The sequence below is a fragment of the Juglans microcarpa x Juglans regia genome, chromosome 1D, assembly GCF_004785595.1.
Source record: "Juglans microcarpa x Juglans regia isolate MS1-56 chromosome 1D, Jm3101_v1.0, whole genome shotgun sequence".
Classification (NCBI taxonomy): Eukaryota; Viridiplantae; Streptophyta; class Magnoliopsida; order Fagales; family Juglandaceae; genus Juglans; species Juglans microcarpa x Juglans regia.
The window spans coordinates 24,657,845-24,802,023 of NC_054594.1; the positions used below are offsets into that span (position 1 = coordinate 24,657,845).

General features: G+C 36.6%; 3 protein-coding genes, 1 non-coding gene and 1 pseudogene across 7 annotated transcripts; 3 read left to right on the forward strand and 2 right to left on the reverse strand.

Annotated features, from left to right (window-relative positions):
• Positions 1–21,226: 21,226 nt before the first annotated feature.
• On the reverse strand, positions 21,227–21,333 carry LOC121243698. The gene has a single exon (XR_005936230.1). It is a non-coding gene; the product is annotated as a small nucleolar RNA R71 (small nucleolar RNA).
• A 23,454-nt stretch (positions 21,334–44,787) lies between these two features.
• Positions 44,788–45,657, forward strand: LOC121267924. Its single transcript, XM_041172027.1, has one exon. It carries the CDS (start codon positions 45,078–45,080, stop codon positions 45,522–45,524), a length of 447 nt encoding a protein of 148 aa, XP_041027961.1. The 5' UTR covers positions 44,788–45,077; the 3' UTR covers positions 45,525–45,657.
• A 10-nt stretch (positions 45,658–45,667) lies between these two features.
• LOC121250059 lies at positions 45,668–45,981 on the reverse strand (annotated as a pseudogene).
• A 2,078-nt stretch (positions 45,982–48,059) lies between these two features.
• On the forward strand, positions 48,060–71,280 carry LOC121240843. Of its 4 annotated transcripts, none has more exons than XM_041138376.1 (18): positions 48,060–48,262; positions 49,073–49,247; positions 50,559–50,679; positions 50,950–51,050; positions 53,578–53,734; positions 53,832–53,970; positions 54,798–54,891; positions 57,480–57,617; positions 60,239–60,339; positions 62,155–62,268; positions 62,726–62,952; positions 65,834–65,892; positions 65,982–66,167; positions 66,271–66,394; positions 66,758–66,813; positions 69,219–69,364; positions 69,487–69,651; positions 70,984–71,280. In XM_041138376.1, the coding sequence occupies exons 2-18, from the start codon at positions 49,145–49,147 to the stop codon at positions 71,158–71,160; spliced, it is 2,208 nt and encodes a 735-aa protein (XP_040994310.1). In that variant the 5' UTR covers positions 48,060–48,262; positions 49,073–49,144; the 3' UTR covers positions 71,161–71,280. The 4 variants fall into 4 exon arrangements, with proteins under 4 accessions (XP_040994310.1, XP_040994308.1, XP_040994303.1 ...); XM_041138374.1 differs by lacking the exon at positions 70,984–71,280 and adding an exon at positions 70,205–70,841 and having other exon boundaries at positions 48,060–48,260; XM_041138369.1 differs by lacking the exon at positions 70,984–71,280 and adding an exon at positions 70,205–70,841 and having other exon boundaries at positions 48,060–48,257; positions 49,065–49,247.
• Positions 71,281–86,410: 15,130 nt separating this feature from the next.
• Positions 86,411–88,051, forward strand: LOC121254093 (60S ribosomal protein L21-1). The gene is made up of 2 exons (XM_041154060.1): positions 86,411–86,725; positions 87,614–88,051. The coding sequence occupies exons 1-2, from the start codon at positions 86,489–86,491 to the stop codon at positions 87,869–87,871; spliced, it is 495 nt and encodes a 164-aa protein (XP_041009994.1). The 5' UTR covers positions 86,411–86,488; the 3' UTR covers positions 87,872–88,051.
• The last annotated feature ends 56,128 nt before the right edge of the window (positions 88,052–144,179 follow it).

Consider the following 144,179-nt stretch of genomic DNA (forward strand, 5'->3'; position numbering starts at 1 on the left):
CCAAACTAGAAAGTTATTGCTACCAAAGGTATGGTTGTTTCTGTTTCCCTTTACTTTTGCTATGTTTACCATGGGGCTTCGATTGCCCTTCGTGCGACCAATTCGCAACGTGTTAGACGTCCTAGGGCTTGCCCCGGCTCAATCGGTGCCTAACACCTGGAGAATTTTGATGGCTTGCTATGTTTCATGGCGAAGGGTACTGGAACCCGTGGGCGATCAATACCCAGACTTAACAGCCCGTAAGTTTTTGTCCCTTCACGGGTTTAGAAGTTTGGATGGGAATCTTTGCAGTTTTAAGGCCAATAGTGCATGTGGTTGATTTGGAGCGTAAGTATTCGCCTATAAAAGATTGGACCAATAATTTTTCTTGCTTACTGGCTCAGGTTGGGAATTTATCGCCGATAAAGCTCTCAATCAGGAGTTTCCTATTAGGGTGTACTGGTCTCCTGTTCCCAATGGGGATGACTTTGAGGTTATTCTTTCCCCACATGAGGAGGCCCATGTGAGGTAGGTTGATTCTTGGGCTCAGGCTCATCCCAACTTATATTTTTTGGATGTGCTTCTCACCCCCGGCAACATTGAGAAGTTCCTAACAATTCCCAGTCGGGCCCAAATATTAGGACGTGAGTTTTTGGGTGCCCCCTAAAGATGGGTGAGTTGAGAAAAAAGAAACACCCTGGTGCAAATGGATCAGAAAAGAGAAAACTCAAAAGGGCTCATATCTCATCTCGTTCAGATGAGTCCATCTTGTCGAAGCGTGACTCCTTGCTCTCCCTTGCATTTAGTGGAGGCAGTAAGTTGGCTCATTTTTGGGAGCAACCAAGCTAATCGACACCCTAGGCGAGTGGAAGTGATATTAAATTGGCTCCCCCTCGGTCTAAACCGAGTGGAAAGATCTCCTAGGCAAGTGGGAGCACAAAGGCGGCACCTCGGAGAAATTGAGCAAACTATCTACTTTTGTGGCACCATTAACTCTTTCAGTAGATCTAGGTTTTCTTTTAACCCTGCTACGTTTGCTTTTGGATCAAAGTTTTGACTCCTGTAGCTTGCTAACCTGACTACCACTGGTGTCATTGCCTCACTTTCATATGCTAGGGCGAAAGTGTTTGGCCCGTTCAGGTTTTTGGTATTGTTCTGTAAGCCCATAAAATCTCTGGGAGCTCGTCAGCCCACAACCCCTTTCTTTCACCAATCTTCTTTTTCAGTATCCCTATGATGGTTTTATTAGTTGTTTCAACTTGCCCGTTTACCTAGGGATGACCTGAGGAAGAATACTTGACTTGGATTCCTAGCTCTGCACACCATTGGCGATAATGTTCGAAATCGAACTGCCTTCCGTTATAAAAAATGATACATTGAAGTATTCCAAATCTGCACGCCACCACTTTCCATAGGAACCTTGTCACACTTTGGCTATTATTGTTTCCATTGCCTCAGCCTTTGCCCACTTCGTAAAGTAGTCGAGGGTCACAATGATGAACTTGGTTCCTTCTTTACTAGGAGACATAAGACCTACTAGGTCTACTTCCCATTGGAAGATGACAATGGTGAAGTTATAGATCGTAAGTCCTCAGGAGGTGCGTTTGGAATTGGCGCATGAATTTGGCACTGGACACACCTTTTTGCGAACTCCTTTGCATCCTTGAGCGTGTTTGGCCAATAATATTTTGCCCTTACAATTTTTGCGGTGAGTGATCGTCCTCTCGAATGACTCCCACATATCCCCTCGTGTATTTCCTTCATTACGTATTATGCCTCTTCCTTTGTTACACATCTTAAAATGGATTTGAAAAATCCCGCCTGTAAAGCACCCCGTCTACCATAGTAAACCGAGTCGCCCTACTCTTGAAGTTCCCTGCCTCTTCCCGGGATGGGGGTAGGTCACCTGTCTCCAAATACTTCCTTATATCATCAGCCTATCCCAACGTACTTTCTCTGATTTGCAAATTTTCCTCTCCTACTACTAGACTGGCTATCATTCATTGATCAACTTTCCACGACAATGCCACTTCATGCCTTGCTGAGGCCGCTCATGCTAACTAATCGATTTTGAAATTATCTCCTTAAGGTATTTTCCTTATTTGAAAGTACTTTAGGCATTTGCATTGTTCTTGAACCTAGTGGAGATATTTTATGAGTTTGATCCCTCTCGCCAGGTATTCCCTGGTGATTGGCCCAACTACTACCTGCGAGTCTACTTTCATTTCAATCTCCTCCCCACCTAACATCTTTGTTATTGTTAACCCGATGAGCATTGCTTCATTTTCAGCTTTGTTGTTTGTTACTTTGAAGTTCAATCGTACTGCATGGTATGACTCTCCTCCTTCATTTGTTGCCATGTACACACCAATTCCTCCCCCTGCTCGACAGGATGATCCATCCACATACACTTGCCAGGATTCTTCTCTAGTGACTTATGGGCCTCTTCCTGAAAATTTGAAAATTTCACTACAAAATCAGCCAAGATTTGCCCTTTCACAGCATTCTTTGGTATGTAGCTGATGTTGTACTCACTTAATTCAATTGGTCATTTGACCAGCTGGCCCGAGGTGTCAGGTTTTGCAACACCTTTTGTAAGGGTGGTGAGGTAATCACCTTTATCAGATGTGCTTGGAAATATGGTCGTGCTACTACTACAGTGAAGGCGACTAACTCTACTTTTGGGCACTTGGTCTCAGCCCCTCTCAGGGCTCTGCTTACGTAATATATTGGCATTTGTTCCTTCCCCTCCTCTTGTACCAAGGCTACTGACACAACATCTAATGTCACTACCAGGTATAACGACAATGGCTCCCCTTGCTTGGTATGGCTGAGCAATGGTGGGTTAGCCAAATACTCCTTCAGTTGGGTGAATGCTTCATCGCACTTGGCATCCCAACCTTGTGCCTTCTTAAGCACATGAAAGAATGGAAGACACTTATCTGTCGATCGGGATACAAACTTCTTAAGAGCTGCTATCTTTTCTGCCAGTTTCTGTACTTTTTCAGGTTTGTGGGCGACTTCATTTCTAATATTGCTATTAGCTTCTCAGGATTTGCTTTGATCCCCCTTTCTGACACCATGAAATCGAGGAACTTTCCTGATTGCACTCCGAATGCACACTTCGTTGGATTGAGCTTCATTCGATATCGTCGTAAAACCTGGAAAGCCTCCTTAAGGTCCTCTACCTGCTGGGCAAACTCCATACTTTTTACCAATCAATGTATACTTCCATGTTTCTCTCAATCTGGTCTTTAAACATTTTGTTTACTAACCTTTGGTAGGTCGCCCCAGCATTCTTCAAGCCAAAGGGCATCACCTTATAGCAGTATAGTCCTCGATCAATTATGAAAGCAATCTTTTTCTTGATCAGCCTCATTCATCCTCATTTGATTGTACCCTGAGTAGGCATCCATGAAGCTTAGCTTCCTATGTCCTGTTGCTGCGTCTACTATTAAGTCTATCCTTGGTAGTGGAAAACTGTCTTTCGGGCAAGCCTTGTTTAGGTCGATGAAATCTACGCACCTACGCCACTTCCCATTAGATTTCTTCACTAGTACTACGTTGGATAACCACTCCAAATATTGTACTTCTCTGATGAATCCTGTCGCCAGTAAATGGTCCACTTCTTCGGCAATTGCCTCGTACTTCTCAGTATTGAAATTTCTTTTCTTTTGCTTAATTGGGTTTGCCTTTGGGTCTATGCTTAGTTTGTGTTCGATGATCTCCTCGCCTATCCCTGGCATATCCTTATGACTCCATGCGAACACGTCTTTATGTTCTAGAAGGAAATCTATCAACAACTGTCTTTCTTCCCTTGATAGTTTGGTCCCTGTCTTTGCATGGCTCTCAGGATGACCCTTTTCGAGGGTGACCAACTCTAGGAGCTCATCTGCCTCCCCTTGCTTCAGAGTACTTTCATCTCTAGTTTCCAACTTCGTCATCATTATTTGGGGCACTAGCGGGAAAATTGCCTCCTCCTCAGTGCCCACCATGCTGACTTCTCCTTGCCCTGATCTGAGCTCCTGCACATAACATTCTCTGGCTAGGACCTGTTCACCAAGTACCTCGTCTATTCCAACTCTTGTCAGGAACTTCAATTTTAGATGATAGGTCGAGGTAATAGCCTTCAAAGCATTCAATGTGGGTCACCCAATGATTGCATTCTATGCTGACCGAGTTCTTACCACTAAAAACTCAACCATCGCTGTGGCGATATGAGGGTCTATGCCTATAGATACTGACAATGTAATGGACCCTATTGGCTGTACCGCGTCTCTAGTGAACCCTTATAACATAGTTGGTGCTGGTTTTAGTAGATCCACATCAATTCTCTTCTTGCTAAAAGCATCCCAGAATAGGATGTTCGTTGAACTTCCGTTGTCAATTAATATTCTCCTTGTGGTAAAATTTGCCACCAACATTGTTACCAGAAAGGCATCATCATGTAGATATACGACCCATCGGCAATCCTCGTCGCCAAAAGATATTGTGAGGTATATATGCACTCAGAGTCGCTTGACGGGTCTCTCCACATTAAAAACTTCATCATAGCTCACCCACCTAGCATACGCCTTTCTACCTGAAGAAGTTGGATCACCTCCTGCATACCTGCTGGCGATCATATGTATTTCACCCAGGGGTGGGTTTCTATGGGCATCATTTGCTCTCGATCTCTGGTCACGAGGTTCATGTGACCTCCTCTCTCTTCTCAGTGATTCTCATCACTTAAGGCTTTCACTCCTCCTTTTATACTAGAGCTTCCGATCGTTCATATGTCATGGGGGGTAATGTTCTATGCGATCAAGCGTTCCAACTCGCCACTACCTCTCATTTCTTCTACCTTTCGTTTCAAGTTGTAGTAGTCCTCAATTCTGTGCCCTCTTACTTTGTGATAAGTGCAGAACTTCTCAGTCTATTGCTCATTGGTCGGTTCTTCTTCCTTTGTTTTGTCTCAGTTTTGTGTACTAGAGTTGTGCACATAACCACCATTGAGTCTTCTTAAATTATTATCCCGCTAAAACTCTTGTTGGTCTATCTTCACCTTTTAGCCCCCATGTCAATCTTTCCTTTGTTCTCCTTTAAGTTCCCATTCATTCATTCTTTCTGGTTGGGTGGTCAAGGCGATAAAGGTGTCTTCAGCATTGACAAAGTCGTCGGCTCTATCCCTGAACTCTCGTAAAGTGGAAAGGGTTTTCCTGGCCAATTGGGTCATAAATGGGCTCATTGGCCAAATACCTCCCAGGAATGTACTAGCATGATTTTCTCATCTGGATCGTCGGCTATCATTTTCTCTTTATTGAAGCATGTTAAATACACTTTCAAACTTTCATCATCTCTCTATTTAACTGTTAGCAAGTATGCGGCTGATCTCCTGCATCTTCTACTTACCATGAACTGGGTCAAGAACTGCCAGCCCAGCTCTTCAAAACTTTCTATGGAATTTGGTTGTAGTGCACCAAACCATTCTCTCGCTGATCCCTTTAGAGTCAAAGGGAAAACTCTACACGCAATTTCTCTCGAGAATTCGTGCAGCGTCATATGGGCTTTGAAAGTCTCAAGATGCTCCACAGGATCTTGAGTTGTCATATAGGTCTATCGACAAGACTTTAAACTTTGGAGGCAGAGGGATATCCATAATTTTCGCAGAGAACGGTAGATTTGTGCTGGACAGAAACTGATAGACCGTAGAGGACGTTCCTATCTTTTTGGCCATCTCCTCATATTTATTCATTAGGCTGCGTATGTTGTGATGTAGCTTCTTCGCCTCCTCGTTCTCCTGATGGCCTTTGCCAATGCCCGCACTATTTTCCCCCATCTCTACCCTGTCAGCTTGACTGGGTGTCGCATCTTCTCCTAACAACCCGTTTCGTGACTTGAGAGTCTCATTCTCTTTATGCAGTGAGTCAACCTATGTGGAAAGTTTCTTTATTATCTCCTCCATTTTCGCAAGTCTTTCATCCATGTTTTGTAAACTTTCTCCATGATCTCTAGTTGCTTGAGACCAAGTAGTGATAGGCATGTGAAAAGCATGCTAAGTGCGAGACAAAAAGAATCACACAGACGACGCCAACTGTTATGGATGTGTTTCATTGTCGCCACCTCATGATTATCAACAACCAAAGATTAGATGGCTTCGAAGTTCGATGGGAAGCCTCTGATGCCTAAGTTAGTGACTGCAAGAATAATCTTTAATCTCCAAGAATCATATCCTTTGTACAAACCTGAGTTCTCCTATTATATAGAGCTTTTGAACCATTTTGTTGCTTAAATAATAATAGATATATCTATTATTTAAATTCAAACTTGGGGATGAAGGTTCAATCTTTAATGGATCATTATTGTAACTGCTCTTATCCTGTATCGCCACTAGGTGGTTCTCCAGTCGATTTTGGGAGTGGGATGGGCCTTCTTAGATTTAATGGGCAGTATTGGGAATCAAATCAGGCCTAGGCGAAGGCCCAGGCTCATACTATACTGACTGAGAGGAATATCCTCTCCAATGGCTAATACTAATAGTTTAAAATGAATGACCATAGGTCCATAAATTCATAGATCAATGAGCCACCGCTCAGTACATTTCTGTCCTTAATTAAAAAGAAAAAAAAAATGTGATCTCAATCCAATATAATCGATTTCTAGAATGGAACCAAATCGAATCGCGTAAGGTTTTGCAGGTTTATGTAATGAGATGAGATAATAATTTTATGAAATTAAGTATAATAACTTGTAAATAATAATGAGATGATTTAAATTATGAGATTTTATTAGATTTTGGAAAATAAGAGAGAAAATATTGAATAAAAATATTATTGTAACACCCCGCTCCCCACAGTTATTAGTAAAGTCATTTTTAAAGATTTGGTGGAACCGGAGTACTACTACTAAACCTGACTTAAATTTTTTTTTATAGGAAGCACAAGTACAAAGATTCCTTATAATAGATAGAGTCATTTTGTATTAAAATACTGAAATCATAAATGAGAATGCGTGAAAGTATTTTTTAAAATTTTGCAAACTATGTGCCATAAAAATCATAGCTTAAAATTTATGTATATGATCTAGGCCATTGTCACGCCTCTTTGGTCAAGTCCCGTCCTGCAGCTCTACCTTCATAAATATTTTGACATGGAGTGATTTAAAACATAAAACAAATTAAAATGAGTCGATGACTCAGTAAGAAACCCATATTTTATGTTGAGAACTTAAAATTGTGATCATTCATACATATGCTTATGTCATGCATGACTTGTCTTGAATTATTTGACTTATCATACTTATATTACTTGCCCACACATTTAACCCTGTGTGTAAGGTTGTGTATTAGCCTCACATCTTGCTGCCACAAGGGGAGTCGCTAATGGTATTCTATCATGCTATGGTGGAACATTCTTTCGTCTATGGCTTGCATGTCCACCCATAAATCATATTAGTACCATGCATCTAAATGGTCATCTTATTCATTGGTCTAATCTTATTTTATACTTGACCATAAGAAAGATTAAGTGTCCTATGCAACGTGAGATGCATAATACATATATATATATATATATTTATATATATAACTAGCTAACGTATATTAATCCTAATTTATGATCAAACTATTTATCTTGTAGTGTTTGCTTCCTAAAATTTTCGATACAAAATTGATTATGGTGCAATAGTGGGATGACAATGGTTGTGAGAAAGAGGGAGGAAGAGACGATGGTGGCCTTGCCGTGTTTCATGGTGGGGGAGATGTGGTTGCAGTATGTTGAAGGTAAAAAGAGAGCTAAAAACAAAATCAAAAAACCTAGGCTCGAAAGAGATAGGTGCACATACCGTGCATGCGAATATTTATTCGACGATATGGGTTGGGTTTAGGAATTTTTTTGGTGAAGAAGATTCTAAAATTGTAATCCTAGTGTGTTCGAAATAATAACAAAAAAAAAACATACGCTAGTAGTTCATTTATTGTAGAATTGGTAGTGACTAAAACTGTTTAGGAGACTTCAATCATTGATAATTTTAAATTGAAATAAATTTCTAATAGTTGATATTTAAATCCTTAAAGGAGTCTAACTCATTTAATAAATAATATATGGGATTTAACCTAGTTATTGAGCCTATTATTCAATCTCAATAATTTATCGCTTGTGGGCTTATCCAATATGGCCCATTAAATATAATTTAGGCTCAATAAAAGTTATCAATATTCTGACCTTAGAATTATTGGGCCAGGTTGTTCTATTATAAAATTAAAAAATGATTTGAATATAATTTTTTAATATTAATTTTGTTTTGAAATTTGAAAAATTTCTCTCTCTCTCTCTTTTTTTTTTTTTTTTTTTTTTTGTATTTTGTTTAGATTGTAATTATTAGATGAACGTTGATTTAAGTTACTTGCTTCTTATTTCAATCACTTGGTATCAATCAAGTTATCCTCTCTCCGAGTGGAGGTTTTTTCTCTCATCTACTTGGTACGAGTTTGCGTTTTGAGTCTACTTGGTATGAGTCTACGTTGGTTTTGGGTTTGATGATGGATGCTGATATTGAGAGTCTATATGCTAATTTATAGTTAACAAAGAAAGAATGTGAGGATGCTGTGGTGGATGTCCACCAAGTGGAGGATGTTCTAGCTCGAGGGGAGCACTGTTTGCTTATGAAGTTGTTGACTCGGAAGCATTACAACCATGAAGCTTTCAACCAAACTATGTAGAAGATTTGGAGGCCTGTGCGAAACATGAAGTACAGTGATCTGAGTCCGGTATTCACCCAAGTTGAATTTGAAGATCCACAAGACAAGATGAAAGTGCTGAAGGAGGGGCCATGGTCTTTCGATAAAAAATTGGTCATCGTAAAGGAGTATGATGGTATGATTCAAATTAATAGTCTGAATATTCTTCATGCCCCTTTTTGGATCTGGATTCATGATCTCCCTTTAATGGCCCGTAATGCGTATATTGGCAAGTTGATTGGTGGATTGTTGGGGGAGGTCTTAGACGTTGATTTGGATGAGGGCGAAATGAAGTGGGGTGAATTTATGAGGATCATAGTGAGGCCTAATATCTTACAACCTTTGCAACGTAGGAAACGACTGAATTTGGGTGGGGGAAAATCCTACTGGGTTCGCTTATCGTATGAACATTTGCTGGATTTCTGTTTTACATGTGGAATTTTGGGACATACTTAACGGGAATGTGATTGTTACTGCCCAGAGAATGTGAGTTCTACTTCTCTTGCTTATGGTTCTTGGCTACGGGTTGGTTTTTTCGTTAATTAAAGGGGTGTAAAATCGGGGCAATAGATCCATACCGGGATGCAAGGGGTGACGAAGCCTCCAGTGCCAACAACGAAGAGGGAGTCTCAACTGCACGAGAAAGAAGGGTCTCTAAACAACATGAATGAGGCGGTTAATAGAGGTGATTCAGAAGCTTGCATAGTAGCTGCGAAACATGCGGTAACGAACGTTGGGAGTGGGGGATCAATTTCAAAGTTACTACCTGATGGTGGATGAGAGGTTTCCATTAATTTAGGAGATGAGTAGAGTTCAAAAAGGGGTGATCTTATGGTGGAGAATATTATGGAGTTAGTTGAGGAAGTGGAGATTGGGCTGTTAATCGATGTCCCGAGAGCTAAAGAAATGGGCCCTATGGTGGGCCTAAAGGATGCTGACCTAGCTCGGTTTGTTGACCCATCTTACCTTGTCAACCCAGAATGTGGGTTTTCTCTATTGAAGGGCACCAATCCAATGAAAAGAATGAAAGAGAGGGCTGTAAATCTTGCGAAGGGATGAAAGCGGAAGGGTCCTTCAATCTCTTAGTGCAATGAGGATCAGACAAGTAAGAAAATCCAGTTGGATCTTCACCACTTGTCTGCGCCATCAGATCTTTCTACGGGTTCCCAGTTGGATGCTACTCGACAATGACAGAAGTTTAAGACAGGGCGACAACTACGAAATGAGATATCGGTGGTGGCTGTCGAACAACCTTGCCGGATGCAGTGAAACTCTTCAGTTGGAGTCCTCGTGGGCTTGGGAACCCAAGGGGCATTCGCACACTTCATGATCTACTCGTGTAGGAAGCTCCCGAGGTAGTGTTTCTTCAAGAAACTCTTTTAAATTCTAGTTGTTGGGATTATCTGAAATTTAAACTTGGCTTTAGAAATTGCTTTGTGGTAAATAGTGTGGGTTGTAGTGGAGGGTTGGCTTTGCTTTGGAGGGATGAAGTAGATTTATCTATTCTCAGTTTCTCCAACCACCATATTCATGCTATGATGAAAGTTAGTTCTGTGGAAGGTGGGGAGATTAGGCTTACGGGTGTTTATGGACACCCTGAAGTGGCAGATAAGGGGTTACCATGGGTATTGTTTGGAGATTTTAATGAAGTTTTGTATCAACATGAGAAATGTGGAGGAAGAATGAGAAGTGAGCGGCAGTTGGCTGCTTTCAGATCTGTTTTGTCGGATAATGCACATAGAGATGCGGGTTTTGTAGGGGTCCCTTTTACTTGGAATGACAGGAGGGAAGGATTGGAAAATATTTCTGAGGGATTAGATCATTTTCTAGTTAATTCAGCTTGGTGTGAAGCATTTCCAAATTTGAGAGTTCAACATGGGGTTGCCTCTTATTCTGATCATGTTCCATTGTGGATGGAGACTCTTGGGGCAGTTGTTAGAAGGAATGGGAAGAAGATCTTCAGATTTGAAGCTATGTGGTTAAGTAATCCCGAGTGTGCTAAAATTGTTGAGAAGAATTGGAATCGATTGAGTGGCTCGAGTTCTATAACTCGGTTGATGGGCTGTATTAAGCAGTGTGGTGAGGACTTAACGAATTGGAATCACAACTCTTTCGGGCATGTGAAAAAAGAGTTGGCATTAGCAAAGAAGAGACTGCAACAGGTTAAAAAAAATGATCCGACATGTCAGTATATTTCAGATCATAAGCAGGCCAGTGAAGAGGTTCAGAAGTGGTTGGAAAGGGATGAGATCATGTGGAAACAAAGGGCGAGAGTTATGTAGTTGAAAGAGGCCGATTGTAATTCCTAGTATTTTCATTTCAAGGCATCGGGGCGACGAAGAAAAAACAATATTATGCTGCTTCAAGATAAGCATGGGAATTGGAAAAAGGGGTTACAAATGAAGCATTTTATCACAGATTATTTTCAGGTATTGTTTACTGCTACCAAAAGTGTTGATATGGAAGAAGTCTTATCAGGAGTCATGTTAAAGGTGAATGGACAGATGAATGATTGCTTAACACGGCCTTATGATGCTGAAAAGGTTGAGGTGGCAATAAATCAAATGCATCCTTCTAAAGCTCCAAGACCAGATGAGATGTCTCCAGTCTTCTATCAAAAGCATTGGAGGGTGCTAGGTAAATCTGTCATTGATTTTGTTCTATCTATCTTAGGGGTGAGGCTTTTCCTAGGGATTTAAATCACACGCTTATTACTTTAATCCCTAAAAAGTCCAACCCGGTTAATGTGGCAGATTTTGGACCTATTAGCCTTTGTAATGTGCTTTATAAGATTATTTCAAAAGTCATTGCTAATAGGCTAAAACAAGTTTTATCTGATGTTATTTCTGAATCTCAGTGTGCTTTTATGCCTGGGAGACAGATTAGTGATAATGTTTTAATTGTCTACGAATTATTGCATTATCTTCGTAAGAAGAGGAATGGGAAGAAGGTTTTATAACCCTTAAATTGGATATAAGCAAGGCATATGATAATGTGGATTGTGGATTTTTGGAAAGAATGATGGGTGCTTTGGGTTTTGATTATGGTTTTATCAATTTAATAATGAAATGTGTGCGGACTGTTTCTTTTTCAGTTCTGGTGAATGGTAGTCCAACAAATATTTTTTTTTCCTAATAGAGGGTTTAGGCAAGGCGATCCTTTGTCTCCTTACCTTTTCCTGTTATGTACAGAGAGACTTGTCAGTTTATTACAAATGAATGATTGTCGAGAAGGGATGGAAGGTATTAGGATATGTCGGGGAGCCCCTAGAGTAAACTATTTGTTGTTTGCAGACAATAGTGTGATATTTTGTAAGGCTGATAAGCATACCACTGAGAAGATTCATTCTCTTCTCAATAAGTATAAAAAAGCTTCGGGGTAGTGCATTAATAAGGAGAAGACTTATATGGTCTTTAGTAAAAATGTTAGTGAAACTGAAAAATATGAGATAATGCAGCTTTGGGGGGAAGCCACACTCAACAATATGACAAATATTTGGGTTTGCCTCCTATGGTGGGGAGGTCAAAACAATGAGCTTTTGCAAATATTAAGTAGAAGTTATGGCAGAAATTGCAACTATAGAAGGGTAATTTGTTATCTCAATGAGGTAGGGAAGTCCTTCTTAAGGCTATCACTATGTCCATTCCCACGTATGCCATGAGCTGTTTTTTATTCCCTACTTCTTTATGACATGAGTTAGAAATGTTAATGGCTAATTTTTGGTGAGGCTGTAAAGGGCAAGGGAAAAAGATTCATTGGATTAGTTGGAAACAGTTGTGTGATTCAAAATTTAGAGGTGGTATGGGATTCAAAGATCTTAGGATTTTTAATTTGGCTCTCATTGTTAAACAAGTTTGGAGACTTTTGCAAAATGAGGGGTCTCTTTTGTTTAGAATGTTCAAAGTCAAATATTTTCCTAAAACATATTTGTTGGAAGCTAAGCTGGGTGTAAATTCTTCCTTTGTTTGGCAAGATTTTGTGAAGACCTTTGAATATTTCAGGAGTGGCTGTTGCTGGAGGGTGGGTAATGGAAGAAGGGTGAGGGTGTTTCATGATCCTTGGATCTCTGATGTTGCTGTACAGGATCTTCAAACATGTGGTCCAGGTGTGGATTTGAATCTGAAAGTTTGTGATTTATTGGATGAAGTATTGGGTTGGTGGAAAATTGAGGTGTTGGGAGCTCTCTTCAATCTAAGAATTGTGGAACAAATTATTAAACTTAATGTGTCATTAACCGCTAAAGATACTTTGTTTTGATTTCCAGAGAAGAGGGGTCACTACCCTGTCAAAAGTGCCTATAAGTTGTTCTTGCAGCTAGATGGGCAAGGTGGGGGGTAAAGCTCTAGGGAGAGATCTATTAATTCTTTTTGGAAGTATTTTTGGCATCTAAAAATTCCAAAAAAGATTAAGATTTTGGGATGGAAAACATGTATTGAAAATCTCCCTACTGCTTGTAATTTGAGAAGAAAGAAAATTATGGTGGTTGATATTTGTGCTTTGTGTAATCAGGCTAGTGAGGATGTAGCTCATGTGTTGTTTTATTGCTCTGATGCTTTTAATATTTGGTCTCAATATCTGCCTATTTTGCATAATATACAACATGGTTTATCCTTTTGGGAAGTGGCTGAATTTATTAAAGAAAAAGGCTCAATTGATGATTTCTCAAAGTTTTTTTTGCATTGCTTGGGGATTTTAGTATAGAAGGAACTCGTTTCTGTTTGAGAACAAATTCTTGGACGTTAAATATGCTATCAATTATTCCTTGTCTGTGCATTACGAGTTCAAGCAAGTGCAAGCATTTGAAGTGGGCTGTAGAGATATTAAAAGGGTGGTTTGTTGGGCTCCTCCTCCAGTAGGGTTTTTGAAGATGAATGTTGATGGTGCCACCTTTTTTGATCAACAGAAGGCGAGCATTAGTGTAATCCTCAGAGATGAAAATGGTAGTGTGATTATGACCTGCAGTAAAGTAGAAAGGGAGGTGCTCTCTTTTGAATTTATTGAAGCTAGGGCTCTGTTGAGGGGTTTACAGTTGTGTGCTCAGTAGGGGGTACCAAATTTGCTACTGGAAACTAATTGTATGGTTCTGGTCAATGCACTTCAGGATGGTTCTTCTTTTTTAACAGACTTTGAATACTTACTCAGAGATATAAGAAGGTTGATGTGTGGTTTTAGAGATATTCAGGTTTCTTATGTCAATAGATTGGGAAACTCAGCTACTCATCTCTTAGCAAGACATGCATGGGGTTAGAAAATATTGAAATATGGTGGGAGGGGTGTCCTTCTTTTGTATTACAAGCTGTTTGGCTTGATAGAAGCAATATTGTGTAAGGACTTTTGTGTTGTTTTTTATTCAATGAAATCTTTGATTAAATATATATATATATATATATATATATATATATTAGATGAAAAAAATTAAAATTTTGAAATTGAAATGTATTTCATGTTTAAATGATATTTATAAAAAAAATTATAAGAAATTTTGAAACAATATCTCATCACATCTTAAGTTTCCAACCAATCCCTAAAACGAATAAGCCTAATTCTACATCTACAATAATATGATAAGCGGGTCAAAGCGTACTGTCAACCATCAATAATCATACATATGATTAGATTTCTTTAATTGAAAGATCATAAAATTCTAAAATCGTGCTAATAATGATCGTGATTTTACGCTTAATTTGTGATGAGTTTTAATTTACTATAGAAAAATTTTACTCATCATTCTGACATTATATATTATATATAAATTTTTTATTTTTTTATTTTTTGTGTTTTTTCGGTTTTTGCCAGTACGTATTAGTTTATTTTTTTATTGGATTGTAGTTGTATTAATTGGCTGTTTCGATGTGTGTTGAAAGGCTAATAAGTTATGCTTTTATATATATATATATATATATATATATATATACATATATATATATAATTAGTTATGTAGTAGTGAATATATATGTATAAGTGATATAAATTAATTATGGTTACAAGATATATACTAATCATGTTAGATCAAGCTTTTGGGATCATAGTTCAATTGCTTTTATATGTTAAACAAGTCGAAAAGAGTAAGGGTGGTGCTACTTCCACATAGGGAGGCCACCGAATAGGCAAAATTTTTGTTTTTTTTTTTTCAAACATTTTTTAAAACTCATTAAACATTTGCAAAAAATTAAAAATAAAAATCTCAAATTTATTAAAAAATACTTACTTTAACTATTAAAAAAAAAAAACTCAATCGGTGACCATCATCTGTAAAATAAGCATTTCCCAAAAGGAAAACCCAAGAAATGATTTTGGGTATAAACAATGGAAACAGAATACCACTGGGCCTCTTCAAGGGATCCTCTCATGTCTCTCACCTCCCTTGATAAGTCGGGTCTGCAGAAAGCTCCCTATATGCCTCTTTTTTGTTTTTTTTTTTTATCATTTTTAATGGTCGAACAAGGAAATCCGTTGTCACAGCTCTATACAGGCACAGTAACAGACCAATGACATTTGGGCTTGACGGGCTCAGTTATGTGGGCGTGTTGGATGGAGTCCATTTAGTTTACTCACAAGTTAGTGTTGATGTGGGCCATGGTCCATTTATAGTGTTAGAATTATATGAACTGTTTTACTGTTTGGTTAAGTTGGCCTTGGGCCCATTAGTTTGTAAGATCAGGTAGGGGTGACAATATGTGATACGAGCCGTTAACCCAATACGAACACGACACGATAAAAAGGAGTTAGAGTTTAGCCTTAGCAGGTTTGGGTCAAAACGAGTTGACCCATTAAGACAAGATTGCTTAACGGGTCACTAACGGGTCAACCCGTTATGACCCGTTATAACTCGTTAAAAAAATTAAATTTATCTTTATACCCTTAGACCTAAAGGGCAAGAAGGACGCTCCACTTTCTTCTTCAAGTTCTAAATTTGTTTATATCTATGTTTTAAATTTTTTATTATATTTGGGATTGTAACATTAATATATTTACATTGTATGTTTTGTTTATTATATTTGAGATGTAATTTTAATAATGAATATTATTATAAATTGTGTGGATCATATTTGTTTGGATTGTAATTTTAGACTTGTAATTAGTTTTTTATAGATATTATTTATATTTAAATATTTATATAAAATCATTTAAGTCAAACAGGTCGTGTCGTGTCATTTCGTGTCAATTTATTTATTATTCATTAACGAGTCATAACGGGTCGTGTTGTGTCAACCCGTTATCTTACCGTGTCGTGTTCGAGTTTGGAATTTTGACACGAAATCCTTAACGGGTCGTGTTCGTGTTGACCCGTTAAGTGTAATGTACATAACTTGACATAACATGAACACGACCTGTTAACACGATTTGACACTCCTAGGATTAGGTTAGTATTTGCAGTAGTGTGGACTCATTTGAAAATTCAATCAGAAAGTTAATGCAAATGTTATTTTTCATTCTCTTATCATTTTCTTCTTTTCTTTAATGGAGGTGCTTCTCTCGAAGTGAGTAATTTTCTTGTATTTTCTCGTATATTTTCTAGTTATCCAAACATCTATTATCAAGTGTGTTACATCCGCCCGCACTTTACAGTAAAGCAACTACACAGATTGTGATAAAGAAGAAGTGCTAAAGTGGCAACCTCCTCCTCAGGTTTAGATGAATTTTGATGGGATTTTGTTTAAGGATGAAGCTATGGCTGCAGTGGGTATTATACTTAGAGATGATGCGAGGGTGTCTTTCCGGTGGATGAAATTGAATCTTTGACAGCGTTGAGAGGCCTTGCAAATGAAGTTAGGGATGGGTTTTTGTAATTTAATTATGGAAGGTGACTCATCCAATGTTCTCGAAGCCATTAAAAATGTGACTGCCTCTATAATCACATGGCCTCTCATTTTGAAAATAAATTGTCTTATCTATCTTTTTTTTTCAAATTTTGAAACTTCACAAAGTGTAGACTACATGCCCGTAACATTGAGAATTCTCTTCAATTGTGGAATGGTTGTTCAGATGTTATTTTTAATAGAGTTTTACGATAAGTTTGGAGAATGAGATGAGAATTTTATATTTTATTTTGTGTTTAAAATATTATGTTTTAATATTATTATTATTTTAAAATTTGAAAAGGGTGTATTGAGATTTAAAAAAATTAAATTATTTATTATATTTTATATGAGAATTTAAAAAAATAATAATAATAAGATGAGATAAAAATTTTATATTTTATCTTGTGTTTCAAACGTGCCCTTAGTAGATGTTGAAATTAATTATGGTGTCTTGTATTGTTCATTTCTGGTTTGACAGAAAACTTGTTACATTTGGGTAAAGTGGTTTGACATGTGATAATAATATAAAATAATAATAAAATATTAAATAATAATAAAATATTGAACCGCAATAAAGTAATATCAAACACAGCCTTAATATTGTATTTTATAAATTGGTTAAAAAACAAAAAAAAAAAAGAGAGAGACCGGTTTTGAAACCCATTTTTCAAAACCAGGTGCCAACGTTGAAACTTGAAATGGACTTGATCTTTCAGATAGTACTTGACAATTCACGCACCCAAACCCAATTGGAAATCCAATCGCTTGACCCCAATTAACCAGTTGGAATAAGATCATCATGGGCAAGAAATTGATTATTTCTTGTTAATTTCCTGCTGGAATAAAGAAAGAAAACAAAGAGAGAGAGAGAATTCGACCCTTCATGTGCAGCAAAACTTCAATTTACTTGATTCAGTTACATCAATGCTTATAATAATTTCTGATACAACTCAGTTTTGATTTGCAGATTTAAGGCCAGACTGATTCGACACGAACTCTACACTCCTGCAGATTCTCCATATCTTCCGTGATCCCGTTATCCTCAGTTACCTCGTATCTGTGTGGCTGTTGGGCGGTGAAACAGATTGTAGCAGCAACATTCTTAGACCCTGAAGAGGAAGAGGACAGACATGTGGTTTCAGGACGAACAAGTTGGGACAGAAGTAGCAAGAGAGAAGCCATGGAAAGTTGAGAGTCGAGGTTTATCTACCAGTTGAAGGAGTGGGAAAGAGACTGATTGTTTTGGTTTAAGCTTTTAGGCTTGGCAAAAGTGCAAGAACCCGTATCTCTATATATATAAAAGAAGGAAATAAAGGAAGGGTGGGGGAGCCCACTGTTTGTGTCGTTACCTGTTTGAAAGATTGTTTACTGGGGTAATGAATACAAGTGGTTCCAAATTAAAGCCGCTGATTCTAACCCGGCGAATGGTGCTGCAGCTGGATTTTCAAGTGCGTTGATTCTCCCCCACAGGGACGGAAAGTACAACGTTTTTGTCGACCCCCTCACCTACGTTTACGAGAAGCCCGACCCCGACGCATGGTTATCGACTAAATTAAAGTAAAATATTAATATCCCGTTTGGATTTAGAGGTACGCGTTTTGTTTTTTTTTTTTTGTTTTTTTTTTTTTTTTTTTTTTTTAAGATGAGATGAATTGAGATAATTTATAAATAATAATAAAATTAAATTTGTAAGTTGAAATTTATAAATAGCAATAAAAATCTCTTAATCCAAATCGACTAAATGTTTTAAAGAAAAAATTATTAAAATTAAATTTAAAATAATTTTAATTTAAAAGAAAAACTAACAAAATAAATTTTTAAATAAAATTATAAATAAAAATATAAGTACATATATACTATTTTAAACTAAAACAGACATTCCAGAAAATGTTTGGAACATCATGAGTCCCGAGACCGAGCATTGGTTGTGGCTGGGTGCTGGTGTCTAGTTGGCTGGGTGTTGTTTTCCCTTGTCATTTACTCTGCCCCTTTTGATTATGAAGGTACGGTGTATGGATCGGGCACCCCACTTTTTACGTTAGGGTGTTCCAAATTTCAATCCCAGTACTCGAATGGAGTTGGAAACTCTGAAAAATATATCAAACTTTGGATTGCTCGGCTGGACTGGTGGAAGATAAAGTTCTCTTTCAACTCTTAGGTTGGGTCGGAAGGGGGAGGGCCATAGATGTTTGGTTGTCTTCTAACTTGGTGGGGGGCATGAATAGAAAATTAAAACAAAAAACAAAAAACAAAGATAGAAAAGAAAATAGGAAGAAAAATGGATATGGTTTAGGCCTACAGACATAAATGATAATTGATGATTCATGTAGTATAAATGGGTTAATTCTAACAAAAATGATAAACTTATAATTAATCTACTACTATTTTAATGAAATGACATAATTATATTGATTAATTTAGAATGAAATGTAAAATAATTATAAATTTTTTTTTTTTAAGTGTATCGTTGCCCTAATTTTACTTCACTCAAAAAATAAGTGAGTTTGAGATAACCATAGATAATAAAGTTATTAATGTTAAAAAGTTATTGCTGCAAAACTGTTTACAAATGCTAATTGATGTGGGAATCTATTTCACACATTTTTTTAGTCTTAATTATTTTGATTTAGAGTGTTTTGTATGTTTCTTAACTCGTTTGTATAGAATTTTAGGTGTCTTTCACATTTATTTAATTCTTGAAAATTCTTGATATTTTGCAAGTATTTATTATTGAATTAGGTTAAAATTGGATGATGTGAAGAGGTAGAATTTGGGCTAGGCCTAGATAGCAAATCTTAGTTGGGCTGGTCTAGTCAAAACAGAACAATGTTTGGTTTTTGGATTCTAACTGGAGTTATAGACCTCGGTTTTAGGTGTTGTTTGGTTTTCTGAAAATCTAAAACGTAGGCCTAAAACTTTTATGAAGAGATCAAAATCCAATTCTGCCGTTTTGAAGTTAAAAACTTAACAAAAACGGAGAAGTCCAAATCTGTCCAAAAGTGTATTGCAGCCTAGACCCTATTTCGGTTTTCAGCCTATATCTATTGTTCTAAAAGTCAGAATAAAACAAGCTTAGGTGTGTTGGAAAGCTGAGAACAACATCTAAAACTTTCATGAAGGGCACAACTCCAAAATATGTCATTTTGATGCTCTAAATCTAGTTGGAATTCGAGTAATAAAATCAACCAAGAATTTCATATTTCAACAGTAGATATGGGGGAAATCTTGTTTCTAAAATTTAAAAGGAGAATCGATTTTGAATTTATTGGATAGCCTACAATTATTACTGGTCAAAGATAAGATGCTGAAATTGAAAAAAAAAAAAAAAAGGGGAAAGTTGACGTTAAAAACTAGAGACTGAAGCAAGAGTTGTAATTTGGAGAGGAAGAACGAAGCTCACGATTTTTGCAATTACAGAGTTCTTTTTTTCTTTCTCCAATTTTTAGTTGCTGAATTGTTATTAAGGATGTTGAATTCAAATTTTTGTTTGAGAAATAATTAGATTGTTTTATTAATTATGATTTCCTAGTTTTCTTATTATAGGGCTAAGATGTAATCGCTGAATTTTGGATTGATTTGAGTATGGTTGTATTGAATACCCTTTGTTAATTGCAATTGGATGATTTCGATTTTCATTCTTGCAATTTATTGGCCATGTATTGCATGCTTAAGATGTTGAATGAAGTAACGAAAGTTGAAGTTCAATATTAATTCGTGAATTCATCAAACCTTGACGGTATAATTTAGAAATAGACATAGGATTAATATAGGTATAGGTGCTATACCTTGAAAGAGGATATGACATATAAAAATAAATAAATAAATAAAAAGGTCTTTGTAATTAGCAAAACATTAATGCAAGCAACCAGGTTTAAACTCATTGAAGGAATTCAATTGATAAAATTCAAGCCCTAGGAACCTTTTATATTTGATTTTTCAAGTTAAAAATTTGCAGTCAATCACATCAATTTGGGATCATCTAAGTAATATAGGAAATTTTATAAATTGGTACTTGAATCTCCTCCTTGTGGAAACAATATTCTTTTTACCTTGGTCTACGTGTCACGACCTATGCACTTGTGGTAGAGTCCAGGGAGTACCGAGTTTTTTGCACTGTTGTTAGGGAGGATTGCTTTCAATATTAATACAAATAAATTCATGTATTAATTTAGACTGTATTGTTCTGTTTTGTTATTCATTTAGACTGGCCCCACCCTTTCAAGGCCAAATTCCATAATTTTCTAGGGTTTTTAGGTTGTTTTGTATTTCTGTTTTTGGTATTTAGTGTATGCCACGTAACTGTGAGCTAATTGAGCTTTTTGATCCATAAATTGAGAGAACCCAACGTGCAGTAGCCATGGCAGATAACCAAAATCAAAGGGTGTGAATGTGCCTTGCCAAATGTCAATGGTGCTCAACCCAGCATTGTGAGACTTATAGTCAATGCTAATAATTTTGAGATTAAGACTAGTCTCATCCAAATGGTGCAGCAGGAGTAGTTTGGTGAGGACTTGTTGAGGATCCATATGTACACCTTGCCAATTTCTTGGAGAGTTGTGATACAATTAAGATGAATGAAGTTGTGATGATGTTATTTGGCCCGACTTTTTCCATTTTCTATAAAGGAAAAAGCCAAGGTCTGGTTGAATTCCAAAGCGCCTAACTCTGTCACCACCTGGAATGCCTTGTCACAAGCTTTTTTAACTATTTTTTCCCAGGTAAGACTGCCAAATTTAGAAATGATATTACTAGTTTTGTTCATTTTAATGGTGAATCTTTGTATAAAGTCTAGGAGAGGTTTAAAGAATTGCAGAGGAAGTGTCCACATCATGGTCTTCTTGATTGGCTGATTGTACAAACTTTCTATAATGGATTAATGCATTCAGTCAAGATTACCATAGATGCAGCTACAGAAGGTAATTTAATGAGTATGTTAACAGAAGAGGCATATGAGTTGTTAGAAAAAATGACCTCTAACAATTATCAGTGGTCTAATGAAAGAGAAATTCCAGATGTGTATGATGTAGATGGCATAAACATGTAGAATGCTAAGGTTGATTCTCTGATAAAAAATTTCGATAAGCTAGGTAATGTGAATTCTATTTCTAGTCTTGTATTGAGTTGTGATTGCTGTAAAGGAGCTCACATGAGTTCGAATTGTATGCAGGTAGAGCAAGCCCAATTTGTGTCTAATTTTAACAGGCAACAACAGCAGAACAACTCTTATTCCAACACATACAACCCAGGCTAGAGGAATCATCCCAACTTTTCATGGAAAGATCAAGGTAACCAATATAGCAATTCTAGACCTTTCCATCCTCCTAGTTTCCAACCAAGACCATATCAACTAGAAAGTAAGTAGCCTTGGAAGATAGCTATTGAGAAATTAACTAATGCCGGTTCATAGAGATTTGAGAGACTAGAAGCAAAGGTTGACTAGTTGGCAAGTTCCAACAGAAATGTGGAGATACAATTGAGGCACTAAGCCAATTCCATCAATTATCGTGGGCAGTAGGGGTGGATAGTGGGGCCCCGCACCCCGCTGCACCACCTCATTCGCCCCGCCCCCCACCTATGCGGGGCGGGGGTTCTGTCCCGCTCATGCGGGGAGCGGGGGGCCCCATCCACACCTCTGGAGTCCAGCGGAGGTGAGGGATGGAAAGGGCTAAGTTTCACTTATGGATTAAGCCCCCCCCCCCCCCCAACCTTCTTCTCAAACTCTCATATCTCTCTTAGACTCACTCTCTATCTCTCTATCTATCTCTCACTCTTAGACTCACTCACTCGCGCTCTCTCAGTCTCTCAGTCTGAGTCTCTCTCTCCCTCTCTCTCTCTCTCCCTCTCTCTCTCTCTCTCTCTCTCTCTCTCTCGCACGACTACACGAGCACTTCCCTTCGTTTGTTGCGCCAAACTCCAAAGGTAAGACTCCTAGTCCTTTTTCCGGTCCTAGATTTTTTTTTTTTTTTTTTTTGAGTTTTGGATTGGAGATTGAAGGATGGGTTGAATCGGAGAATGAGGATGGGAATGATTGTGAATTTTTTTACCTTGGATTTTGATTTGTGCATGTTTTTGAAATTGATGTCGCCTCTGCCATTGTGTTTGATTTTTTTTCTTTTTTTTTTGTAGCTTTTGTAGGTTTTCGAATTTCAAACCCTAAATTACTTTAGGGTCCAAATCGATTGAAACCTATAAATCAATTTATTTAAGGGTCTAAATTGATTTAGAGGTTTAATCCAAAACCCCAAAATAAATTGATTTAGAGGTTTCAATTGAAAGCCCTAAATCAAAAGGCTAAATCAATTTATTTAGGGGTCTAAATTGATTTAGAGGTTCAATCAAAACCCCCTAAATAAATTGATTTAGGGGTTTCAATAGAAACCCCTAAATCAAAAGGCTAAATCAATTTATTTAGGGGTTTTGGATTGAACCCCTAAATCAATTTAGGGGTTCGATCCCCCTAAATCAATTTAGGGGTTCGTTGGCTTTGCACTTTGCCTTATTTTTTCATGTGTGGTGTATTATTATGATTTTTTTATTTCTTATGTTGATTGATTTTATAATTTTTTATTGTGCTGTGGAATCAGGAATGTCTTCTCAAAGAGATTTTAGTGATAGCTCTCCTGCCCCTATCAGTACCCCTGCCCCAGAACCTAACCCTACTCCAACCCCTAGGAGTGGGAGTACACCTTGCCCCGCCCCCAAGCTCACACAAGACAAGAAACCTGTTTTTATAGTTTGGTCTCAATTTACCAAACTAAAGGGTGGTAACCCCAATAACCCCCAAGCTAAATGTAATTACTGTGAAAAAATATATGGATGTCACTATAGGAAACATAATACCTCCCAGTTAAAGGTCCATTTAGAGGAACAATGCAAGAATAGTCCAATATTAAAATTTTTATTGGAGAAGAGTCAATATAGACTAGATATTGAACTAAAACAAATGGCGGATGGGAGTAGTGGGGGCCCAACATTGAAGGGGTATACGAAGTGTAATGCCGATGAGTGTAGAAGGAAGTTAGCACATATGGTTATCATAGACGAGCTACCTTTTCAGTTTGTGGAGGGGAGAGGGTTCCAAGAACTTGTTCAAGAATTGGAACCTAGATTTAGCTTCCTTCTCGCCACACTGTAGCAAATGATATTAAAAAGATGTACAGAAAAGATAAAGATGTTTTAAGGGCCCAATTGGCGGGTTTGGTAGTTTGCCTCACTACTGATACTTGGAGTTCTGTCCAAAATTTCAATTACATGTCTTTGACTACTCATTTTGTTGATTATGATTAGATTCTTCATAAAAAGATTATTAAGTTTTGTCAAATAACTGATCACAAGGATGAGATGATTGGGAAGACCTTGGAAGCCTCAATAAAAGAGTGGGGGTTGGCACTGGTTTTGACAGTTTTGGTTGATAATGCCTCGTCTAATGATGTCGCCTTGTGATATCTGAAAACTTATTTTAGAGAGGCAAATAAGACATTCTTAGGTGGTGAATATTTGCATATTAGCTTGTGACTGAGAGGTTGAAAGATGTTGATGACTTGGTTGCAAGAGTTAGAATGGCTGTGAAATTTGTGAGGTCTTCTCCTTCTAGATTGGAGAAATTCAATGTTGATGCGAAAACTGTGGGCATAACATCGAAGAATGATCTTTGTACTGATGTTCCTACCAGATAGAACTCAACCTTCTTGATGTTGGAGGTGGCCTAAGAATATAAGGCAGTCTTTCAATTATTGAGTGATAAAGACATTCAATATGTCAAATATTTTGATGAGCACGGGGGATTAGGAAAGCCTAGTGATGATGATTCGGAGGTAGTTTCTACTTTTGTTGATTTTCTCAGGCTTTTTTATGATGTCACATTGAAGTTATCTAGTTCTTTGTATCATGCATCCCATGAATTTTGTCAACAAATATGTAGGGTGAAAGAAGAATTAGACGACATGTGTAGGGGTTCCAATCTAAGGATAAGGGAGATGGCATTGACCATGAGGGTCAAATATGACAAGTATTGGAGAGATTTGAGTAGACTAAATATTTTGTTATATGTGACTGTTATTCTTGATCCTCGTCTGAAAATTTCAGGCATGTTATATGGTTTGGGACTTCCGTACGATCAGGCATGGGCTAATCTTATTGGTGATATCCTGGCTAAATTGTATAATGAGTTTAATGCATTTAAGAGTGGTACTGCATTTACTACACCTACACTTACCCCAACACCTCCTCCAACCACCGGGGCAACAAAGAAGCGTAGATTGGCATGGACTAAGACCCTCGCATAGAATCCCACACTAGTACGTCAATCTACGGAGGTAGTTTCGGAGTTAGATAACTATTTTTCAGGGGATCTTATTCAAGATGATGATGGTTTTGATATATTAGGATGGTGGAAGGCTGCAATAAAGAAATATCTCATCCTTTATGAGATGGCCCGTTGTATTTTGTCCATCCTTATTAGCACCGTTGCCTCGGAGCCAGCATTTAGTACCAGAGGGCGCATATTGGATCATTTCCGTAGTTCATTGTCTCCTACAACTGTGAAAGCATTGATATGCACACAAAATTGGACAATGAGAAAGGATATTTATATTCCAGATGTTTAAGATTTTAAGGAGACCGACGAAGAGGATGGTGATCAGTCTAGATTTGGACCACCTGGTATTGTTGTTCTTATTTTATTATTTTGATTTATTTATATTCATTTATATTTCATCAGTATTAATTTTAGTATTCGTTGTTGTAGCAACACATGAGACGACTCAGAGGACGTCTACCTCCACTGCAATATGAATATGTGCTCAAGCCTACCTACCCAGGCCGCCCCAAATGTCACATTGAAATGCTCAAACAACTCTATGTTAGATTCTCAGGATATTGAAATTTGAATCATTTATACGTATTATGTATTTAATGATTTGTAATATTGATACAATGTCCATTGGACACTTTTTAAGTTTGTAGTTTTGTAATTGTTTAGCCTTTTAATTTTGTAATAGCTTAGTTATTATTATTCGTTTATTAGGTAGTAGATTAGTAAGTTTGTATCATGTATATATTATTTTTACTCATGTAACCTTTTTTTAATCTGATTTTTTAACTTCTTTTTTCTTTAGCTTCTAATTTTATGGGCCCAAAATGGCCCAGAAGCTATTTCTAGGCCTAAAAGAAAAAGCTTTTGGGTCAAAAATTGCCTAGAAACCACTTCTGGGCCAAATGCCCAGTAGGGGGAGGGGGGGTGGACGGATTGACCCCCCAACCACACCCCGTTATCCCAGACGAGGTACCCTGCCCCTCACTGAGAAAATCGTCTCCCCCGCCCATACGAGGGCGGGGGCGGGGGCGGGGGCGGGGTGGGGTATCCCACCCCGTAGGGGTCGAGTAGCAACAGGACAATTTGTCTAGTAAGACAGAGGTCAATCTAAAGGAGCAATGCAAGGCTGTCACCTTCAGAAGTAGTAAGCAACTTGGTCAAGTAAGTGATGAGTGTAGTCGGTGATGAAATAGACCATAAAAATGTGAGCAAGAAGGTCGATTAAGCAGTTGAAGACCAAGCCAAGACACCATCCCCACTACCAACAATTGAATCTTATGTCTCTCTCATTCTTTTTCCTCAAAAACTTAAGCAAAATAAAATTGATCAATAGTTTGAGAAATTTTTTAAAGTGTTTAGACATCTTCACATTAATATTCTTTTTGTACGTGCCTTAGCACAGATTCCTGCCTATTCAAAGTTCCTAAATAAGATCATGTCCAAGAAGAGGAAATTGGAGGATTTCGAGTCCATTACCTTGAGGAAGGAATGTAGTGCCATTATCCAGAATAAGCTTCCACCAAAGCTAAAAGATCCAGGGAATTTTTATGTCCCTTGTTCTATATGTGATGTTAATTTTTCTAAAGTTTTGTGTGATTTAGGTGCTAGTGTTTCACTAATGCCTTCATCTGTGTCTAGGAAGTTTGGATTATAGGAGTTAAAGCCTACTACCATCTGTTTGTAGCTAGCTGATCGATCAGCGAAATATCCTTTTGGTGTTCTTGAGATCAAAGTAAAAATGTTTAGCACTCCAATTGATCTTATTGTGTTGAAGATGGAAGAAGACACTAAGATCCCTATCATTTTAGGCCGACTTTTTCTAGCCACAACTAGAACTGTCATAGATATTAAGAATGGTAGGCTGACTTTGAAGGTTGGTGAAGAAGATGTAAAGTTTAATTTATTTAAAGTTGCTAAATATCATTCTTTATTGATCATGTTTTTTGAGCTGATGTTGTAGATGAGTCGACCAAAGAGGTTTTTAGGGCTAAAAATACTAAAGAACCTCTCGAGACTTGTTTAGTGAGTACAGGGACAAGTAAAGATGATAATCTGGAGTTTGCAGAAGTGGCATGTGCAATAAAGGCTATATGTCCTAAGCAGAAGCAGAGAGGTATTCATTTTGAGGATCTAGGCAAAGGTATGCCATTCCCTCCCCTTCTAATGTGCAAGCACCAATTCTGAAGTTGAAGCCATTACCCTCACATCTCAGGTATTCCTTTTTAGGTGAGAATAATAATTCACCTGTGATTGTGAGTGTTTCTGTGTCTAGTGATCATTTTGACAAATTGATGCGTATTTTGAGATTGAGAAAAAAAACCCAAAGGATGGACTATATCAAACCTTAGAGGAATTAGTCATTCATTGTTTATGCATAGAATTTTAATGGAAAATAACCATAAACCTGTTGTTGAAAATCAGAGACGGTTAAATCCTAACATGAAAGAAGTAGTTAGGGCTGAAGTTCTTAAATGGTTAGATGCAGAGATTATTTATCCTATATCTGATAGTTTATGGATTAGTCCAGTGCAGGTAGCACCTAAAAAGGGTGGTATGACTGTGGTGCATAATGAAAATGATGAATTAATTCCCATTAGGACAGTAACTGGGTGGAGAGTCTGCATAAATTATAGGAAACTTAATAGTGTTACGTGTAAGGATCATTTTTCTTTACCTTTTCTTGATCAGGTGCTTGAGAGACTTGCTGAATTTGCGTATTACTATTTTCTAAATGGTTATTTAGGGTATAACCAGATTCCTATATCTCCCGAAGATCAAGAAAAGACCACTTTCACTTGTCATTATGGTACTTTTGCATTCTATAGGATGCCTTTTGATTTGTGTAATGCACCTGCTACATTCCAATGCTGCATGATTTCTATTTTCTTTGATTTTGTTGAAAAGATCATGGAGGTTTTCATGAATGATTTTTCTATTTTTGGATCTTCTTTTGATAGTTGTTTAGATAACTGGTCTTGAGTTTTGCAGCATTGTGAGGAAATCAATTTAATCTTGAATTGGGAGAAATGTTATTTTATGGTGCAGGAATGTATTGTTTTAGACTACAAAATTTCTGCAAAAGGTATTGAGGTGGACCGAGCAAAAATAGAAATTATTGAAAAATTGCCATCACCTACCAATGTTAAGGGAGTTAGAAGTTTCCTTAGTCACGCAAGATTTTACTAGCGTTTTATTAAAGATTTTTCTAAAATTTCTAAACCTTTTCGTATTCTGTTGAATAATGATGTTGTGTTTGATTTTGATAAGGACTGTTTGAATGCTTTTAACAGGTTGAAACAAGAGTTGGTGTCAGCACCAATTATGGCAACCCTAGATTAGAGTTTGCCTTTTGAGCTAATGTGTGATGCTAGTGATTTTGCTTTGGGTGCTATTCTCGACCAGAGAAAAGACAAGAAGTTGCATGTTATATGTTATGCTAGTAGAATTTTAAATAATGCTCAGTTCAATTATGCAACTTCTGAAAAAGAATTGTTTGTTGTTGTGTTTACTTTTGACAAGTTTCGATCTTATCTTGTAGGTTCCAAGGTGATCGTATATACAGACCATTCAGCAATCAAGTATTTGCTGAAAAAGAAATATGCCAAACCGCGCTTGATTCAGTGGGTGATGTTGCTTCAAGAATTTGATCTTGAGAGGCATGGAGAATGTGGTGGCAGATCACTTGTTTAGATTAGAGAGGCAATCAAGAGCAGATAAGGTGCCCATTAATGAAAACTTTCCAGATGAGCAGTTGTTGGCAGTTTCAATCATCCCCTAGTATGCTGATTTGGTGAACTATTTGGTGAGTGTCATTGTTCTCCCTGATTTGAGCTACATCAGAAGAAAAATTTTTGTGGGATGTGAAGTATTATTTTTGGAAAGAACCGCTACTTTATAAACACTGTGCAGATGGGATGATTAGAAGATGTGTGCCCCAGGATGAGATGCAGGATAGCCTTGACCATTGCCATTCCTTGGAGTGTGGTGGACATTACAGTATCTCCAAGACAATTGCAAAGGTATGGCAATCTGATTTTTATTGGCCGACCATGTATCAAGATGCTAGACAATATGTGAGCATGTGTGATAAATGTAAGAGGGTTGGCAACATTTTGAAAAAGAATGAGATGCACTTGAGCAATATCCTGGAGGTTGAACTATTTGATTTGTGGGGAATTGATTTCATGGGTCCATTTCCCTCTTCCTTCAACAATCAGTACATCCTGGTAGTAGTAGATTATGTGTCTAAATGGGTTGAAGCTACTGCAACTTAGAGTAATTACTCTCGGGTGGTGATGAGATTTGTAACAAAAAATATTTTTTTAAAATTTGGTGTGCTAAGAGCCGTTATTAGTGATGAAGGCTCCTATTTTTGTAACCAAGCATTTGAGGCTTTGTTGAAAAAATATGGGGTTACTCATAAGGTGACACTTGCCTATCAACCTCAAACAAATGGGCAATTGGAACTTACAAATAGGGAATTGAAGCAAATTTTGAAAACAAATGTGAGTAGTTCAAGGAAGGATTGGGCGTATAAGTTAGATGATGCACTTTGGCCCTATAGGACATCTTTCAAGTACCTTTGGGTATGTCTCCTTACAGACTTGTCACTTACCAGTTAAATTGCAGCATAGGGCCTATTGGGCAATTAAGGAGTTGAACATGGACTTGAAAGCTGCGGGGAGATTGTTACAGTTGAGTGAGTTGGAGGAGTTTAAGTTGGATGCTAATGAAAATGCTTGGATTTACAAGGAAAAGACCAAGCATTGGCATGACAAGCATCTTCAGATTAAATACTTCGAAATTGAGCACCAGGTGTTATTATTCAACTCAAGACTTAAGTTATTCCCAAACTTCGATCTAGGTGGTATGGCCCAGTCAAGGTAACAAAAGTTTATCCATATGGTGTCGTTGAGGTGCATATTGAGGTCACTGGTGCATTCAAGGTTAATGATTCAATTGTGTTGGTTGCATAATAAATATGATTGAATTTCAAATTATATATGAATATTTGAACCCGATCTGGTTTGGATTCACAACTCATCTCAACTCATCTCACTACTATTCACTACTATTAATCAATTTTAACTCATAAATCTCACTACTATTCACAACCAATCTCACTACTATTCACAACTCATCTCAACTTATCTTCGAATCCAAACGAGTTTGATATTATTTATGCACTAAGTTAAAACTTGAAGATTTGATGTTTGCATGATAGGTCCTTTGGGTGTGATGAGTTGAGCCTAACTATGGTTATTGTCCTTTCTTTTTGCTGGAGGACAAGCAAACATTAAAGTTGGGGGGTATTTGATGTAGGAATTTATTTCACACATTTTCGTAGTCCTAACTGTTTTGATTCGGAGTGTTTTGTATATTTCTTAACTAGTTTGTCTAGAATTTAAGAGCATTCACAATCGCTCATGTAAACTACATTTCTCTGTAAAATATAAAGAAATTTGATCAAAAGAGCTTTCCAATAGATTTTATATTTTGATCTTTATTTTGTAACAATAATCCTCTAGATGTATAGAATACTATTCACAACTCTAAAATATTTTTAATTATTTTCTCTCTCCTTCACAAATTTATTGATAGTTAGAAGAAACATTTAAAATGAATAAAAAATATTAAGAAAAGAATATTTAAATTATATAAAGAAAAAACAAACAAGCTGATATAAAACTTATTGTAAAAATCAGTATGTAAAATAGAAAAAATAGATTTTAGTGATATATTTTGAAGGATAGGATAAAGAAACCATTGAGAATGCTCTTAGGTGTCTTTTACATTTATTTAATTATTGGGAATTCTTGATATTTTGTAGATGTTTAATTATCGAATTAGGTTAAAATTGGGTGATGTGAATAGGCAGAATTCGGGTTAGGCCTAGAGAGCAAATCTTAGTTGGGTTGGTCTAGTCAAAACATAATACTATTCAGTTTTTGGGTTCTAACTGTAGCTATAGACCTCAGTTTCAGGTATTGTTTGACTTGCTAATAATCTAAGACATAGGCCTAAAACTTTTATAAAGATTTCAAAACCCAATTCTGCCTTTTTGAAGTTCAAAACTTAGCAAAAACAAAGAAATCCAAATCTGTCCAGAAGTTTATTGCAGCTTAGATTCAGTTTTCAGCCTGTATTTAGAGTTCTAGAAGTCAAAATAAAGCAAGCCTAGATTCATTTGAAAGCTGAGAATGAGATAAAAAAAACTTTCGTGATGGCCCAACTCTAGAATATGTCATTTTGATGCTCTAAATCCAACTGAAATTCAGGTAATAAAATCATCCAAGAATTCCAGATTTCAGCAGCACATATGGGGGAAATCTTTTTATTTTTTTATATAATTTGAAAGGAGAATCAGTTTTGAGTTAATTGGATGGCCTGCAGTTATTACTGGTCAAAGATAAGATGCTGAAATTGAAAAACAAAAAAAAAAAAAAAAAATGAGGAAGTTGACATTAAAAACCAAAGAAATGAATGAAACAAAAAAAATGGATTGAAGGAGGAGCCGTAATTCGAGGAGGAAGAACAAAGTTCACGATTTCTACAATTATAGATTTCTTTTTTTCTTTTTCTAATTTTTAGTTGCTGAATTGTTATTAAAAATGTTGAATTCAAATTTTTGTTTGAGAAATAATTGGATTGTTTTATTAGTTATGATTTGCTAGTTTTCTTATTTTAGGACTAGGATATAGTCATTGAATTTTGGATATGATTTAAATATGGTTATATTGAATACCCTTTATTAATTACAATTGGGTAATTTTGATTTTCATTCTTGCAATTTACTGGCTATGAATTGTATGCTTAAGATGTTGAATGAAATAACGAAAGTTAAAGTTCAATATTAGTTCGTGAATTCATCAAACCTTAGCAAAGTAGTTTAGAAATAAATACAACTCTTGTGACCTACATTCAAGAATTCCACAGAGCATAATGAATATATATTAATTTATGTGATCACGACAATAGACATAGGATTAATATAAGTATAGATGTTATACCTTGAAATAGGATATCACATTAAAAAAAGAAAAAAAAATCGGTCATTATAATTAATAAAACATTAATATGCAAGCAACAAATTTTAAACTCATTAAAGAAATTCAATTGATAAAATCCAAGCCATATTTGTTTTTCAAGTTAACAATTTGCAGTCAGTTACATTAATTTGAAATTGTCTAAATAATATAGAAAATTTTATAAATTAGTACTTGAATCTCCTTCTTATGAAAACGATATTCGTTATGGCTAGAGTATTTCTAAATGAACAAAACTGAAAGTTTTATTTTGATAATAGTATATCAAGTAAATTAGTAAATCGGATCAAATTATAGATTATTCAAGTAGATTCGAAAATGAAAAGGTTATAATCTGTTTATTTTGGGTTAATGTCAAATTTATCATAATTCAATTAAACTCGATCTTAACCGCATTATTTTGTATCATATTTGTGTTGGATTTAAGGTAAAGAACAGCCATTTTCGACATCCTACTTCCGAACCAATCTTGTGTATGAATTTACCCATGTTTGTAGTTAATTGAGGCATAAATAATCAACCCATTATACACTGTTAAGTTTTATTTAGATTTAAGAGTTATATAGAAATATGTTTTTTAGACAAGAATCTACTTAAATTTGATAATCGTCAATGGACTGAGTCAACTCGTGAAATAAAATCAGTGTCAAACAAGAAGTAAATGAAAACAAAAAATAGAACTAGAGAGAGGGCGAGAGAGAGATAATAGAGTACTTCGGCCATTGATCGGTATATATAAAAGTTGAACACTTGAAAGATTTTTACACTATTGAATTGAATAATTTGTGCTGGAAATCGGAAGTGATCTAGATCAAGGCCAAACTGATTCGACACAGACCCTGCACTCCTGCAGATTCTCCATTTCCATCTCTTCTTCAGAGTCTTTGTTATCCCTGGCCCTGGCTGCCTCATGTCTCAGTGGCTGTTTGGCCGTCAATCCAATGGTAGCAGCAGCAACATACGAGGAGGCTGAAGAAGAAGAAGATGAAGTGGTGGAGGAGAAAGGAATTCTTGTAAATAAAGATTGAGCGGTGGTCTGGGGACGAACAAGTTGGGACAATAGGAGCAAAAGAGAAGCCATGAAAAGCTCGAGTTAAATTCAAAGGACTGTATAGAGAGGAAAGAAATTGGTTTGGTTGATTTATTAGCTTTAAGGGTTAGTACTGTATTTATAGGAATCTGTACAGTAATCCATTGGTTTTTGCTACCTGTCTGAATGACAAAGGTGCCAACTGCCGAGGATTGGGAAAACAGGGGGTTACCAAAGCCGCTGATTTTGCCTTGGGTCTTGCAGCAGGTAGGGGTGGGCAGCGGGGGCGGGCCCGGCTTCCGCCCCGCCCCCTGACTGCCCACTTTTGTCGGCTGATCTACATTTTGACTTTTTGGAAAGTGTCAACCGACTCGATACCCACAACTTTATGACTAGGGAAGGGAGAGAATAGAAGTATTCCCAAACCATGAGTCCTGAGCCATTGGTTAGTAGTCGATTGTTATTTTTTAATTTTTTGGTCAAGATTAGGAAAGAACTGGGTAAATGCTTTATTTATTTTTATTTTTAAAAGTTATATAGAAAGAAGAAATGAAAAGAGTGTGGTCCCTACATCAGCGCAATAAAGAAGGAAAGATGTTTGGAAGTAAATTTATCTTAGTTGATTAGGTATTAAGAAATGGGTAATTATATATTCAACTGTGAAGTATGTAAATAACGCATAATCATTTTGAAAAAGAATGAGATTCATTATTAAAAAATTAATTTATAAATGAATGAATGAAAAGAATTGGGTGAGCATTGTACTCACAAATTAGCCTCATGTGCCCCGGTTGGTTTAGAGTGGGATTAGTCATATGTTGGAAGAGAAATGATACTTACAATCGTGGAGTGTGTAAGTACTATACAATTATTTTCAAAAAGAGTACGACTCATTATTAAAAAATTAATTTTTTTTATGTAAATCTTATATTTATTTATTTTTTTCAAAAGCATTGCGCAGCTCTTACGCATTTTACAACTATATGTAGTATTACTACTTCTTCAATGACGAGACTCATTTTAATTTTTAAATGCTTGTCATTTAAATAATCAATAAAAAAACTATTTAAAATGTACCACTATTATAAAATATTATTGAGAAATTTTACATGTAACTGTGAAGTACATAAACATTGTGTAATCGCTTTAAAAAAAATGAGATTTACTATTAAAAAAAATATTATTTAAATTCTCAAATGGGATTGGGGTCTAGATTATGACTCAAACTCGACCTGAGAGAGTCATACGACTTCCTTTCGTCTAGGCCTCTCCTGTTTTCAGACCTTATTATTTATTGATCTTGAATTCAATATATGAAAAAAAGTGATTGCTTATAAGATTGGACTTCATTTCACTTGAACTTGTTTTAATTTGGATTACTATAGTAAATTGCAAAGGATTTGATTTAACCGTTATGCTACTTATTTTAATAGATTTAGATAAAAATATAAATATTCACTAAGTTATTACTCGAAATTAAGATATATTAAGAATATTTAAATAATATTATTATTAGTTCTATATATTTTAATTATTTTCTACAATATACTCAATTAGTGACACGCCTTTTGCACAATACATTTTCGTCGATCCCTTCAAAATCCCATAAACCACTAAATTGGTTCAGAAAAACATCCCTTCTCATAGGACTTGATGCTTGGTGGCCCACGTGTACGCAATTACTGTACACAATATGCTTGGTTATAATATATTTGACTATATTATAATTTTTTTTAGTGAAAGTAATTTTTCAATGATTAAGTTATACAGTATATTTGACAATACAAATGGTATAGAAAAACGTGAAAGTAATTTGAATAACGAAACGGTGATGGATATAGTATAAGGTTGGTAGAATTATTACAGTGATGATACTCAGAAAAAAAATCTAGTTAGATCAAGACAAAAATTAATAGTTTGTGATAGTTTTAATAGTTTTAAGTTTGTGACTATTTTTATTATTCAGTAAAATTAAAAATTAAAAATACTAGACTAACACGTTGTATAAGAAGAATGATTATAAATGATATAAAAAGTGAATGAAGAATGTGTCGTGATGGTAAACAAAGTAATGACAGTATAAGTGATGATATAGTTGTGCGACGTAGAAGATGAACGATAATAGATGATATAGAAAGTGCATCAAGAATGTGTATTGATGATAAACGAAGCAGAAATAGTACAACAGACAAACATCTAAATATATATCTATAAAATTTAGCATAAATAACAGTTCGTGCATTACGTGGGTTATAGGCTCGTGATACATAGTACGTGGGCTTAAGGATCAATATCTTCTTTTCTTCTCTTTTTTTTTTTAATTTTTTTTTATCAATTTTGAGGGAGCAAAGAAAAATAATGAATATTTTTTCATACCTGGCATCTATGATCTAGATTTGTTTTGGATCGCTCCGTATATAGATGAAGTTAACGATATATTCTCAAAATATTAGGCCTTTTAGAAATACAATTATTTTCAGATATTTTTAAACTATTTTATTATTGTTCATAAATTATTTTATTACTATTTACAAATCATTTGAGATATTATATCCGAACATAGTTTGACTTCGTTTTGATTAAGAGCATGATTTTGAAGAAAACAAACATAGTCCTCAAAACTATCGTCCTATTTGGGATCATTCCTCAGACAATAAATTTAGGAGTCAGTCCCAAACTACTAAACAACTGCAAAGCATACCATTTTCCTGAAAAAGTCAAAATTATCTTAGAAGTTAAGAAAAACAATTATAACCCCGTCAAATTGGAAAAAAAAAATGATAGTTGTAGTTGTGAGTGCGCAAGTATCGTACAATCACTTTAAAAAAAAATAAATAAATACAGGATCCACATAAAAAAATAATAATTTTTTAATAATAAATCTTACTTTTTTTCAAAGCGACTTTACGACGCTTGCGTACAGCACAACTACCTATAACATTACTTGAAAAATAATAAGAAGAGAGTTAGAGAGAGAGAGAGATACACTTGGAGGTTATAAGCATAGTTTTAAATTTCACTCTGTTCCGGTCTAATATCCGATACATTATACCTCATTGTTCTATTTTGCTCTAAATTTCGACCCGTTTTAGTCCGTTTCAACCATTCCGGCCAGAATTGGCATTTCAGGCTCTATTCCGTTTGAAACTATTTTTTGTAATTTTCTTATACTTGTAGGGCATTTTTGTAAATTTAAAATATAGATGATATTTAATTAATTCTAGAATATAAAATGTATTTCTATAATTTTAATTTTTTGTAAGTTTAAATATGTCGCCTCATTCTTTTTTTTTTAAATATCATTATTTTTAATAATTTCTCTATTCTTTTATTTTTTTTTTCTTTATTTTTGTGTCTCAACTCAAGTTTGTGATTTTCTCAATGTATATTCTTTTTATAAAGGACCATGCTACAGTTACCGCTCCTAGCCACCGCTGAGAGCTACCATTAGTTTTTGGCTTTTTCATACATGTATTTTTTAAAACTTTTAAATATTTTTTAAAAAAATAAAAAAATCATAATATTATTAAAATACACTTTCTTAGTTATTAAGTAAAAAAAAAATTAGAAAATAAAAATGGTAGAGTGGAGCGGTAGAATTGAGTGGAAAGAATAGTATTATCCTTTTATAAATCTTTGATTCTTCTATACATATATATGCACACACGCGTATATACATGATACACACTTACATATATATATATATGTATTTATCCTATTAGTTATTAATTTATACAAACATATAAATATTTATATATAATATATAATTAATTTCAGAACAATTTATAATGTATCAATATCAAAATATTTCGTTTCAATATTTAAACTAGAATAATCACCGAAACATAATTTAAAACATTGGTTATAAGATCCGAGGTAGTCATTGCCTCATCGTGGTCACCAATCCACATCATCTACTATAAGCCAAAAGAGTTAAAACCATGGATAATGATAGCCCTCTAACTGCTTTACAAACTGACTTAGTTCGCAACTTGACATCATCTACAACATTATTTTTAAACATTTTTTGAAATATCTTTAATTATTTAAATATGCACACTAATGCATATAGTTTTTTTTTTTTTCCTTTTTCTTTTAAATATTTTTTAAATATCCTTAATCATCACTATATATATATATAGAAAATGCTAAAGATACTTAAGAACAACTTACAAAAAAATTATTTTTTTACATGTCAATTATTGATATGCTAAAATATCTGAAATTCAAAATTCGAATTTAAAAAAAAAAAACTAACAAAATGAGTCTTGTAAATAGATCTGTAAGTATATGTTGCACTACTCTATATATATGTGTGTGTGTTTGTGTGGACATATTTGAAAGTCATACTATTATTTTCCTAAAAAAAAACACAACATTGATATGTAAAAAACATCTCACAACTTGAGGGCATGAACAAAAGGTTTAAAAAAAAAAAAAAAAAACCAAAGATGGTAAAATATTAGAAGAAAAATGGCTATGCTTCAAGCATAAGAGTTGTAATTCGTGTTTGGTTATAAATGAGTTAATACTGATTCAACTCTGAATAACTAATAGGTTCATATCAATTCGATAAAATCGGCCGATATGCTTCCGGCCGAATTTGTCAATCGGATTTGTATCATTTGGATTCATGTCTACGTACTTCTTCAAATACATAACAGGTAAACTTATTTTTCTTCTTTAACACTCCCAATATATCGTAACTGTATACATATAGTATTTAACAAAAAATCTTTTTATCATCTATTTTTTCTTCATTCTCTCATTATCTCATAATATAGTTTTTTTTTAATGTCTCATAATGTAGTATTAACTGATAAGTTCACAAGTAAAACATAATATATAGTCTCCAATTATCTAACGTTACATTATTAGATGATTAAATGATGATGAAAAATGGATAATGAGTAACATTATTCAGTATTAAATAGATCATTAGACATTGACAATATAAATAAGATTAGAGATATATATATATATATATATATTATAAAGTTAAAATATTATTTAAATTTATAAGGATTCAACTCTAGATTAAGATACTAAAAAAATAAGCTAGCTATTTTAGAAATTGAAAATAGGAAACATCAATCCAGGTGAAATTCGACTATTCTCTTGCAGCAGTCCGTCATAAATAATGAGGCCGTTATTTGATTTTCTTTCTAAAGATTATTCTAAGGATCTCAATTATTGGATTTGGGAGATTTTAAGTTTTTTAGAAATTATCTTATGGTTGTCTGTAGCTTTATTAATATCTGGAGGCGAGTGGAGTTCCTCTCGTCGGGTAGAGGTTTTTTTTCTCTCGTCCCCAGTACGAGGTCGAAGGGATGGCGGAAAATTTGGATGAACTCTATTCGAGCCTGTCCTTAACTGAGCAGGAAAACGAAGAGATTTCGGTGGAGACTCGCAGACTGGATGAAGTGCTAGAACGGGGGGAAACCTGTCTGATCATGAAGCTTTTGATTAGGAAGTATTATAATCATGAAGCGTTCAAACAGACTATGAGGAAAATTTGGAGGTTAGGGAAGGCTGTGCGATTTCGTGATCTCAATATTGAATTTACGCTTGTTGAGTTTGAAGATGCACGAGATAAGGACAAGGTTCTAAGGGAGGGTCCTTGGAATTTTGATAAGCATCTGGTTCTGTTGAAGGAGTTTGATGGGCTGTTACAGATTAGCAAGCTGGAATTGATCCATGCTCCTTTCTGGGTCCGAATCTATGATTTGCCATTAATGGCTCGTAATAGTTATGTGGGGCATCTGATTGGGAGTGCTTTGGGAGAGGTTTCAGAAGTTGACCTTGATAAGGGGAGATGGAGTGGGAGAGTATATGAGGGTTCGTGTAACTCTTGATATTTCAAAGCCTTTGTTACGTCGGAAGCGTATAGCTATGGGGGAAGGAAAGTCATGTTGGGTTCGTTTCTCTTACGAGCGATTACCTGACTTATGCTTTTATTGTGGCGTAGTTGGCCATAAACTGAAAGAGTGCACTGCTGTGGACACTACTGGCTTGGACCATGAGAAACTTCCTTATGGCCAATGGTTGAGAGCTGGGTTTTCAACTCCTCGACAGGGAGGGCGGCGTGATGCTCGTTTTACGAAATTTACAGCTCCATGGACGACGGTTGAGGCGACGGGGGCTGCTACTCCAACGAGTAGCAAGGTTGGTAGTGAGAAGGGCCCGATTGTGGTGGAAGCAGTTACATCTCTTCTATGTGGAAACGTGAGAAAGTGTAGTCTGGTACCTAACGAGCCGGAGCCAACTAGGGGATTGGCACCTTTGGGTTCCATTGGTACACCCGCTGTTTCAGGAATAGTGGTTGATGAACTAGAGAAGCAGTTGAAGGAAGATGGGGCAAAAGTTTCGCTGATAAAGGAAAATGAGGATGATGGCTTACTGAAGTCGTTATTTTAGATGAGTCACCTTTGGGCTTGGGCTTTGGTTTCGGTCCCACTGGTGCGGTTTTGAAGCCCGACTTAAGTCTTTCTCGTCCATTACAACTTAAGGCTTAGAGAAAACCAATTCGTGCTCAGGGGCGATTGCCAGAGGCTAGGGTTCCCATTTCGCCTGTTGGCTCTGCTAAGGGAGCGATAGAAACCTTGGGTTTGCTTGGCACGTTGACTACAGGAAATCATGGCAAGAAGAGAGAGTTCTTTGCTATTGGCGGAAGATACTGTTCGAAGTAAACGACTTGCGGGCTCTGTTACGACAGAATTGGTTCTAGAGAGATTGGCGGCGGCTGGTGAACAGCCCTGCCCGGTCCAATGAAGCTCTTGAGTTGGAATCTCCGTGGGCTTGGGAACCCACAGAGTATTCGTACTCTTCGTGATCTGATTACCAAGGAAGTTTCTGATGTTATTTTTTTGCAAGAAACAAGATTGAAGACTCGGCAACTGGATTACTGTAAGTTTAAGTTTGGATTTCGTAATTGTTTTGGTGTTGATAGTGTGGGCGTAGTGGTGGTCTTGCTTTGCTATGGAATGATGAAATTAATGTGTCTATTTTTAATTTCACTAACCACCATATACATGTTGTTGTTACAAATGCTGATGGAGGAAAATGGTTTTTAACAGGGGTATATGGGCATCCCGATTGCAGTTTGCGATTTGAAGTGTGGAGTTTGTTAAATTTTTTAAGCCGTGGTGTTAATTTACCATGGGTGGTTTTTGGAGATTTCAATGAAATCCTTACGAACTCAAAAAAGTGTGGAGGGAATTTGAGGAGTTAAAATCAGTTAAGGGAGTTCAGGAAGGTATAAGCCGTTTGTGGGCTCAGAGATTTGGGTTTTGTGGGCCCTCGTTATACTTGGAGTAATAGGAGGGAAGGGAATGGACTGATTTGTGAACGTTTGGACAGATTTCTTGCTAACTCTTTGTGGTGTGAGTTGTATCCGCATATGAAGGTTATGCATGGAGTGGCAGCTTATTCTGACCATATTCCTTTGTGGTTAGATACAGAAGGGGCTTTTGTTAGAAGAAAGGGTAGACGATTATTTAGATTTGAAGCCATGTGGGTGGGGGGAAAAGAGTGTTCATCCATTATTGAGAAGGCTTGGCAACTAGTGGATAGTTCTACTTCTTTGTGTCGTGTTATGGAGGGTATCTCAACCTATGCAGTGGAATTGGGGAAGTGGAATAAGAGTTCTTTTGGTCATGTTCAGAAGGAATTGTTCAATGCAAAGCTGAAAATGAAGTTGTTGCAAGAATGTGACCCAAGTATGTCTCTACTGCATGAGCATAATGAAACTAGGGAAGAGGTTCAAAAGTGGCTAGAGAGAGATGAGTTAATGTGGAAGCAGAGATCTCGGGTGCTGTGGCTTAGAGAGGGTGACAGTAATTCAAGGTTTTTTCATTCTAAGGCTTATAGTCGTCGAAGGAGGAATAGTATCGTGCAGTTGCAAGATGAGTCGGGAAATTGGCTTAAAGGGGATCAGATGGATAGATTAATCACTGATTATTTTAGTAATTTATTCTCAGTTGCTGAACAGGTGGAATTAGGGGAAGTTGTGTCTGGTGTAGAGGCAAAAGTCACCGCTAAGATGAATGCTGATCTGTTGAAACCCTATATGGCTGAGAAAGTGGAAGTCGCCCTCAAACAAATGCATCCTTTGAAAGCTCCTGGCCCAGATGGGATGTCACCACTTTTCTTCCAGAAGTATTGGCCTGTAATAGGTAAATCAGTTACTGCCTCTATGCTTTTAGCTTTGAATACTGGAGAGTTTCCTAGGGAATTAAATCATACTTTCCTCACTTTAATTCCTAAGAATGCATCTCCCTCTAGAGCAGCTGATTTTCGACCTATTAGTCTTTGTAATGTACTTTATAAGCTTTTATAAAAAATCATTGCAAATAGACTTAAAAAAAATACTGCCTGAAGTGATTTCGGATTCTCAGTGTGCATTTGTTCCCGGTAGACAAATCTCTGATAATGTTTTAGTAGCCTATGAGTTGTTACATTTTCTGAGATATAAGAGAACTGGAAAAAAGGGATTTATGTCCCTTAAACTTTATATGAGTAAGGCATATGATAAGGTGGAATGGGTGTTTTTGGAAAAAATAATGGGAGCACTTGGTTTTGATAGTGGACTGATCGGTATGGTGATGAAGTGTGTGAGAACTGTCTCTTTTTCAGTGCTTGTAAATGGGAGTCCAACGGGCAATATAATTCCAAGTAGAGGGATAAGACAAGGAGATCCATTATCTCCTTATTTGTTTCTATTGTGTACGGAAGGTCTTATTTCCCTCTTAAAGTGAACTGTTGGAAAGGAGGTGGTTGAAGGTGTTAGAATTAGTAGAGGAGCTCCTAGAGTTAATCATCTATTGTTTGTGGATGATAGTGTCATATTTTGTAAAGCCGATGTTTCTACAAATGAAAAAATCCACTCTTTGTTGAACAAGTATGAGAGGGCATCGGGATAATGTATTAACAAAGACAAACCTTCCATGGTTTTTAGTGGAAATGTAAATGCGAATTTGAAAGATGAGATTATGCAACTTTGGGGGGGCAGCTATACTTAACAGTATGAGAAGTATTTGGGTCTTCCACCTATGGTTGGGAAATAAAAAAAACAAGCTTTCTCGGGTATTAAACAGAGGTTGTGGAAAAAATTACAAGTGTGGAAAGAAAATTTGTTATCTCAAGGGGGTAGGGAGGTTCTTATTAAGGCTGTAGCAATGTCAATTACAACATATGCTATGAGTTGTTTTTTATTCCCTAAATCCTTGTGTCATGAGTTGGAAATGATGATGGCTAAATTCTGGTGGGGGAATCAGTCTCAGGGGAAAAACATACACTGGTTAGTTGGGAGAAACTTTGTAATTCCAAGTGTAGAGGAGGGTTGGGTTTTAAAGATTTAAGGCTTTTTAATTTGGCACTTTTAGCCAAACAAGGATGGAGGCTGATTTCAAATGAGGGCTCTCTTCTCTACAGAATTTATAAAGCACAGTATTTCCCAAATACTAGTTTATTTGAGGTAAAAGTTGGCCTTAATTCATCCTATGCGTGGAAATGAATTCAAGAGGCTGTCAAATGTTTGGCTAGAGGGTGTAGATGGCGTGTGGGCAATGGAAAATCAATTAGAGTCTTTAAAGATCCATGGCTTCCAGATTGTAATAGGAGTTCCAGATTGCAAGATGAAGCTGAGAGTGATGGCCATTTAAGAGTACAGTCTCTCATTGATGTACAAACTGGTTGGTGGAAGGTCCATAGTTTAAGAGCTCTATTCAATCCAAATGTAGTTCAGCAGATATTGAAGCTGAATGTTTCTAGAAGTTCAGATGATTCTTTGTTTTGGGTTCATGAGAGGAATGGTATATATTCTGTCAAGAGTGCTTATAGAGTGCTACTGCAGAGTCAATCCCAATCAGGTGGTCAGAATTCAAGGGAAAGTAGTCATCAAGGTTTTTGGAAATGTTTGTGGGGTTTGAAGCTACCGAAAAAAATGAAAATATTTGCATGGAAGGCATGTCAAGAGCTGCTGCCCACTTTCCAGAACCTGAAGAAAAAGCATGTCTTGGAGGCTAACCAGTGTGTGTTTTGTGATCAAGTAAGTGAAGATGTTGCTCATGCTTTGTTCTTTTGCTCGGATGTGAGGAAGGTATGGTTGGATTTTTGTTCTCAGCTTGGTATTGTGGATACTGCTGTTTCTTTTTGGGATTTGGCAAACCTTGCTTGGGATAGGGGGAAGATGAGTTATTGGCCAAATTTATTGTCATTGCTTGGGGGCTTTGGTATAGAAGAAATGAGTTTCTTTATGAGAAGGTGTCTATGCAACTCAATGAAATAGTGAATCATGCTTTACGTATTCAGCGGGAATATAAACAGTTGCAAGTTTTTGATGTTTCTCATAAGAAAATCAATAAAGTTGTGACTTGGTATCCACCTCCTATGGGCTTCTTGAAGTTGAATGTTGATGGGGCTACTTTTAGTGATCAAAATTCTGCTGGGGTGGGGGTAATTCTTAGAGATCATAATGGTGATGTAGTGGTGGCCTGTAGTAAAGCTGAAAAAGCAGTCTCTTCTGCAGAATTTATTGAAGCTACTGCTTTGTTAAGGGGATTACAATTATGTGCTCAATGGGGTGTTCCAAAAGTGTTGCTAGAATCTGATTGTTTGATACTTGTTGATGCTTTGAATGGTATATATGAGTTCCTAACTGATTTTGATTTTATTCTACAAGATATTCGTAGACTTATGCGGGGTTTTCAAGAGGCTAAAGTAGTTCATGTTCATCGGCTGGGCAATATGGCTGCTCATCGGTTGGCAAGATATGCTTGGGAAGTGGATGATATTGTGATGTGGTGGGACTATTGTCCTTCTTTTGTAAGTCAAGCTATTTGGCTTGATAAGATTTCTATTTGTAAGGATTCTACTTGATATCAATGAATGTTTCAGTTTTATAAAAAAAAAAAAAAAATTAATATCTGGAGGCAAAAAAATCATTAAAATTTGGACAATGCTAAGGGGCCATACATCATGTACCATTGGACCTGCTCCTAATCAATTTTTATTTTTTTTCTTTTTTCTTTCAACATAGTTAAATATTTTTTAAAATAAGAATACAGACATTTATTGATAGTCACTTTCTTAATCATTAAAAAAAATTAAAACACATAAAAGGTCAAACTGATCTGGCAAAATCAAGGAGCTACTTAGCATTTTTCTTAAAATTTATTCATGAGCCCTTAAGGCACCGTTTGGATAGTGAAAGTATTTCATCTCATCTAATCTTATCATTATAATTTTCTCAAATTCTTATACAAAATATAATAAACAAATCAAAATTTTCAAATTCTAAAATAATAATAATATTAAAAAATAACATTTCAATAAATTTTTGTTCAATTTTTAACTTTAATTTCATCTCAACTCATTGTCTAAATGACACCTTAACTTTTGAAAATGTGTCATGGGTATTGTGAAAATGAACCAATCTTAATAATTTTATTATGAGAATGACATATCAAATAAGCAGATTAGTCAGATGATCAAACCGTGTTTTATTTGAGTTGGTCCAAAGATGACAATTAGGTTATAGTCAAGTTAAATTCGAGTTCGTGTTAAATTAATCCAAGATTTTTTATTAAGAGAAACTCTACTTTCAACCCAGCTTGGGAAACCCCATGCAACCGGCGCTCCTTTTGATGACAAATATTGTTTTTTTAACATTTTGCCCTTATCATTTCGTTCATTCTCTCTTCCTCTATCAATTTTTTTCTGACCTTCTTCTTCTTCCTCCCTATACATTTCTCTCATCTGCATATCGCAAACATTTTTTAAACTTATCACTCCCAAGTGCAATCCCTCTTCAATCAAAACATTTTTGACCCTCTTCAATCAAAACTTTCTGAAATGGAACGGTATTGTGTACACCTCAAAGAATAATAGACTCGGTAATTGCAAAATCAAACTTCATTAAACCAACAGTACTTACAGTGCCATTGACTAACCACAAAGACAAACCAGCAAGAACTTGAGAAGGAGGACCACAAATTGTTGCTACTGGGATGGCTTAGACGTAGGGGTACTGCCCACTAGAGACGGAGGACCCGAAGAGGCAAGATCCAACCAAAGTTGGAGTCTTTGTTGGGGACCCACGAACAAGGCAATTTGCTGAGAGAGGCAACTCTTGTTGGAATTCTATCGCTATTTTAGCTCGAGAAGAAAAAGAAGGAAGAAGAGGAGAAACATGGAGGTACTGCAGTCATCGAGAGTGTTCTCCTTCAGGAACGCAACCATTGTGGTCTGCTTCTTGAATGTCGTCGCTGCTCTTCTCTTGCTTCAGAACTTCTTCTCTTCGGCCTCTTCCCGCTACAGAATCTCTACATCTCAATTCACTTCTGCGCAAATCCAGTATATCAAAGAATCTGAAGAGATCCGCCTTTCTATGCAACCATTGGAACTGATCAAAAGAGTGATGGAAATTGGACAAGAAGCATATGCAAAGCCAGAGACAGTCCAGCAAAAAGATACAAAGCAAACTGCTGCAGTTGATCTTTCTAAAAGGTTAAAGGATTTTCGTTCCCTAAATGATGCTGGCAGCTTGAAAGCTTTGGAGGAATGGCATAAATGGAAGATGGAACGTGCAAGACAGCGGGAACCAGGAAAAAATGGATCTGTCACCTCTCAAGCCTGATGCAATTGTAGCATTGAAACACTTGTGAAACTTCATACCAAGTTATTATACGATCTTCTCTTTTACTTGTATATATAGCTTATAGATGTACTATTGTTGATTTAATTGCTGACGGATAGTTGATGGATATGAACTTTGAGTTTGGATTGCAAGATGGTTTCATCTTATCTCCAAAAAAAAAAAAGAACTTGAGAAGGAGGGGAGCAACTAGTAGCCAATTAATGCAATCTTCTTGCTTCCCTTTCAGACTAGAGTAAGGTAAGGATATCGCCTTCCCTCATAGGTCCCTTGACATTCCTCATGATGAACTGGTTCTGATTGTCCAGAAACTTGACTCTCACCTGAGTCACCTGTCCTCTCGATCTAGTTCAAGCCATTACTTTCACCACCACAGCATGCTTCACTTGAGATTCCATCCTGTGCTAAGCAACGGTGGATGATCTCAAATTATAGAGAGAGGTATATAAGTGGACTGGAGAGCTTGCGAAGGCTGAAGAGAAGAAGAGGAAGACAGATAAAGAAAGAAGAAGAAAAAAACGAAGGGTTTGGTCTCAGACATAACATGTTGGGTTCATTTCTGTTCTTCTGCTTGAGTCTAGAAACACTTCGGTTTTTCAGAGTAAAGAGAGAGAGAGTGTGTGTGTGTGACAGTGATTTAGGTGAGTTGTTAAATTTTGTCAGAGTTACGTCATCTGGTTATACAAGGTTCCGCAAGAGCGGTTCTACAAAGCAGAAATGTTTTATTAAACTCGGCACTTATCCGCCTATTGTTTTTTATTATTTTATTGTCAAATTTGCAGATTGTGTTAAAGAATACTAACCATGTAATTAGTAACAATAGCTAGCTATTTGCTTATGCGCATAATCAGATCATAAGATCATGACTCTTATGATCTGAGAGGCTTATACTACTTTCTTTCTTTAAATGTTGAAAGTCGTGCTTAATTAATTAGGGGATATATATATATATATATATATATATATATATATATATATATATATATATATACACGCACGCGAGTAATGTTATGTACAGTTGTGAAGTGTATAAATGACACGCAATTCTTTTGAAAAAGAGTGAGATTCACTATTATAAAATTAATTTTTTTTTATCATATGGATCCTATATTTACTTACTTTTTTTAAAGAAATTACATGATGTTTGCGTATTCCATGACTACAAATATCATTTTTCTATTTATAATTATAGAAAATCTTACCCACGCATTTACTAGCATAAATGAAATAATTAAGAATAATCTCAGTCAAATATTAAGCTCAGATATCTTATAGATATAGCCTATAGGTCTCGTTTGTTTTTGCATATGAAATGTGATAAAATAAGATGAACTGAGATAAAAATTGAAAATTAAATAAAATCTTGTTAGAATGTATTTTTTTAATATTATTTTTGTTTTGAAATTTGAAAAAATTGAATTGTTTATTTTATTTTGTGTGAGAATTTGAAAAAGTTGTAATAATTAGATAAGATGAAATAAAATGAGATGAAAAATTTTGTAGATGTGAATGAGGAATTATACGAGTTATTCTATTATCAAGTCGGTATATAGAGCATACAATCCAGATCACTTAAATAATAAAATTTGATTTGTAAGATTCAAATTTTAAAATTTATTTTCTAAATTAAATTATATTATGTAAGCATTTTACTAAATATATTCTACATACTGACTTGAGAATAAGATTTTTTTAATTATATATGCCAAAAACTAATTTCAGATAAAAAGAAATACATGACACAAGCTTTGTTGCAAAATAAATTAAATAAAGGAAAATGCTTAAGCCACCGATAGTTTGTCCCGATAGATTCTATTGATTCTTTTTTTTTTTTTTATTTAGAGGTTAAGGAAATATTTTTTAATGAATTTGTGATTTTTTAAAAAAATATTTAAAGTGGTTTTAAAAAATGCTTAAAAAAAACACAAAATAAAAAAAAACTGATTTTGCAGTTATCGGTGGGAACTGTCGGGACGATTTCTTGGTGACCATAGCAGTCCCTTAAATAAAATAGCTAGCTTATTGTACACCGATTGAGGAGGCATTTCCTAACTTTGCCATGTCAGCCAGTCATGGCAAAGTGGAGTCTCTCTTTTTTAATTGATGGATCTTCCACGCCAGTGTAGTATGCTGTTTTGTAATTGAGAGTGTGTTTGGATGTTGAAGTAAGTTGAATTGTGATGATAAAATATTGTTAGAATATTATTTTTTAATATTATTATTATTTTAAAATTTGAAAAAGTTGAATTGTTTATTATATTTTGTGTTGAGATTTGAAAAAGTTGTAATGATGAGTTGAGATGAATTAAGATGAGTTTGGTAACCAAATGCACCCTGAATAATACTTTTTGCACCGATGATTTTGACCGATGCTTTTTTTTAAAAAAAAATTCTTAGTAATTAAGGAATTGAATATTATTGGATTGATGTATTTTGTGTAAAATAAATATTTAAAAGAAAAGAAAAAAAAAATTGAAATTGAACTTATCGGTCAGATTATCGGTTGGGACATCGGTAGAAGTAGGATCATCCTTTGTAATTTACGTAGGCCATTTCACACTTGCATATGTGATGATTTTGTCGCCCGACAAAGGATTTGAATGCATGACTATAAACTAGACGGGCGGGCTTCCAACGAATTATATGTCTTGATCAGACAGAAACAGAGAGCACCTTCAGCGACTGTTCAGCAGAATCATCAGCAATCTCTCTCTCTCTCTCTCAGGTACTTTCATTATACTTTTCTTCTGTCGTTCTCTACTTCCATCTTTAAATAGTGTTTCTGCTAGTTACGGTCGATCTTCGTTCCTCTGGCATAGTTTCACTCCAGCTTTCGTCCATATTCTTCTTATTCTCCTATGGTGATCATGGGCTATGACCATTTAATAGAGGTTCAAGTCTTAAGTCCATTGTTGGAACTTGGGCATTGAGCAGTCATTACGAAACATAATGAGAACATTTTCTTGCCATATCATGCTTGAATACGGAGATTATTATTTTTATGTATATGATATCAAATATCCATTTCGCAGAAAAGTCTGTGCTTGCCAAGTCACGGGTTGTATCAACGGCCAGCAATCTGGTGGAGGAACTGGGTTTTGTTTGCAACATGTTTGAATAAATGCCCGACTTAGTTCGTATTTTGTGAATTTTTTATATTTTGAGTGTGAGCTTAGGGTATGCCTGTCCATTTTTATATTACCCTCCGTCTCATATGGGAGAGCTGGGAGTGGCTCTATTTGAACTAAAGCTCATCTTCTCATAAGCTGGTGCGGCTGGATTTGTTAAAGAGATTTCCTATCAGATCATGTGAATGGTTTGTCATAGTTAGGGTTTGGTCTTCTTATGTTGAGAGGGGAGGAATTTAAATTCTAAGGAGCTTGCACAGCACTCGTAATATGCTTTTTTCAGGAAAGATTTTTGTATCTAATGGTCTGGCTGTGCATGTCAAATGATGCCCCTGATAGTCTAATGACTACTGTGTACCATTTACCTTTTTCTATAAGATCTGAAAAGTTTCATTCTCTCAGCAGTCTTGAAGATTTTGCTCAAGAAACCGAACACACTCCTTTCTCCAATTCTACGTGCCCAAGAGCTGAACCATGAAACCTCTGCAACTTCTTCTTTCCTCAACTTGGAATAATCTCAAGCAAAGGCCATGCTTGTATCCTTACCAATTTCAGCGGGGACCTCAGCGGTGCGCTGGTATGTCAAAAAATTGCTTCCGTTGGCTATGTCTTAAAGTATTCTGACATTACATTTAATGCCACATCAAGCGATGATGATGAAAGGATGATGGTCAAAAGGATGATGATTAATATGTTTGGTTGGCTCTTATTATGTTTGGTTGACCAAGTTAAAATTGGTCTAAAGCTACTTTACCAAAAATTATTTTTCCATGATTGGTTATATCTGAAATTATTGCACCCTTTTTAGTAGTATTGCTGATTTTTTTTTTGCCTCTTAGCAATTAGATTACGAATATCTTGCACCTCACCTTTAAGATATCAATGCAAAAAGAAAGCACAATAGTATGTGTTCTCTAAATGAACTCAGCTATTATTCTGTTAAATGAACTCTGCTGTTCATCAGTAATTCAGTATTTTTTTTTTCATTTAATCAGTTAGCCAATAACCAAAAAATAATCCGAAACAAATGTTCACTTAATCACAACTGTACTTTCCTCTTAGATTTTTTTATTTTTTTATTTTTTTATTGGTACCGGGTGTCTAAGAACAGTATCCCGACTAATCCTGGGGGTGCATAGGCCCTCGAGAAACTTTCCTCTTAGATATATTAATGAGGATACTCTTCTGGCCTAACTGATTAGCTCCTGAAGCCAAATTTGTCCTGCATGTATTGAGAAAATAATTCAAATCGATTGTAGTGATTTTCATTGAATGCTTTATCAATACATTACCCCCTTTCATTTTTTTTTTTTTTTTTTTAATCTCATTCATTAATTTCTTTAATTTTTTTGATAGGTGTAGGCCTTATACTGTCATGACTCATGAGTAGGGGTCATGGGGCCATTTAGGGGCTCTATTGTGCTTCAATAGAAACAACATCAGATTTAGGTCTCGTTTGGTTACACATATGAGATGAGAAATTTGTGAATAGTAGTGAGATAGATTGTGAATAGTAGTGAAATGATTTGTGTTAAGATGTTTTATGGGGTTTTGGGAAATGAGAGAAAAAGTTAAATAAAAATATTTTAAAGTTAAAATATTGTTAGAATATTATTTTTGTTTTGGGATTTGAAAAAGTTGAATTGTCTTTTTTGTTTGTTTGGAAGTTTGGGAAAGTTGTAATGATTAGGTATGATTAGATAAAAAAGTTAAAAATTTGAAAATTTGAAATTGAATAGTATTTGCGTTTAAATGGTGTTTGAATGTTGAGATGAGATGGACTGAGATGGGTTGAGACCATCTGTGAAACCAAACGGGGCCTTAGTCCTTTAATTTTGTATTAGGTATTCAATTTATACGTATTTTTATTGTGCTTTCTGTTTGCTAGGTGGTTTTTATCAACAATCTAGAAAAGTTATGGACCTGTCAGGTTTGACTGTTATACCTTTGCCTAATTCTTCAAGGAGAATCGACAAAAAGATTGTAGAGACTGATTGTCATGCTAAACGGTATTTAAATCTCATCTATACATTGTTCTATATCGTTTATTTCAATGTTACGGATATTTTCTTTTACATAATATATGTGGATGTTGCATGGTTTATCTAATAGTGCAAAAACTGTATGTCCCTAACAATGGTCATGGAAGTGAGATACAAAATCTATCACCATCATATTCCATTATATTTCAGTGAAATGCATCATTTATGTTCATGAATGATGAACTTTCTTTTTGGGGCATTGCAACTTCGACAGCTCTCCTAACTGATGGTGCACAGACTTCTTTCAGGTTATCAATCGATAACAGAAGTATCACATAAGTGTAACCCTGAAAGTGATTTTTTGTCCTTCATCAACTCCACTTTAGATGAGATTGAAGGTATTGAATTTGTTTCCTATGATATATTTCCTTTTTCCACTTCAGTAATGTAAGGATTGTTGTTCTTGGAAATAATATTATATCTTCTCAGTTTTTCAATTTGCCTTGTAAAGTATGGAGATTTTTTTTTTTTTAATAATTTACTTTACTAGGGATGGTTAGTTTTATATGATTTTCTCCCTTCCATATCTAGTATGGTAGCGCTGTTGTTTGGCATATCTGCAGAATGGGGTTGAATCCTTTTATCAGTGTTGGGCTGATTCTTAATTTTGATGAGCCATGCAGTTTTATTAGTAGCTCTTTCATGCTTGGATGAATCATTGTGCTTTCTATACTTGGTGTATTTTTTCTCACTAATACATCAGCCATTGTTCATTGCCATTGCTATGTATGGACCAAATATGCACAATTCTAAGCTTGTCAAGTGAAATTCATAGTGATAGTGTATGATAATTGTCATCGCTACTTTTACTTGGATATTTGAACAATTAAAATTTCAAGATCTTTGAATTAGTTTCCATGATTCTTATGTTTTACCTTGACTAGAGCAAGTCATTAAACATTTGGCAGACGCCCGCATTCTTTTCTCTTAGGCCTAATTTGTTTTCACAAACCATCTCATCTCATCTAATCAGTACAACTTTTTCAAACTCCCAAACAAAATACAAAAAACAATTCAATTTTTTCAAATCTCAAAACAAAAATAATATTAAAAAATAATATTCTAACAATATTTTATTCAACTTTTAACTTTCATCTCATCTCATCCCATCTCATCTGTGTAACCAAACGACGCCTTAGTTTTTTTTCCTTGTATAAGTTTGAGAAGCCATTGAATACCTGACCAAAACATTCATTGTTTTCCTCATTCATCAATATAGTTTGTGTAAATTACTGCCTAAAGGTGTTGGCAAACCGGTTAAGGACAGTGGTGGGAAATTTGGTAGTTGTACTCAAAATGCCTTTGTTGGAGGAAGGGAAATTTTGCCTCATTTCTAATTGCCAAAAAATGTTTGCATAGTGGGATTAGAAGCAGGATTACAAGTTGAACTCGCAAAATGAAAACGAAAAAGCTATGACGCAGTTAATTGGTGTTATTTGATGATATATATGTTAGGTATGGTTTTTGCACTTGATGACAAGGATGGCTTAAGTGTATTTTCACATTCAAATTCTCCAATTCGGTGAACAGACACTATGGATATGGAGATCTAAAGTCAACATTTTGTTCATTTTTGTTATGGATGTTCTTAGAAAGTCGCTACTATCAGCAATTGCGGGTGGATACAGTTATAGATTTTAGTTCGGGGTCTTTGCTAATGACATATTAGGTTGCCACTGGGGTCACCTTTCATGACATATAAAAGTATTTGAGTAGAGAATAGATTTGCTGAGTGGAAGAGGTGGCTGTTATGTAGAGCATTTTGTGTAGTTTACCTACATATAGTTGAAAAAATAGACGAAGAAGTAGAGAAGGTGAGACGTATGGGAAGACAAGAGAGATAACAACTGACAGAAAGAAAGGACCCAAAATTATAGTTCCCAATTTACTGAGCATATTATTTATACTAGAATAGAACAATTAGAACTACATAAATACCATCCAGTCCAACAAAGCTAATTACGACAATGTTACTATTCATCAACTCATTTCCTTTTTTATTTTTTTTATGATAAGTAACATATTTCCTTTCTCAATGTACTATGTCAAATTTTCTTGATGTTAGGATAAGAGGGTACAAGGAGACTCCTTTCTTTCTTTCTTTTTATTTTATTTTATTTTATTTTTCTTTTTTCGTGAAGTGGGATGGAAGAATTGAAATTTCATATGTTGGATTGGGACACAATTTGGAGGCCTTTTTAGGCTGGGGGACTGGTTGCTAGGAAGAAACAGAGTACGTTTCACTAGGTTTAATTTCCGTAATGTTTTTGGTTTCATAGAGTAGCGGATCATTTGTGGTGGTATGTAGTTTTGGTAAAACATCTCTCCTCTGCTGAAGTGACAAAATGATATTGACAGATTTTTTATTTTTAGTTTGTATTTCTGTATCATTTTTTTGAAGAAAATTTTTTGGGTATGTTTAGTTACAAATATTTTTCAAAATTTTGTTAAGGTTTTTGAAAGATTTGAAAATTCCAAACCAAACATCTTGAAATCTCAAAGAAAAAAAATTATATTTCAACTTTTCAACTTTTCCGCCAATCATTACCCAAACACAACTATCAAAACATCTTTAAAAAAAAAAAAAAAATCTCAAAAAATTATATTCAAATGACTTTTCAACTCCACCTAGCCACTTTCACAAACTTCAATATAAAACTTATTTAAAAAAAAAAAAAAATCAAAATATACCCTCCTTTTCCAAAATCCAATAAACAACACATCTAAAAAAAATCTAAAATATTCTTAAAATTTTTCATAACCAAACATACCAAGTATGTCTGTATCATATATATAGTTTAGTTCCGGTATATGCCTTTCCTTGCTTCACTCTCTTATTCAATTGCTTGACATATGATTGGGCAGGACCCTATCATTGTTGGCTAAATACATTCAGGGAAAACAAGGACTCCTTCAAGAGGGGTGCAGCCTTATTGGTTTTTGCTGGACAGTTCCTCGATGGTTCGATAAATGGCTCCAATTCTTCCTGGATGCTAGAACAAGCAAAGTCACTTCAGCAAAGGTAGAATAATGTTCAATAGTTGTTTCTTTTCACTTACGATAAATGATTTCGTTATTCTAAACTTCCTCTTCCCCATCCCCTCCTTCCAATGTTGTAGGTTCCCTCAGCTCCATATAATGGGTTTCCAGTGTGGCAGTTCAGTTTTTTCTTCTGTTGATCGAAGTCATGTAGTTCAGCTAATAATGAATGAATACATCACATTTCCTATTTTATTGTCAAACAAGATGTTTCCTGAGGTGAGCTTTAAATTTTCTGTTTAACCTTAAAACTATATTGAGACTTTTGTCTACAAAAAGTGTAGGCTTCATTATGCTTTAAAGAGTCTTAGGATCACTAATTTGTTCCAGTTCAACTTTTCTACTGGCCATGTGTTGTGATGAAATGGCAGATATTGTAATGTTATGAAGTTATGCCATGCATGTAATATTTCAAGAAGTATGCTCTTTTTATTCTTGTTAATTCCATTGCTTGTAAATCTTGAATATACACTATTGCTAGTAGCCTCTAGCCAGTAGGATATGGTATTTATTATTATTCATATGAATCTTATTAGATCAATTGGGATACATTTTTAAAAGGTTTTAAGGATAGGCTAGCCCTATGAAGTCAAGTCAAGGACAGGTAAGAGTTGAGACAAAGAAATTATGGAAAAGTGATTCAATAGGTTTTATTTATTTCATTTCTTCCACAACCATTTAATGTGTATTTTACTTGAAGCAACCAAGTGGTAGTAGTCATGGACCATCCTTGTTACATATCCAACACTTGTTGTATGCTAAAGTTGTGAATTGTGCTTCATTTGACAACTATATTTGTTGATTTATAATGATTTTGGTATGTGTTCAAAATATTCCCAGGTAAAAGTAATGCATAACATTAACAACTCTAATATGGTAAATGAGTAGTCTATTTTTTTCATCATTTCTTTGTTAATTTTCTCTGGGTGACCTATCAAAAAACAATTTTCTCCATGTGTGTGGGGTTCTTTATGGTTCTGCATATGTTTTAGTGCTGTTAATGATAGTTGTTATCATTAAAATTAACGTTTTGTTGACGTATGCAGGTGGCAAATGTGCCATGTTACATTCTATTCAAAGATTCTAGGAGTCATGTATTTTACCATGAGAAGGGCCAGGATATTGGAATTCTTAACAAAGGTATTCATGTTTCCACTTATGCTCTTGCAACAGTGCTGATTTTTTCTCTATGCTAGCATTGGTGTCTTTATATATGTATAAAGTTTCCAGTAAGATTTTATTTCCATTTGCTTGAAAGGAACCAATTGCATTTTTATCCTGCATTATCAATGAAAAGCTACTTTAATAGGGGTGGGGGCAGAGTGTTTTGTGTGTCTAGTCTCTATAAGGGTGTAAACGAGTTGCTTTCGAGCAAATAGTGAGTGGTGAAACTTTGTTCTCATAATTTTTATTTGAACTTGAGCTTATCATTGAATTATATTCTATATACAAATAGCTTCTTTATTTTTCAAGCGAGTTCGAACTTGTTCACATATTATATAATTTTGAAAAATATATTATTTATATTATAACTTATAACTTTATCTACAAACTTTTTCAAATAAACTTGGGTCTTTGTAAATATATTTATATAATGAATATATTAATATCTACAAGAATTTAAAAGCTTGTATGGTATTAGGAACATGATTTCCTCTTGTCTTTTTCAAATACTCAAAATATCCTCATGCATATAACACCAGTTCATAACAATGAAACCGCACTTCTTCAAATTATCCGTCGTCAAAATTTTCTCAAGAGAAGCAGTCCATATGGAAAAAGCAACTTTGGAAGGCCCGCGAGACCTCCAAATTCACCTCCAACGAAAAGGAAAACAACTCTGGAATGTCAACAGCTATTATATGATCGAATTGTAAACTTGTTACTCCCCTTGGCAAGGGTGTTGTGAGGTGGCAAGGGCATTGTGGGATGGCATCTTTTGTAGAATTGGTTTGGCTTGGGTTATGCCTTTGAGAGTGGTAGACCTTATAGCTAATTGGAACGGGATTCATGGTTGTTCTCACGTGGATGAGGTTTGGAAGATAGTCCCTTTGGGCTTTGTGTCTTATGTAGTGTATTTGGATGGAAAGGAATGATTGATACTTTAATGATAAGGAGCGCACTTTGGAGGAACTACGAATTTTTTTTTGTGCACAATTACTGATTTGATTTTCTGCTTTAGTGCTTAACGGAGCTAATGCTCATGATTTTTTGTTCTCGTTTTCTGCTTCTTAGAATGTGAGATGGCTACCACTCTTTGGAGGGCTATAGTTGGTTTGTTAGGCTTAAATTTTGTGGTTCCCAGCATTGTGGTGAAAATTTTGTTTTGTTTGAAATAGAGACTGAGTTGTCCACAAAATGAACCATTTGGAAGACGATCCCAAGTAGCATGTTGTGGTGTATTTAGAGAGAAATGAACAACCGTAGTTTTTAGTATAAGGAAAAGACGGTGGCAGATCATAAGGATTGCTTCTAAAAAGCCTTTATCATTGGATTAGCACTCATTTTGGTGGTTCTATTTCAAGTTTTTTTTTTTTTTTTTTTTTAATTTATCTCTTTTACATTATCTTACTAGATGTTTTCCATACGCCATGTACTTGGGAAAAACCATCTTGATCTCTGTGTGTTTCATGCCTTTAGTCAAATTTTAGAAGGAAAAAAAAAAAGAGAAAAGCATATGTATAATGTTGTGTGCGTGGATATGATGATATGACTCTAGTTTTTCTATTCGTGGTTCATTATTCATGTGCTTCTGATGCATAACTGATCTGTTAGTTTTGATGCAAAATGTTATGGTTTTATCTTAGTCTAAAGTTCAAGTAGGTTCAATTACACTTTTCAAAGAACAGAGCGAAAAATATATTAGGCTATACTACTGGGTGGTATATTGTTATTTATCCTACAATTTAAACAGAAACATCCACATAATAACCATGTGATTTATTTAAAGAAAACAAGTGATTGTGAAGATGTACATGCCACTTTTGAAATTTGATTTGCTTCTTTTATTTCTTTTACTTTGCGCTTGGGATGTTTACATTCTTTGTTCCCGGTTCCGCCACCTTTTGACTTTTTCAATCAATCTTTACTCATCAACTCAACAAATAAGAGGGGGGGGGGGGGGGAGGGAGGGAGGTAGAGAGAGAGAGAGAGAGAGAGAGAGAGAGAGAGAGAGAGAGAGAGAGAGAATTTGAATATCGAAGTCATTAGTGTCTGTCCCTTTCTTTTTCATCTTTTTTACCCATTAGTAATTGTTTTAGGCTACGTTTGGATGTTGAGCTAAGTTCAGTTTTTTATGAATAGTAGTAAGTTGAGTAGTGAAAGGAGTTACGTAGGACCCATCTAAATTGAGTTTAAAGTGTGTTTGGATGTTAAGATGAGTTTAGTACTTTTTATGGGAAGTTGAAAAAGGTTGTGAGTCCCACATATAAAGATGTGTTAAGTTAAAAAAGGTTGTGGGTCCCACGTGTAAGGAGGTTTTGAGTTAAGATGATTTTAATAATTTGAGAGTTGGGTGTTTGGATGTTAGACTCAGCTTAAAATTAGACTAAGCTCAGCTGAGTCTTACAACCAAACGCTGCCTTAAACTTCTGGTTTTTTTTTCTTTTCTCTTAAAACTTTCAACTTTTTATTTAATTTACCTATCAAATTTTTTTTTTAAACTTCTGGTGACAATACACAATCATGTAATATTCAATTTCATTCTCTCTTTTGGTGCTCCTATGCAGCTGTTGAGGAGTTAGGTATTGAAAAAGACAAGTCTAGGTTGGTCCATTACATGAAAAGCACTTGGTCCAGGCATGCTGAGGTCACTAAGGAGCCGTATTTATGTTCTTTTTCACGGAATTTGCTGCTTAACTTCCCAGGTAATTGGTTTTCTCATGCATAGCTTTTGTTGGCTTGCCATTTGGTTGCATCTTCTATTTGAGGTATTATGAAAAATTTGGGTGGTTGAATGTCTTCATGATTTAGATTTTGTATCCCAGGTTCTGCCCCACTCTTGCCTCTTATTGTATCATTACCTTACTTAAAATTGGAGGAAAAAATATAAATCTTTATATTTCTCTATGATAATTCCTGATTTTGTTGAAGATTTGAGCTCTGAACTTTGATTGATGACATTGCTTTCTGTTTTGGATACCCACATGTCAAAATTCTATGGAATGATGAGATGTAGCTGTATATATGAAAAATTATTAATTGCTCATTACCAGTTTCATTGCTTCAGCAGTTACAAGCAGAAGTTACTATGAGTTATTTTGCAACCCCATTGTTTTGTTTGTTTAGGAACTGACGGATGATTAATTTACAAGGACCTACTATTCCTACAAGTTATAGAGGAGTGCAATAGGCTGACAGACATTAGAGAACATGTGGCCTCCCTGGGGTGCAAAACCACCATATTGAACCTGTGCAACGGGAGTGAGCCAATTAGATTCCAAGGGTTCCCGTGGAGACGGTTGGGACATTGTCTTTCACTACATTAGATGGAATATTAGACTTTAGAGTATAAAGACTCAAAAAATGAGAAAGGAAATCAATTTACAATCCAACATTGCAAATATCTCGCAGATATAATATTCTTACATCGAGCTCCTTCACCTGACATTCCTGACTGCCATTTAATTGAACATTCACTATCTACAACAATTGCAAATTGGTGTGAAATCCTATCCTTTGAAGCAATGTTACATGCCAAATATCATGCCATAATCACACATTATTAATATCTCTTATCTTAAAATAAACGCACTGAGGAAAAGGTTCCCACACACTCAATGCTCTTCAACAAGTCGTACCATATAGGTGATGTCCTGGATGGATTGTTAATGCGTTGCACATTTGGTAAGTGCCACATTCCTTGTGTATGCATACTAGGTCAACGGGGTTTATAAGTTATTACAAGGAGCCCAATTTTCTGATTAGTTCTTTTGAAATATCATTTTTTTATTCATAGCAAAATATCACATAAATGTGTTTTGGGCGTCCTTCAATCATGGCAAATGGTATCAATGATAAATGATTTTTGAATTTATTCACAATACCATCTACATGAAATTTTTTTGTTATTTTGCAAACTTTTTAGCAATTGAACTGATGACAAACCATTAGGGGCATGGGTTCTGTTGCTATATACCATTGCAAGAGAAGCACTAATCTAGCTTTCCTCTAGATCTTAAAATCGCCTAATGAATGATGACCAGAGTTTTGAAAAAATTATGTATCTGTCATCAAATCTTTACCTCCTAGAAGATTTTTTAATCATTAATTATTGGAACACATTAAAGCCTTGTTTCTTAAGCTTTAAGTGAAGAAACTTTGACTGGAATTTTCGCACACGTTGGTTATTAATCAACCATGTTGGGTTATGACAAATAAATTTTCTGTCTGCAATAAATCTTTTTACCTATCAACACCTATAGTTCATATAAAAAATTATCTGTGGTAGCTTTGACTCTTTAAGTTTCTCTTCATTATGAGGAATTCTGGAAATAAGCATATCATGAATTTGTTTCCTTACCAATATTAAGGGTAGCATTGCTCCTATATCATGATTGACCTCTACCTAATTTCTACAGACATTAAAATTTGGATTCTATGGATTCTCTCTTAGCTCATGAAAACCTGTTGTTGTCCAACACATATTGGCATTGATAGAAAATAAGTCCAACCAATCTATTGAGCCATGTTTATTTTGTTGTACCTTAGGTTTCTAGATGTCACCAATCTATTGAGCTATGTGTATTTGTAATAGTATTACATTTATTGTACAAGACATGGTTCAACATATTTTTATAGACATATACGTGTGTGTATTCTGTCTGTCTGCCATGACCTATGCCATAAGAGCAGGCCATTAGGAGGCTGAAAAGAATTTTGACAATTATGTCAATAACCATACATGGTAACCCAATTTATTCACGTTTTTCTGTATATTTTAGGAAATGTGGTAGGTATAAGCTGTGATTATTGAAGTGTGCCATACCTCTTAATATGGCTTGCCTTTTCTTTTTGTTTGAAATAGTGGGCAGTGTGTGCATGTGCTTGTCTATTCATTTAGGAGGCAAAAATTTGTGTGCTATGCCAAACCATCAATCCCATTTTATCACAATGAAGAGTTTCCTGATGACATTTTGCATTTATTATTGATTTTGGTTGAATTGCTACTCACGAAGTGTAGGTGCTGTAATTGTTGGGGTTCAAAACTTCAAACTATTGCTAAACATAATTGAGGATCAACTAGATGCCTGTTATTTGATCTGTTTGGCATGATTTTCATCTTCAGGGAGATTTATGAACTCCAGTTCTTTTTTTAATCAAGACCACATCAATACCAAATCTTGAAAACATTGTAATTGATGAAAATTGGTTCATTTCATGTACACTTTTTTTGTTAAGTTTCTTATGGTGTATGATCTTTACTGGCTCTTCATGGTGCAATAGAATAGTATGTAGTTTTCTCAAAATTGCCAATCATTTTTTACAGGGTGCATCTCTGCAGATGAGAGTGGCAATCGCCTCTTCCTTTCAGATGCCAATCACCATCGGATTATTGTCTTTGATGGGAATGGAAAGATTCTTGACTGTGTATGTATAGAAATCTATTATAGAGTTCATGGGAAAATGCAATTTGGCTTCCAAGTCCATTTGCTGGTGGTGTGGTAGTTTCTAACAAAGATTGTGAAATAAATACCCAATCCACACACAGAGAAGGAGAGCAATGCTACTCTTCATCCTTGATTTTATCATTCTCAGTCATACTGGCTGATGTGGCACATTTAAGTAGCTTAATTGGCCTACTACTTAAATGAAAAGACACTTAAAATATGGCACATTAGCTGGGTGACTAGGGATGACAAGATTAAGGATGAAGAAAGACATTTTTTTGGGGAAAAAAAAAAACGAAGGTAACTTACCCTATGATTTTGTCACAGAATAACAAATAATAAATGTTTTTTTTTTTATATAATGATAACAAATAATAAATGTATTTGGGAAACAAATGTAGAGAGAGACAGAAGCGTGCATAAGTGATTTCGTGCAAGCAATACCTGAACGTCATGTATGATTGTTCTTTTCATTAATTCTGTACTTATTTTCTTTCATGAGAGCTACCATGGAAAAGGATGTGTGGGAACTTCTGAGGTGGAGCTGCCTATCTCAACTGGAATACATAGACACTTAATGCTTTGATTTTATTAGCCTCCTTTACCATTATTTAAATATAGACATCAGCCACTTACTTTTATTCAAGATGTTGGCTGACTAAACGGTGGTAGAGATTTCAAGATGCTGGTAATGCCAGTAAGATTATTTGATTTAATTCGCAAAATTTTGATTCAGGATGTTGCATTGGAGGACAAAAGTGTCTCCCAAAGGTTGACGTTCTTATCTGGACTTTTTTTATTAGAAAGGTCCAGTTGGTGATCTGGAAGCATTCCTAACCTTCAGATATTTTTTATGATTAACACGTAACCCTGGGCTAATTATCTGGCAATTGTTTGGCCAGCAAACACTTGTATGTAGTAGAGAGAGATGGGCTGTTTTGTAATTGACTGACATCTCTGATTATCCTCCTCTAATATGGCACATTCCCTCCCAGTTTTATGACCAATGACATCTGGGGCAAGATGGGAGCGTCTCTGTGAAGTGGTTTTTCAATCGTGCTTTCCTTCCCTCATAACAATGCTCCTCACAAATGTGCTTCTTTGAAGTGGCAACATGACAATAGGTAGCTTTCTGCAGTAATGCGCTCCGAAGGCGTGCCCCCTTTTTCAGGCAGTTCTACCATGACTTGTGCCAAAACCATATGACTGTTTTCTATAAGCTGTCCCAGTTCCTAAGTACATAAATTGTCATAGTCTTGGTTCTCCCTTTTTCCATTTCTAAGTTACCTGACACAGTTAGATTGTTTCTTTTATTCCTTCCTTTTTTTTTCCTTCCTTCCCTTAAGCTTATTTATCCAAAAATGTCTCCATATAGGTTCTTCTCTTAATTAACATGAGATGTCATCCTTCTCCTCAAGGACGTCATTATTGGTAAAAGGTTTATCCGTTTGATGTAGTAATGATCACTGAATTCATCTGTCTGGTTATTTATATGCCCATCTTGTGTTGAAAAAGTGTATGTTAATATAGAGTTTTTTTTTTGCCTGTTTCATAGAAAAAAGAATGGTAGTTTTCTGGTTGGATTACAGAAAGGTTTTTTTTTTTTTAGAATATCAGCTTTCGGCAGTACTAGGCTACTAGCCCTCTTTATTAGTTTCTGTTTTGAGAAAAATTTCTTTTGCACCTATCTTTCAACTCATATCTTGCTTAATTTATATCTTCCATTGTGGTTTGTTCTGATATCAAATGAAAGGAAAAATGAAAACGTGGATTGAGAATTATTGTTTTGTGTCAGATTGGTTCCTCCCCTGGTTTTGAGGATGGAGAATTTGAGACTGCCAAGTTGGTCCGTCCAGCAGCTTCGTTTTATCATGCTGTTGAGGATTGCCTGTATTTTGTGGATTCAGAGGTATACATTCTTAACTATATCTTAACTATATTTTCTAGGCAAGATAATACTATTTGTAAAAAACAGAAAATTACAGCAGAGTGGGTTGGAGTCCCCAGCAGTCACCCCATATTTTACAAACGTAGTGCAAATAAAAAGAAAAACTAAGTTGGAAATGGACATATCGTGACAATCAGAACTTTGACCTCTCACCTCCTTTTCCTTGCTATCCCAACTTTAAGCACTCTTATCTGCTGCAGTTGTTTGTACAGCCAATATCCTCTTAAATCTTATGTGTTGTGTACTTTGTTTCCCATCCTGTTGATGAGTTCTTTTTTCTCCATTCCTGTTGTACTTCTTGTGACCCTCTTTTTTTTCTTCTTGATGATACGAGGGGGTTGTATTCTGTTAGAGATTGCTATTTTTTATGCAGTTTTCTCACTAACCATTTTATTCTTGTTGATCCCTATTTACGTAGAACCATGCCATCAGGAGAGCTGATTTGGGAAGTCGAGTTTTAGAGACACTCTATCCAACAAGCAACAATGATAAGAAGGGTAATTCCTCATGGACCTGGATCATGGACATGCTGGGTCTGGGAAGAAGTGTTGATACAAAATCCGAAGAATTTGATTCCAATTCCCTGATGTTCCCTTGGCATCTAATGAAATCAATAGATGATAGTTTTTTAATCATAAACCGTAGGTAAGAACACGGTTATTCTAATTATATCTTATAAAGTATACTGTAATCGTTTGTTACTTATCTTGGATTTCGCTTCACTTAACATTTCTGTAAGATATTCTCTTGCTAGAATTTAATGATGTATTCCATGTGCTTCAAGATATGCACCTCAATGCTTATTGGTAGTATTTGCAGATTGTTTGTTTGATCCTTATTTACTATGATATTACTCATTTTACTCCCATGATATCAAAAGGATTCTCTTTTATGGGATGCATTTTCATTTTTGTTTATCTTTAGTCACTTTCATTGTATGTTTTATATATATATATATATGTATATATATAAGTAAGAGGTAAAGTCACTTTCATTATATGTGCATATATTGGGTACTTTTTTGGTAATCATTGGTTTCCCGTGTATTTCATAATTATGGAATGTTAATATGTGGCTGCTAAACCCTTAAATAAATTTGTTTATTGAGGAAAAAATGTACATGTATTGCAAGAAAAAAAAAAAAAGAAAAAAGATTCTTATCACAGATCTAATATAATGTTAAATGGTCGGATGAAAAATCTTTTGATTTTTTTTTTTTTTTTTTTTTTGGTTACATGTCTCTTTAACTTGACATTTTGTACTCCCTCTTCTTTGATATTTATTAATAATTACTCTTACACCTTTAGCTAAGCTTGATCTTGAGTTCTAGGTTCATGCTGTTGAGTTGGTGTTGATATCCTAGGCTTGTCTAAAGGCCAATTTTGTAATTCTATGGCTTTTAATAATATTTACAGCCACAGGTCCCTTAGCAACACAAGTTCTGCTTCTAAAAACTGCCAAGAAAGTTTAAACCAGTTCACAAGAAGTGAGAAGCTTGATTTATGAAATAGGGTGTAGTTAGCTTCTGATTTTAAAGCAAAAGCACCCCAGAAGAAGCCATAAAAGGCCCCGCGAAATGAACCCCATGCTGAGTACAGGCTATATATATCCATGTTGTCTTGCCTTGGAAGTTATGCTTGATTGTGATGCTTAGAGAAATGCAAGTTATGATACCCCACCCCACGAGGAAGAATGTCAAGGATATCACATGGAGGTAACAAGTCCAAAGTCAAGTATATACTAGATTGATCTAGAATGTATAAGAGGATAAAAAGGAGTTTGGAATATCACATTGATGTGATCTTGTAAGGGTTGGCACAAGTGGTAAGGATCTTGGTCTTGGGTTATGCTCCCTCTAGGTCTAAGGTTTGATCCTTGGTGAGAACTAGTTCTAGGGCCTACATCCTATTGGTCAAGAGTCGATGATTTACCTGATCCATGTGATATGGGAGCATTATATGGGTTTGGAGTATAACCAGGTAAAATATGTTACATGTGTACAGTCTCTGAGATTCCACATAATTAAAAAAGAATAATCGCAGATGTAGCTAGCACATCCATAAGTTGTGAAATGTGGTATTGCAATTGACCTGATAACACCATGTGGTCAAGGCACTATAAAAGAACGGCTTCCTCTATGATACCCAAAAGGACTATCACTATTATCGCTCTTTGTACCTTTAATCTAAACGGATCAACCAAATACATGTCATGTTCTGCGGTAGGACTCAACATATGTTCGCACAATGTCCTCACAATCTATTAGCATGTCCCCAAGCCGTTATGCAAGCGTTAAAAAATTTAGGTGTTAATCAAGGTTTTCTACGTCTTCACATTTATTAGAGGTGATTCTCAAGTTCAAATCATGCAAAAGTCACGGATCCTTTTTCTCTATGCGATTTATTATATTTTGGTCTGTAATTTTCTACACTTTTAGATGGAAGTCAGGTTGGGAGCAGTGTGGTTTGGGGTCAGCTATTTTCAGACTGCAAGTTTTTTCCCTTCTGGGCAGACTGTACATATTAAAGAAAATGGAAATATAACCTATTTATTTGCCATTGTTTATATCATTTCCCAGTATTCGCCCATCGTCAATATTGGCATATGTCAAAAACCCCCATTATTGAGGTTTTCTCATTTCAATGCTTTCTTGTTCTGTCCTCTTGAGTCTGGTGAAGGAAAGGGACTTCTAAGCATGCAGCTTTCCACGTATCCATGTGTTGAAATTCTGTGCAGCACTGTCTGTACTCATGTTTCTGCAGTAAACCTGGTGCAAAAGTGAAACAGATTTTTTGACATGGGAATGAGGGCTATGAGGATATATTATTATCTTTGTTGATCTCCAGAAATAGGGTGGTAGTAATGAGGAAAATAATATTGCATTGCTCAATTTTGTTTGAGGCTGCTTTACTAGTTGCAACAGAGTACATGTTTGAAAATTTTAATACAACAGTTACAAAACTCGAAATGTGTATAACCTTTAAGATATCTCAGTCCTTTCAAAGTTGCGCAAACTATTGCTGTCCCAAAAATTTATGTCATCTTGTATTCTGTTATCTTAACTCACAAGTATACCTTGTGAGAAAGGTCATTAATTTAAAAATAAAAAGCATGCCAAAGTTGGATAAAGATTCTTTCCATTTCACTTAAAATGGATCATATTCATTTTTTGCAAAACATGGGGTGTTTTGGTCATTTTACTTGTCAATCTAATCCTTAGAAACAAAATGACACACCTCATGTTTTGCACTTAATGGATACTATCCGTTTCAAGTGAAATGGAGAGGATCTCAATCCAGCAAGTTAAGTTCTGAAGCCCAAATAATTGAGATTATGGCACAATGCTGGCAGATAATCTTTATTTATTTTTTTACAAGTAGTACTAGCAGATAATCTTGAGCGCTGATAGTAATGCTTCAGTGTCTTGATGCTAGCAGATAATCTTTGTTTTTTTATACAAGTAATCCTAGCAGATAATCTTAAGTAATGTTTAGGGGTTGGTTTAACAAATTGGATATGTTTGCAGCTTTGATACTCTATGGATCATGGATATGGCTTCAGGGAAGATCAAAGAAGTTGTAAAAGGTTTCCAACTAGTTTTTAGTCACTTTTTTTCTTGTTTATTAAGCGTTTACTTCTAAAGTCTAATATTGACTTGTGAAAATTAAATTAAGGATTTACAAATATTTTGGAGACCGGTGGACAGTGGATAATGAAGAAAATATCCATTTTGGAACAGATGCCATGTGATGCGTTACAAGCACAGGTTGATACTTCCTCTACACCAGAGGGGCTTCCATATACTGGTCTCATATCTTCATTTACAACCTTGCAGAATCACATAGTCATAAGTGACACAGGTATCAACTTTTTTTTTTTTTTGGACAATTAACATCTTCCTTTTTAGTTGAGTTATCATGTGGGTGGTGTGCAGTTCTCATTTCATGTTGTGTGTTTCTCAAGTTGGACAGAGGATCCTGAAAATTGATAGGGAATCAGGTGTCTTTTCAAACATCGAGTTTTCAAATTTTGGGATCCTTGGTTTACCTTATTGGTTGTCTTCACCATTGGAGAGAGTTTATACAATGTAAGTATGCCTTCTTAAATTTAAATTGTTGGACCTATTTAATATTGAACCCATTAGGGTCCAGCCTGGTGATCAAAGGACGAGCTTGGGATGTGTTGTAGACTGTATTTGAGGTTTACTCCCCAGGACAGGTCTGACTCAGACCTTGCTTTTTGAGGTTCCTCATCATTAAATAAACAAATAAATTGAAATGAGCCCCCAATTGGAGTTTGGGTTCAGTTGTGTTTATTTTATAAATGATGCAGCTGATATGGTTCCGACCTTAATTTTTATTGTTTTAACCAATATCTTGCTATGTGATGGCAGTGCACAGACTTTCTTCTGACCTCAATCCTTTCCCCATTTTTCTGGCTGCTTTGACAGTGGTGGACTTTGGGGAGCACAGATTGATCATCTTCAATGTTTCAGCTTGTTGCCAGGTATTTTAGAGTCATTTGGATATGTTCATTTTAGTCGTCGAAAGGATGGCCCCACCAATTACCTTGGCAGTTTCCAAGTGACATGTAATGTTGTTTTTATATACTAGTAAAAGGGCTTCAAGGTCTTCAGCGGTCCTTGAGGTGTCTTTGGAACTTTGGCCATTTCTTTCTCACCCTATGCGCCACATCAATAAACCATGATGATTTTCCTCAATGTCTCACCATGATGACTATCTAACCACCCCTTCCATCATGCCAACAGATCTACCACTCATCTAAGCACCACCCAATTTAGCCCAAAAAGACTAAAGCCAGTTGCCATAACGTGGTAGCTATCTCATGGTGGACTAAAAGATGATCACGAATTCCCCATTCCACTTGCACATATGGCACCATCACACCGCCATAATGTGTCTGACTTAGGTTGTCAAATGCAAAAATTATTAGATAATGGCAAGTAGGGAGGACCTTTTTGAAATTATTAATTAGAGACTTGGTCATTTTTAACTCTCAGGATTGCTTTTAGTCTATATGGCATCCATTGCAATATAAAAGCATACAATGTGATCAGTTATGCAATTGTAGGCAATTTGATATATAAGATAATTATTTTTAAGGTAAAATAAGATTTTATTGAATCAAAAGAATAGGCTTAGGCCAAGTATACAAGAGGAAACACTTACATAAGGAGGCCTTAGGCGTTTGAAATAGAAATAAGAAAATCATGAAAACTAGCTCCATTGAAATCAATAACAGAGGCCCATAAGAATAAAGTATTGTAAAAGAATCTTTTGTGTTCTTCCAAAGAATGTTCCCTCTCTTCAAAACTCTGGCCATTCTGCTCCATCCAAATGCACCACATCAGACATAAGGGGGAGGACCATCTTCCATACTGCTGTGATTTGGGGATTACCCTAACGACCTCTCCAGCTGGCAAGGAGATCCACTGCCCTCCCAGGCATGACCCATGCAAGTCCAATCTGCTGAAAATATCACCCCATATGGCCCTAGCCACCTCACAATGAAGTAATAAATGGTCCGGAGAATCACCACTACTCTTACAAATACAACACCAGTCAACAATAATCATCCTTTGCTTCCTTAAGTTATTTATGGTGATGGGCTTCCCGAGGGAAGCAGTCTAGCAAAAGAAAGCAACCTTAAGGGGCATCTTACTCTTCTAGATACCTTTCCAAGGGAAATGGATAGAATACTGCCTTGTCATAGCCTTGCAAAAGACCGAACAGAGAATATTCCACTCCTGGATAGAGTCCAAATCATCTTATCCGACATAAGATGAATTGTTCTGAAATTGCATCGATCTCCTAATCCTGAGCTACTCTGAAGAAACTAACATTCCACTGCGTAGAACCACTAGAGCAATCCCATAGCTCTGCCACCAAAGCATCTTGATCATGTGCAATCCGATACAACTTTGAGAGCCTTATCTTCACACCAGTAAAATAAATGTAATGCAGGAAATTTAATTCTCAATACGTATTTGTTGGATGTGCCGTCGCAATACTTGGTAAAATCATAAACTGGAGGAATTACAAGTGAGTTAAATTGTGTCAATTGCTAAACCCAAAAAGAGAAGTTGTTAGACAAAATGCACTTAAAAAAAGTTATTAGAAAAAATACAATGAAGATCTAAGCCTCAAAATTTTGGAATTAATTTCATTATGATGTTGGACCTGATGTCTTTATTGGGTCTCTTGAACTGAGATCTATGTTCAATTTCAAGCTTTTCAATGGTTATTAACGTCCTATTTCTTTAATATTGTATCTACCTCTTCTCATCTTTATCGTGTTGCTCAGCTAGGAAAGTAGTGCCTTTTTGCTAAACATTGTATCTTTTTGCTGCGTTTCCTAGACAGACATTGGTGACGGCCAATTTTTGAATATGGAACGGGGCGCACTGTCATTGCATTAATTTAGTCGTAGGAAGGGTAAATGAAACGTAATGTGCTTGCCTATTCTACCGACCATAGTCACAGTCTTCAACAAGATTGACCTTAAACAAGGTTGCTCTCTTTTTTCTTCAAAATTCAGTTGTGGTTTTTGTTGGGGTTCTAATGGGAAAAAACTTAAAACAAAGAAGAAAAAAAGAAACAAGTATTTCACAGGACGTGATGTTTTGCATTTTGAAGTCTAGATGTTTACCTTTTGCTGGGCAGTGTGTTTGAGACTTTTGATCATGCTGCTCACATACCTAGTTCACAACAGTTGATGAAAAGAGGATAAAAACAAGTGTGGGAGCTAAAGATCCTTACATACAAATGAGCATCTGTTTTCCAGTTATTTGTAACCTGTCAAAATTTGGAATTTGCATTCAGAATATGCCCGTGGTGTGCTATTTAGTTTAATCAGCTTTAGTGACCTTAGAAGTATGCCGCTTGTTACAGGTAGGATTGACATACAGTTAAACGTGGATATCCCTGTGGATACAAAGCTAGTAGAACCATTACAAGAAGGATGTATCTGGCGCTGGGCAAGAGGAGCTGCTGCTGAAGTCTCGGTAGTAGAGGTTGAAGCAGGATCCTCAGAGAAGGTAGGTTCTTACCCCCCCACCCCTCATCCCCCTTCGTATTTCTTATTTTCTTATATATCCCACATGAAGTTTGTTTGTCCGTGCTTTGAGATGCTTAGAGTTCAGCTTTTGGATGCATGCAGGTTGGTGTTGCCCAACAGTGGTATGACGAATTGGATAATCTCGCCTTTTTAACACCTGAACCAGAATTGACTGTGGAAGATAATAATACTGCTATGGATAGTAAGTTTCAAGATGAGAGAGTTCACATTACCTGTGCTGTCAATACAAGTCCTGGAACAAGTGAGGTATGCTTGTTCTTTTTCTTTTTCTTTTTTTGTATTTATTAGCTTGTTTCATTGTTAGAAGCAACAGAATTTTGAAGCTGTGAGAAAATTCAAATTTTTAATGGCCAACTGTTTTGCAATCTGGCATTTGGAGGCTAAAAAATAACCCTCCATTAAACTATGAGATCAGATATAACCTTATGAAACAACCAAGTCAAAGGTGCATTCCTGGGAAATTTTTTATTGCCCTGAGGAAGAAACCTGAATTTTCGGTAATCAAGAAGATATAGAATGGGGAAAACAATATGCCATCTCAGAAAGCTATTTTAACTCCAAAACCTTCTAATCATTCCCTAGTCTTCATCTCTTTCACCATCTTCTCAAACGACAAAAACTGATCAAGTATAAATAAGCATCTTGATTTACCTTTATATGTAACTATAATTGTCTATCATTTCAATATAAATATTTTGTGTCACTGTTTTGAGTTCATACATCATAAATATTTTCTTCATGTAGGCTCCATTATATGTCCAATTAATACTAACTATTCTCTTTCCTAATTGTCACACAGGTTATTATTTGTGCTGCATTGTATCTGAAGCTTAGAAAACCAGATTTAGGAGATGACGATCAGGATAAACATGCAGCAAGGATACTGGATATTTTGAACCCAGATAGAACTGGAAAAGCAGAAAGAGATTCATTCATTCGTATCTTGTTAAAATCAAACAGAGATTTGAGAGACCTCATCTTCATTAAACCTCTGCATGTGAGGGTAAAATTGGATACTCTTAATCACCCAAAAGCTGAGAATTCAAAGGAAATCGTTCTAACAGACTCCTCCATTGAGGTCAATGTGTCCCTCAACTCATAATTCTTGAAGTTGATAAGTACAAATTTCTGATACTCCTACAATTCAGTTTTGTAGTAATTTTTCTGATCTGCCATGATTAATAGTTGTTCTTTCAATGCTCTAGGGAAGATTGAAGACTTTGATAGATATACCTGAATACAGTTGTGGTTTGGCATTGCACTCTGGTTAAATGCTTGTGGACTCAGATTGTTTAATAATAACATCTGGTGTCCCAAATACCATAAGTTGACCGATGGAGGTGTAATACTCAGAGGTTTCAAAAACATAAAATATATTGAAGTTTTGTGTTTTTCATTTTGATTTGAAGATGTAAGATACAGCAAATCTTTCGCAAGCTTCAGTTTGTCTACATATAAAGCCAGCACTTCAATATATTTCTTGATGATTGAGAAATGTTCATTTACCCTTAGCATATTAATATTTAAAACTTTACCAAAGTCGAAATGGAATTGTCAAATCTTTAGTTAATGGTGCAGATGGAATGGTCCAGCGGGCAAAGTTCGAACGTAGAGGAAGAGTTAAAAGGAGGTCAGGGTAAGTTGGATAGAAATAGGAAGGACATGTTTCTCAAAGATCGAGTTAGATTGGGTATGCCCTTGAATGAACGAGGCCGAATGGACAGAGAGAAGATTGTGTGCGGCAAAATTATTTGATGCGTTTAATATGATCTTTGAACTTGTAAAGGACGAATAGGATTCTCTTCATTTTCTAATTCAAAAATAAGGTATTATGGTCATTGGATGTTATATATACAAGTGAAATGGATTGTTGAAGTCATTGTCATTCAGTGAGATTTGGATAGTGAGTTGAGATGAAAGTTGAAAGTTGAATAAAATATTGTTAGAATATTATTATTGTTTTGAGATTTGAAAAAGTTAAATTGTTTATTATATTTTGTGTGAAGTTTTGAGAAAATTGTAATGATTAGATCAAATGAGTTAAGATGAGTTGGAGGCCTTTTTTAATCCCAACCGGGATTCGTTCATGTCTAGCCAATGGAATGTGTAGGTGTGAACTTTGCATAAACTTAGAGATAATAAAGAAAAGAAAATGCTTTATATAGTTTTAAAGTGTACAGTTGAGTAGTTTCTTTAAAAAAAAAATAGGGGAGATCTGTGATCCATAATCCATATAAAAAAATCAACTTTTCCATGATGGATTTCACTTTTTAAAAAGAAATTTACCAGATTTACATATCTTAAAATTGTATTTAGCATTAAAAATTGAAATGAGCCTTAGAAAATATGGAAATATTATCAAACAAGCAATAGGCATGGATAAGTCTAAATGAAGATGGCAATATTGTTAAGAAACGTATGGAAACCAAAAGATCTCCTTCAATTTCAATTGATAAAGAACTCTAATAATCATTTTCAAAATAAATCTAATTTCAGATAAAATACTCCTAAGAACGAACTCCAACGATCAATTATTGAATCAAATTCTTATTCATGTATAGGAAAGAAAAATAATGAATTTCGACACTCCTAAAATAGTTTAAATAGACATTTTTTCTAAATTGTAAAAAAAAACCCTTAAAATACTTTGTTTTTAGAGGAAATTATGCCACGTGTCTTACTACGAAATGGAAGACTAAGGGCCTATTTGGGAACATAATTGTTTGCAGATATTCTCAGATTATTTTACTACTATTCACTATTATTTACAAATTATTTCAATATTATTCATAGATCATCTGATATACTTTTAGTATCTAAACTGAACCTAATTGGAAAGACTTATTTGAATATTAGTATAAATGAAGTGGTAAAAGACTAAAAGTTGGTTGAAGGGACACTCATTGCCTTGAAAGGAATGGGCCGGTCAAGAAGCCCATTGGATATGAGCCCAGACCAAGAATGGATTAGTCACCCAAGTCTTAGAGACCAATACGATCCCATAAGGTAACAGTCGTGCAGACTAGATAAAATAAGACTAGTAAGTTGGGATAAGCCCACCCTTTTCGGATGATTATCATGTTAAGCCAATAAGAACAAATAGAGGATCAAGCTTATAACTGGTACTTAATTTCTTAGACCTATATATGTGATAAGAAGGTAACAATTCAGGGAACTTGATATTCAGAGCTTTTGTGATATTCCCTTCTATGTATCATTAACTTAGGCATTGAAAGTGCTACAGGCACTCTAGGCCGCCAACTTTCTCTGTTGCAGGTAGAGTGCCTTGGTAAATAGCGTGGGGAACACATCCCAAACAGTGGCGCTGTTTGTAAGATCTTGAATTTACAAATTTAGTTTCCATCAAACTCCAACGTGATTTACACATGCCAGCCACCACACTCTCAAGCAACTCACGATCAAGACAAAACACTTGTAGACATGGATGCACAACTTGCAAAAATTACAGAGAAATTAAAGAAGGTTATGGAAACAATGGATGACCTGTGGAGGGAGAATAAAGAGTTGAAGCGTCGCAACACCGACCTCAGCAAGGCCACATTATTGAGCCATAATGAGCAGCTAGAAGGAGAAGCAAAAAGTGCCGGAGGGACCAACGCTGAAGATTTAGGAAAAAAAAACTACACAACGAGTTATGTGGTCTTGTCGATAAATATGAGGAGATGGCCAAAGGATGGGGGGATCATCCTCAATCGAGTAGCTGCTAAATCGCATGGACTTGCCCTACAGTGCGGAGGTGATGGCTGCACCACTCCCGCCAAAATTTAAAGTCCTGCAGATAAAGATGTACAACAAGTCCCATGACGCAGTCGATCACTTAGAGAATTCCAAAGCGCACATGATTCTACACAGTCTTCTAGGCGAAATAGTCTGTTGAGCCTTCCTACTAACATTGAAGGGCGTGGCGAGAGGCTGGTTTGGAACACTGTGGCTTGGGTCAATCAACAACTTTGAAGAATTGATCAAGCAGTTCCTGACACAGTTCATGGCAAGCAATAGGCACCGACAACCTGCTGCATATCTCCTAACCATTAAATAATGAGAGGAAGAAAGTTTAAAGGCATACCTAACTCGGTTCAATAAGGAGAGGTTAACAACCGACGACCAATTCATAGTCAAGTTGATGAGGAAAACTCCTTCAACCTTGAGGGAGTTTAAGGACAGAGCTAACGACTTTGTCAATGCGAAAGACATCCTACAAGCCCTTAAATGTACAAGAATTCCAGCAGGCAGGAATTCAGCTCAGGCCAACAAGAAAGAAGGCATGAAAGACAAGCGTCCCAGCTTGAATAAGGACCCCAACTCATTCATAATAACTTGAATGTACAAGAAAAGAGGGGTCTTTGGGAAAGGAACAATGATTGGCATCTAGCAAGGAGAGGGCAATGCTTTTGCATGTACCATCAGTCAGACACCCACTGGATGGAAGATTGTACTACAATGAAAAAGAGGGTATCTGAGTTGGCAAGTAGTGGAGAGCTTAAATGGATGCTAGCTGAACGTGTAAAGCTGAAGCAAGAACAAAATTCTTGTCGAAGCACTTGTCCAAAAAGGTGGCGGTCAACAAGAGAAAACGATCGCGATGCCCCTTGCCAAAACACTGGTTGTACTGATGCGCATTTAGGAGAAATTCGTAATATAGCCGATAGATTTCCGGAAGGTGGCGCATCAACTTTCTAGTAGGAGAGTTCATGCCCACAGGGCAAGATATGAAGAAGTTTACATGGCAGATAAACTGCCCAAGTACCCATGGCGTGGTAATACAACGACCATCTCCTTTGGGGAAGAAGACTGTGATGGGGTCTTGTACCAGTTTTACGACACACTGGTAGTAACCCTCTTGGTCACCAACTATACTACCAGGCGAATTCTAGTCGATAACGGAAGCTTAGCAGACATTATATTTTGGGAGTGTAACGTCCCTAGATTTTCGCTTGGGATAGATGGACTCTGAAGTTTCAAGACATGCAACACAAGGTTACCTACATCCATTCATGACAATTAAAGATGCAATGCACCTAACATGCATCTAAATAATATGCAATATTCATTGCGAATAACCTTTTTTTTCTTTGAGCAATACATAAAGTACCAAAATGCTATATCCCAAACAATTAAAACATATTTCATAAATTGAAGATAATAGACGTTTAGGTTACAACGTAAGTTCAAAAGGTGTACAACTATAAGAGTACTGAAGACAGAGCTCCCTAAGTACATGCAAAACTAAGGTAGCTACTAGGCTAATCCATCAAGTAGCTTACGCAACTCAGTCAAGGATGTCGTAATACTATCGATGAAATTGAGTATCAAAGCTATGAGCTCTGTGTCATGTCGTCGTTTTCTAGTTGATCTTCTGCCACATCTCTTAATCCTGGCACATGATCTACCATTCCAGGAGGAAAGGTAGTTGAGACTACAATGGTGAGATTTGAGTACAAATCTCAGCAAGTTAACAAAGAACTTAACTGACAGTTTAAAGATACATGCATGACTTGAACCGACATAACATAATCATCAATAAGCTTGGCGTGACTTGACAAATAACATGACATGTGCTAACATGATTTGAACCAACATGAGAAGAACTTGAACATGGAGTGAAGTGAACTTGAAATTGAACATGAACTTGAATTGAAACTGAGCATGAACTTGAACGTAAAATAACATGAGCTTGAGCTGAAACTGAACATGAACTTGGAAGTGAAATAACATGAGTTTAAACTGAAATTGAACTTGAACTTGAATGTGAAATAACATGAACTTGAACTATATTCTTGTCTCATGGGGTTACCACGATGTCCTTATTTTATGAAATTTCCACGGTATTCTTGACTCATAGGGTTACCATAATGATACTCTTACCTCATGGGGTTACCATAATGGTAATTTTGTCTCATAGGATTACTATAATAATACTTGAATAATAATGACTTGAACAATAACTTGACTGTATATGGAAGTAACATGATTAGACTTAGAAGATACTGTTTTGGAGACATACTCTAAACTCGAGACATGACGTAACGTGAAATGAACTAACAGATGAAATGATATAACGTAACGTAACGTGTCATGTACGTGAGATGAATGACATAGCATAACATGAAATAGATAACATTTCATGACATGACATAACGTGTGACAGATGACATTTCATGACATGGAATAATATGTAATAGATGAACATTTTGTAACATGGCATAATGTGTAACAGATAAACATTTCATGACAGAATATAAGATGTAACAGATAAACATTGCGTGATAGAATGTAAAGTGTAACAAACATACATGTAGTGACATGGCATAGCATAGCACATATGATGACATAAGAACATAACTACTTGTTCCCTTACCAATATACATACACAGTAATCTAACAGTAAGTTAGAAGCTAACTAACAAATCACCAAAATAGCATACTTAAACAACCAGTAAAATCAATTTCACAAATCTAGTGCTAAAGGAGATATGGGTAATCAAACATGAGGGTGGAAAGCCTGGCCCCCGATAGGAGAGACCATACGTTGTAGTCGCCAGTCATCAACCCAGCTCATATCGCCTAAAGGATAGTCAAGGGAAGGAGATGCAACGTCCCTGAAATGCTGAGCATTTAAAGAAATATTGCCCTTGATCTTGTATGTTTTTGCAATAAGGAATAATGAATAAAGGCAATAAATTCTCTCCTTACTCTTGTATCTGAAACTAGAAACGAGCGCTCTGGTTAAGGACCCTATGACCCTCAAACCACCAAAGTCGGGTCCAAAGACTCGCGGTGATGAAATGAGAGCACAGATCAAGAATTTCGTGACTCCTAAACCACCAAAGTTGAGTCTGAAAACTTGCGGTGATGAAACGAGTGCGCAGGGAAGGACCCCATGACCCCCAAACCACCAAATTCGAGTCCAAAGACTTGAAATAATGAAACGGGCAAGTAGGTCAAGGACCCCGTGACCCCCAAACCAGCAAAGTTGAGTCCAAAGACTCGCGATGATAAAATGGGCGAATAGGTCAAAAGACCACACGACCCTCAACTATCAAAATGGAACCCAAGAACTCGCAACAAGCAAAATGGGTGACTTAAAGACCTGCTAAAAATGCAAAGCAAACATCAAGTACCCAAACAAAGGTAAGAACAAATACAATGAATACAATGTCCATACATTGTCTGATGAGAGGATATACACAATACAAAATTATAAGGGATTCTAAGGGTGGAGTAACAAAAGCTGAGGGAGTTGATGTGGTAGTTAGGAACGCGTCGAGCATGGTATCACGCTCCAACGCATCAATGAACTGCCAAGAGACTTGATTAGGCTTAAATGCCTCAAGGTTCAACCGGTCCAGGGATTCATCAACTAAAAAGACCTAAGTTGCGCCAGACCAGCCCCATAGCCATAGCCAAAGGCACAGGTACAGAAAGACCTGGCTGCCGTGAGTTGAAGGGATAGTCGAGCAAGTTCTTCCTTCAAGGAGGCCAGCTCTAATTTCAACTCCAACACTCGTCAGTCCTAGGGTTGACCTTAGTGTCAAGGTGCAACAAGGAGTCACCCAGCTTCTTCTGCATGCCTTTGGGAAAGCTCTTTCAAAGACCCCTTGATTTCAAAGAGCTCGAGATCAACTTGCCACTAAGCTTTTTCATTAGACACCATAGCCTCAGTAAGTTCGACACAACGCCAATTAGCACTGGCCAGCTCCCTCTAGGAAGAGTCTAGTTCCTTCCTAAGACTAGACAGTAGTGTCTGAGCGGAATCCCGTTCTTCCTTCAACAATGTTAACTCAAAGCTATCCTTGGTGCAGGCCTCCCTCGCCTGCATGAGCTCACCTCGAAGGTTGGACGACTCTTTACGACGAATGTCCAGATCACCCTCCAATGGCTAGGCATAACCATCCGACTGCTCGAGGAGGATTTCCAACTCGACTTTTTCAAACTTCTAGTTCCAACTCGACTTTTTCAAACTTCCAGTTCTCGAACTCTCTCTTCACCCAAATGGCAAACATGCGCCTCGAATGAACTTCTTCTTCCAAATCATCCCGTTCTGCAACAATCCAGACAGTTAAGTTGTCCACACCATACAAAAATTAGACATTCCAACACAACACTAAAAAAATAGAGTAAAGAAACTGCAAGACGGAAAGAAAAGAGAGAAAACAGTAAGTCATATCGAACAAAAGAAGCCCCTTAGCTGACCAACCATGTCTCTGACAAACACTCACCTAGGGGGTTGGGAGGGACCTGGGCGCCTCTCCCATGGAAACCCTAGAGTTGAGTCGTGCTAGGACCCAAGAGAATGAAAGACTGGTATGAAGAAACTAGAAGAGGTCCCACCCCCAGGAGCACAACCAAGTTCCTCAGTAGGGCGAACAGGTTCCACCATGATAGAGTCAAGGATAGCAAGCCCCTCCTCACCCCCATCTCCCTTGGCGGAAATGCCCTCCTGAGAGGGGGAATACCCCGTCACTCCCAAAGGATGAGTAAAAAATGAGGGGATGGAAACCCATTCGCTGCTCACTTCCAAATTAGTGGGTAAGGTCTCACCCCAGAGATAGTAGTTGGAAGAGAGCTCGGAGTAGCTTCCCTCACTCCTTGATCCTTTTGGAGGTTGGGGGCGACCAGTTGCTCCTCCTCCTGATCCTGATCCTGATCCTCGCCGACCACTGGCAAGGTAACTCCTGAAGGCATTGAAGCATAGAGATCCAAAGAGAAGACAACGCAGATATCTGTGTCCCTCTCTCCACAGCCTTGCGCCAAGTTGGCTAGAGAGATTATGGGAAGCTCAAAAGAAAGTGAGTGAGCTTAGCCAAATTCCTGAGAATGGAGGTCAAAATCAAAGGTGGTGGCCAAGTCAGTAAGCGCTTGGCCCATCAAGTCATCAAGGGGCCAGGGGAGGCCCCATGTGTCGGCGAGTGGGAGATCATGGAAGGCAGGGTTGATGAGGAATGATCGTCAACACGTATAAAAGCTTTGTGTCTGTTCTAGCGCCACTTTGGGCCAAGGGCAGCTCGGGCTTCTCAACGCCCCCATGGGAAAGGGGATCTTCCTCTTCTTGACTAACAGCGCGTGCCGAGCGAGAATGTTTACTCACTTTCATAGGCGGAGTAGGAGCAGGCCTCTTCTTGGGAAGTGTTACCACCTTCCTCAGAAACAAGCGACCACTTACACCGACATGATCTAGCATAATAAAAAAAATAATCAATATTGGCAGGAGTTAAGAGGGCCTTGGTCCAAATGATGTTCTCATTCTCTTGAACCCAAGCGAGGACCATATCAATGCGAGCTTGTTCCCGCTCCGACAAAGCGATTATAACACCCCACTTAATTAACCATTAGATTAACACTTAAGCACTCTAGATTAGGGGCTTTTAATTTTGGGTTATTACTTACATTAAGGTTGATAGTGAGGTTAGCCTTAATCTTAACACGTAGTACCATTAAGTTAAGGATTAGATAAGCAAGCCCATTAGAGGCTTTTAAGACCTTAGAACATTCATGGATCTATCCCAAGAAGCCTTGAAACCAAGCTCATAGGAAATTCAAGACTTGGTAGCTAGCCTTAGCCCAAACTTAAGGAATACATGAGGCCTTTAGGCCAAACTTGGTGTAGAATGGACCCATGGTCCAATTAGGCCAAGTCAAACATTTTCAAGCCATCTTAGCGAATCTTGAGGTTTCTTTTCAACCTTAAAAATCTGGAAATGAGGCCCCTCTTATTCAAGCCCAAGAGCCCATAAGCCATGAACCCACACACTTGGCTCTTTTAAGCCCACAGGCCCAAAGTCATGGTTGGGTTTATTTCACTATTCAACTTAAAAACGCAATATACCATACCATTGATTTCCTTAATCCCAAATCATATCCTAAGTACCTAAATTAAGTTTTGAAAGTTGGCTATGATCATTAACCTTCATACTTGAGGTTAATGAACTTTAAATCATGCTTTGAAGCTTAATTTCGTTTAATCTTTTCTTAACCTTCTAATTCAAATTTTTCATGATTGATGATTTCATTTCATCGTACTTAGACCTTACTAATACCCTAGCTAAACCTCCCCACATGTCATTAAAGAAAATGACATAACAAACCCCCAAATTTGCATCAATTGGCTATTGTGTATCACCTTTGAGTACTTGGACTGTTTTGCCCTTAGGCGCAATATTTTGTGGCTTAAATTCAAGGGTAATATGGTCCTTAGAAACCTCATGAGACCCAGAATTAGCCTTAGATGAAAATGGTTCCACAAACCAAACCAAGAAGCCAAACCGATTGTACCTTAGTCTAGTTTGAGTGGGAACCGGTTGGGTTGGAATTTAACCAACCATTTGCCTTGGTTGAGCCACCACGCCATGCCACCTCCATCACCACCCAATCCTCAAGAGGTCCCATGACCATCACGAGAATTTTGACCCAGTTTTTTCCATCCAAAAACCATCCAAAACCGAACTCAAAAACTGCAAAGCAAAAACCACCTGAACCCACTAGTTTGCAAGGATGGTTTGACTGACTTGTCGTCATTTAAATCATTCCCCACGACCTAGACAGCTCTACAGGACCATTGTAGCTACAGTGAAAAGGAAATCATGGTAGTTTCAGGCCACTATTCCCCTTGCACAATGTGACATAAGCTATGGAAAGTAAGCTGGAAAATTTCCAGACTGGTGTACCGCCCACTTCACCCAATCACCAAGCATCCAAGCCAATGTCTCCTCCCCTCTTGAACCCTATAAATACCTCACTCACTTCCTCATTTCCTCCACACCTCAGCTCCAAGCTCCCTCTTGAGTCTTGAGAACACTTTTCCCCCTTAGAGATCAAAAGAGTGAAACCTAGCGAGTTTTGGTAACTTCTTGAATGTTCTAGAGCAAGGTTGTATTGAGTGCTTGGAAGGCCATGAAACTTGTAAGCTTTCTTGCTCTTTATCTTAGTTAGCATGACAGTCTTTTTTTTTCAAGTGTTAGTACGAAATTTGGTTGAGTTTTGAGAAGGTTATCATGCTTAGTTCAAAACCGGGTCATTAAAGGGTGGTTTGAATGATTAAATGATTTTAAGTAGAAATTTAGCTATGACATATCTTAAGCATGATTTAATATGATTTGTTATTGTCTTAGAATGATTATGGGAAGTTTGATTTGTGATTAAAAGTATGTCATGATAAGTTTTAGATCTATTTTGTTTTGATCATCAAATATGAATTGGTTTTAAATAAATTGGAGATTAAGGATATCTTAAACATGATTAAGTGTTGGAATGAACTTGATTATCCAAGAATTAGCCTTCATTATGTCATTAAAGATGTTAGTGATCATTTGTGATTAAAAAAAAATTCATATGCATGCATTCATATAGATCAATAGTTAAAAACACACTTAAACATCAACTAGAGTGCATGCCACGAGTTGAGACTATTTGGGCAAGTTCCACTTTGATTTTAAAATCTTCAAGGGTAAAGATGGTTTTATAATGTCAAAAATATAAAGTCCATGAAGTTTGATTAAATTTGGAGTTTGTATGCAATTAGTGAAAAAATTAGGACCTTAATGGCAATTTTTGAAAGTCTAAGGGTATTTTTGTAAATACCCATTTTTTGAAACCTTTGTTTATAAACCTCATCCATAGAAGTATTAATCCTAACTTAATATGCACTTGATTTCAACAGCTACGGTATTTTTTCGATTGCTCAAGAAGTTTGTAAATTGGCCTCTAACTTACACCTTGATAGATTGTTTAAGAATTATTGATAAATGTTTCATTCATATTTCAATTATCATTTTGAAAATAAAATATCATGTTATATGATACATTGAGTGTATACTTACATGACATATGATATTTTTCACCATTTTTGCATATTGCATCTATAAATGTCATTTTTGCATGAAAGTTTATCACATATGCACATATTATGAAAAACATTTTTCAAGTATAGCATGAAAATAATTTTTTTCATGACTCCAAAAGTTAGGGATGGAGAATTATCCCAGTGAAACTCATATGTCCACCCTTAATTATTTAAGAATAAAGTGGTAATCCCTGGATTGACAAAGAACAGTCAACTGGTTTCAAATGAGTTCTTTGTAAAGAACGCTGGAGCAAAGTCAATATGTTATGATACCTAATACTGGTGGGTATACACGTTATATTGCTATGATATTATGTTATATTTATCAATACATTGAGAACGAGTCTATAGACAACATAATCTCAACATGAGTTATACTACGATCACTGGCAAGTACTCACAGTGCATATGGAGAACTGTGACGTTACCACATGTTATGATGTTATATAAATTTTTAATAATGATGAAAGTTTATGATGAAGTTATGTTTTCAAAAATGGAAGTGAAAATGTTCATTAAAAGAAAAATGTGTCTCCTTTTTTTTTTTCTAAAAATGTTAAGGAATCTAGACGGGAGACATTCGTATTAATTTTCATGCATATTATGCATTGCATATTTATTATTCTCCATACTTAATTTATCTTTGTGCACGTTGGTTATTTAATTTACTGAGATTTCAAGTAAGTCTCAACCCTTGTGCAACCATTATCATTCCACTCGGAATGGTAGAATTTGTGTTAGGTCTCGAGAAGGACGAGCTAGATGGAGTGCTAGATCCGACTAATTGAGGAGGAGCCAGATCTTGAGAGGAGATTGGATTTAATCCTGATGTTTATAGTCCAAGTCCTTCATGCTTTAGAACGCATTAAGTGGATGATTTGACTTTGACCCTTAGGTGTACTAAGATTATGCTACATTTGGTACTTTGAACTTGATGATCACTAATGAATTGAGATGTTTTTAGTTATTTTGGCATAAGTTATACTTTCACCTTTTAATTCTGCTGTGATTATTGCATATTACTAGTTGCATACTAGGATGCATTGCATATTAACTGTCATGTACGGAGGTATGTAACTTTGTGTTGCATGTCCCGATACTCTAAGTCTTCGTTCCATCCCAATCGGAGATTGGGGGTGTCACAGCGATTGTCATTACTACTTTATCGTCAGGAACTCTATGCCAATTGGCATTAACAAGAAATTTTCCCTTCAATGCTTCACAAGTAGGAAATTGCCAACATTGACCAAAAATAAACAAAAACTTCATCTGTCATTGTTTAGCATTAGAATGACAAGTTTTAAATCACGTCATGCATCCAGAACGCGTACAGAAGCTACAAATGTTGCGCACCGAGCCCCTAATCGAGTAAACCATAAGGAACTCTCGAACAATCCTATCTGGGTATTCTTCCTTGGCAGGTTCCAAAATCATCCGCCACACAATACAACTGCACAAGAGAACTCTACAAGCATGACAATGAAGTTGGACAGGTGCCAACTTCATGAAATCAAGAACGTCGCGTATTGGGAGACAAAAGGGAAGTCTTAAGCTATGAACAAAAGTGCAGGCTGGCATGGCCACCTTCTCAACGAAACCTTTCTCGTCGACGGCACCCCAATGAGAAAGTTCAAGAATCACAAAATCTAAAATTACATAAGAGTTCCTCAACTTAGTAAGGTCCCTAGAGGTGAGAATGGAGTGCCAGTCAACACCCTTAAAATAAGGAACATCCATTTTAATAAATGATTTTAGGGCAGATGAGGGGGTGTCGTGAACTCTGTTGGATCATTATAAAGCAAAGAAAGCTAGAATCTTACAATAGGGATGAAGAGAAGTTTGGGAGTCAAGGGAAAAGAAGAAGAGAGAAGCACGAGAGTGTAAAAGAAAGAGGGAAGAAAAGAAATGATGAGTTAATAAATGTTATAAATAGGAAATGGAGCGACGGTTATGTGTGTGAGTGGAAAAAATAAAGGCTGACAATGGCATCATTATCCGATTTAGTGATGTAATGGAAAAGGGGGGACAGAGCAGTTATATCACTCCCAAAGTCTGGGATGCGTGTTGCAAAAGCATGTAGCCGTTGAAGTCTCCAAAGTCCTAAGTAATTGAATAGTCAAGTGGGGTATTTGTTGCATTCCCTCCCAAGGCGAGCATTAATCCTTTTGCCCATTTAATAACCACCACGTTCGTACGATGCAATGTGGACAGCTACACGCCTAAGGGGAGAGCAGAGCAAACTGACAACGACGTCATTGCCAAAGATGTGGGAATGGAAACTGACAAGCGGAGTAGCACTAACAGATCATTAAATTCCTCTCACTCCCATGTGAGAAGAATTAGCAAGGTAACTGGAGGGATCCTCATAGTCCTGAACAGAATGGGCCCGGTCAGGAAGCCCATTGGATATGAGTCCAAAGCAAGAATGGATTAGTTGCCCAAGTCTTAGAGACCAATACAAACACACAAGGTAACCGCCGTGCAAGCCAGATAAAATGATAAGGTTGGTAAGTTAGGATAAGCACACCCTCTTCGGATGATTATCATGTTAAGTCGATAAGAACAATGAGAGGATCGAGCTTATAATTGGTACTTATCAACAATTTTCTGGACTTTTATATGTGATAAGAAGGTAACAATTTAGAGAATTTGATATTTCTTTTGTGATATCCCCTTCTACGTATCATTAACTTAGGCATTAGATGTGCTTCAGACACGCTGGGCCACCAGTTTTCTCTATTGCATGTAGAGTGTGTTGGTGAATAGCATGGGGAATACGTCCCGAACATTAGCACTCCACCATTTTAAATCAAAAGTGTTGGGTAATTGGGATGCAAAGGCCAAGCAAAGGTAAAAATCAAAGAGAAATGTTAGGTTCATAAAAACATAAAAATAAAGTTCATAAATTGATGTGATTATATATGGTACGTCTGATATAATTTATACTTCTAAACAAATTGTAATATAATGTACCATAACAAGACAAGAATTTATGATTTTATTTTCTTGAAATATCTTTATGAACAAAAATTTTTCTATACCAAATAGTCCTTGAGGAATGTCTTCGCCTACATGGAAGGGCAAGATAGCAAGGCTAGTGCTAAGATCCATAAACACAGCCATTCACAATAAAAACTAACATAATTTTAATCATGAGAGAGACCCTATTTTAGAACTTTTAATAAAATTGCTAAAAATATATCATCTTATTTACTTATTATTAAAATAAATATATTACACCCACTCTCAATCTATTAAGAACTTATACTTGGTGAAGAAAAAATCCTAAAGCTCTCTCCCTTTTCTCTCTACAATCTACATAGTCGCCCCCTAAAAAAACTCAGACCAGAGGAGGGGGTTGGAGCTTTGGCTCCTCCCTCCCTCCTCCCTTCCTCCCTCTTCTCTCTAATTTTTCTTTTTATTTTTCTAGTTTTGTTTGTTTTATCATTTACAGTAGGGCGAAATGCAGATATGTTGTTCTCCAGAGCCAAGTGACCACCACACGCCCCACTGTAAGATTCCCAAGGCACCGATCTTTCAGACAGACGAAGAATTGCATCGAATGGAACGATGCGTGAGCCACTCAAGCTGCCCAAAGTGCGCACATGACATCCACATGCCACCACAAGGAGAGCTCTATTGCCGCCCCGCACGGCTTTTTTGAGACCAGGGTCATCGGTTTCTTCAAACCTAACATTCCGTTATACTTCCAGGGTGGCGTGTGTCCCTCATGCGCCACCACAGTCTCGGTGTTTGTATTTTTTATTTCCACTAAGGTTGAAAATATGGATCTTTCAAGCTGTTATTCACTATTTTTTCATGTATCTTTTACGGTTTCTATTATTTACTTTGTTTTAGGTTAAAATAGAATAAAAACACAGTCTCTTGGATTTTGTCCATAAAGTGTGTCCCCTATCCCGTCTTTGACAGAGTATGGGGTTTTTAATTTTGTTTTAGGACATAATGTGGGGGTTTGTTAAATCTGTCTTAGGACAGAGTACTATCTCTCAAACGGTTTGTCTGTAGAGAGTTATAGCAATGGACTAGACCATATCAATTACAAAGACATTTGTGTATAGGGGAGCCTTAAAAGCATTAGTTGGCTTGTATTTTGTATGTTTTAGGTCAAAGTTATAACGTCTCGTTATGAATTAATGGAGTTTGTTTAACTTTAAAAAAAAAAAAAAAAAGGAACTTATACTTGGTATCTTAATCAAATTTTATTCGTTAAAGTGAATGAAAATTAAGTTATATTATATGATTTTGACTAGAATAAATCTTGAGAGAAGCCACTATGCAACTACATCTGGTGCACACCTGACGTGTCCGAAACGGTGCGCTTCATTAAGTGACTGACTGCGTCTATGGATCCCTTTACATTTTGAATTCATTTCCTTTTGAGAGAGAGTGAGTGACGATGAGAGAGAGACCGAGATGAGTGAGAGAGCTCGAGATGAGAGAGAGAACCCGAGATGAGAGAGAGAGTCGATGAGAGAGAGACCGAGATGAGTGAGAGAGCTCGAGATGAGAGAGAGCGGAGATGAGAGAGAGAGACGATGAGAGAGAGAGAGAGAGCCTGAGATGAGAGAGAGTTGATCTAATGAGAAATAGAGTCGATGAGAGAGATCTAATGAGAGAGATCGAGAAGAGAGAGATGATGAGAGAGAACCGTGATGAGAGAGAGAGTTGAGGAGAGAGAGAGAAAAAGATGATGAGAGAGAGAGCCCCTGATGAGAGAGAGGAAGAGAGAAGCCGTCTAGTACATTTTGCACCTAAAAAAAAAAAAAAAAATACATAAGGCCCAGAAGCATCACATAGTGTGTGCAATGTGTGCACAACTATAATGGCTACTCTGTAGCACTACTCTTTTGATTAACATATCTTAATGAAAGAGGTATAATGTCAGTTATCATAGTTTATGGTGCAAATGATGAAATTTTTAATAATTTATGAATGTATTAACTACATCTTTTTCCTAAAAGATAAAATTCTCGTGCTTGGAAGATAGGGATGAAAACACAAACATGGGCTTTTAGTTTTAGAAAAGAGAGATAGCCCAACTCATGAAAATGTCGGGTGAGGCCCGACTCACATATTCCTGGAACAGCAAAAGCACTGAAACCCTAAAAGCCACCCCCAGCTATAAAAAGAACCGCAAACACTCTTACTTAGGGTTTTAGCTGCGACACCCATATCCTCTTCCTCGAGAGCGAGAGAGCGGAAATGCCTGCTGGTCACGGTCTTCGTTCTCGGACCCGAGATCTCTTCGCTCGGCCCTTCAGGAAGAAGGGTTACATCCCCCTCACCACCTACCTTAGGACCTATAAGATCGGCGACTATGTCGACATCAAAGTGAACGGCGCCGTCCACAAGGGTATGCCCCACAAGTTCTACCATGGCCGCACCGGCAGAGTCTGGAACGTCACCAAGCGCGCCATCGGCGTCGAGATCAACAAGCAGGTGATGTAGAAGTTTATGTTTTATGTTTTTTTTCTTGTTTGGGTTTTTCTTTCTGCGTTTTATTTTCACTTTTTCTCGTGTTCCATATGTGTTCGACTTTCGACTATTCGCTTTTGTTCTTTAATTTTTGGGTTTCTGTGATCTTGCGTGATAAATGGTGTTGTCTATTTTCTAGATTTGGTTGGTTATAGTAGATATATGCATTTTCTGTTTGCGCCACTGTGCTTGAATTTACGATCCTTTGCTGTTAATTTCAGTGGTTTTGCTTGTGTGGCTGATTTTTCTTAATGATTTGGTTGTTTTGTGGTATATGTGGTTTTCTGGGAAATAACATGGAAGATTATTTTCATTTTCTGTTTGCACCATAATGCTTGAATTGAGGATCCTTGGTTGTTAATTTCAGTGGCTTTCCTTCTGTGCTTAATTTTGTTTTCATGTAGTAGGTATGTGATTGGTATAAAATTATTTTCTATTAGTGATTGAATGTGTTCCGTCGCCCAAATCTAGTAATGATTAAGCAACCTGGCCCATTGAGACCCTTTTTTTTTTTTCATAATGCGTGTAAGGTATATTAGTTATTTGCTTTGATAACAAGTGCATTCCCTTGGGAGGATCTATGTACCATTTGCTTTAGTTTCACCCACATACTTGTGTATGGTTATTTCTCAAATACTATTTTTGTTTGTTGTAGTGATGCTGAATGGTGTGAGATGTTTTCAAAGCATGTTTGGGTATATCTGGATGTCGCCATTTGCCAAGATGTAGCATGCTAGACAACATATATATTGACTAAAGTGACAACATTTACATAACCAAAGTACACTCAATTCTGGGCATTTTAGATCTGGATGGGTCTTAATTGATTGAGATGCGTGTATGTGAATGCAGGTGGGTAACAGAATTATCAGGAAGAGGATCCATGTTCGTGTGGAGCACGTGTTGCCCTCAAGGTGCACGGAGGATTTCCGTCTGAGGAAGCTTAAGAATGATCAGTTGAAGGCTGCGGCAAAGTCAAAAGGTGAGATCATCAGCACCAAGAGGCAGCCAGAGGGCCCTAAACCAGGATTCATGGTGGAGGGGGCAACGTTGGAGACAGTGACTCCCATTCCTTACGATGTTGTCAACGATCTTAAGGGTGGTTACTAGGTCTTTGCTGTTGTTGTTCGGCTGCTTTCTTATCCGAATTTGTCCTTTGTTAGTTTCTTAACTTTTGGAAAAGATATTTTGATTTCTGCATCAGAAGAGAGTCGTGGTTTGTTTTCATTTGGTGTTAAATACATGGATGTTTCTCTATTAAATATCAAAGTTTTGGTTGAATGTTGGAATGTTTTCAAGATATATTTTTCAAAATGTACCTTTAGCTCGATAAGTTAAGCTGTTCTGGTGTTATAGTTCTTCCTGAAGTAGATATGCACCATTTTCCAAGGAGGAGGAGGTGTAAATTGGTAGGTCCAGTCCGGGTGATGGACCGATTATTTTTTTGGATCGAATAGGACCGAACATTCATAGGAACTGGACCAATTCCGTACTGTCAAGTCTAATTATTATTATTTTTTTTTCAAATAAATTAATAAAAAAATTTATTTAAATTATTAAATTAAAATTAAGTAAATTATTAATGTGGATTATATAAGTAACTTATTAAAAAAAATTATATATTCAATGATAATTAGAAGAAAATTATATAATTATTATATAAAATATATTTACAAATTAAAAATATATATTTTTTCAATTTGGTTAGTCCGGTACAGACCAAAACGTCGGTTTTTCAGGTTTGAAACAATCAGCTTTCACCCCTAGGAGAAAGGTAAAAGATGGAGTATAAAGTTTGAAACAATCAGATTTCACCCCAAGGAGAAAGGTAAAAGATGGAGTATAAAGTAAAGTTTTAAATTTCGTACCGTATTGGTCAGTACGGCTGAAATTTTTCGTTTCGACCGTCCGGCCGGTACAGGTACTATACCTGTTCCGTACCGGCTAAAATACCGGTCGGTACCCGTCATACCGGCCTCAATTTCGGCCTGTACCGGCCTATATTTCGGTCGGTACCGGTCGATATTTCGGCCTGTGTTTTTTTTTTTTTTTTTTTTCATTTTTTCAAACTACAAACTTATTTTTTAACCCTCAATTCAGACTAGACTATTTATAATTTATATATATATGTATTTGTATATAATTTATTTATATATAGACTATTATTTTAGAATATAATTTTTATATATATTTATATATATAATTTATTTATAGATCGACTATCCCGAAACGTTATCCCGAAACGTTATCCCGAAACGGTACCGGTACCGAAATATTTCGTTCCAGTGCCTTGACCGGTACGCTGTCCGGTACGGTATTCAAAACATTGGTATAAAGTCGAGAAATAAGTATTGAGAAGCGCTTCAGACCGGTCCGACTGTTAATTTCACAAAAACAACATTCCATTCAACTCAAAACACGTAAGGAAAAATACTGAAAGCGAAACAGGCTAGACCATAGAGAATCTCTTTCTCATTTGCACCGCCCAAGACACGAGCCCCTCATCTGTTCTTCTTCCCTCTTCCACCAAAGCCCCCAACCCCAGAAATTTCCCTACCCAACTTGTGCGATGGAGATCCACCACGAGCCACAATGGAGCTCGACTTCACGAGGTTACCTTTAGATTCTGGAGCCTTCGTAGACTGGGCAGCTACGTGCTCATCAGCCGCGGGTCGTGCCACCCTTGATGAGTTCTCCCTTGGCTTCAATGTTGGACCTATCGCTGTAGGAACCACCACCGGACCCACCTCTAGAATGTGGTCTGCTGTGCCCTTCAGGCAAATCAATTACGACCTCGCTTCCATGGAGATGGGCAACGATTCTATTATTCACAACAATAACAATGAAAAATTATTTTATTAAAATCAAATACATTTGACAGATTATGGTTTGAGGAAAAGGGTCAACGTCGGTGGACTGGTGGATGGCTCTAGTTTTCGTGAGGGCATGGGGAGAAGATTTGGGAGTTGAGATTCAGGGGTTCTAGATTTCCTTTGGGTTGAGATTTGACGAAGGGGGGTGTGAGGGGAGTTCCTTCGGGTTGAAATCACCTAGAAGAGAGAGAGATTGTCCTTTTTTTATGTTTGCTGGTTTAGGATAAGTGTGGTAGAAGTTATACAAGTAACTATGTGATTGGCAGGCTGTTATTTGGCTAATAACAGCCAGACCGGTCCTAAGGAATTCTCATAAATATTTGCTTCTCTTGAAGTGCTTGGCCTCGTATATGAACCAGTTTTCTTGCGTTTCCAATGGCTTAAAACTATACAAGAATCCGTTGGTTTAAGATGATTACCATAGAGTGGAGAGAGTTAAGTGTGTTTCTAATGTTCAAAGTAACTGATCAGTGTGTTGTGGTATTAGAAACTTTAACTCTTAACTTGATTTTGATCTGTTTTTTGCCACATTTGTTATGTGGTCCTTGTGCTGCCCAAAATTTATATTTCATAGTTGGAGATGATATGTTCAAATGGAGAAGCATTGGGTGGGATTGCCTATTCGTTTGAAGCAGTTGGTGGTTATGGTAGTTGAGGCGATATTCATTATTTGGGAATCTACTTTTCATCTGTTAATTCTATTTTGCGGCCTCGTTTATTTTTATAGATGAAATGAGATAAGTTGAGATTAAAGTTAAAAGTTGAATAAAACATTATTAGAATATATTTTTTTAATATTATTTTTATTTTGAGATTAGAAAAAGTTGAATTGTTTATTTTATTTCGTGTGAAAATTTGATAAAGTTGTAATAATTAGAATAGATGAGTTGAGATGAGTTATGAAAATAAGCGAGGTTTTGTAAGAAAGTCCATTGCAAAATTCCAACCACAAGTGCCATTGTCTACGCTCTTCACCATCCCAAACGCCCTTGTCCTCCTCCACAGGCCATATCCCTCACCGCTCCATGTCTGTTTTACTCCTTTTGAGATATCATCGTCCACTTGAAGTGCACTCACTGAGGATCTAAAACAGGATACCAAGAAAGTTTTTTATTCAACTCTGGAAACTAAAGAGACGCGCTTCGGGGAATGTTGGTGATGGGATGCGGCTGTCAATCCTATTGTGAGGGTTTTGTAGTTAGTATTTCGAGTTCAAAGGATAAGAATACTTGTTCTGCTTATATTTTCAAAAGATGGCTATTGTTGTGTTTGGATTTCCTGAATCAGAGCGAACATGCAATTCTAGAAGCATATTGCCGACTGGTGCAGAAGATATCATTTTCTTTCTCCAGATAGAAAATACTTCACGTTGAACTTTCAAATAGCATAGTTTAAGATGTTTGAAAAATATGCACACAATTGACTTTGAAATCTCTGATTTCTCGTTTTTCGTTTGGCAAAAATACTTTATTAGGCAGAGGTGGGTGGCATTTGGCATATCTTGCCCTCCATCAAAATTAACATAGAAGAATTCAGCAAAAAATTAAATCCAAGAGAAGAAGAGGGACCAATCAAATTGAAAAGTCTCCAATTGAAAGAGAGGATGAGGCATCTGATTTCAGAGGTACTTTTGAGAGGAAAATAAATCATTTATTTTAAACATTGATTAGAAAACACTTCATTTTAAACTTATCTTATCAACAGTATCGTCGTGCAAATTAAAAGACTTTGATATTAGTATATATCTATTAAGTACAAAATATACTAAGTCCAACTTATTGTGTGACCATCATCAAAGGCAGAATGGAGAAGATAAAGTTAAAAATAAGAGTTAAATAAATTGAAAATAAAGGAAGTCAAGTCAGATACGTAAAGAGAAAATATGACGGCCATAAAAGACAAGAGATCAACCACTCTCAAAAGATCCCGAAAAAAAAAAAAGATTTCCCTACTAGACACCACCAAGGCCTTTGGGCGCTTCTTCTATCTTCCTCTTGGGGGCTCGAGAGGGATGTCTTCTTCCTAAGCAAGAGGATCTTCCATCTCTATGTTATGAGAGATAGAAGAGACCATGAGAAGAGATTGTACAAGTCATCAAGCATATTGTATTTGTCCCAAGCATCCATTGGATACCTAATCACGTAAAATATGTCTTCCTCATTTATATTTAATTGATTACTTACTTTTATGGATAAACTCAAAGACATCATATGGACGCTCAAGCCACTATCGCGGGCCAGTCAATCGCAACGCAGGCTCCTTTCTTTCTTTATTTCCCACCGAAAAATGCATCAACAACATGTTTCCCTACTCATTGGCTCATTGCTAGCTGACAGGTCAGTTCTAATCCTAAAGTGCTTATCACTTCTGAATTCTTCGAACCTGTGTTCCATCTTTAAAGAACTTTTAGCCACTTTTACGTAACAAAAGCTGGCGTTAAGGATACCATTACCCAACACAGAGACGTACTCTTCTTGCAAAAGAAAGCCTCCACACTCTTCCCTCTTGTCCTGCTTTTTTGCTTCTTTTCTCAGGTTCATCTCTCCACCCCATAAATAATAATAATAATAATAATAATAATTTTCCAGTCTTTTCATTTCTGGTGTTGTAATATATATTGACGTAAAATCTGTTGTATTCTATTTTTCGTTTGCCTATCAAGAATGTCCGTTATAATCTCATGTTAACAAGATCATTGATGCTTTAATAAGTAGGAGCTCGTGATCTTAAGATATTATTAGTCTATACTGCTCATAGATAATATTTTATCCAAAAATTATTTTATTTCCTTTCAAATTTTTAGATAAAAATAAAAAAAAATAAGAAGGGATTTATTGGATATAACTTTATATTTGCAAGAATTGAAAAAAAAAATAACTGCTTCATATTATACTGCCTCGTTTGTTTTCATAACTTCTCTCAACTCATCTAATCTTATTTCATCTAATTATTATAATTTTTTTAAATTTTTACAGAAAATAAAATAAATAATTTAACTTTTTTAAATTTTAAAATAAAAATAATATTAAAAAAATATATTCTAATAATATTTTATTTAATTTTTAATTTTAATTTCAACTTATTTTATTTTATTTCATCTGTAAAAATAGGAGAGTTTTTTTGTTTGATGTATAGTTTTAGAAGAGATTCATACAATTGTTAGTATGTTTTTCAACACTTTTAACACAATTAAATAATGTTTCATAGTGATTAAAAGATATTGAGATTTTAAATTTTTTATAATTATAATAAATATTAAAACAAGTGATATATTGATACAGAGAATTGAGGGGACTGCTACTCCCACCAACATTAGCGTGTTAGCATTTTAAGAAATATATAATAAAAATTAAATACATTCAAATATTTTTTTAAAAATACTGATAGGATACAAAGTGTCAGAAATCTTTGCAGAATGAAACCAGCGGAGTCCTAGAAGAAAGAATCTCAGAGCACACGTGTCATAGAAAGGATGAGGTGGAGTAAATGTGAGTTGCAGAAATGCATTGAAGAGTGGCCCAAACATCCAGCTGCTTTGCAAGGACCCCATCTGCCTTTGCTCCTTTAAGCACAGCCCCAGCCCCCCTATAATTTGAATTTAATTTATATTATTTTGTATTATTAAAGTATATGTTTTTATATCATATTTTAAGTTGGTTTGTATATTTATGACTTAAATTTGATTTATATAATTTTTTATTATTATACATAAAATAGAATGTATTATTATAAAATAATGATATTGATTCAACTCCGTTATTAAAAAAGATAAATATTATAATGAAACCTTACACCACACACATTCACCTAACTAATATATGATTTTTCATTTTTATCCTTCTATTTAAATATCTATATATTTAAGCATTAAGATAAAATGACAAAAATGATAAATTACATATTGATTAGATTGAGGTATATGGTGTAAAGCTCCCATGTAAAGTTTTTCATTAAGAAATCATCATTTATTCAAAACATAATTATAAAGAAAGTGTGAAAGAAAGTTATGTATTTTTCATAATTCTAAGAGCACTCCAATGGTTTTTACATCTTGTTATCTAAGATATATTACCAAAATTCACTTTTTTAAAAAAAAAAAAAATCATCCAATAACTTTTACAATATACTATATGTTAACGTTGTGTTTTGTATAGCTTTGGGCCAAACTCCAACAATTCAGATTTTCAAAAATGTGCTTGCAAAAAATGGAGAATAGTGCAACTTGGAGAGGGCAGCCTTGGGGTCAGGTAACCTCCGATGTCAAAGTTAGTAAATATTGTAGGAAGTTTGTAAATAAGTAAAGGAGTCTAGGGATCAGAGAGCTTTCTTCGTACCTGGAGCTAGCTATTTATACCGTGGTTGGGGGTGCAAATCGTCTTTGTCTCTACAAAGTCCATGCCTTCCTTTCCATTTCTGTTGTCAGACCTTCTTTAATGCGGTGTGGCTTTGCGACGGCTCCACAAATGTGACGTATAGCTTAACAGCGATGTTATTAATGTGTTGTGGTTCCCTTACTTCGCGTCAAGTCTATATGAGTCGTAGATGATCTAATGTCGATGGATCGAGAGCCCTCAGCATTTCTCGTTGCGCAATGTGCAAGTCTCTGGTATCTGAAAGAGGCTGCAGACTGTCAGGCTGACATGTCTTGTCAACTATTTAGCGCCCTCCCCAGTAGATGTTCCATCCCCTACGCGAACTTGAGGGCCCTTGGGCCGGGTATTGGGCCGAGGCCTGGTGGACTTTGAGTAGTGAGGAAAATTTCATTACAGTTACCCCGCCAATTTCTCTCGGACGGGTCAGAGGGGAATTCTTTCTTTATTCCTTAACCCTTCGTTTTGCTGGATCTCCTAGCCCTCTTCGTTGTATGCCGAGCAACCGTCTGCGTTACAGCCACGTGCCAATATGGCGTTAGTTACCTTTTTGCATTGAATGGCGCCCCTTCAATTTATGTGCCATGACTTTGTGTTACGCAACCATTAATTCCGCACATCGTATCAGCAGATATACTCTGCAGCGGTTGCGATAATTGAGGGATTCTGTTACTTTGGGAGGGACACATGGTGCTATGTGGAGTTATGGCACCTCTGGAGTTCAAACGTTAACCTCGCCTATATAAGGACCCTCCTCTATGTTGGGAAATCCATTATACTCACTCTGTCTTTTCTTCTGCATTTTGTGCTCTTGCTCCGCTGCTTGAGTTCTCTACCTCTTTATTTTTCTTCGCTTTTCTCCCGAAGTTTCTTGGCTTTTCTTTTTATCTTTCATGGCTTTGAAGAAATCTTCACACCCTGATAGACGAGTGGGGTTCTCTAACAGTGTTGAGGTCACAGCTGGCAGCGACGGTTCCACCCTAGATGATTTCGCAGGGTTTTCAAAGCGATCGGTGGTGACCTCCGCCGAACTAGAGGAGTTGAGGGTGACTTACAAGATCCCCTAGAAAGTGGAGCTCGTGGTGTCTTCCCCCACCGACCGAGCGGTGGATTCTGAGGACTATGGCACCAAGATGGCGGTGTACCTCGTCATGTTCTTTTGAGACCTTACGTTGCCGTTTTGCCGACCAGTGCAAGAAGTTTTGGGCTTCTTAGAGTTGGTGCATGCTCAGCTTCCTCCCCTTACGTGAAGGATTCTTGTTTCGTACTATGTCATCTGGTGTCGTGCTTTCGAGGAGCCCAAGTCAGATTTCCCAAATCTTACAACTCGTGAGTTCTTCATTACTCACAACGTTGTGCGGAAGGACCAACACATTTATAATTTCCAGTCGGTTTAGGAACTGGTTCGGACATACTGTCGTGAAGGGATACACCTGCAAATTCTTCTTCTTGTCGGGCAAAGGGTGGGAGTTCCCGATCGGGCAAACCTTCAAACGCTTGTTTCATGTACATGCTTAATGGGGTACCGTAGACGGGGACACAAACAACCGCCCCAAACCAACCCAGGAGGAGGAGTTGAGGCTTGGGATCGTTCGAGCTTGGGTGAAGGCGCATCCAGGTGACGTTTCTTCGGAGGCTTTATTGACAGAGGACAGCCTTCACCGGTACCTGGCTCCCCTGCCCAACTTGCGCTCTAATGCTAGTATCGCCATAAACCCTATCACATTGCTTGCTTGCAGCCGTTCCCCTAATCTGCCAATTGAAGGAAGAGGGAAGAAGCCTGGAGGATCTCACCTGCCTCTGCCGATTCTGACAATGTCCCCATCCCTCCAAGGGGTTGTCTTTCATGGCGCTTTTTATCCCAGCAGCCCCAAGAGTGCCCGAAAAGATGGTGCCGATAGGGAACCCTCCTCGTGCCGCGTTGCTGATGTCGAGATCACCTCCTTGGGTGGTGTTGAGGTGGTGGAGACTAGCGCTTTGGCCAAGAAAGTCATGGCTCCCGGTGTGCTTGACGAGGGGAGGGCAAGGAAGTCATTGAAGAAGTTTCGGCGGATCTTCAAACAACTACTTTGCCTGGTTATGCCAACCGACTTCGCAAGACAGAGGGTAGACTCCAGAGGCTACTCGCAGAGTTTTACTTGCAAATTCCTCATACTTTTTTTTGTTCCCTTCCTTTGGTTTTGAATTTACTTTCCGTGATAGGGATTGGAGCATCTGGCGACCTTCATCATGGATAGCCAAGCGGAGTTGAGGAACGAGAACCGGAACCTTCGTTCGCTGGCTCAAGTGGCCTTGGACTGTGCAACCATGGAGCGGATGTAGAAAGAGGTAGTTGAGGAAACCCTTGTCGACTTGATCAAATCCTAGGGGGAAGTCAGCTAGCACCGCGGCCTTGCTTGCTTGCAAGGCGTGGGATACGCTGTAGCAGTCCCTTAACAAATGCCAATCGAAGCTTGAGCTGCTGCAGGCCAAAATCTGAGAGTTGCATCAGCAGCGGGTCACAGACAGCCTGTCGATCAAATGTCTTAGAACTCCAGTTCAAGATATTAACGAGTTAGCGACGACGAGGAAGAAAACCCTGGAGGAGGAAAGGCAGTGTAGGAAAGATGCAGAGGCTGCCCTGGAAGTAACCAAGCTGGTTCTTGAAGGCAGCAAAGTTACCATTCGAGGTCTACTGGAGGAGCTGTCTTATGTCCGTGGTGTCCGCGATTATGCGTGGGACTTCAGCTATAAAGAAGGCTTAGAGTGGATGAAGACTCAAATTCTTCAAAACCCCCAGTGTGACCTCATGTTTATGAATGTGGGGGAATTTTTCTCGCATGAGTAGTCTTTGTGGCAGCGTGACATCCTTGGGAAAAGTTTGATCCCGAGCGGCCTTGGTGATGGCCCTATGGGGAACAATTTTGCCTGTTGAGGGTGGATTTTTTGGGCATATCTGCTTACCAATCCTCCGTTGTTGGGGTCTCAGACCCCTTGTTCTAATTCTCGCCCTTTTGTTTATTGTGCCTCACTCGTTCTCACCCTTTTGCTTACAGGGCTCGACTTCGAAGTCATTCTCCATAGCCGACTAGTGGTTTCGGGCATCTCATGGGCGATGGCCATTATTGTACGACTCAATTAGTTGTTTCATTACATCCCTATTGATGTTTCGAGGTAACCTTGGGCGTTATTGACATGTTGTAGTGGTGGAGATCCTTGCTTACTGCTCACATGGAAATATGATTTGATCGAGTTCGATTGCGGTGATTACTGGCCTTCGTCCTGTAAGTGTCTCTCAACGTAGAAATCAACTCCGAAATGTTCCAATTCTTGGCAGTATCTTCATTGTTGCTGGAGTATCCCCAGCTATTTTACGGTCTAGGTCACTAGTCAAGCACTGGAACTTGTTTTTTGAAGGTATAGGGTCTCACATTGTAATCCGTTCCTTGTAGCTCCTTATAGCTCTTCAGCTTTATGATGTAACTTGTTCCTTGTAGCTCTGCGGCCTTACAATGTAACTTGTTCCTTATAACTTTGCAGCCTTATAATATAACTCGCATTTGACAATGCTCAGCCAACATTTGACAACCTCGCATGCCGACAGTCTTCCGGCTTACACTCTTTTCGTTGTATCCATTTTTCCAATCTTTCATGACTTTGCTTAAGGTGTGGGCGTTTTCCATTTCTCCCTTATCATACCTTCGTTGTCGCCTTCTCGGCCCAAGGGGAGGTAAAATAGTCTGGATAGTTTGAAACTCTACCTGTCTTCCTTCGTTCACGTAGATTCGTCTTTTGGGCATCTGTGAGGCTGATCTCGCTCTCTACTTCGGGGAGTCAAGAACGAACTTAAGCCCAACTTGTCTCCTTAGCTCGCAGGAAGGTAAAATTGTCTAGGCAGTTTGAAACTTTGCGTGTCTTCCTCCATTAGTGTAACAGTGTCCGTCCTATTTGAGAAATGAGAACATTATCATTAATTTGCTCTTTTGTCACAGACGTCAATGTCGCAAATTTGGGTTTTCCAGTCTATGCCGCATGATGCTTGTTGATGATGCCTGTCTTGATGTCCTGTTTCGTTGTCATTTGAGTTGATGATGTCCACGTCTTTTGCTTCATTATTCGGGCAGTCCATGGACTTGGCCCGTTCTCCGCTGAGGAAAGGTCGGAATGCCTCATGCCAAACCACCTCTTTCTCTCCCGGAGAGGTAATTTGGACAGCAACGTGGCTGGTCCACTCCTCCGCCATGGTGGGGCTCGGGGTAAGTATTCGGGCAACCTCGGGGCTGAATCAGCTCTCCACTGCGGGAGGGATAAAGCAACCTTTAGGCCTACCTTTCCCTATGATATCCCGCAAGGAGGTAAACCATTCGAATAGTTTGTTACTGGACCCGCTCTCGTCCGTTGACACAATAGGAAATGGTAACTTTGGGTCAGGTTTGCGCTGATCCCACACTTCGTCATAACGAGGGTCAGGGTAAGTTATTCGGGTAACCGCGAAGATGATCTTTCTCTCTACTATGGGAGGGATAAGACAATATTTAGGCTTACCTTTCTCTATGGTATCCTACATGGAGGTAAGTCGTTCGGACAATTTGTTACTAAACCCGCTCCTACCCATTGACGCTTACGAGGAAGGTAAAAGATTTTTCCTTCGGGTAGCTGAGGACTAACCCATACTCCTCTGCAGGAAAGATAAGGCAACCTTTAGGCCTACATTTTCCTCAGTTTCCCCACGGGGAGGTAATTCGTACATCAATGTAGCTGATCCGCTCCTTCGCTATGATGAGGGTCAAGGTAAGTTATTCGAGTCGCCTCAAGGCCGGTCCCACTTTCACGAACAAGGAGGCTGAACCACTTGCTCAGCTATCATCCTTCGTGGGGAGGTAAGTTGTTCTAACAGTCTGTTCTGGACCCGCTCCCATCCATTAACATCACAAGAAATGATAAATTTGGGTCAGGCTGGCACTAATCCACACTTCATCGCAGCGAGGGTTGGGGTAAGTTATTCAGAAGCCGCGAAATTGATCTCGTTCTCCACTGTGGGAGGGATAAGATAACTTAGGCCTGCCTACCTTTTCTTATGGTATCCTTTATAGAGGTAAGTCATTCGGACATTCTGTTCCTAAACCCGCTTTAGCCCGTTGAGCTTACGAGGAAGGTAAGTCTTTATCTTTAGGTGGTTAAGGACCAACCCACATTCCTCCACCGGAGAGATAAGGCAACCTTTTAGGCCTACCTTTTCCTTTTTATCTCGTGGAGAGGTAAATTGTTGATGGAGTTTCCGTTTCATGGATTTGACTTTACTAATGGAGTGTGTCGATTTGTTTGAAAGGGAAGTTCACTTGGCGAGTTATGTTTTGCTCCTGAAATTAGCCATTGAAATACAAAAACATCTTTATTTAGGGCCCGCATGAAAACATATAAAGTTAGAGTAATAAATTGGCTTAGCAATACTATTTTCATAGATGCTCGGCGTTCCACGGGTGCAACAACTCTTTTCCTTGGGAGTCCCTAAAGGCCCGGATGATTTGTGGCAATGACCACATGAGAGCCCTTCCACCGACGACCTAGTTTTTCCTCATCCCATGTTGTTGTTCCTGTCTCTTTGAGTACAAGATCTCTGACCTTGAATGTTCTCGGCTGCACATGCTTGTTAAAGTACCTCTCGACTCTTCTTTTGTTGGCTACAACTGATAAATGCTATTTTTATGTGATTTTTATCACTCTTTTATTTATGAAAAGAATCATTTTCCCTTCAATACTATTGCTTTTATTTTATTTCTACATATTTTTATTTATTTTCTTGGAGTTGAAGGAATCAGAAGATTTAGTGAAAAATGAGAGCATTTTGGTACAAAATAAGAGATTAAAAGATCCAGACCGAAGAGAGGCGATGAGATTTAAAGAGAGCCGAGAAGATTTGGGTAAGGAGCCTTGTACCGTGGGAATCAAAGAGAATAATCATTCCTCTCAGTGGGCGAGGAGACCCAATGGTGATTCGAATAGGGGAGAAGACTTGGCGACCAGTCTAACCGATCAAAGACCAACCTCGTGGGCGACAACCAGCAAAGGTGAGCAACTTTACCACTCCGTAGGTTGGCGAGAGGAGTCTTCCATCTCAGTTGGGAACCTTACACCTTGGCAATTAGGCGAGGAGACTAGTTATATTCAATGCACACATCATCTACCCGATGAGATCTTCCCGAGTTCCGTAATCAATTTACTAACTACCAAATCCTCCTGATCTCCGCATATCACTGAATCTTCCATTTTAGATAATTCCAATATTCTTGAGATAGTTTCCTTTTATGTTAACATCTATCTTTAGAAACTATTTTTCAAGTTTTTTAAGCTAGATTGTAGCCGCATTTATTTTGTTTCCGGGTTTGAGTTTTGAAATCTATTTAATCTCGTCTTGTGAGATGAATAGAGGGTCTTGGTTCTTAATCTTAGTTTTAGTTTTGAGTTTGAGAGTCTGAGTTTAGGTTTCAATAGTTCAGAGTTTATTATTTGAGTTTCTTTCAAGGAGATAGATCTGGGAGAGCAGAGGCGAAAGTCGCATATTTCATTAACTGACTCCAACGAAAAACACCAGTTTTATTCTTTTTCTTTTTAATTTTATTATGAACTAATTTTATTTTCTAAATCTTCGATATAGCCTAGCATTGAACACACAATTTATATTCCAAGTTATTTTATGTTCAATATTTCCATGATTGAGTGTTTATTCCTTATTCTTAATGCATACAATTTTCTAGCTAACTATTGTTCGATCTTTTGGATTGCAATGAGACTGAAAGGTGATTTGTGATTAAAATTCTAGGATTAAACACCACTAGTTGAGCGAAAACAGAGATACTTTTTCACGACTAGTGTGATTTTCAAGAGAAATTGAAAGAACATAATGAGTCTCTAATTAGTTAAATTCACATAGAGATATAGATTTATTAGTTGGAGATATTTTTGGTATTGTTCGACAGAAAATATTGAATAGTTAAAGAATTTTTATCATCAACTTGAGATAATTGGGATTGTATAACAAGAAAGAATAAATTGTGGGATTTGTTAGGTGAAGTCAAATGCTCTAAATCTATTTTTATTATTTTTAAAATCTTAATTTTAATGTTCTTTTCTTCAGTTTAATTTAGATAAACCATTTTTCAAATTTCGATTTTCCAAATAGTAATTAATTTATTCAATTTCAATACTCGATAGCATAATTATTCCATGTGGGTTCGATAACCATTTTCTTTAAAATACTTTACTACTTATTACAATTCTATGCACTTGCAAATCTATTTTTATGCGAATAAGTTTTTGGCGCTGTTGCCAGGAAATAGTTATTTGTTATTAATATTGATACCAGATAGATTTTTACTACTTTGGATTTTATTTTATTTTATTAAAAAGAAAAAAAAAGATTTAATTTGATTTCAGTTTGATCTTTTCAGGAATCAGAAGTGCATCCGCTGATCTAGATCATTAAAGCATACGCTTTTCGATCCCGTGATTGAAATGACCTTACGTCAAATCAATAAAAAGAAAAAGAAAGAGGTCGCTGCCTGTGAAGTTAATATGGCCGATCAGGAGCACTAGGCACTAAGAGTCTATGTGATGCCCTCAGTCAATGGGGCAATGTCCAGTATAAGGCAATCAGTTATACAAGCCAATAACTTTGAGATCAAGCCGACCATCATTCAAATGATCCAACAAATCGTCTAGTTTGGGAGACTATCACAAGAGGATCCTAATGTTCATATTGAGAATTTTCTGAAAATTTGTGATACTCTTAAACACAATAGAGTGACAGATGATGCAATCCGATTGAGACTTTTTCCCTTTTCACTTAGGGAAAAGCAAAAACTTGGTTGAATTCTTTGCCGCCCGGCATCATCACCACCTGGGAGGAGTTCGCACAAAAAGTTTTAGCAAAGTATTTCCGTCGTGCCAAGACAATGAAATTAAGGAATGTTATTACTACTTTGGCCCAATTTGAGGGTGAATCATTGTATGAGGGTGAATCATTGTACGACCTTCCCATCTGGCTTCAAATACAAACATTCTACAATGGTTTGGGACCCACAAATCAATCTATAGTTGATGCGGCCGCTGGAGGAGCATTAATGAGTAAGACCCATAAAGCTGCCTATGGACTTCTGGAAGAATTGGCGTTCAACAATTATCAATGGTCTGCGAAGAGAGCAATGTCAAGGAAAGTGGCTAAAGTCTTTGAACTTGATTCTATTACCACATTGGCAGCCCATCTTTCACAACAACTAGGTAAAATGAATGTTAATGCTATTCAAAATAATGTTGTTTGTGATCATTGTACAGGAAATCATTCCAGTTTAGATTTCCAAGTGAAGAATCCTTTTGTCCAATTGAGTCAAGAAATAGTCCACTACATGTCAAATTTCCAACATCAGAACAATCTTTATTCAAACATGTTCAATCCCAGATGGAAAAATTATCCTAACTTTTCATGGAGCAATAACTAAGGGCCAACTAGACCACCTCAACAATTTCCATAGTAAGAGAAGAAACTGGCACATGAGGATATGTTCATGCAGTACATGCAAAAGACTGATATGGTGATCCAAAACAACTCAGCATCCATCCAAAATCTTGAGGCGCAAATCGTTTAGCTCTCCAACATGCACACCGAGAGGACAACAGGGAATTTACCGAGCAACACTGTGACCAATCTGAAGAAACATGTCAAAGTCATAGCATTGCGAAATGGGTGGACATATGACCAGCCACAAACAATAAGTGCCGAGCGAGATGCAGAAGCTGAAAATGTGGAGACCGAGAAGAAGGAAACTGAGGACGAGGTGAAAGAAACCAATCAGGAAGCGATCAACCAGCAAGCTGAGAAAACTAGAGAGAATAAAAGGGCTGAAAAAGCCTAGAAATCTAGGGAGTTTACTTCTGAGACTTATGATCAACCAATTCCTTTTCCACAAAGATTAAAGAAAAATAAAGTTGATAATCAATTCTTTAAATTTCAGAGTATATTTAAGCAATTGCATATTAATATTCCTCAAATTGAAGCCTTAGAGCAAATGCCTAAATATGCAAAATTTTTGAAAGATATATTATCAAACAAGTGGAAGTTGGAGGAGCATAAGACTGTGATGCTGACCAAGGAGAGCAATGTAATTTTACAAAAGAAGCTGCTGTCGAAGTTGAAAGATCCAGGGAGTTTCAAGCTGCCGCCGAAGTTGAAAGATCCAGGGAGTTTCACAATCCCTTGCACTATAGGAAATTCCTATTTTGATAAACTTTTATGTGACTTAGGGGCAAGTATTAATCTAATGTCTCTCTCTGTTTTCAAGAAACTGGATCTTGAAGAAGTAAAACCGACTACCATCTTTCTACAATTGGTGGACAGATCTATCAAATACCTGAGAGGACTCCTTAATGATGTACTGGTAAAAGTTGATAAGTTCATCTTCTCCTTTGACTTCATTATACTTGATATGAAGGAGGATGAGTAGATCCCTTTGATGCTGGGCTGAACTTTCCTGGCGATGGGGAGAACTTTAATTGATGTCCAAAAAGGTAAACTTGTTTTGAGGGTAAGCAAGGAGCAAATCTATGGAATTCCAGTTCGAGGTACATTCCTGTTTTCAAATAAGCGATCGAGACATGGTCAAGGCCGACGAGACTTATGAAGCTGAATTTTCAAAGCTACCACTTGAGATATGTCTTACTCACTCTACGTCTATTAAATCTGAAGATGAAAAAGTTAGGGAGTGTGAGAAATATTTGGAAGCTACATCATTCCTCTCTCCTTCAATAAAACTGAAAGCGGAAGAGCTACACTCATCTCAACCGACGTCACCCAAGCCTAAACTCAAGCCACTTCCATCAGATTTAAGGTACGCTTTCTTGGGCCAGGACTCTACTTTTCTAGTTATTATTAACAGTTTATTGAGTGATGTAGAAGAAGAGAAGTTGCTAAGAATCTTACGAGAACACAAAATGGCTTTTGGTTGGACCATCTCGGACATCAAAGGAATTAATCTTTCAATTTGCATGCACAATATTTTAATGGAGGATAATTTTAAACCGATCGCCCACCCCAAAGGAGATTGAATCCATCAATGCAAGAAGTAGAGCATAAAAAGGTATTGAAGCTGTTAGATGTTGGAATCATTTATCCAATCCCAGACAGTGCATGGGTAAGTCTAGGGCAAGTCATTCCAAAGAAGGGGGGATAATCGTGATCAAGAATGACAACAATGAACTCATACCGATCAGGACGGTCACGGGATGATGAGTATGCATAGACTATCAAAAACTGAATGATGTAACTCAAAAAGACTATTTTCCCTTATCTTTTATTGATCAAATGCTAGAAAGACTTGCTGGTCACACCTACTACTATTTTCTAGATGGATATTTCGTTTACAATCAAATAGTCATTACACTAGAGGATCAAGAGAATACCACTTTCACCTGTCCTTACGACACTTTTGCATATAGGCGCATCCCGTTTGGCCTGTGCAATGCGCCATCCACTTTTCAAAGATGCATGATGTTCATCTTTTTGGATATGATGGAAAATTTTTTAGAAGTCTTCATGGATGACTTTTTGATTTTTGGTCATTCTTTTGATAACTGCTTATCTAATTTATCTTTAGTTTTGTAGAGATGCAAGGAGACAAATCTTATTTTAAATTGGAAAAAATGCCACTTCATGGTCAACGAAGGAATAGTGCTCAGCCACCACATCTCCTTCAAGGGAATTGAGGTCGACCAAGTAAAGATCGAAGTTATTGGCAAACTCTCACCACCGACCAATGTGAAAGGCGTGAAGAGCTTCTTAGGTCACGCCAGATTCTATCGTCGGTTTATAAAGGATTTTTTTCAAATTACTAAACCTCTTTGCACTCTATTGATTAAAGATACTCGGTTTGAATTTTTTTATGAATGCTTGCATGCTTTTGAAACATTAAAAAAGAAATTAATTTCAGCACCTACCATTGTGTCACCAGATTAGAATTTACCTTTTGAATTAATGTGTAATGCTAGTGATTATACTATAGGGCTATTTTGGGGCAGAGAAAAGATAAAAAAATTTATGTTATTTATTATTCAAGTCTGACCTTAACAGGAGCTCAACTTAATTATGCTACCACTGAAAAAGAATAATTAGTAGTTGTGTTTGTGTTTGACAAATTTCGTTCCTATTTGATAGGTTCAAAGGTGGTCATCTACACCGATAACTCAACTCTTAAATACGCGTTGTCAAAGAGGGATGCCAAACCAAGATTGTTACAAAATATTCTGCTACTACAAGAGTTTGATTTGGAAATAAGAGATAAGAAATGTACCGAGAATGTAGTGGCCGACCAATTATCTCGCCTTGAGCTTAAAGAGGTGACTGGCGAGGAGAATTTCTCAATTAATGAGACCTTCTCGGACGAGCAATTAATGGCTATACAAGTTGTTCCATGGTATGCCAACATGGTAAATTATTTTGTGTCCAAAATTCTCCCAACTGAGATGACATATCAACAAAAGAAGAAGTTCTTCTCCGACTTGAAATACTATTTTTGGGAGAAACCTTTTCTATACCGGTACTACACGGATCATATAATCAGAAGATATGTGCCCGAGGAAGAGATGGAGTGCATACTCAGACACTGCCACTCTTTGGAAGTGGGCGGCCAGTTTGGTGGAGCAAAAACAACAGCAAAAGTTTTACAATGCGGCTTTTGTTGGCCGACTATTTTCAAAGACTCTTTTAATTTTGTTAATTTATGTGATCATTGTCAAATGGTTGACAACATTTCTAAGAAACATGAAATGCCTTTAAACAATATTTTAGTGATTGAATTATTTGATGTTTGGGGTATAGACTTCATAAGTCCTTTTCCATCCTCATATTTTAACAAATTTATTCTGGTGGCTGTAGATTATGTCTCCAAATGGGTGGAAGCGGTCGCATTGCCAACCAATGATTTGAGGGTCGTAGTGAGTTTCCTGCGGAAGAACATTTTTTCCCGATTTGGCACTCCTCGGGCCATAATCAGTGATGGCAGGAAGCATTTTTGCAATCGTCAATTTGAAGCGCTACTGACTAAATATGATGATACCCATCACATGGCGACACTATACCATCCTCAAACGAGTAGCCATGTCGAGGTGTCTAATCGGGAGCTGAAATGTATACTGGAAAAGATCGTGAGTATCTCCCGGACGAACTGGGCGAGAAGATTAGATGATGCTCTATACGCCTACCAGACAGCATTCAAAACACCGATCGGGATGTCACCCTATCGGCTAGTCTATGGAAAAACCTCACATCTACCCATGGAGCTAGAACATAGAGCCTATTGGCCGATGAGAACACTAAACTTCGATTTACAAGCAACTAGCGAGAAGAGAATATTGCAGATCAATGAGATGGATGAGTTCCGCAATGATACTCATAAGAATGCTCAGATTTACAAAGATAAAACTAAAAGATGGCACGATAAACATATTCTGAGAAGGGAATTTGAAGTTAGGGAGAAAGATCTATTATTTAACTCAAGACTTCAACTCTTCCCAGGGAAGTTGTGCTCCGTGCTTCCCCTATGGGGCAGTTGAAGTCCATCACGAGACAAAAGGCACATTTAAAGTAAATGGACAAAAATTAAAACCCTATATAGATGAAGACTTTAACTCAGAAAAATACTCTATCGATCTCGCCAGTAATACAAGCTGAGTGAACAATGCCTAGCTACTGACTTTAAATAAAGCGCTTTTGGGAGGCAACCCAAGTTTTTTTTTTTATTAATTTTTATTTTTACTTATTATTATTCATTTTCTTTCATTTTGCAGGAACGAAAAGGCGAGGAGATCTCCAAGGAGTACATGGTTGCACCTTCAAGGAAAATATTCAAATGATAGAACTGGACACAATCAGGAGAGCATATGTTACCTTCTCTCATCCTTTTCTTTAGTTTCTCATCCTTTTTCTCATTGACGACAATGTGATATTTAAGTTTGGGGGGAAATGATATTATTTTATTTTATATTAAAAAAACAACAACAACAATAATAATAATAATAATAATAATAATAATAATAATAATAATAATAATAATAATAATAATAATAATAATAATAATGATAAAAACAGTATGGTTTGATGAATAAAAAGTCTATGATAAGAATATGATTGAAATTGATTATAAATTTTAGGAAAATTATCATTGCTTAAGTCTAGTTGTCAATTCTTTATTTGATCTTACTTAATTTGATATTTTCTATGTTCAATGAATGCTCCTTATGATCATTAATTATTTTGAGTACCTAGAAAAATTTTATGTGAATTTTATGAATTTGTATGGTCTCAACTTACTATAGAACTTGTTTGATTACACTCAAGGCGAAATCCTAGACAGAATATTACTAGGAAAACGATTAAGGCATTCTTTGGATTGATTGAGCTTTTCAAGCTTACCTGTTTATTGTCTTTATCTCTAGTCGCCCATTTGAGCTTTATTGAAATATATTTTGGCCTTATATTTTTCTTTCTTATGAACCTCGTATTCCCTACCCTATTTGAGTTTAAACATTAATATCCTCACCTTTCAAGAGAACTAAGTTTACACAAAGTTACAGACTCACAAGAGCATAAAAGGCGAGAGAGGTAGTAGGTCTACAAGTAAAGTTCATTATAGCCAGATTATCAAAATCATAAGTTTAGGGGTGTGAAGAGTCAACTCGTCTGCTGTGTGGCCAACAAAAAAAGGCCGACGAGAGTCATCCAAAAAGGCAGTAAAAAAAGTATGGAATATTTTCCAAAAAAAAAAATCTAACCTACCGAATAGTGGGATAAAGAGAGAGATATTTGAAAGTACAATAAAGAGAGGTATGTTAAGAGATTTGCAAAGATTGAGAAGAGATGTTTGTGTTAGAAGTGAGAATGCTCTTTTTGTTCTTTTGGTGAGTTCAAACTTAAGTTCTCTTACTTTGTTTGAATCCTACATTTTCTTTGTAGCCCTCTCTCTAGCCTTACATTACAAGTTTAATAAAGACCTATTGATCTTTGGTGATAGTTTCTGTTCTACATTAGTGGAGAGTGATTTGAAAAGCAAGTCTATGGAGTTTTTAGAAATCCATTATTTATTTAATTGTGTGCATAAAACTATCCAGAAAGCTAATGATGAGTTGAGAATGATTGGTATGCATGAATGTGGGGATGGATAATGCGGTGGAATTGAGTTTTGAATTAACTTTCGGACTTAATTGATCTTGAATGATTCCTTTAAATTATAGACTTTAGACAATCTTTGAGGCAATAAATTTTGTGAATTAAACTTATTTTAATTGTCTTTTCTTTTCTTCTTTGCTCAAGAGCGAGCAAAGCTCAAGTTTGAGGGTATTTAATAAATGCTATTTTTATGTGATTTTTATCACTCTTTTATTTGTGAATATTTTCATTTTCCCTTCAATACTATTGATTTTATTTTATTTCTACATATTTTTATTTATTTTCTTGGATTTAAAGGAATGCAAAGATTTAATACAAAAGAAGAGCATTTTGGTACAAAAGAGGAGACTAAAAGATCTAGACCGAAGAGAGGCGATGAGATCTATAGAAAGCCGAGGAGATTTAGGCGAGAAGCCTTGTACTATGGGAAGCAAAGAGAATAATTGTTTCTCTTGGTAGGCGTAGAGACCCAATGGCATTCAAAATAGGCGAGAAGACTTGGCGACCAGTCTAACTGATCAAAGACCAACATTGTGGGCGACAACCAGCAAAGGCTAGCAGCTTTACCGCTCGGTAGGTTGGCGAGATGAGTCTTCCATCTCGTTCTAGAACCTTACTTCTTGGCTATTAGGCGAGGAGACCAGTTATATTCAACGCACACAACATCTACCCAATAGGATCTTCCTGAGTTCTGTAATCAATTTACTCACTACCAAATCTTCCCAATCTCTGCAAATCAAGCTGCATATTACCAAATCTTCCATTTTAGATAATTCTAATTTTCTTGGAATAATTTCATTTTATGTTAACATCTATCTTTAGAAATTATTTTTCAAATTTTTTAGGCTAGATTGTAGCCGCATTTATTTTGTTTCTGAGTTTGAGTTTTGACATCTATTTAATCTCATCTTGTGGGATGAATAGAGGATCTTGGTTCTTAATCTTCATTTTAGTTTTGAGTTTTAGAGAGTCTGAGTTTAGGTTTCGATAGTTCAGAGTTTATTATTTGAGTTTATTTCAAGGTGGCAGATCTGGGAGAGCAAATGCGAGAGTTACATGTTTCATCAACTGACTCCAACGAAGGCCACCAGTTTTATTTTTTTTCTTTTTAATTTCATTATGAACTAATTTTATTTTCTAGAGCTTTGATGTTGCCTAGCATTGAACACACAATTTATATTCTAAGCTATTTTATTTCTAATATTTCTATGATTAAGTGTTTATTCCTTATTCTTAATGCTTATAATTTTCTAGCTAACTATTGTTCGATCTTTTGGATTGCAATGAGACCGAGAGGTGATTTATTATTAAAGCTCTAGGATTAAATACCATTAGTTAAGTAAAAGCAGAGATGCTTTACCGCGAGTAGTATGATTTTCAAGAAAAACTGAAAGAATTTAATGAGTCTCTAATTAGATAAATTCACATAGAGATATGGAGTTATTAGTTGGAGATATTTTTGGTATTATTCGAGAGAAAATATTGAATAGTTAAGGAATTTTTATCATCAACTTGGGATAATTAAGATCTATAACAAGGAACAATAAATTGTGTGGGATTTGTTGGGTGAAGTCAAATGCTCTAGATCTATTTTTATTATTTTTAAAATATTAATTTTAATATTCTTTTCTTCAGTTTAATTTAGATCAATCATTTTTCAAATTTCGGTTTTCTAGATAGTAATTAATTTAGTCAATTTCAATATTCAATAGTATAATTATTCCTTGTGGGTTCGATAACCGTTTTCTTTAAAATACTTTACTACTTGTTACGATTCTGTGCACTTGCAGATATATCTTTATGTGAACAACAACCATTTTCTCAGCTTCTAATCAACTTCTTCTAGTAGGTGTAGCTTTTTTTTCTAGTCGTCTATCATTGGACTCTTGCTTGAAGTGCTAAACACTGTATGTGGGGATTCCAATCTCCATTGGTGGCATCGCCTCATGGCCGTATGTGAGGGTGAAGGGGGTTTCCCCAGTCAGCATTTTTACCATGACCCGGTAAGCACACAGAATAGCGGGGATTTCTTATGCCCACACCCCATTTCTATCGTCGAGCCGCTTCTTGAGTATTCTCCATCAGTGTTTTGTTGGTCGCCTCGACTTGCCCATTAGACAGAGGATGTCCCGAGAATGAGTATCAGAACTCGACTCCCAATTCCCGGCACCAATTACAATAGTGGTAGGAATCGAACTGTCTTCCATTGTCAAAGATGATGGCACGTGGGACGCCAAACCTACAAACTACTGACTTCCATAGAAACTGCATGATATTGCTCGCAGTGGTAGTTGCTAGGGCCTCCACTTCGACCCACTTGGCGAAAGTCCACAGCCACCACCACAAATTTGACTCCCTATTTTCCCGGGGGAGTGGACCTTCCAAGTCAATTCCCCACTGGGCGAAAGGCCAAGGTGATGTGATTGACATCAACTCCTCTGGCGGACAATGGGGCATCCTAGTGTACTCTTGGCACCTCCGACACTTTCGTGCATAGTCCTTGTCCTCTTGCAAGGCCTGAGGCCAATAATAGCCCACTCTCATCACCTTTCTAGCTAACGCTTGTCCTCCCAAGTGATTCCTGCAAGTTCCTTCATGTATTTCTTCTAACACATACTACACTTCTTCCAGGGAGATGCACCTTAAAAGAGGCGCCGAGTGACCCCGTCGATATAGGACTCCCTCGATCATGGTGTATTGTGCCGCTCTGTTTCTGATCTTTCTTGCCTCTTGTCGATCCTCGGGTGCCTCGTTGGTTTCCAAATATCTGATTATGTCTCCTGCCCAATCTGGGGCTCTGGACCATATATTCATTACCTCGATTCCTATAGCGGGCACTTCCACCCTTTAGATCACTGTATTTTCTGGCGGGGGGAGTCCTATCCAGATGCGACAAGTGCCAACTTGTCCACTTTCTAATTTTCTGTCCTCAGCACTTACTGAATTTGGAAGTATTTGAAGTGAGGGCGTTTGGCCTCTATCAATGCCAGGTATTTCTTCAATTTTTCACTTTTTACAACAAACTCCCTTCGCACTTGACTCACCACTACTTGAGAATCGGCCCATACTTCGATCTCAGTGGCATCTAGAGACCTGGCCACCAGTAATCCTGAAAGCAGTGCTTCATACTCCTCCTCATTGTTCGTTGTTTGAACTCTTATTTAATGGCATAATTGTGTTCTTCTCCCTCGGATGCAACGATATACACCCTCACTCCCCCTCCAGTCTAGCAAGACTAGCGGTCAAAGAATACTTGTCAGGGCTTTACAGGAGGTGCACCATCTTTTTCTTCCGGGAAGCCGGTGAATTCAACGACAAAATCTGCTAACACTTGCCGCTTTATGGTATTCCGAGGTGCGTTGTCAATGTCGAACTCACTCAGTTCCACTGCCCAATTCATAAACCGGCCTGAGGCGTCCGATTGTTGTAACACCTTCTTTATAGGGGTTTCTGTAAAGACCCGCACTTTGGGTGGGTTTGAAAATACAGGCGCAGCTTGCACATAGTTACTACTAGCGCAAAGACCAACTGGTGTAGTAAACCGGCCTTTGGACCCCATCCTCCTCACGTACCAACACTAAGGAAGCTGCCTGAGGGGAGACCACTAAGTATAGAGTCAACATTTCTCTGCACCGGGGTTGGCTGAGGAGTAGTGGACTCGTGAGGTATTTCTTGAGGGCTTTGAACGCCTGGTCACACTCGCCATCCCATGCCTTCGCTTTCTGCAATACTTCGAAGAAAGGTAGGCATTTGTCGATTGATCTCGATACGAACCTGTTAAGGGCTGCTATTCACCTAGCTAGCCTTTGTACTTCATTTATGCTCCGAGGCGGGGCCATGGTAAGGATGGCATCAACCTTCTCAGGGTTGGCCTCAATACTATGCTCGGACACCATAAATCCTAAGAACTTTCCTGACCCAACACCAAAGGCACATTTTGTCAGATTCAGCTTCATTTGGTATTGTCGTAGTATAGCAAAAGCCTCATTTAAGTCGTCTAAGTGTTGTTCTAAGGTTCTACTTTTGAGCAACAGGTCATCCACGTAGACCTCCATGTTTCGTCCTGTCTATTCTTTGAACATATGGTTGACCAGTCGCTGGTAGGTGGCCCGCGCTTTCTTAAGCTCGAAGGGCATCGCCATATAACAATACAAGCCTCGGTTAGTGATGAACGAAGTTTTCTCTTCGTCCTCAGGATTCATACGGATTTGGTTATACACAGAGTAGGCATCCATGAAGCCGAGCATGCATTTCTCTGTCGTTGAGTCGACAATGAGGTCGATGTGAGGAAGTGAGAAACTGTCATTTGGGCAGGCTTTGTTGAGGTCAGTGAAATCAATGCACATTCTTCATTTGCTGCTCGACTTCTTTACAAGCGCTATATTAGAGAGCCACTCTGAATAATGAGCTTCTTGAATGAATCCCGCACTCAGCAATCAGTCCACCTCCTCAGCTATGGCAACATTCTTCTCTTCATTGATGCTTCGACGCTTCTGCCTCACTCCTTTAGCTTTTGGGTTTACACTTAGGCTGTGCTGTATAACTTCGGGCACTATTCCTAGCATATCCCCATGTCTCCAAGCGAACACATCCTGGTACTCAGCGAGAAACTGTTGCATGGCCCTTGGGGCTTTAGACGTCATTTCGCTGCTATATGACCTTGGTTTCTGGTTGACATGGGTGAAGAGTAACAAGCTCCAATGGTCCGATTGGTTCTGCTTTCTGGAGTTCCTACTCATCTCGGACTTCACTTATGAACTCCGCGCGATTTGGTGCTGGCGGCAAGGCACTGGCATCCTCTATTCGATGCATCACTTTGCCAGTGCGTGTATGGCTTCCTTCCATTGCGACCTTCTCGCTCCCCTGTACTTGGCTCTCTGTATGGTTTACTTCCATTGCGACCTTCCATGGCTTCCTTCCATGCCTAGAACGGGTTATCTCAGACTCACGAAGTACACAAAAGATCTATAATAATCCCACAGATGAGCCACTATTAACGTCGTGTTTTGCATACCTTTGGGCCAAGCTCCGATAACTCAGGTTTTCAGAAATGGGTCTGTAAAAGATGGAGAGTAGTGCAACTTGGGGAGGGCGTCCTTGGGACTGGGTAACCTCCGATGACAAAGTTAGTAAATATTCTCGAAAGTTTGTAAATAAGTAAAGGAGTTTAGGGATTTGAGAGCTTTCTTTGTACCTGGAGCTGGCTATTTATACCGTGGTTGGGAGATGCAAATCGTCTTTGTCTCTACAAAGTTAGTGCCTTCCTTTCTGTTTCTATTGTTAGACCTTCTTTAATGCGGCATGACTCTGCGATGGCTCCATAAATGTGGTGTGTAGCTTAGCAATGGTGCCATTAATATGTTGTGGTTCCCTGACTTCGTTTCAGGTCTATATGAGCCGTAAATGATCTAATGCCGATGGATCGAGGGCCTTCCCGCTCCGTGCAAGTCTTTGGGTTTTGAAAGCAGTCGCAGACTGTCAGATTGATTTGTCTTGTCAACTATTCAGTGTGCCTCCCTGGTAGATGTTCCTTCCCCTACGCGGCCGGGTATTGGGCCGAGGCCCAATGGGCTTTGAGCAATGAGGAAAATCCCCTTACACTATATATCTATTTATCTATTTTTTTTCTATAACATTTAAATAATCTATTTTTATCGTTAAATTCAAAAAATCTCCTCTAACTACCAATAAATTTGCAATATGCTCGTATCGACGTATCTTTTTATATTTACAATATCTCCCTATATAAAATGTGATGTAATTTTTACCATACAGACAAAATAATATATATATATATACATAAATCAAACCAAAATTAAAAGTAAACTTAAAAGATGAGAAAATTTGATTATATTCACGAATAAAAACCATTGGTTTAAACAAGGAGCAACATTATATTTAGTCCCTTATATATTTTCATCACCTGGTTTATACACAAACTCCACGTCGATGACAGGCTAAATACTTATTGAAATAAGGCAACTCAAAGCAGAACAGAACAATATCCACTTTCACATGCAAACCTCAAGCCCAAAACGTAGGTATAACCTTTTTATTACAAGTCATTAACTACAAGCCAATAGCAACTGAGAGGACTAAAGTAAAAATAAAGAAATGAAATGAGGATGAAATGAGAGAGAAATAATAAAAAATTGTTTACGTGATAAACAATATCAGTTACCAGCAACTAGTTCACTGTAGATAAATGAGAAATATAGATAAGAAATATAATCTGTTGGACCTTCATTTTAAACAAATATATACATATTTGGATGAAACTTGAGTTTTACATAAGTCATTAAGGTTGAAAAAAAAAAAAGGCATTGGACACCCACCATAGTTTTGGTTGTAGTGGGATAGAAACGTAGAATGTCTCCAGTTATTTCTTATTTGTTATGAGTAAGCCGTTGGTTTTATTTTTCATAAATATCACAAATATATTTATATATATTTAAATCACTAAGGATAGAGTGAGGAGCGATTATGAAATCTAAATTCCTCGTTAGACACCTTAAAAAAATGAGAGGCTGTGTTGATGTCGTGTTTCGCAACCCAAACAACTCTACGGGAGCCCATTTCGTCCACCTACAGCTATAAAGAAATGAGAGCTTCGGAGTGGTGGAGGACACCTCTGATGCCCAAGTCAGTATATGATTTCCTTATAAGAATTATGAAATCTTAAGTATGAAAGTGTCTGAACCTCTCCCCACGTTGAGGGAGGGGGTATATATACCTAGTCGGGGGCGATCCTTAGGAAGGAGATTGTGGATCTATCACTCAATACTTAGGTCGCGTGTCTCTGCCAGCTCCCTGTTGTGCAACAGACTTGCCAAACTTGATCGTGGGCCAGATTTGATCATGGCAGCCACAGACAACCTAGGAGGCACGTCATGGCTTGCCTAGCTTCGGACTTCATTAAATGCGGTGTGGCTCATTATCGTGGCGTGTCTGTTTTCACCCTTCATTAAATGCAGCATGATCCCGATTAGATACGTCCACTCCTTAGGCCTGTCCAAACGCCGGGGTTCAGGGACATGGACTGTCCTTGACCTTGCGCATTGGATTGTCGGCCAATAGTGACGTCAAACAATTATGCCTTCCAATCTCTGACCAGCGCGTGTTGCCTGACGGCTTACTGTTTCTCCTCTTGGACTGATTTGGCCCAACCCACCCCCATTCTCAAGCTCTAAAACTACTCAAACCTTATGGGTCAAGTCTGTTTGGTTCGGTCTGACTTTAGGATTACTCCCCTCACAAGCTGATGATACGAATATTTTTCAAGTCACATCATTTACAACTTTAGTTGGCTCACGGCTACTTGATTTGGAAGAGACAACTCCTGTTTAAGCGATCCGTATAATTTGACCGTAGGTCAAAGGTTAAGGTTGACGTGGTGTATATACGGATAATTATATATTATATCTCTTTTATTTTATTGTTTCGTTTTTGTATTTTTTAAATCTAAATTAAAATTTTCAAAAATATAAGCATCTTGTATAATTTAAGAAAAAATGAATTTAATACACTAACATAATCATATGAATTACCTAACCACGTGCCGCCCACGACAGTGAAGATCTGCTTATTGTTACCGACACATGCTTAGCATTAAATGTCTCCTTTGAATATTTAGAATATTTTAAAATTTATATAAATAGTAGTTAAATGATTTAAATTAAGATGTTTTATTAAATTTTAAAAAATAATATAGATAAAATTGAATAAAAATATTATTTAAATATAGTTTTTTAAATATAATTTCTATTTTAAAATTTAAAAGAACTTATTATTTTTTATATTTTATTTAAATTTTAAAAAATTATATTAAATTTTATAAATTTATTTTTGTAATGTTTCTTTACGACTGAAAAATCATTTCTCTTATATGTTTGGTAACCCAATGCTCCACTTTTTTATCATCAAAACCACCTTAGTCAAATACTGAGCGAGCCTGCCTAAATCTTCGAAGGGGTAAAAATGATAAAGGTTCAATTTTATAATAAACCCCAATAATACAAAGGCATATAAAATCATGAGTATTTTATTTGTTGTTTTGATGGTGAATTTAATCTTAGAGGCTTATTACGGACGGATTATTAGAGACTTCCATATCTACGGATGTAATTTTTATTTTGATTTATGATTTATTTTTTTGAATTTAGTTTTTTTTATTCACCACTTGTGTTATCTCTCAAGTGATTATTTTGTAACTACGATTTTCCTTCATCATATATGAGGGTTCATTGATAAATTTGAGACAGAACTGCTATGTGGATGGCTATCGACTCTTCTAAAAAAAAAAAAAAAAAGTGTATAATCATGTATTGATTGAGATTAAATTCCAATATTTGATTAAGGTTCGAGGATTTTGATTACATCTGGTCAACTATTTCACTCTCCACGTGGTGCCCGTCTGGTCAACAATAAAGTTTGAATGGCTTACCAAACAAAATGTTTATTTATAGAAGAGAGTTGAGACTCGCACGTCACTTCGATATGTTTTAAAATTTTCTTTTGTTTTTACGTTTGCTAATGTTTTTTATTTATGATTCTTGCAGTTTGCTATTTAAATTTTAAAATTTATCTTTGAAATTAAATTATATCATAAAAATATTTTATTAAGTGTGCTCTGTATACTAACTTGAAAATAGAATTTTTAAAAAATATATATATATATAATGAGAAAGAAAATTTTGAAATAAAACAATCATGCGGTTAGGACCTTAGTTGACAGTACAATAAAAATAAAGGAAAATTAATAATTTTATAACAATATTACCATTATGCAACTTTTTAAATTATTCTTTGTCAAGTCATAGGTTTATTTCTGAGAAATGCTTTAGTTATAAAATAATTTTATAAAAATAAATTTATAAACTAACATGACTTAATATTATACGTACGTTAGATTATAAATTTATTTTTATTATAAAATAATAAATGTATATGTTGAACGGAGGGGCGCCCACGTGGGGCTAATCCTCTCCTCTCTTGCGTGTGCGTTACTTGCTTGTAACGTTTAGGCCATGCATTACTGCCATTTAAATGGTAATTGAAAACTGGTCTTTAAGGCCAACCGTGTGGGGTGGGCTATATATAGTCCCCCTTCAATTGGTTTTTTGGATCATCTGAAATACAAAAAGTTCTTCCTCTTTTTGTTCTATTTTGAAATAGTATTTAGGTTGTAGATGTGTTAAGTGTTACTCTAATCTATACTATGTAATACACTTTGTCACTAAGAGGAGATGCTTGAGGATTGCTAAACTAGATAAACTTGTAGAGCAACTTAGTAAGCTATACTTGAGGTATTTTTCCGTTGTACTTTCTAACATTGGTATCAGAGTCAGTTTTAAGTTATTCTCAATTTATATGTTTTTCTTGCATATACTTGAGATCTAGGTGCCATTTTTTTTGTCCTCTATTGTTTTTGAAAAACCCATGAAAATTGTCCTAGTTTAGCAGTGGGCATCCGTGACCGTGACCACTAATGTTCAATGGCGCTGCAAGCATCACGGAGGTGCTGCGTGCACTAGGGTGGTGTAGCATGCACCACGGGCGACTGCTACCTTGCTACAAGGAGTGGCACTGTTCACGTTGCCCTACCGAGAGGTTGAACATGACTTTTAAGTCATCTGTGCTAGTAATCCGGGCTGGGCTTGGGCCTTTCAGCCCATTAGTTTTCCTTAAAAACAAAAACATCTGGGCTGGGCCATTCTGCTTTTCTATGTTTTTTTTATAAAAAAAAAAATGGTCTGAGCCATTTTTCGTGGCCCAGCACCATTTGAGCCCCTTTTTTTAACACAAAATTAAGTAGAGGGAGATGAAAGTGGCACCCCTGAGATTCGAACCCAGGACCACTGGTTATACAAGGGCAACACGCACTATTGGGTTGCGACTTTCCTTTGGTTTAGGTGGGGGTTTTAAATGTATTTATTATACATTTATTTTGTATTATAAAAAGAATATTATTTTTTTGCATGATTTAATATATGCTTAGATATATTGTTATATTACATGTGATCTTTTATTTAATGTTTTTGATTAAATGAGATTACATGTGAATATATGGTTAAATTCATACTATTTTTTTTCATAATATTATATTACATATGATTTTTTATTTAACTTTTTAGATTAAATCTGATTACATGTATGTGTGAATTGAATATGTGGATATGTGATTATTTTATCATCTAAGAATGTTAGGCTTGAATGTTTAGACATTAATCTTCATTTCTTTTAATGATAAAATAGAAAATTTCCCATTAAGTAGTTTTAACTAGAATTGTCAGTTAAATGATAGGCTGAAAGAGTTGCAGTGACCCCAATAAGAACTGTAAATGCATTGTATAGCCAAAAGATCATGGTTGCTCCAGTAAGAACTGTAAATGCATTGATGGAACAATAAAAATGGATTGTAATGGTCTTATATGAACCATCTTTGTAAACTGGCTCAACATGTTGTTGTGGTTGGAGTAGCTGTCCTTGTAGACTGGCCCAAAAGGTTACTGCAATTTTAGTAGGATCTGTCTTTACGCGTGACTAGGACTAGGTGACTACTTTAAATAGTGGGAGTATGGTTGAAGTTTATGATGATTAAATCTCTCATATTTGTTTTAAATTTGCGCGGGAATTAGGTTAGAAATTTAATAATTGGATATTGTGGCACAAGAGATGATTATGAAGCCTAGCGATTTTTTGATCTTGCAACATGTCTAAATTATTCTATTTCTAACTTGGATGGATACGGCAGATTTATTAGGTGTGTGTGTAATATCCCTTCTTTGCGTGTTGTAGTGAAATGACATCTAAGAGTATAGTTGCCGATTTAAACAAATGAGAGAATTTGGATGGAGAGAACTATGACATATGATATTGTAAGATCCAGTATGTCTTAGATGAACAATAAGTCGTAGAGACCTTATCTCACTCCCTTACTAAGCCCAAGGAAGGGTACTCAGAATAACACAAGTTAGATGAATTAGCCTATACTGAATGGGCTAAGAAAAATCGGTGCGCCCGCATAATAATGTTAACCGGTATGCATAATGATCTAATATATGAGTTCGAGACCTATGACACTGCCCAAGCATGTGGGAGGCTTTGAACTTGAAGTTTGGTGGAACTTCAACCACTAGGTTGTGTGGATTAACCATGAGATTTGACTCCTATAAGATGCTCTCTAACCACGCGATGAAGCAGCATCTTAAGGCTATATCGACCATGATCCGCAAACTTAAGTCGGTAGGAAACAACTTGACTAATGAACAGCAAATTTAGGCAGTGATAAGATCACTACCAAATTCTTGGGAGAATATGAACCAGAACCTGACGCATAACGAGAATATCAAAGATTTTGATGATGTCTCGCGTCACTTGGAATTGGAGGCTGAGCGCCTAGACGCTGCTAAGCCCAATCATACGGCCTATGTGACTGATTCTGGTTCACGCAAGACATCAAGGCCTAAGCACAAGAAGTCCAATAATGGGGTAGCTACTTGACAAGTTAAGAAGGTGTCAGGAACTTCTTAGTGCAGTAAGAGGGGCAAGAGTGAGAAGAACAAATCAAAATTAGACTGTTTCAACTACGGAAAGAAAGGCTACTTCGCTCGTGACTACACTGAGTTGAAGAAGGTACACTCTGACTTTTCTCACATTGTTTTTGTAACTAGCCATGTGATGTTACTCATTCTTAACCTGTGTGGCCTGTTGATTTAGGAGCGACCAAACACATAACATGAGACATAGTCGGATTTGTAGAGTATCACCAGATTCCAGCTAGGAGCCATGATATCAAGGTGGGGGATGGAGCTAGCGTGGATGTGCAAGACTTGGTACCTACAAGCTAGACTTGCAGGGCGGCCGCACTTTTTTTCTCCACAATGTGCTATACGCTCCCAAGATTTGACGAAACTTTCTTGCTGTAGTTACTCTATTAAAACTTGGTTTTCGGATTATATTTGAAAATAATTATGTTTCCTTTTATTTGAGTCATGTGTTTTATGATAATGTTTTTCTTCAAAAAGGTTTTATAATATTAGATTTGGATTATTCAAATATGAATGAGTCTATTGCTTTTCTTTTTACATCTAATAATTTGGATTCATATAAATGGCATGCTAGGTTTGGCCATATAGGGCAAGATAGAATAGCTCAGTTAGCTAGAGAATGTCTGATAGGCAATCTCGCTAAAGTCATCTTGTCCACATGTGAATATTGTTTAATGGGAAAAGTTAAGAGAAAAGCGTTTGGAAAAGCCAGTAGGGCATCTTTTCCACTGCAATTAGTCTACTCAGACATCTGTGGTCCAATGAGTGTGAGGGCAGGACACAAAGGTATCTACTTCATCACATTTATAGATGATTTTTCACGTTACAATCATGTCTATTTAATCTCTCATAAGTCTGAAGCATTGGAGTGCTTTAGGCGATATCTAAAAATAGTTAAGAATCAGTTAGACAAGAGTTTAAAAACTCTAAGAACTGATCGAAGACAAGAATATCTCTCTGAGTAATTTAAAAGTCTCTGTGATGAAAAATGAATCAAAAGACAGTTGACGATGTCGAGCACGTCGCAACAAAATGGCGTGATGGAAATGAGAAATCAAACACTACTTGAGATGGTTAAGTCAATGATGGCGCAAGCAAACCTACCAATTTCTTTTTGGGGGGATACACTTTTAACTGCTATCTATATTCTTAACCGAGTGCCCTTCAAATTAGTAACTTTTACCCCATATAAACTATAGACCGACAAGAAACCCAATTTGAGTAATTTGCAGCCATAGGGTTCAATGGGTTTTGTTCAAGATCTTTCTCATAAGTATGAGAAGTAAGGCCATAAAGGAAAGAAGTGTATCTTTATAAGATACTCAGAACACTCTAAAGGGTATGTGTTAATAGATGAACAATTTGATGGAAGTGTGAATGAGATTAAGTCATGAGATGTGAATTTCATTGAAGATGAGTTTCCAAGTAGAGGTGAGATTGATAGGAGTTTAGAACTTTATGAGATTGTGGAATAAGAGAAAAGTACTTCAAGGAATTTAGTTGAGAATGATGAAGAAATTCTTCAAACTCCTACAAATTATAAAAAAGACTTGAATATGAGTGGGAGCATATTACTTGTCAATCAATCACATCAACCTCAGCTGTGTAGAAGCACATGTGAAAGTATTCTCCGTCATTGTTTTGAGATTTAAGGAGAAGTTTTTATGGTAGCTCCGCATGATTATGACGAGCCTAGGACAATTCATGAGACTCTCTTATGTTCTACTAAAGATGAGTGGATGAAAGTACTTAATGATGAGATTGAGTCTATGAAGACTGAGATTTGGTTAATCTACCGACAGGATGTAAGGCTATTGAGAACAAATGAATTCTTAAGGTCAAATGTAAGTCGAATAATAGATAGGTACAAAGCTCGCTTAGTAGCGAAAAGATATACCCAACAGGAGGGTATAGACTATGATGAAATATTTTCACCAGTGGTGAGTTTGTCTCAATTCGTCTTATTCTAGCTATAGCAAACATGGATTTGGAACTCTATTAGATAGACGTTAAGACAACATTTCTCAATGGAGAACTAGATAAGATTTATATGGATTAACCAACAGGTTTTATGGTCAAAGGTCAAGAGCACAAAATGTGCAAGCTCAAACGATCTATATATGGCATAAAGCAATCATCTAGACAATGATACCTCAAGTAATTTTATAAAAATAAATTTATAAATAGACATGACTTAATATTATACGTACGTTAGATTATAAATTTTTTTTATTATAAAATAATAAATATATATGTTGAATGGAGGGGCGCCCACGTGGGGCTGACCCCCTCCTCTCTTGTATGTAACGCATAGTTTTAAGACACGCGTTACTTGCTTGTAACATTATTTCCATTTAAATGACAATTGAAGGCTGGCCTTTAAGGCCAACTGTGTGGGGTGGGCTATATATAGCCCCTTTCAATTGGTTTTTTGGATCATCTGAAATACAAAAGCTCTCTCTTTTTGTTCTCTTTTGAAATAGTATTTAGGTTGTGGATGTGTTGAGTGTTATTCTAATCTATACTATATAATATACTTTGCCACTAAGATGAGACGCTTGAGGATTACTAAATTGGATAAACTTGTAGAGCAACTTAGTAAGTTGTGCTTGATGTATTTTTCTGTTGTGTTTTTTAACAATATATATTATATATATATATATATAGCTTTCTCAGCGTGTCTTGCAGGAGCATCTATTTTGATATAAAGCAATGGGCATTTTTGACAGAAGGTACTAGTCAGTCTGAGAGACGGCAATCTTCCTTCTTCTGGTAGTGTCGGTAATGGAACAATGGATCATTCATCGTCAGATAATCTTGGGGTTCCTTCATAATCATTTCCAAAAATATTTGAGTAGGGATTAGCCATTGAGGCTTCTGATGATGCCTTTAATTTTTTATCTTCATCAGAATTGTGATTTTCTAAGGATCTTTTAAAGAGTTGAATTAAATCCTTTTTGTTTAATCCTTCAAGAACATTGGTCTTTTTTTTGGATTTTGAAGATTTCTTAGTGGAGGAAGCGTTGGTTGCTTTCCCTCTTTGTGAAGCAGTTGGTGAAGCAGATGCCTGGATTTGAGGATATCGAATTAAAACAAGAGAACCATGTGTGATAACAGGGAATTCTTCTTTATTCTGCAGATCTGTAGCAGTTTATGGGAAATCTCTGATCACATAATCAATAATGTTTTGAATATAGGGAAACCTATCCCACCATTTTCTGAAAGCATAACGGACTAAGATATCACCATTTCTCTCATAGTTCCATTTCATGATCCAATGAATCTTGTACCATTTGTAAAAATGGAGACAGTAAGGAAACTTGGCCATATTTCTGTCCAGTTTCGAACAAACAGCATTGAAAAAAACCTTTGAATGCCCTGAGTAGTGGATCAGGAAAGTTTTCAAGAATAGATCCAAACTGGCTCCACCATGTGAGAAACTAGAAGGGTTGTTTTCCTTTAAACTTTTTATCAAAATTGAGAAACTAAGAATGACTTATATCAGGAACTTGAAAAAACATGAATCTGTTCCAAGCATTGATGTAGTCATAATAGTTATAAGAAATATTTGTATTAGCAAGTCTTTTAGAAGTAAAGGGGTTGGTTCCCCAATCTTCTTCTATTATGACATGAAAAATATAAGCACTGTGGTAGATCAATTTTATTTTATCAGTTTTGTCATAAATGGATTTTATGACAATTGAATCAGTTTGGACTAAGAGGCTAGAATAAAATTGAAGATTTTTTGTGGAATCTTCAGGGATTTAGTGAAAACCAGGGGGAAAGTAAGATGAAGCAATTTTAAAAGACTTTGTATACACAGACCGATTTGTTTCTATGTAAAATAGATTGGTTGAATGCATCTTCCTTATATACTCAGTTTTGGACTTGGGAAGTAAATACTGAGTAACAAGTGCTAAAGCAATGGCTTTAACGTTATGGATCATAAGGGGTAGAAACAGTTGAAGCAAAATAAGCAGGTTGAATTACTTTGCCGAGGGTAGTGAACCGATTGGCAATTTCAACAGGTGAAGTATGTTCTTTCTTGATGAGTTTTCTGTCAGGGATGGGGGGTGGAGCAGCTTTTTGTTTTTCTTTTCCTTGCTCATGGTTTGGTGTCTGCAATAATTCATGGGTAAGAAAATCAGGGATAGAATTATTGGATCATTTGATATATTCAATATCGAAATAAAAAATACTTAAAATAGCTTACCATCGTGCAAAAATATATTTTGATGCAATGTTTTCAACATTTTTTTCTAATACATATTTAGCACTTTTGCAGTTAATTCTTAATAAGAACTTCTTATTAAGTAAATCACTTTGAAAGTTAGAGATACATAGTACTATAGATAAAATTTCTTTTTTAATAGTACTATAATTACTTTGTGCAGGGTTCCAGACTCTAGAATGAAAGTGAACTATTTGTTCAGAAAAGTCCGGCGAAACAATTTGTTTCAGAATGCCACTATAACCAATATTAGAGGCGTCTGTTAAAACAATTTAAAAAGAATCAGCAGTAGGAATGCCAAGGCACAGAAGAGTTTTGACATGTGCCTTGATTTGTTTAACAGTGTTAGTATGAACTTCTGACCAAGGAGGAGGATTTTTCTGTGGTCGTTGAAATAAATGGAGGCATTGTTTCCTCATATCTTGATAGAATTCAGCAACATAATTAAGAGAACCAAGAAACCTTTGTAACTGATTTTTGTCAAGAATGACATCTGAAAATTTGTCAGTAAATTCAATGGCCTGATTAATGGGTCTGATTTTACTTTTAGAGATGTCATAACCAAGAAATCGAATCTTGGTCTGAAACAATTTGATTTTCTTAGCTGAAACAACAAGACCATTTAGTTTAATAATATCTAGAAACGAATTCAAATGTTTCTAGTGTTCATCAATAGACTTGGAGAATATGAGTACATCATCAATATAGACAATGGTGAAATGGGTGAATGAGTTAAAGATGTCATTCATGATGTTTTGGAATTCACTAGGGGCATTTTTTAAGCCAAAAGGCATCACATTCCACTCGTAATGTCCAAAAGGAGTATTGAAAGCAGTTTTATACTGGTCTGACTCTTCTATCTGAATTTGTCAAAATTTTAACTTTAGATCAAATTTGGAAAAGACAACAACATCACTTAACTAATGAATCAAGTCATTTTTGTTGAGGATAGGGTACCTAATCCAGTCTAACATTTTGTTCAAACGTCTGTAATTAATAACTAGGCAAGGGGTCTCTCTCTCAATCTCAGCATTTTTCTAAACATAAAAAGCTGCACAGGACCAAGGAGACTTACTATGCCTAATTATATTTTTATTAAGTAGATTAGTAATTTCTTTTTTGCAAAATTTTAAAGTCTCACTATTCATTTGAATAGGTCGACTTTTAGTTAGAATATCCTTTTCATTAAAATATTTGATATAAGGAAGAGTTACAACATGTTTCTTCCTATTCCAAAAAGCATTTGGTAAATCAAAACAAACATAAGAAATTAAATTTTTGTTAAAATTAATAATTTGGATTGAAGTAAAGCACTAGATAATTGTTTTAAAACCTTCTTATATTTGATTTCCTATTGAAGGAAATTCAAATGTTTGGTTTTTGCAGAAAGCAGAGATTTCAGACTTTTATCTGTATCAATTTCAAATCATGAAACAAATTTAAATTTGAATTTTTGTCCCAAAGGAACAGTAGTGATACCGTCATTTTCAGTCAAAAAAAAATATAAAGAGGAAATAAAAAGAATTCCTAAAATTACTTTATCATACATATTTCTGACTAAAACAGAAGAAATTTTAAAACATACATTATCTTGGCAAACATGAACAGTATTAAGCTCATAATTGATCTTCATCTTAGATCCATTTCTCGAGAATAATCTTTCAGTAGATTTTTCAAAATATTTACTAGGTATTAGTCCTTTTTGGATATAATTCATATCCGATCCGGAATCTATCATAGCAACAACTGAAAATTGAAATTCATGGCAAACAATAATAGTGACTCTTGAAAACCATCTGGGAGGAATAGTTTGACAAATTAAACATATCTGATTATCTGCAGCCTTTTCTTTTTGGCTTGAATTAGAGTCATTCATTTGCTCATTATCAAAAGGAATATCTTGATCAAGTTGTTTATCAATTTTGAAACATAAAAATTCTTGTTTTAAAACATCATTTTCAGATTTAAGATTATTAATTTCAGATTTGAGTTCAATGATTTCTTTTTTAATAAGATTAATTTCATGTTGTAGATCACTAGTAGAAACATAATTGAATTTTTTCTTTTGAAATCTCTCCAAAGTGTCTTGAAAACTAATCATTTGTTTAGAAGTTTTTGGTTCTTGGCGAACCATTGTCTTTTTGAATTTAAGAAGATATTCTTCTTTAAACTCAGGATTTGTGATTTGAGAAATCAAAATTAACAATAGATTTTCTTATTCTTCAGCCTTGGTTAAAACATTGATTGTTTTACTCGAGGATTTGCAACAAAATTTATCACAATTGCAACCAAGTTTGATATTAGGAGAATCAAGAGACTCAGTTTCTAAGTGATACTCTGAATCAATAGAACTGAATTCATGAATGTCCGAAGAAGATTGCATTTATAGGAGTTGAAACAATTCTTCTTGATCATTGGCATCAATATTCAACTGATTAAGCTTCTTTTGAAGTGTGTTGGGCTTCACAGGACATTTATCAACAAAATACCTAGATTTGTCACAATTATAACATTTTCCTTTTAAAAAAATTCTTTTTCTTAGGAAAAGATTTAGAAAAAGGTTTTTTACAAGATTTTTTGTAAAATTCATCATGCGTTTTCTCCTTATTCTTCCATGAGGTTTGGAATACTTTGTAAAATGTTTGTGTTTTCTTCTAAATGGAGCAATAGGAGGAAAGCCAAATTATTCGCAAAATATTCTCATTTCGTATTTGGCTTTCTTACTATTTTTCATATGTTCACCAAACATTTTTTGATCATTACACATACTAATACCAAGTTTATTAATTACATTGAAAATATCACCATATGTGTAATTTTTGTAATTAATAAATCCTGATATATCAATAAGTTCTTTCTTAACTTTATGAGCAAATAAACAAGGTAGACCATCAATAAACTTTTCCTTCTAGTAAGGCTTATGACTATTGTCTCTAAGCATTACTCTAGAAATAAAAACATCTTGATACCATCTGTAATTAGACATTTGATGGCATCGTAAATTATTCAACTGATCACCAATACGATTAGTAATGTTGGAGGGAGTTCCAATAAAATGTTTAAGAATAATGTAAATCAAAGTATTAACACATTAGGATGTGTCATTCCTATAGTGTCATAAAAAGTAGGTAATGCTTTGTCATTACGCTTAACAGCGTTCTGAATGATTTCTTTGGCTTCATCAGTGAGGTGCTTATCCCACCAATAACGAAGTACTCCAGAAAAACCTTGTGTTAAAATAATAACAATATTAGGTTGCCTGATATTATTGTTAATATAAGCATTTGCAACTAAAGATATTTTACTCATGGTATTGAGAATTTCTTGTTCAGATGATCCATCAATATTCCATTCACAAATTTTGTCAGCAGAGTAAGAAGATTGAGTTTGAAAAACTTTTTCTTCAAATTGTAAATCAGGAGAAGTAGATCTGGAATACCAATTCTTCGTTAGACTCATTGGTTTGGGTCCTTTTGAAGAGAATCTGGCTATCTCAAGTTTTAAATCAAAATCTTGAAAATTCTTTTCAAGAAGATCAATATCCTTAACAGCAGATGAATCACTATCAGATGATTCTATTGTAGTTTCGACAAGAACGACTTCTTTTTCGTTGCTGGTCAGAGCACTAGTAGAAGGTTATTTTTTTCTTAACATCAGCAAGCATTTGATCAATTTTATCAAGGGTCTTGGTTTGTAGGTTTTTGAAATCAATTTTAGGCCGACTTTGTGGTAAAATAATCAAAGGTTTTTCAATGGTTTTGGAATTTTTCTTTGACTGATCTTTAGGGAAAATCAAAGGATTTTCAAAGTTGTTGAAATAAGGACTAAAGCAAAAATAGGTTTTTCTGCTTTTTCTTCGATCCTATCCAACTGTTGTCTGATAGTATGAAAAGCAAGATTTACAAAATTATTTTGTTGAATAATCTTTCTTGTTTCTTTCAAAATCCTGTCTTCTTTTGAATCTTTGGACACAATCTCAGGGATCTTAAAAGGAGCAGTAGTTACTTCAGATCCTTTGTGCGAAACAAGGATTGCCTCCAAAGGCGGGTGACTGGATTGAATCACCATTTTGCCTTCTTCCTTGACAAAATTATTTTTAACAACATTTAAACTATTTTTGAAACATAATAGTTTTCAACAAAATCGAAGAAAAGTATGTGCCTTTGCAGGCCATTCATCTTTTCTTTCCATTTTCTTTTAACACCCTTTCGCTTATCATGGTTTTCTTTTGAATTGTATTAATTAACAAAAGCAATTAAATCAAATTCAAAAGCCCTGTAATGAATAGGTGCAATAGGAGCAGCCATATCCGAAACTGTAGGAGACAAAGATGAAGTATTTTCTTCTTTCTCAGCTTCTTCCTTTACAGACTTACCCTTGGATGTTTCGGCATCCTTGGTGGAATAATAAGCATAAGTAACCTAAGAGGATGTTGAAATTCCTTTCAGTTTTAAATCAGGATTAACAAGTTGGGCTGTTTTGACTGAATTTTCCAGAAATTGTTTGAGATTTTGATCTCTTCTTACTAGATTGTCAGAAACAAAACCAATAAAAGAAGATCTAGATTTGGCAAAAGAATTTCTTCTTAAGCTGGTAGCTTGATCAAAACTAATTGTAATAGTTCCATCTAAATATTGTTGGATGTAGTCCAAAGTACAATCATCTGAAACAGTTTTAATAGGAGGAATTCATGTTCTAAAGTCCATTCATTGGAAAGAGAAATATATTCCCAATAAACCATATTTGGAACTTGAATGTTTGCATCTGTGGTAGAACTCTGGATTAAGAGAGTCTTTCTCGCAGTTGGTTTTGAAATAGCTTTTGGATTTAAATTCATTTTTAAAAGACTATAGTAAATCCAATAAACAAGAGCAAGATGTTTGCTTCCTTCTAGCATGTCATAGCCAGAGGTTAAAGTATTTAAAGTTAAAACTTTAACAATGTTATTATCATCCAAAGCAAGAGTTAAATATGGAAAACAATCAAAATGAATTGGTCCTCCAAACAAAGAGGACTAAATCATCCTAAGAATACTAGTTTCAAACTTGCTGAATCTAGCATCTCGTAAACAAAGTAGAACAGATGCGTTGATGCCTTTCCTTGCTAATGGTTTGACGGCAACTTGAACAAAACCAATATGCAAGTATTTGTAGCCTTTTTTCAAAAAATATTGAATCAAGATTTTAGTAAACTGACAACATTTTTCTTGAGATTTTAAAATAGCATAGGTTTGTTCAACTGTTCTAACATTAAAAGAAGTTTTAAAAGTAGATTGAACCCAAGAGGTTTGATAAATAGAGTTTGAATCAATTTTTGAGATATTCCATTGGTTGAAATCACTTGGAGTAGTTTCTGCAAAAGCACAATCTTCTTCATTAACAATGTTAGGTGATACCGACGACCTGGAATTAATAGTTGAATTAGATCTAAACATTCTACTTATTTTGTTCCCAGTCAACACAGTCCTTCACACTTCAGTGTCTAAAGCTAACATCCTTATCTCGACCTGACAACCTAACTACCCTCAACGCTCTCCTGCAAATGGGTCTTACCAAGGTACTAGACGGACAATAAATAGATAGACAAGACAAAATAAGAATTTAGCGATTGGGTTGAAAAGCAACAAAATAAATAAAATGAAGAGAAGTAATTAGATCTACCAAGAGCCAAGTGGCTCTGATACTACAAAGGATCTTTGGATACAGTTTTAGAGATCTTAAAAGGAGTAGCAGTTACTTCAGATCCTTTGTGCGAAACAAGGATTGCTCCAAAGGCGGGTGACTGGATTGAATCATCATTTTACCTTCTTCCTTGACAAAATCATTTTTAACAAGATTTAAACAATTTTTTGAAACATAATAGTTTTCAACAAAATCGAATGTGACGCCCTTACTCCCACGTACAAAAACAATGGAATTTTGACGTCAGGATGATGACAACACGGGTCACGCATCTCAACAAAATGTGCTCAAGTGTGTGCAACATACAAGAGTGCACAATAAAAATTACAGCGGATAATATAAATAAGTCATCTAAGTACCAGAAATTTAAATACAAATATTCAAAACAAATTACCTTTAAAGAGTTATACAGTCATCCCAAATATATTACAAAGGCAACACATAAATTGATAAAAAATGAAACCCGATAAACAGGAGCAATCCCAGATCGCTCCACCAACGGAGCCAAGCTAAGGCTCATCATCCTCATCTGCATCAAAATCTGCGATACCATAAAATGATACCATAAGTAAGTATAAACTAAACAACTCTCGGGATAAAAACATATTAATGCAGCCAACATGCATTCATACGACAAAATCCACTTAGCCATAAAATACCATTTTTTCCCAAAAATGATTATTTCCAACACACGCCAAAATTTCATTTTGGCCCAAAAATATAGTCTGTCATTTTCCTAGAAAATGATTCACACAAAACAAACCATTTATCGGACACTGTAGGCGGGAATCTCAGGCGGGACTCTACCACCGTCCCTACTTACCACCATCCCTACCGCGTGCACCGTAGGCGGGAATCACAGGCGGGACACAACCACCATCCTTGCTTACCACCATCCATACCGCGTGCACCGTAGGCGAGAATCACAGGCGGGACTCTACCACCATCCTTACTTACCACCAACCCTACAGTTCCTTTCCACACAATGAATACTTATCACACAAAATGAATACTTATCACACACCATGAATACTTATCAGAGCACTGTAGGCGGGAATCACAGGCAAGACTGTACCACCATCCCTACCGCGTGCACCGTAGGAGGGAATCACAGGCGGGACACAACCACCATCCCTACCGCGTGCACCGTAGGAGGGAATCACAGGCGGGACACAACCACCATCCCTACCGCGTGCATCGTAGGCGGGAATCACAGGCGGGACTCTACCACCATCTCTGCTTACCACCGTCCCTACAGTCTCTTTTCTTTTTTCTCAAACCAGTCAATCTAGTCGTTTCAAACACACTCAAATCATTTCACATGAAAATTCAATTTTCAGATAAACACATGAACATGTATGCAATCATGTGAAAACTCAGTTTTCATTTACAAACATGAACATGCGTGCAAATATGCCATATACATGAAACAACACCACAACAACCAACAATTTACAATACCAACCAAACACACAACTCTGTCCATAATTCATCCAACCCCCGAACTCCTCGGACTAAGTCCGCATGTCCAACCAGATCACAATAATATGTGTTAGTGTAAAAATACATTTAAATGACGAAAGTTCTTTGGAAAAATACTTACAGTGCTATATAATAATTTTCGAAGGATCACGAAGCTGCAAGAAGTGGCGGCTCAGCAACGTAACAGTGTAACATACACTCTGGTCGTGGGTCTCAAAAACTCACTTTTCAACAGAGACAAACTAAGACCCGAAATTGATAGGGTAGGGCCTAGAGAGGTCGGTGAAGCCAATGGTGGTGGTGGTTTGCCATGGGTGGCGGCGCAAATGGTGGTTTTAGGCCAAAAATAGCCAAATAAAAAATGGGTTGGATGTGCTTCACCAGTGACGGATCGGAGCTTGAGTTGGGTCCATTGGGTTGCTAGGAGGTCAAGGATGAAGTGGTGAAGAGATGGTGGCCAGTGGTGGCGCGACAACGGCGCTGGAGCTCAAGATGCGCCGCGGCTTGGAGGGGTTCGTGGGGGCAAACGACGGCGCGATAGATGCTGAGAACAGAGGGAGGTGGTCGCCGACCGGTGGGGAAGTTGATGGGAGGGGCGGTGTCGCGGACGGCGGCGCGACGGCGATGGGTTGGGCGAAGAAGAAGCAACGCACGGGGAGAGAGAGGAAGAGGGTGTCGCGCGCACAGGGAGCAGCGGGGAAAGAAAGAAAAAAAAAAAAAGAAAGAAAGGAAAAGAAGAAAAGAAGAAAGAAGAAAGAGAAAAATAGAGGGAAAGAAATGAGGTTCAATCCTCACATCTTGGGTCACAAAAATGATCCAATGGAAAAGATTTTAAAACCGCAAGTCAATTAAAATAATTTAAACGTAATGATACAATGCAAATAAAATAATTAAATCCAACAATCAATTAATTTAAAAGAAGAACAATTTAAATGCATAACAATAAATAAATATTAAGAAAACATAACAATTTAATTTTCACAATTTAAAGATCATAAAATAACCCATTTAAAATATCCGATAATTATAAAATAAGAGAATAAATTTTTGAATTATTAAAAATAATCCTTCAGTGAAAATATACTAAAATACGAGTGTTATATCCTCCCCCCTTAAAATAAAATTTCGTCCTCGAAATTTGTGGAGTCAAACATCACGCTAAAGCAGGATACAAGACATAACCAGAACACGCTTAAGAAAAATCACACGGCCTCCAATACCCAATGGGTATGGGTACGGCTTGCATAACTTTTCCCAAAACCCAAGAATAAACTACACAAGACATCCATTACGAAAGATCAGATTAGACCCTTACCCGCCATAACTCCAGCGTCCTGAGTATCTGGAACTTCATTGCCAGCACAACCAGGGGTCAAAGCGTATATCCGAGCCTAACCTAATTGCCTCTGAACAGTTCTACCACCTCGATGACCACCCTGATTCACTTGGGTCCGATTAGGACACTCACAAGAAAAGTGTCCCGTCTGACCGCACTCAAAGCACTGGTTCCAACCCAGACGGCACTCGCCCTCGTGGGCTCTATTACATCTGCCACAAACTAGAGCTCGACCCCCAATACGTACATCGGAGGCTGCCTGCGATCGAGACCTGATCCTCTGCATGAACTTCTGCGGCGACCCGGAGCTGCTCCTTCACCATCAACGTTCAGTCGCTTCTTACCCAGAGGGGAGCCTACCACAGCACTTCGCTCTCGCTCAGCAATACAGGCCACCTCAACCAACCTCTGAAAGTTCTGGATTTGCAGGCATGCAACTTGTCTGCGAATCTGAGAGCGCAACCCTTTCTGAAAACGTTCAGCCCGTAACTCTTCGGTGGCTATCAGATGAGATGCAAATCACCCAAGCTCTATAAATTTTCTGGCATATTACTCGACAATCATATCCCCTTGGACCAAGTTATTGAATTCCCGAGCCTTTTGCCGTCTCACAAAAACAGGGTAGAAGCGATCGTCAAACTCTTTCTTGAAGCGCTGCTAAGACACAGCCGCCAAAGATCCCAACTCCATCTCTAGGAGTTCCCGCTTAGTCTTCCACCAATTAGCTGCTTCACCTTGCAACAGGTAACTCCCATACAACACCTTATGGGCCTCTGTACAACCACAGACCTCGAATGTCCTCTCAAGGTCTTCAATCCACCTCCCAGCTCGAAGTAGATCTTCTTCGCCCGTGAAGGCAGGAGTCCTATGTGCCAAGAAACGCTCATAGGTGCACCTGACTTGCACCACCCTATTCTGCTCTCCTTGCTGTGGAAGAAAATTCTGCTGAAGAAACTCCGTCATCCTATTCAATGCCCTCGCCATGGCATCATTTCCATCACCCCTCGGTAATTCATCCTCGGGCTCATTGGTTGGCCTTCTTGGTCGTACCATCATCCTGCCATAGCGTAACCCTTAACCCCACTATCAGCTTAAAACAAACTAAAATATAATTATAGTAAAATAAATTAAAATACAACAATATCACATAAAATAAAATAAATAAAACCAACAAAATAAAATATCATAAGACAAAAGAAATAAAACAAATGAAATAGTACACAAGAAAATAATCAAAACAAGTAAAATTGCCTGCCATAAAATAAAATAACTAAATAAACTAAAATAACAAAAATAAGATAAATAAACAAACAAATAACGTACAATAAAAGAATTAAAACAATTAAAATAATATACTCCCAACAAAATAATTTCAAATCACAATTTTAAAATTTTCTAGTACTGCACCTATGGGATATGTGGTTTTACCTAGAGTCGAACTGCTCTAATACCACCTGTGACGCCTCGACTCCCACGTACAAAAACAAGGGAATCGTGACATCAGGATGATGACAACACGGGTCATGCATCCCAACAAAATGTGCTCAAGTGTGTGCAACATACAAGAGTGCACAATAAAAATCGCAGCGGATAATATAAATAAGTCATCTAAGTACCAGAAATTTAAATACAAATATTCAAAACAAATTACCTTTAAAGAGTTATACAGTCATCCCAAATATATTACAAAGGCAACACATAAATTGATAAAAAATGAAACCCGATAAACAGGAGCAATCCCAGATCGCTCCACCAACGAAGCCAAGCTAAGGCCCGTCATCCTCATCTGCATCAAAATCTGCGATACCATAAAATGGTACCACAGGTAAGTATAAACCAAACAACTCTTAGGATAAAAACATATTAATGCAACCAACATGCATTCATACGACAAAATCCACTTAGCCATAAAATACCATTTTTATCAAAAAATGATTATTTTCAACACACGCCAAAATCCCATTTTGGCCCAAAAATAGAGTCTGTCATTTTCCTAGAAAATGATTCACACAAAACAAACTATTTATCGGACACTGTAGGCGGGAATCGCAGGCGGGACTCTACCACCTTCCCTGCTTACCACCATCCCTACCGCGTGCACCGTAGGCGGGAATCACAGGCGGGACTCTACCACCATCCCTGCTTACCATCATCCCAACAGTTCCTTTCCATACAACGAATACTTATCACACAAAATGAATACTTATCACACACCATGAATACTTATCAGAGCACTGTAGGCGGGAATCACAGTTGGGATTATACCACCATCCCTGCTTACCACTATCTCTACCGCGTGCACCGTAGGCAGGAATGACAGGCGGGAGACAACCACCATCCCTGCTTACCACCATCCCTACCATGTGCATCGTAGGCGGGAATCACAGGCGGGACTCTACCACCATCCCTGCTTACCACCGTCCCTACAGTCTCTTTTCCTTTTTCTCAAACCAGTCAATCTAGTCGTTTCAAACATACTCAAATCATTTCACATGAAAATTCAATTTTCAGATAAACACATGAACATGTATGCAATCATGTGAAAACCCAGTTTTTATTTACAAACATGAACATGCGTGCAAATATGCCATATACATGAAACAACACCACAACAACCAACAATTCACAATACCAACCAAACACACAACTCCGTCCATAATCCATCCGACCCCCCAACTCCTCGGACTCAGTCCGGCATGTCCAATCAGATCACAATAATATGTGTTAGTACAAAAATACATTTAAATCACGAAAGTTCTTTGAAAAAATACTTACAGTATTATATAATAATTTTCGAAGGATCAAGAAGCTGCAAAAAGTGGCAGCTAAGCAACGTAACAGTGTAAAATACACTGTGGCTGTGGGTCTCAAAAACTCACTTTTCAACGGAGACAAACTAAGACCCGAAATTGATAGGGTATGGCCTAGAGATGTCGGTGAAGCCAATGGTGGTGGTGGTTTGCCGTGAGTGGCGGCGCAAATGGTGATTTTAGGCCAAAAATACCCAAATCGAAAATAAGGTTGGATGTGCTTCACCGGTGACAGATTGGAGCTGGGGTTGGGTCCATTGGATTGCTAGGAGATCAATGATGAAGTGGTGAAGAGATGGTGGCCGGTGGTGGCGCGACGACGGCGCTGGAGCTCAGGATGCGCTGCGGCTTAAAGGGGCTCGTGGGGGCAAACGGCGGCGCGATAAGAGTTGAGAATGAAGGGAGGTGGTCGCCGGCCGGTGGGGAAGTTGATGGAAGGGGCGGTGTCGCGCACAGCGGCGCGACGGTGGTGGGTTGGGTGAGGAAGAAGCAACGCACGGGGAGAGAGAGGAAGAGGGTGTCGTGCGCACGGGGAGCAGCAGGGAAAAAGAAAAAAAAGAAAGAAAGGAAAAGAAGAAAAGAAGAAAGAAGAAAGAAGAAAGAGAAAAATGGAGGGAATGAAATGAGGTCTAATCCTCACATCTTGGGTCACAAAAATGATCCAACGGAAAAGATTTTAAAACCGCAAGTCAATTAAAATAATTTAAACGTAATGATACAATGCAAATAAAATAATTAAATCCAATAATCAATTAATTTAAAAGAAGAAAAATTTAAATGCATAACAATAAATAAATATTAAGAAAACTTAACAATTTAATTTTCACAATTTAAAGATCATAAAATAACCCATTTAAAATATCTGATAATTATAAAATAAGAGAATAAATTTTTGAATTATTAAAAATAATCCTTCAGTAAAAATACACTAAAATACGGAGTGTTACATCGAAGAAAAGTATATGCCTTTGCAGGTCATTGATCTTTTCTTTCTATTTTCTTTTAACACGTAATTTTTCATAAGAAGAAAAAGTAGCATGATAGACCTTTCGCTTATCATGGTTTTCTTTTGAATTGTATTCATTAACAAAAGCAATTAAATCAAATTTAAAATGCATATTTATCACAGTAAGGCTATGATGAATATGTGCAACAGGAGTAGCCATATTCGAAACTGTAGGAGACAAAGATATATATATATATATATATATTCTGGAAACAGTTTTCGAGATTTTGAAAGGTGAAGCAGATATCTCAACCCTTTTATGGGTGATGAGAACAGTCTCCAAAGGTGGATGGCTGGACTGAACAACCAGTTTATCTTCTTCTTTGATAAAATCAGTTTTAACAACATTCAAAGTATTGTTAGAAATATAAATATTTTCAACAAAATCAAAGAAAAGAATATGCTTTTGCTGCTTATTCATTTCTTCTTTCCATTTTCGTTTAACGCGTTGTTTTTCTTTTTCAGAATACTTTGCATGGTAGGCTTTTCGCCTAGCACTGTTTTTTGAAAATTTGTATTCTTCAAAAAGCTAAACAAGATCAAACGCAAATGGTTTATTCAGCACAGTTAAATTGTGGTAAACTTGAGGTGCAACAGGAGCTACCATATCTGAAGCTGTAGGTGATAAAGATGAGTTATCATCTTCTTTATCAGCTTCATTATAAATAGGCTGGTCTTTAGAGGATCCAGCATCCTGTGCAGAGTAAAAAGTAGAAGTAACTTGAGAGGACGTAGAGAGTCCTTTTAGTTTTAAAACAGGATTAACTGGTTGGGTTGTTTTAACAGAATCTTCCAGAAATTGTTTGAGATTTTGGTCTCTTCTTACTGAAATTTCTGACCCTGCCAAGAAGAACTAGATCTAGCAAAAGAATTTCTTCTTAGCCTTGGAGATCTAGTCTGATCAAAACTAATTTTAATGGTTCCATCCAAATACTGTTGAATATTACTTGGGTAACTGTCAAACAGGATTTTGAGAATAGGAGGAACCTCATCTTTCAAAATTCATTCTTTGGGAAGAATTATATCTTTCCAAAAAATCATTTTGGGAGTTGAAACATCCGCATTTGGGGTTGAACTCTGGATCAGAAGAGTTTTTCCCTGGATGGGTTTTGCAATTGCTTTTGGATTTAAACTCGTTTTTAAAATACGATAATAAATCTTGTAAATCAAAGTAAGGGGTTTGCTACCCTTAAGCATATCATATCCATAGGTCAAACATTTTAAAATATGTTTATCATCAAGAGCAAATGTTAAATCAGGATAACAATTAAAATGGACTGGTCCATTCGTTAGAGAGGATTGGATCATTCTGAGAATACTTGTTTTGAAATTATTGAATATGGCATCCCTTAAACAAAATAGTACGGATGCATTGATGCCTATCCTTGTTAAAGGTTTAGTAGCAATTTGGACAGATCCAATATGAATATATCTAAAACCTTGTTCCAAAAATTTGGTTATCTATTTTTTCTTGAAAAAGATAACATTTTTCTTAGGTTTTGGAAATAGCATAAGTTTGTTCAACAGTACGCACGCAAAATTGTGTGTGCATAGATCTCTCAAACCAATTGGTTCGATAGATCATGCTAACATCAAATTTTGGAATCTTCCATGATCCCAGCACAGACGACTCTGATGCTTCAAAAGTACAGTCTTCCTCATTAACTATGTCAGGTGGCATAGCCGACCTGGAACTAATTGTTGAATTGGATCTATTCATCCAACTCATTTTATCATAGGACAACACCGACTGTCACATCTCAGGGGTCTGCAAACTTACCACTCTCGACCCTCGGGTTTGAACCTATAGCTGCCCTATGCTTGCAACCCTGGCTTCAAAACAGGACTTACACCTCCTGGTTCCTGACCTACTTGTCGAAAGATGATCCTGAACCAACCAAAGTAGAAACTCCAGTTGGGGGTTGTCAGAAAACAAAATAAGTTCAACAAAGAAGAAACAATTCACAACAATTAGATACCAGATTGGCTCTGATACCAAAACATCGAAAAGAAGGAAAAGCCGAAGCTGACTGAAGAAGAAGAAAAGGAAGGGAATGGAAGAAGTAGGGTAAATTGCACAATAATTAAATTATGCAAGCACAAAATAAACAGGCGGTTAAACCGGCCATATGTATGTATGAATATGCAAAATCAGTTGTAATAAACATATAATCTTTATTAAAATTAACAAGCTTAAAGTAATTACAAGTGCAAGGTAGTGTAGATTTGCACTTACAGAAATCAGGGTAAATAAGGAGACTCAAGAACAGGAAAGAGAGGCTCAGGTTTCTCTCAAGTGAGTTCTGGTTTGAGTTTTGCCTCAGCTCAGAATAAGGTTCTCCTTTTATAGCATAAGGAGTTCCTGTTTACAATTATTAAAGTAAAATAGTAAATTAATCCGTGAGTGAACAGTGAGAACTGTTTAGGCACGGGGCTCAGGGTATCATCATTGTGTTTCTCCAGCTATCTTCGTGGGAGGCTGCTTTAGGCACAAGGTGACAAAATAGCATTCGGTCGTCTCTGTGTCTTCCAGCTGCCTTTGTGGGTGGCTGTTTTAGGCACAAAGTGACGAATATCTCAAAGAGGACTATGGTGGTCTTCTTTGAACTCAAGTAGTAGTCAGTCATCTTCTAGCTTTGGAATGTCTTCTGAATCATGACCAAATATATTACTGTATGAAGCCTCTGAGGATGCTTATGAATTTTCATCATTTTCAGAATTATCGCTCGTAGACTTAGACAATTGTTGCTCTAACAATTTTATTAAATCTTTTTTACCAAGTCTGTTGAGGATATTATCTTTAGCAGACTTAGAAGATTTCTTTGAAGATGAGCTGGTGGCTTTTCCTCTTGATGAAGCAGTTAGTGAATTAGGGGCCCGAATTATTAGGGGATATTCGAGGACTGGTAAACCAGATTTGATTGCTGGGAATTCCTTCTTATCTTGCAAATCAAGAGCGACTTGAGGGAAATCTTTAATCATCTGGTTGATCACTTTTTCAGTATATCCAAACCTATCCCACTATTTTGTGAAATAACCTCGGTCAATTATATCAGCTTTTTTCTCATAAGTCCATTTAAAGATCCACGATAGTTTGTAGTTCTTGCAAAAATGAAGCTCATAAGGAAACATCTGTGAATGCCAGTTCAATTTTGTACCAGCAACTTGTTGATAGAATGTAAAAGCTCTGGCGAGCTGCTCAGGAAGATTCTGTGGAATTAATCCGAATTGGTCCCACCATTGGAGAAATCAGTAGGGGAAAGTTCATTTGAATCTTGTATCAAAATTGATGAATCATAAATGGCTCATATCAGGTACCTGAAATAACATGAAACGTCTCTAGGCAGTTATGTAATCAAAATAATTATAACTTAGTGCAGAGTCTGAGAGTCTTTTGGGAGTCCAAGGGTTTGTTCCTCATTCGGCCTCTGTCATGACTCAGAGGATATAAGCACTGTGATAGATTAATTTGGTAGAATCATTCTTATCATAAATGGGTTTTATGACAAGAGAGTTTGTGAGAATCAGGATATTGGAATAGTACTGGAGATTTTTAGATGAATCTTTAGGTATCCAGTGGAAATTAGGGGGGAAATAGGAAGAGGCTATTTTGAACGGATCTGTTAAATTAGAGCGGTTAGGTTCTATATGAAACAGATGAATAATAAATGGCTTCTTCAAATATTCAGATTTTCCTTTTGGGAGGAAAAACTGAGGAGTAATCAAAGTATGACCTTTTGATACAATTGCTTTCGCATATGGGTCAAAAGGTGTAGAAACCGTAGACGCGAAGGTCGCCGGTTGCACAATTTTACCAAGAGGCATGAACCTATTGGCAATATCCAGTGCTGTTGAGGAGACACTGGGCACAATGGAAGATCCAGACTCATTCTTGATGAGTTTTATACTGGGTATTAGAGGTGGGAGGTTCGCTCTCTGTTTCTCTTTTCCTTTCTTCTTGCTTACGCTCATAGTTGGGTGTCTGCAAGAACTCTCTGGTAAGAAAATCAGGGATAGAATTATCAGTGCCTTTGATATATTCAATATCAAAATCAAAAACACTTAAAACATTGCCATTGTACAAAAATATGTTTTGATACAATGTTTTCAACATCTTGTTCTAAAACAAATTTGGCATTCATGCAATCAATACGAAGTAAAAACTTCTTGTTTAACAAATCAGATTGAAATTTAGAAATACATAGTACTATAAATAAAATTTCTTGTTTAATAGTACTATATTTCTCTTGTGCAGGATTCCAGGTTCCAGAATGGAAACGAACAATTTGTTCAAAAGACCTGGTGAAACAGATTGTTTCAGAATGCCACCATAACCAATGTTTGAGGCATCTGTTTCAACAATTTTAAATGAATCAGAAGTGGGGATACCAAGGCACGGAAGAGTTTTGATATGTGTTTTGATTTTCCTCACTATTTTAGTATGAATTTCTATCCAAGGAGGAGGATTAGAAAGAAGTCTTTTGAACAAAGGACGACATTGTTTCTTCATATCCTTGTAGAAATCAGCAACGTAATTAAGAGATCCTAAGAACCTCTGTAATTGTTTTTTGTCAAGAATGACATCAGGAAATTTGTCGGTAAAATCAATGGCTCTTTGGATGGGCCTAATTTTCCCTTCAGATATATCATAACCAAGGAATCTGATCTTTGTTTGAAACAGTTTGATCTTTTTCGCAGAAACAACAAAACCATTGAGTCAATGATGTCTAGAAACGAGTTTAAATGTTTCCAATGTTCATCAATAAATTCGGAAAAAAAAGGACATCATCTATATAGACGATGGTAAAAGCAGAGAACGAGTTGAAAACATCGTTCATGATATGTTGAAACTCACTAGGGGCATTTTTTAGACTGAATGGCATCACATTCCATTCGAAATGACCAAAGAGGGGTTACAAAGGCTGTCTTATACCGATCTGACTCAGCTATCTGGATTTGCCAAAACCCAGATTTGAGGTCAAATTTGGAAAAGACTACAGCATCACTTAACCTATGAATTAAGTCATTTTTGTTGGAAATAGGGTACCTAATCCACTGCAAGACTTTATTCAAATGTTTGTAATTAATGACTAGACGAGATGTATCTCTTTCTAGTTCAGCATTCTTTCTAACATAAAAAGTTAGACAAGATCAAGGGGACTTGCTATCACTGATTATGCCTTTTTTCATAAGATCTGCAATTTCCTTTTTACAGAATTCTAAAGTCTAACTATTCATCTGAATTGGTCTAGTTTTAGTGGGGATAGTGCTTTCATCAAAATTTTTGATATAGAGAAGAGAAACGATGTGTTTCTTCCTATGCCAAATAGCATTTGGTAAATCAGAACAAACATAAAAAACAAGACGCTTGTTAAAATCATCAATTTTTTAAATTAAAATTGACGAAGATAATTGTTCAGAAATCTTTTTATACCTGATTTCCTGTTGAAGGAAATTCAGATGTTTTTGTTTTGCAAAAAGTAAAGATTTCAAACCTTTATCTTGATCAATCTCTTGACGAGATGCAAATTTAAATTTGACCTTTTGACCAAAAGGATCAGTAGTAATACCATCTTTTTCAGTCAAAAATGGATATAAAGCATAAATAAATGGAATGCCTAAAATCGTTTTGTCAGACATGTTTTTGACTAAAACAGAAGGGATTTTAAAGCAGACATTGTTTTGGCAAACATGAGCGTTGTTAAGCTCATATGTAATTTTCATCTGAGATCCATTTGCAGAAAATAGTCTCTCAGAAGATTTTTCAAAATATTTACTAGGAATGAGTCCTTCCTGAATACAATTTAGGTCTAATTCGGAATCAATCATAGCAATAATAGAAAATTGAAAATCATGGGCGACCACAGTGGTGACCCTTGAAAACTATTTTGGAGGAATGGTATGATGGATCAAACAAATCTGGTTATCAGCAGCTAACTCATGTTGGCTTGAACCAGAATCATTTGTTTGCTCATTGTCAGAAGGAATATCCTGATCAAGTTGTTTATCGATTTTAAGCACTAAAAATTCTTGTTTTAAAATCTCATTTTCAGACTTAAGGTTGTTAACCTCAAATCTGAGTTCAACGATTTCTTTTTTAACAAGATTTATTTCGTGTTGTAAATCATTTGTAGAAATTTCCTTGGGTTTTTTCTTTTGAAATCTCTCCAAAGTTTCTTAAAAACTAATCCTTTGCTTGGAAGACTCTGGTTCTTTGCGAGCCATAATCTTTCTTAACTTAAGAAGATATTCTTCCTTAAGCTCAAGATTTGTTATTTGAGAAATCAAGGTTAACAATAGATTTTCTTGTTCTTCAGATTTGGACAAAATATGGATTGTCTTACCCTTTGTCTGGCAACAAGTATCATTACAATTGCAACCTAGCTTAGAACCAGTAGAATCTGGAGATTCAGTTTCTGAGTGATATTCTGAATCACTAGAACTGAACTCAAGGATATCAGATGATGAAGACGAAGCTATTTCTAGGAGTCAAAATAGTTCTTCTTTATCATTGTTATCAATATTCAACTGATTAAGTTTCTTTTTTAATTTTTTATCTTTTTTGGCTTTCTGGAGGCATTTGTCAGTAAAATGTCCTGGATTGCCACAAATAAAATATTTTCCTTGAGAAAAATCCTTAGATTTCTTTTTCTTAGAAAATAGTTTAGAAAATGGTTTTTTATAAGTTTTCTTATAAAATTCATCACGGGGTTTTTTCTTGATACCGCCATGAGGTTTGGAAAACTTGTGCTTCCTTTTAGAGAGAGCTATAGCAGGAAGTCCAAATTGTTCACAAAATGTTCTCATTTCATATTTGGCTTTCTTGCTATTTCTCATCTGCTCTCGGAGCATCCTTTGATCATTACATATACTAATACCAAGTTTCTTGATTACTGCACAAATATCACCATAGGTGTATGCGTCCTAATTAAGAGACTCAGCAATAGTAAGTTCATCCTTTACTTTGTAAGCGAACAAGCGAGGTAAACCATCAATAAATTTCTCCTTCCAGTAAGGCTTCTGGCTATCATCCCGAAGCATTACTTTAGAAATGAAAATATCTTGATACTATCTATAATTAGACATTTGATGACATCTAAGATTATTTAACTGGTCACTGATGCGGCTAGTTATATCAGATGGTGTGCTAATAAAATGCTTTAAAATTGTGTAAATCAAAGTATTAACTCCATCAGATTGGGCAGATCCAATGGATTCATCAAAAATAGGTAACCCTTCATCATTACATTTGACAGCGTTCTGAATGGTTTCATTAGCATCTCTGGTTAGGTGTTTATCCCACCAGTTTCTCAAAACACCGGAAAAACCTTGTGTTAAAATTTTAACAATATCAGATTGCCTAATATTATTATTTACATAAGCATTTGCCACAAGAAACATTTTATTCATGGTATTCATGATTTTTGTTCAGATAAACCATCAATATTCTACTCGTAAACCTTGTCGGCAGAGTAAGAAGATTGGCTTTGAAAAACTTTTTCTTCAAACTGTAAATTAGGAGGAGTAGGCCTGGAATACCAGTTCTTCGTTAGACTCATTGGTTTGGGTCCTTTTAAAGAAAATTTGACAATTTCAAGTTTTAGAATAATATCTTGAAAATTCTTTTCAAGTAAATCAAGATCATTTTCTTCAGAAGAGTGATCATTAGAAGACTCATCTGTAGTTTCAACAAGAACTTGTTCTTCTATTTTTTTGTTAGACAAAGCACTAGTAGAAGGCTGTTCTCTTTTCATATCATTAAACATTTGATCAATCTTATTTAAAGTCTTTGCCTGTGGATTCTTAAAATCAATTTTGACTCGACTTTCAGGTAAAATAATTAAAGGTTTTTCAATTATTTTCTTTGATTGATCTGTAGTCAAAACTAA

Excerpts from the sequence above, each read along its gene's own strand:
- LOC121267924 (XM_041172027.1), top strand. The coding sequence starts at position 45,078 with ATGGAGGTACTGCAGTCATCGAGAGTGTTCTCCTTCAGGAACGCAACC.
- LOC121240843 (XM_041138374.1), top strand. The coding sequence starts at position 49,145 with ATGAAACCTCTGCAACTTCTTCTTTCCTCAACTTGGAATAATCTCAAG. Across the intron at positions 62,953-65,833 it reads TTTTTAATCATAAACCGTAG|CTTTGATACTCTATGGATCA; the intron begins GTAAGAACACGG and ends ATATGTTTGCAG. Across the intron at positions 66,814-69,218 it reads ATGTTTCAGCTTGTTGCCAG|GTAGGATTGACATACAGTTA; the intron begins GTATTTTAGAGT and ends CGCTTGTTACAG.
- LOC121254093 (XM_041154060.1), top strand. The coding sequence starts at position 86,489 with ATGCCTGCTGGTCACGGTCTTCGTTCTCGGACCCGAGATCTCTTCGCT. Across the intron at positions 86,726-87,613 it reads GCGTCGAGATCAACAAGCAG|GTGGGTAACAGAATTATCAG; the intron begins GTGATGTAGAAG and ends ATGTGAATGCAG.